This window comes from Abrus precatorius, unplaced genomic scaffold, assembly GCF_003935025.1.
Source record: "Abrus precatorius isolate BTA unplaced genomic scaffold, Abrus_2018 Scaffold11, whole genome shotgun sequence".
NCBI classification, from domain to species: domain Eukaryota; kingdom Viridiplantae; phylum Streptophyta; class Magnoliopsida; order Fabales; family Fabaceae; genus Abrus; species Abrus precatorius.
In genome coordinates this window covers 3,920,954-4,064,582 of record NW_020874303.1, presented here as the reverse complement: position 1 = coordinate 4,064,582, position 143,629 = coordinate 3,920,954, and the positions used below count along the sequence as shown (strand labels likewise).

General features: G+C 29.8%; 10 protein-coding genes and 1 pseudogene across 14 annotated transcripts; 8 read left to right on the top strand and 3 right to left on the bottom strand.

The window, feature by feature from the left end:
• Positions 1 to 15,447: 15,447 nt before the first annotated feature.
• LOC113854936 (tRNA (guanine(37)-N1)-methyltransferase 1) lies at positions 15,448 to 24,675 on the top strand. 3 transcript variants are annotated; one of them, XM_027486277.1, is made up of 9 exons: positions 15,448 to 16,338; positions 17,274 to 17,372; positions 17,751 to 17,870; positions 17,974 to 18,140; positions 21,195 to 21,265; positions 22,418 to 22,560; positions 23,074 to 23,185; positions 23,968 to 24,080; positions 24,226 to 24,675. In XM_027486277.1, the coding sequence occupies exons 1-9, from the start codon at positions 15,535 to 15,537 to the stop codon at positions 24,367 to 24,369; spliced, it is 1,773 nt and encodes a 590-aa protein (XP_027342078.1). In that variant the 5' UTR covers positions 15,448 to 15,534; the 3' UTR covers positions 24,370 to 24,675. The 3 variants fall into 3 exon arrangements, with proteins under 3 accessions (XP_027342078.1, XP_027342080.1, XP_027342079.1); XM_027486279.1 differs by having other exon boundaries at positions 23,968 to 24,096; positions 24,226 to 24,594; XM_027486278.1 differs by having other exon boundaries at positions 24,171 to 24,307.
• A 30,543-nt stretch (positions 24,676 to 55,218) lies between these two features.
• LOC113856122 (calcium-binding protein KRP1-like) lies at positions 55,219 to 55,770 on the bottom strand. The gene has a single exon (XM_027487803.1). It carries the CDS (start codon positions 55,714 to 55,716, stop codon positions 55,375 to 55,377), a length of 342 nt encoding a protein of 113 aa, XP_027343604.1. The 5' UTR covers positions 55,717 to 55,770; the 3' UTR covers positions 55,219 to 55,374.
• Positions 55,771 to 62,957: 7,187 nt separating this feature from the next.
• LOC113856124 (50S ribosomal protein L19, chloroplastic-like) lies at positions 62,958 to 64,879 on the top strand. The gene is made up of 5 exons (XM_027487806.1): positions 62,958 to 63,101; positions 63,203 to 63,418; positions 63,499 to 63,585; positions 63,654 to 63,787; positions 64,635 to 64,879. Exons 1-5 carry the CDS (start codon positions 62,985 to 62,987, stop codon positions 64,735 to 64,737), a joined length of 657 nt encoding a protein of 218 aa, XP_027343607.1. The 5' UTR covers positions 62,958 to 62,984; the 3' UTR covers positions 64,738 to 64,879.
• A 2,913-nt stretch (positions 64,880 to 67,792) lies between these two features.
• LOC113855477 lies at positions 67,793 to 77,531 on the top strand (annotated as a pseudogene).
• A 3,785-nt stretch (positions 77,532 to 81,316) lies between these two features.
• On the top strand, positions 81,317 to 84,669 carry LOC113855476 (G-type lectin S-receptor-like serine/threonine-protein kinase At4g27290). The gene is made up of 7 exons (XM_027487123.1): positions 81,317 to 82,583; positions 82,916 to 83,047; positions 83,245 to 83,402; positions 83,478 to 83,688; positions 83,782 to 84,019; positions 84,133 to 84,280; positions 84,373 to 84,669. Exons 1-7 carry the CDS (start codon positions 81,317 to 81,319, stop codon positions 84,667 to 84,669), a joined length of 2,451 nt encoding a protein of 816 aa, XP_027342924.1.
• A 2,463-nt stretch (positions 84,670 to 87,132) lies between these two features.
• On the bottom strand, positions 87,133 to 91,615 carry LOC113855475 (G-type lectin S-receptor-like serine/threonine-protein kinase At4g27290). Its single transcript, XM_027487122.1, has 7 exons — positions 90,364 to 91,615; positions 90,138 to 90,275; positions 89,377 to 89,540; positions 88,490 to 88,700; positions 87,930 to 88,167; positions 87,677 to 87,818; positions 87,133 to 87,608 (listed from the first exon to the last, which is right to left on the bottom strand). The coding sequence occupies exons 1-7, from the start codon at positions 91,613 to 91,615 to the stop codon at positions 87,303 to 87,305; spliced, it is 2,451 nt and encodes an 816-aa protein (XP_027342923.1). The 3' UTR covers positions 87,133 to 87,302.
• Positions 91,616 to 107,278: 15,663 nt separating this feature from the next.
• On the top strand, positions 107,279 to 109,399 carry LOC113856517 (calcium-binding protein KRP1-like). The gene has a single exon (XM_027488358.1). It carries the CDS (start codon positions 107,496 to 107,498, stop codon positions 107,850 to 107,852), a length of 357 nt encoding a protein of 118 aa, XP_027344159.1. The 5' UTR covers positions 107,279 to 107,495; the 3' UTR covers positions 107,853 to 109,399.
• Positions 108,673 to 109,254, top strand: LOC113855474 (G-type lectin S-receptor-like serine/threonine-protein kinase At4g27290). The gene has a single exon (XM_027487121.1). The coding sequence runs from the start codon at positions 108,673 to 108,675 to the stop codon at positions 109,252 to 109,254; it is 582 nt and encodes a 193-aa protein (XP_027342922.1).
• An 11,509-nt stretch (positions 109,400 to 120,908) lies between the features above and the next one.
• LOC113855473 (nuclear transcription factor Y subunit C-1-like) lies at positions 120,909 to 121,422 on the bottom strand. Its single transcript, XM_027487120.1, has 2 exons — positions 121,398 to 121,422; positions 120,909 to 121,237 (listed from the first exon to the last, which is right to left on the bottom strand). Exons 1-2 carry the CDS (start codon positions 121,420 to 121,422, stop codon positions 120,909 to 120,911), a joined length of 354 nt encoding a protein of 117 aa, XP_027342921.1.
• Positions 121,423 to 126,187: 4,765 nt separating this feature from the next.
• On the top strand, positions 126,188 to 130,479 carry LOC113856516 (G-type lectin S-receptor-like serine/threonine-protein kinase At4g27290). The gene is made up of 7 exons (XM_027488357.1): positions 126,188 to 127,980; positions 128,096 to 128,227; positions 128,919 to 129,076; positions 129,175 to 129,385; positions 129,526 to 129,763; positions 129,851 to 130,001; positions 130,088 to 130,479. Exons 1-7 carry the CDS (start codon positions 126,693 to 126,695, stop codon positions 130,388 to 130,390), a joined length of 2,481 nt encoding a protein of 826 aa, XP_027344158.1. The 5' UTR covers positions 126,188 to 126,692; the 3' UTR covers positions 130,391 to 130,479.
• Positions 130,480 to 136,389: 5,910 nt separating this feature from the next.
• On the top strand, positions 136,390 to 140,906 carry LOC113854278 (probable NAD(P)H dehydrogenase (quinone) FQR1-like 1). 3 transcript variants are annotated; one of them, XM_027485192.1, is made up of 5 exons: positions 136,390 to 136,484; positions 136,970 to 137,091; positions 138,823 to 138,916; positions 139,764 to 140,026; positions 140,418 to 140,906. In XM_027485192.1, exons 3-5 carry the CDS (start codon positions 138,833 to 138,835, stop codon positions 140,647 to 140,649), a joined length of 579 nt encoding a protein of 192 aa, XP_027340993.1. In that variant the 5' UTR covers positions 136,390 to 136,484; positions 136,970 to 137,091; positions 138,823 to 138,832; the 3' UTR covers positions 140,650 to 140,906. The 3 variants fall into 3 exon arrangements, with proteins under 3 accessions (XP_027340993.1, XP_027340991.1, XP_027340992.1); XM_027485190.1 differs by lacking the exon at positions 136,970 to 137,091 and having other exon boundaries at positions 136,462 to 136,484; positions 140,418 to 140,832; XM_027485191.1 differs by lacking the exons at positions 136,390 to 136,484; positions 136,970 to 137,091 and adding an exon at positions 136,788 to 136,798 and having other exon boundaries at positions 140,418 to 140,649.
• Positions 140,907 to 143,629: the final 2,723 nt, after the last annotated feature.

Here is a 143,629-nt window from a genome sequence, read left to right as displayed (position 1 = left end):
TTTAATATGTAATTTTAAATTTAAGTATCGGTTAATCTGTGATTCTATTTTAAATCTAAATAAATATGTTGTTTTATATGTGTATTTTAAAATAAACTAAAAAAATAAAGGAAATTTATTTTTTAATAACATAGATTTTTAATTTTATTTTGTATTTTCATTTGATAAATTTAAGAGAATCAGTTCATTTTTTATGGCCTAAATCATAGATAAATAATGATGAATCCCTCTTATAATATATTGAATCAATGGTAGAGTTAGAATTGAATATACTTCAATGATAAAAAAATAAAAAATAAAAAATCTTTTGATTTGTTTAGCAAATTGTAAGTCAAAAAAACACCTTAAAATCTTAAATATTATATTACATTTATCCTTCCATAACAAAGATCAACAAATAGGAAGAATAAGACGCCAATTATTATCGTACCTCTTCTTGAAATATTGATAATTATTAATAAGTCATAGTTTATCATTTGCTAAACTTTTTTTGAAGTATTTCCTAGTTAGTCAAATACTAATATAATCTATTTCATTTAATAAAATAAGATTGTAAATCAATTTCATGAACCGTTATCTTCAAAACACCAAATAGAAAATTCAATTTAAAGATCGAGAACTCTAATGGCTTCAGCCTATTAATAATATAATCAGATAAAAAAAACTACTAGCTAGTGTACGGTGGAACCTCTAATGATTTTATTTTACACTATTTTGTTTCAGTCCTTTTTTTTTCAATTAAAACGGGACTCAGCTTTAATCTCAAATATATATATATATATATATATATATATATACCCCACACTGTTTTATCATTTTTTAATTAAAGTAATTATATGGAAACTGAGGCATGAAATAAAGAGTGGAATAAGATAAGTAATTATATATATACATAAGTAGGAAACAATTTTTTTAGCTTTACTTTATCTTTTTAATAATGTTTTTACTATTTTATAAAATAAAAATTAAGCAATTACTATCTTAAAAATATTTAATAATTATTTATTTAACTCAAAATATTTTCTAATTAGTAGCGTGATAATTTAGTAAACAAAGTTTATTACAATGACAATTGTGATAATTAGTAAAAATCATGAGTAGTAAAAAATAATAAATTCATTTTTAAAAAATACCATTTAGTCTTAAACTTTCGAACACTTTTTGTTTTTGCTATTAAATGGAACTGAAAGTACAGACCAAACAAAACTGCATGTACAATCTAAAATTTCAAATTCTCAGATAATTCAGACCAAGAAAAGGAAACAAACACTTTTATATTAATTGGTTAATTTATTTAAATGAATAACCTAGAAAGTTCATAAATACAGATTAATTAATAAATAACCTTTTTTTTAACTATCGAATTTACATTTATAGACACTCCTATGTACTTTGTATGAAAATTAGCTTTTCACCAATTTTCAAGTAGAGTTTTCTTGTTTATACAAAGAGGCTATAAGTACCCTTGTTCAAAACCCAATCATAAAACTAAACAAAATTTGTATTTATGGCTAGGGAGAGAAAGATAAGCTCCATTGATTTAAGCAACTTGACTAACCTCGGTTTTAGGAAATTTTGTCTCCATTTCTTTGTTTTAGAGAAACATTTTTCTGTTGTCTCTTTTGAACAGTGGTATACAAAACTACGACATAATCGGATCTATAAAATTTCAAACACCACCATCTTTTTAGATCACTCTCTCCTTTGTATCCAAAATAGAAAATCTTTCCTTGTAAGGTTTTCTTTCATGTTTTTGGGTGTACAATATGTTCCAACAATTACACCCTCGTGTGATCATAACAACACTTCCCTAGACCTTACTATTCTTATTCCAACTCCAAGCCTCTTCTTTTTCCAATCATGGAGTCCGTATTGAAGAACAAAAACAATAAGCCATTGTTAACGCGTCTCAAACCCGTTATTGATGTCAATAACTCTTTCACAGCTACCCTGAATCCAAATTGCAATGGAAGCGACCCAGTAGCTGATAAGGATGATGCCATTTTACCAGTAATGTCGTCTTCGATGCTCATGGTGGCAAAGGACAACCAAAAAGAATGTGGATGTTGTGGGAGAAAGAAGAGTAGGGATCAGTGGAAGTCCCTCAAACCTGCTTTGAATCAGACAACATCGGTGAGAGAAACATTAGTAACGTATAATTTAATATATTCCTAGTTAAAATTTATTAAAAAATATTAGTCCTATAATACAGTTTTAAAAAAAATTTAGTAAATAATTAAAAATATATTATAAAAATTAATATTAAGGAATGTGTTTCAGTAATTATCTTTTCAATCCTTATTTTCATTTTTTCACTTGTTTTTGATGTGTGATAGTCTTAATCATTGTTAATGCTCTTTCACGCTCGTCATAAAGCCAAATTGCAAAAGAAGTGATCCAGTTCTTGCATATCTCGCGGTTGCTGATGAAGACGGTGTCGTTTTACCAACCATGTCATCTTCAAAGCTGATGGTGGCAGAAAACAGCCAAGGAGAACATGGAATTTACCGAAAAAATAAGTGTAGGAACCGGTGGAAGGCTCTCAAGACTACTTTGAATGGGACAACATTGGTAATTATCCATTCAAAATTTAATCAACATATATTATTTTTTCACGAGTTATCCAATTGCATATTGGGTGTGTATGTTTGTATGTGCATTTGACATTAAGTAGTAGAGATTTTTGGGTTTTGATAAGTGTTGTAAATAACTAAATAAGCTCCTTTTTTGTTGTTCTTTTCAGATGAAGAAGATTATTAACAAAAGGAAAACAATTAAGGCCAATTTATCCATGTCCAAATCAACAAGCAACTTGGAAGGAGAAGCTAGAAATAAAATCTCAAGCCCAAAACACAAAAGCATCCGCCGAACCAATTCTAACGCTTCCTCTGCTTTTGGGGGTATACCAACATCTAATTCCTCATATTCTTTGAGTTCATCAAACATTGGTTACAATTTAGACACTTGTTCTCATGAAATGTACTCACCGTTAATGTCGTTGAGTGGAAATAGGGAGACAAAACAAAAGCAATGTGGAGTTAAAGCAAGGAAAAAGGGATATTATGGTTCAAATATATCTCTTTGTATGTTTTCAATTAGCTTGTTGGTTTTGTTATATGGGGTAAACTCCTCGCGATACTCTACACTACAACTTGGTTCTATCTTGTGCCTCCTAGTCGAGGAAGGCCATGCAAACAAGGGAGCTTTTCTGCAGAGAGAGAGTGAAGTTGACTTAATTCAATATAATATAAAAAGAATAGATCATTATGGAAGGATTGCTTGAGAGGAGCCATGGTCGGGTGCCTCCAGCTTCTAGTTCTACATCAAAATCATATAAAGGGGTAAGGCATTTAGGTGAGGGCAAGAACTTTTTTCTTATTGTAAAAAGCTTGATCTGAAAATATATATGCCAGTAAATTGCGTGAAAAAAAAAATACTAAATATGTAAAAACAATTATTGAATTTTTACTTGAAAGTGAGATGGGCAATTACTAAATCATAACAATTATATATATACTGTGAGTTTTTATTTGTGGTATATGATTTTGGAAATTAAAGATAATTTTAATTATTGTTTAGGGTGATAGCTAACAATAGAATTTTGAGTCCCTATGAGCAATATTTTTTCTTTAGAATTTTTTTAATACATATATTTGTAGTGTGTTAATTTGTTTCATGATATTTAGAATATTTTTTGTGGAAATTAAAGTTGGGAGTGTGTTATTAACATGCTTAATACGAGTTTTGAAAAAAAATTAGTTTTGGCTAATTTTCGAAAAAAAATACTCATTTTTCATACATTTTATTCAATTTGAGTACATTACTTTCCCACGGGAATGGAAGTTGTTTTTTCATAATTTCTCACTTCAATTTTATTTTATCACCTTGTCTTCTTTGAGTTTGGGTTCCTTCATGTTGTTAAGTAATATAATATCGTCATATTAAAAAAGATTATCAAATAAAAACTCATAATGGTTGATTGTCATTTTTATTAATTGAATTTGATAATTTTTTTTATTTATTTCTAACATTGTCGTGAAGAAATTTATAAGAGTTTATAAAAATACCATGATTCACGTGAAATATTTATCATCTATTTAATAATTTTTTTTATAACTTATTAAAATATAAATTGAAAATGAACAAATTTATTCTATAAGCCTGAGTGTAATAAAAAATTAAATAAATATTTAATTAAAATATTTACCTAAACACACCGCATATCATTTTACACAATAACATAAAAAGATACAAATTAATTTCAATAAGAATAGCATTCTAAACAGAGAATATAACAATCGTGAAGTAAACAAATTCTCTTAGAGTCCACAATGAAGTTTTTTAAGCTTCAATTATAACTAAACCTTTATGTTATGTTTTGTAATTTTAAGAAATAAAATAAAATTTATGTGATGTCGCTTAGTTTGAGAAAAACATATCCTTTGTTTGTTTAGAAAGAAAATAAAAAAACTACAATACATTTCCTTGTTAAACATGATTATCAGTTTCGTTTAGGTTTTAAAATTTGTAAGTTTCAAATATTTTTAAATTTTAAATTTTAATATCAAATTTTAATTTTAAATAACAGAAAATTATTAATTTTTAATATATTTTAATAAAGTGTTACATAATAGATAAAAATAAAATATTTTTTATAACTATATTATAGTACGTTCTTCTTAATTGACATTATTAAAAATACATTAAAATATTACATTATACTTCATATGCTATATCAATATTTTTGTAAGAATTAATTAATTAATTAATTAATTCAAATAAAAGATTAAAGCATATGATAAACTACGCATTCATAAAGTAATTTCATTTTACTTTTTTATTTTGAAATCAACGAGTACATGTTAAAAAATTAACATATATTTTAACTTAATTTGTAATTTCTAGTTTAAATATTATTAAATGTAATTGTGTTAAATATTTATAATACATGTTGTTGAGAAAAAAAAATACTTAATATTAATTATATTTTATTAATACTTTAAATTATCATAAAAGTATATATTAAACATTTTTATTATGATTTTAAGATAATAATTGTTTTTATTCTTAACTTCTTCACATGTATATTAAACGCATTGTAAAAAATATATTTCTTTTTAAAAATGAAATTGAGATATTATAAAAAAATTACATACTATGCAGTGTTTTTTTATAGAAAAGGAAAAATAAAATACAACTATAAAAATAAAGAAAAAAATTATCTATAGAAAGTAACTAATGGGCATCCTCAAGAGGGTCATGCAACATATGCATGAAAGAATTTTGATGAGCTCCAGTCAAATGGTTAGCAATAAGATTTGTCTCACAATCTCTAGAATAACAATTATAACATGAGTATCAAAATGTAAAGAGAAATGAATTTTGTATTAAGCATGTCAACAATGTCTTTAACATCACTCTCGTACACTAAGTGTTAATATTATCTCACGCGAGTGACAAACTATTCAAGATGGCTCACAGCTCAACCAAAGTCAAATCACTAATACTATCAACCAAAGTCAAATCACTAATACTATCAAAATTTATGAATCTCAAAATCCAATGCTTCCCTGGAATCTCGAAATACTCCACCAAAGCCAATATGACATGAGTCCTACAAATAACTACTATCTATATTAAGTTTGAGCATACCATTTACCATTTATTGAAATAAAATTCTAGAGTAAAAAACTTATTATTGTGTACTTCATTCAAAAGATATAAGGTGATCCCATCATGAAGGAGCAAAGTGTGATGAAGAACTTATTGAACCAACCATTTGTTATCATAAAAAATAAAGTTATTTTGCCAACACTAAATCCACTACAAAGTTGAGAGGAAGAAAATTACATGTTGCGAAGATATATAACTATATAACCAACTATCAAGATTCATAATAAAAGAATGTCATTATACCCTAAAACCAAGCTACCACCGAATTTCTTTAGCATGGGCACACTTGTGTAAGCTATGAAAAGAGTTCTCCACTAGGTTGGAACATTAAGGACACCCTGCATAAGTTGTTAGACTACACTTATCACAATAAGTATTTGTAGGAAGCACATAATGCAAGAGTTGCCAAAGAAAGATACAAAACTTCTCAAGATTGGTCAACCTTTACAGCCACTTCCATATATGTGGGTTAGGGAGGGAATAAGGTTGCTGCCTAAGCCAAGTGTAATACCTTAATTTAATTTTTAAATAATTAAGCATCGCAAAATGGGAGAAATAAAAAAAAAATCATTCAAGTGGTTCCCAAAGCATAGTTCCACAAAGTATTTCAAAATAAATATGAATTACAATTTGAATCAATAGTTGTTACAGAACTTAAATAATATGTCAAGTTTTTAAACAAATTCTTAAGTCCTATAGTAGTTTCATCTATTCCTTCACTAAGCCTAGTACTGATCGTCTTAGTCACCTAAAAAATAAATGTAAGGGTAAGTACTCAACACTATCACACATAAGCACAGAGACTCACCTTCGCATATTCTACATATTCACTACCATATCCAAATCATGCATCAATTAACACATTCATCACATTTCAACATTTCATATTAATCTATATGGAGGTGCGCTTGCTGCACCATCAAACAATCCACGCCTATACGTGCGCTCACTGCACGTAGCCATGTTCACTGTGGCATTGTGATCAAAGATTTCTAATGCCCTCAACCTTTGGGACTTACTCAGTTTATACTATGGATGATCGCCAGATAGCTCCCGCTCCACAGATACAACGTGTGTGGTATTGAGCCCTCCAAGCAAAGGTGTTAGTTAGAGATCGAGTCAGGAGGAAAGTTTGTGGCCTGTGGTGTACCCACACTCACTGTTAGTATCACTACCACCCTCTTTTCCTCAAGGTATTTTTACCACCTCCATCTTCCACACTCCCAATGTATCATTGAACCATTCACGACATTTTAATATATTCAAACACAACCACATTTTACATTCAACATGCCATCACACTTTCCATCATCTAATATTATACAGCATCAATCACTTGACGTCTACATACATTTTACCCACATTCTCAATCACATTACACACAATTATCAACTTTGCACACGAATTATACTACAATCAAACCACCCCATCAGACTCAATATTCACCAACATGGAATACATCATATTAATACAAAATATCCATCAACACACATGTTTCTACATCATATTTCAATCATATAGCCACATATAGCAAAATAAACGAATCTCTAGCAAAATGAGATAGGGTAGAGTCCCCCTTACCTCAAATCAAAGACCCACAATGAAATCAATCAATGGAAGCGTCCCCCACACAGATTTCATTCTAAAAACATGAAGAAATTTCATGACAACTTAAGAGAATCAAGAAAACAGAGAAGACGGACATAAACCAAAACCCTAGCTATTGAAACTCACCTCCAAAAGTTCCAAACGTGATTTCCACCTTCAATTTAGCTTTCCAGCGGCTTTGGAAGCTGTTTAATTGGTAAGAATAGGCTGGGAATCGAAAGAATAGAGAGAGATCTCGAAGGGAAAGTGGAAAATTAAATTTTTCAAACCCTAAACCCTTTAAATACCTCTTTGGTCACAACACTCTTACTACAGTAAGATATCCTCATTCGCCTCGCTGCAACTACACCCTCTCTCGTTACAGCAAAAATTTCAGAAAAAATTACACTCTGGTTCCTGCAAAATTTTGCTACAACGAGGTCATCTCACGATGTAACGCCTTCAATTTCTTTATTCAATAAACAAATTTTATGGCGGATAGAAATAGATTCATTTCTATTCATGGAATTAATAATAGAATAAACATAAAATTTTATATTTCTTAAGAAAATTTCATAAGATTCCAAAAAAATCAAGCTTACAAGGGTAAAACTTTGAAACTTTAAAATAATCAAATAAAACTCAACTTTACTTCTAACAAATTATTCAGTTTATTTTTAATACATATAAATTTTAAATTTTCACCAAGAACATTTTCAAAACATTCTTTACAAACGAAATCTGCTCAAGAATTTAAATTCTAAAATCTAACATTAAAGTCATTTACAAACTTTGGTCAACCCAGATTATAATTTAATAAAATAATACAATTTCTCAAATGACTTAGTCCCTACAGAGCAGTCTTCCTTTTAATATCTTTATATTATGATTCTAGGACGGACCAGACATCTTCTTTTCTTCACATTCATTACCTGAAAATATTAGTAAGGGTAAGTATCTCTCGTCCCACTAAATCTCTGGTTTAACATAAGCGAAGAACTTACATGTATATACTATATTAGGAATATTATTTAACATAGATTAAATTAGCATTAACCCTCAAATCATCCAAGTTGTCACCACAAAGGAGCACACACAGTTCAACAGTCAATCATGTTCATCACTTTAGATCATGCATCTTTTTACTAATCAATACGTCATAATACATGTATTATACTACGTCAATCAATATGTCACAATAAGTGTGTTCTAATCGCACCCGTCGATGTATTACAACGCATATATCGCAACAACATCCACTGACATGTCACAATGCATATATTATAACCGTACGACTTTTACACTACTTCATACACATCACACTTTCACATTAATTTCACTTTTATATTCAATGCCCCTGGAATCCCTTGAGGACTTCACAGTTTAGATAGCTGCCAGTTAACTACAGTAACACAGATACACGTGTGCCAACCCAACCCATTTTAACAAAGGTATAGTCAAGAGTCTCGTGAAGAAACAAGTGTGTGGCCTATGAATACTTTCATTTTCAGCAAATAATTGTGCATTTGTTCACACTTAGCATTCACCACCCTCATTTCCTTAAGATTTCTCAAATCTTCTCCGGATTCTATACCCTCAGTTGTATCTCTGTAGCTATCTAAACTCACCATTACCATTTCTTAATCCTTTCCACACTTTTTTTATAAGACACGTGTCATAATACGTGATTCTTGACCAAATAACTTGGTGTATTACAATACATATATTATGAGTACACTCTTTGGGTTGTACCACAATACCTATATTGCAATCACATCCATTCATCTATTCTGACTTCCGTATTATAATCACTTTTATCCAGCATTTCATTTAATTCATTCACATGTGCGCTCACCGCACTTAGCCACACTCACTGTGGCACAATGATCACATCACACAAAAAGCCTTCTCTTTATTTAAAAATAGTCAAACACTCATATCAATAACATAGTTTCACTTATTTGACATACCCAATTATCAAACAACATAGATATATCATGCTTCAAATATCACAACATTCGGCAATTCACAGAACTACCAACCAACTTGTTCGTTCACAATACTCTAACACTTTACATTACAACCTAGTTCAATAATACCAACATACCTCAATCATCATTAAATATTCATCCAACACAGAAAATCATCACACAATCAATACAATGTGCCGGAGGTTGGACACCTCCAGACTCAACCTAGTCGTACAATCCATCACTCACATTTCTCAATAACAACTATAGAGTCGTCTATCCTAAGGTTTGGTATCATTTCGACTACTCCCAAACGATGTTTGCTTACTGAAAACGTAGTATTCCTTCAAAATAATTTTTATTACAAATTATATTTAAATAATTATCAAAATAGTTACGAATTTCCTATTTTAACTACCCAAGAGAGGTTAGGGTTAGAGATTTACTCTCTTACCTTAGAATGAAGACCTACCATGAAATTAACGATAGAAACACCTCTCACACGGGTTCTTGCCCTAAATACATGAAATAATCTATAAGAAATTAAGAGGGATGGGGAAAGAGTAAAAATCAAAAACTCTAACTCAAAATACTCACCTCCAAATGTTCTAAACATGATTCCAATCTTTAATCTAGGGCACCAATGGCTTAAAGGGAGATTTAATTAATAAAAAAGGCTAAGGATTAAGAGAATCGACAAGAGAGAATGAGGAGGAAATGGAAAAAATGTGTTTTTCCTAACCCTAAACCCCTTAAATACACAAGGTGCCGCGACATTCTCGCTGCAGCGAGGTCCCCTCGCTACAGCGAAAATCTCAGAGGAAATTTCATTTTGGTATCTGCAGAATCTCGCTACAACGAGACTGCACTCAGAATGTCTCTCGCTGTAGCGATAAGGTGACAGTTTCACGCCTTCTTCCTAGAGCCCTTTTGTTACAGCAAGAACACTCCAGTATTATACACTTAACCTATTTTTCAACCCAATTAATCCAGTTTAATCATATACAACTACATTTATATGCATCCATATTCATCTCACGTATACGCATATATCCACCTCATGCATTCACACTACCATCCAATGCACATCATCATCACATAATCAATCATACAAGCACATGGAAAACCTATATATATGCATATATAGTAATCAAAATATTATTACAAAATTCGGGTGTTACACACTACAATGAGATTGCATTCAGAATTACACCATCCACTGTCGTCTTCTCGCTATAGCGAGAGTCCTTTCGCCATAGCGAGAACAACACAGCTTCATGCTCTTCACAGTGAGAATGCCCTGCAGCAGACTCACACTTAGCCTATATATATATATATATATATATATATATATATATATATATATATATTCAATCAATTTTAGTCTAGTCACAATCCACATTTCATTTTAACCACACTATTTGGACATTTCACAATCATATTCACAGATTCATACATGTCCATGTCATTACACACATATACACATCATTATATACATAAATCAAACATATAAACATATAAAAATCCATATATACACCTATATTATTATATCAAAATATTATTACAAAATCTAAAGTGTTACACTAAGTGTATCGTGAAGCTAATATATAATGACCTTTCTTCCCAAAGATCTAACACAAGCAATCCATAAAGAAAGGGTGTAACATGCTTGAGGATTAAATAACGCAATCCTTGACAAGATGGGATAAAGGTGTGCTCAAAATATATAAATTATAGACTCCTTTAGGAATAAGTTCCTTAATGCAAAGGTTAGTATTTGAATCATGACCATAATCCAATCGATAATACAGAGCACCACAATCGAGTCAATCTTTGTACCAAATTGATCTTGCAACCTCACTAAGTCAAAAAGAATAAATGTTCTTAAGGACATTCTTAGTCTTAACTATCATTTTCTAGATACAATAAGCTATTATTTACGATGATATTAAGAATTAAGCAGTTTTTAAGATATTTATGAGACATAACGTGACACCACAACTTATTCTTAGCATTAACCAAATCCCAAATAAGCTTGTCGAGAAGAGCAATGTTGTTAAAGTGCTCTTCCTAATGCCTAATGTCCCAACTTTTTTATCCAACGTAAGAGTACTCTAAGAGACTTGGTGTCATCCTTGTTGACGAGCATGAAGATCTCAAATAAAGCTAGAAAGAGTTTATGTATCTCATAATAAATGCTTCTAAGTAATCAATAGACTTACATAGAATAAATTGGGAGAGAGTTAATAACAAATGTTAGCAGACCTGTGTGCCTAACCTTATTTAGTAACCTTACCTTCTAAGAAAAGAGCTTAATATGAACTCTTTTAATAATATGATTGAAAAAGGTCTTTGTAATATGACCATGACAAAGTGAAAATCTTACATTTGAGTCAATCAAGTTGGTTATCGATTTAAAAATATTATATTACCTAATTTTTACTATTTAAGCCTATTTTACATTAAAATTTTATATTAAAAAACCCGATGTATGAACTGATCTATTTCTCTTCCTTTTATTTGCATATGGATATATTGATTTCAATCAGGTTTTGAATTGTTGCTCGCCCTTTGTCCTCAACACCACATAATGAAGGAACTAATATTATTTGGAAAACCAAAATCTTTAAGAACCATATGTAAGAAAGTCCAACTAATATTATTGTATGCCTTTTGGAGATCAATTTTAAAAGCCAAGTACCCCTTTATAGCTTTGAATTTATGCATGTGATAATATTATAAAGGCTAATAGGACAAAAATCTTTGATCCATTATGGAATGATCAACCTTAAGAATGAGAACAATGTGAATTTTAGTGATACAATTATCAAAAAACCCATTAGAGAAGACATTGCTAACTAGCTTCCAAACATCATCCCCAATGATATGCCAATATTTTTTAAAGAAAAAATGTTGATACCTACCAGTCTAAGGGCTATAAAATGTTTTATGGACATCATTATGAAATTGACTTCCTATTTAGAAACAAGAGCTATGAAAGCTTGAAAAGCATCATGATTTAATGTAAGATTATGCTAAAGAGGAATTTTAAAGCCAAAGTCAATAACAAAGGAACAAAAAATTGTCTTGAAATAATTTAGAACCTATGTCTTAAGGTTGAAAACCATCATATAAGGTCAAACTAATAATCTTATTTCTATGTCTGCGAACAATGGTTTAAGTGTAAAAATTTGGTATTACAATCACCAAAGTTTATCCAATGCTCCCTAAGCTTTTGAAACCAAAGTAATTTCTCTTGTTTCATTATCTCAATAGATTCTCTTTGGAGGTTAGGTTCAAATTTTAGAATGCTAGAGTTACGATAGTTCTCAAGTTATAATTGAAAAACTTTAAGTTTGTCTTTGACACATTGTTCCTCTTAAAAATATTTTTTTTGAACAATTAACATTTATGACGAACTTGAATAAGGTTATCAACCATCTCATGCTCTTTCCTATACCAAGTAGAATTGATAATTCCTTCAAAGTCTTTTTGTCGAGACTAACTTTCCATGAAACACCAAGGTCTTCGATTATGCTCGTCTTCCACATAAAAGAAACAAAGTAAGAAGGAGAATGATCAGATTTGACTCAATAAAGATTATTTACATAAGCGTTAGGAAAAGTTAACCTCCACATGTTATCCACCAATATCTCATCCAAGCACTTCATAATAGTAGGGGAGCCAAATGTAGATCTAACCCAAGTAAGCCAGTTTGAAAACCTAAAATGATAAAAATGACCACCCCAAATTGCCAAAGGAAGCAAGATTTCATTAGAATCACCTATAAACAACTAAGGCTATGAATTTGCTGTCAAAGATAAGTAAAATACTACCAAATATGAGCTCATTTCCCAGGAGAAGGACTAAAAATAGTACACGTTCACTTGATGTTGTCCTTAGTAACTAAAAAGATAACAACTTAATGGGTAGAGTCAACTAGCACCAAACTTAGATTGCTATGACTGGATTGAAGAATCCAAATATCACCTTTATAGCCATTAACTTAATAAATATAACAACTTTCATACCGAATTTAAAGCCAAAAACAAATTTCAAACTTGAATTAATAGTGAGTTTCAAGTAAGCACATTACTAGAGGTATGTAGGTAAAAACGAAATTCTTAGCATAGCCTACCTCTAACATTCATAACAACATGAACATTTCAAGTAATAAATTTTTAATTTGCAAAGTCTATGAAAAAAATAAGCAAAGAGAAAGTAAAATGTATATAATATGTGTAAGAAACAACTTGTTAGCTTGAATTATGAGACATACAAGAATTATTTGTAAGTGTTCTTTTGAAAAGAGGCATCACATGAATAGTACCATCAATCTTCGTACCAGAAGAGTTGACACGACTCATTGAGGCTTTAGAATAAACTACTTGATTTGTGACTTGTTTAGGCTTTTTTCATAAGCAAAGGAGCTTACTTCATGCATGAATTGGAAGGTTGAAAATGGAGTGTTTTATTTCTATTAGTCTTCTCATTTTGAATTAACTTACTGGCATTGTCTAACAATTGAGCTAAGAATATACAACTTAAGATTGACTCTAGCCTTTAACTTCTTAGTAAGATCTCTTGACAAGTTCACTTGTGTTAGGTGCTCTTAGTATTGTAACACCTTAATTTACTTTCCAAATATCTTCTAAATAAATTAATTTTGTAATAAAGGGGAGTAATACAATTTTCATTGCAATGGTTCCTAATATATAATTTCAATAAAGTATTTCCAAAATAAGGAGGGTTACAAGTTTAAGACAAAACAAATGCTACAGGATCTATTTAAATACATCACAATTTTTAAAAAAATAGTTTTTTAATTCCTATAGCAGTTCCATCTCTCTGTTCACTTAGTTTGGTGTTGATCTTCTTGCTCACCTGAAAATAAATGTAAGGGTGAATACTTTACACTATCACATACATATACACACACAAGCATATATCTCACCCAAATTCAAACATAAATTGAATCATACATCAAACAAGTGCCAACTCATACTTTCGAAACATTTCATTCCAATTTCACACACAGGTACGCTCACTGCACCTTAGTCACGCTCACATCGCACTGTGGTCACAATTTTCTGATGCCTTCAACCTCAGAAAATGACTCAGTTTCACACAATAGATAGTTGCTGGTTAGCCCCCGCCTCATGAATACAACGTGTGCAGTTATGGGTCCTTTAGCAAAGGTGTTAATCAGAGATCGAGTCAAGAGGAGAGCCTGTGATACACCCACTCTTACTGTTGGTGTCACTACTACATTCTCTTCCCCAAGGTATTTCTACCGCTTCCATCTTCCACACCTTCAGTGTATCGCTGTAACCATTCATAGTTTTCAACCATTTCAAACACAATCATTATACCATTTTTCACACACTTTCACCGTATTCTCAATCATTTATAGTATTCATTCTCACACATGGCACATCTACACATATTCAACCATGTTAAGCTCAAAACACACAATTTCTATTACGACCTCATTGAAAATAAAGTCTTTTCATTGTACACAACATCCATTACTCATTACACACATTTCTTAATATCAATCACATTATATCCCACACAAGGTTTCCATCACAATCTCACTACAATCAAATCATTTTCGTCCAAACACACATCTTTCTATGTTTTATATCAATCACATTCCAACTCATAGTAAAACCAACGGATTCTAAGCACAATGAGATAGGGTAGAGTCTTCCCTTACCTCAAAATAAAGACTCAAACACAAAATCAATGATGAAAGTGCTTTCCACACATAGTTTCATTCCTAAATATAGGAAAAATCTCATGAGAAACTAAGGAGAATAGAGAAAATGAGGCATTAACAATTACTTTTGATAAAAAATCATTATCAAGTTAACGCAAACAAATGTTTGTGTTTCTATGTGGAAAGTGAAAAATGACAATGTACATTCTCTAAAGCAACTTCTTTATTTGTCACTAAAATTACACTACCATTTAATAAATTCTTATGTGATCACTAGTAGATAGAGTTTATAAAGAAAATAATTTTTTTTATCTATTTAACGTATACCACTTAGTATGAAAGGAGACTCAAAATTTTTTATTTTATTTTTTATGAAACAAATTAATTATTTTTAAAAAATATTATTTATTTTTCGCTTAACAGAAGTGATAGATATTTTGATAACATATATTTTATTTCTCATTCTCATATTTGTGAAATTTTATTTTGAAAAAAAAAAATTCCCGTTTAAACTTGAGTATTATCATGGTGGCTGACTTGAGTTGTAGTTGGTAGAGGAACACACTCGTCACCCTGAGGACGATGGTGAGCAACCTATTCCTAAAACCCCACCTCGTTACCTTTCCATCAAAATTCCCTTTCCCTTATACTAACAAACCTTCTCTTTCCCTCCATACTGCAACTTTCTCAACCATCACTCTCTCGTACGGACCTTGCCTTCACAAAGGAACCAAACCTTCCCTATCCCATTCCCACTTTCCCCTTAACCAAAACGACACCGTTCTCCAAGAAGAAGCTTTCACCAGAATCTTCGATCTCGCCGCGCTTCGTGTTCCCTCCACCCATTGCTCCGCCCTCGAGAACCGCCTCCGCGGCCACCTCCTTAACTGGCCTCGCATTCGCAACATCGCTCGCGTTCCCGGTGATGACGTTGACCCTAACGTTGCTCCATTATTAGGGCAAGCGATTAACGGGGACGGCCAAGAGGAAGAAGAAAGAGGTCTCGTTTCGTTGCAACGCCGGATTCACGGCAAAGCGGAGGGTGACGGCGACGTGTTGAGCCCCGTGCTCTACCGCGATAGGCTCGCGAAGACTTTCAACTCTCGCGGGTTCGTCAAGTTCAGGAACCTCGCGAAGATTTCGAGGCCGAACAGAAATAAGAAGAAGAAGGAGAAAGGAAATGAAAATGTTAAGCGCGTTGGGAAAAGTGGATTTGCTTCAATTGAGGTTGTTGAGGAGGAGGAAGAAGAGGATGAAGGAGGTGGATTGAGGAATTTGCTTGGAGAAGAGTTCGTGAGGAACAAGTGGAGGGGTTCCACGAGGTTGTTACTTCTCGATGAACGCTACGCGGGTCGTGGTGTGGAGGAGTTGCCCGAGGCGATAAAGGTGCCTTTTTACACTCACTCTCTTTTGTTCTGTGAGTTTTTCAGTGGCAAAGTATTTGCTGTGTAAATTATTTTTTTCTGCGTTTTTTCTACTTTTCATTTAGATTTTTATGGCTTTTAGGTTTACTTTTAATGAAAGGAAGTAGATGATGAAGCATATTTAAATCATAGGAGTGGTAGTTGATAGGCTTGTTTCTTGAGCGATGTTCCTTGTAAATGCTCTGGCATTGATTTTGTGAAGGCACTTGTTTTTAGGTTTAAAAGTTGCCTAATTTGAGCTCTAGGCGTTTAGCTATATTGCAGCTTCATTTAGCATACTGATATTGGCCTTTTTATGAGAGAACTGTGAAGATTCCAAACTGTCAAATGATGATGCGAATGAAATTATACATGATCAAGGAATAATCTTTTGTTTAACATGTTGGGACCTTGTCGAAATTTTTAGGTGACACTTTTTTCCTGAGAATAGATAAATTTGTCTATAGACTATTGGAAGTCTTTGACACCTGGTTATATTAACGGCGACTTTTAACAGTGCATATAATTGTTTCTGTGTTGTCCCTGAAATGATGGTGGTTCTTTAGCTGTAGTGCATGGGGATCTTTTTGGTTATGTGATTGTCCATTTTGATGTCCTTTAGTAGTAAACGAGGTATTTAATCCACAAATATGAAAAATACATGGTGATGCTAAGAATTATATATTGGTACTTCAAATGTGAACTACTGAACAGTTATCAAATTATCTTCAGTTTAGAATTTTCATTACATACTATTGAGTATTAACCTGATGCTGGATATCTTCCTGTTCTTTGATGTTCCATCTCTTATATTCTTGGTTTTCTTCTTGTTATGAAAATTTGTTCTGTCTGTGTGTTTTTGACGTCTAACATTTCATCTAATGTGTGACATGATTCATATTTTAATGTGATCTTCAGGCTGTCTTAAAGGAATATGCAGAAAAGAGTACAACTTTGATTTTTGAGCTAGTTAGATGCAAGTTGACACTGTTCTATGATTACTGGCAGATGACTGAGGTATTACCAAGGTCACCTTGTTATAGACATTATTTGTGTTTGGGTGTATGTATATCCATTTTTAAGTTTGTCATTTGTAAATATTTTTCTCTTTCTTTCTGTGTTGGTCTATCACAATAAAATGTACTTTTCACCTTCATGATTAACTTGACTTGGACATGTGCTTCAAATCAAAATAATTTAGTATTTATGTTTCATTCCTTGTTTCAATTTTAACACTACTACAATTTTTTTAACTTCAGATTTATATCTACAATTATTTTTTAAAATATAAATTTGTATTCATGTATGCAACCTAGAAACAATTTTTGTGATTAGTTCCCCCTCCCCTGGTGTTCTTTATTTGGTTTCAAAACCAGTCCTATATGCGTGTTGCAGATCTTGGAGGCCTTGCTGCCTGAGGGTATGATTGTTCCTTCAGCTTTTGAGACTGTTGGTCACATTGCACACCTGAATTTGAGAGACGAACATTTACCATACAAGAGGCTTATAGCTAAGGTTCTTATTCTAGAATTATTTCTGGTTACCATTTTAAATAGTGTAAAATTGTATTGCAAATTCTTATATATGTTAATCTATGAAAGACTACTTTCATATTCAGGTTGTGCTGGATAAAAATAAGCCAAGGATACAAACAGTTGTGAACAAGGTTGATACCATTCAAAATGAGTACAGGACCATGCAGCTTGAGGTTTTAGCAGGAAACCACTCTCTTGTGACTACACTAGTTGAGAATGGAATTCGCTTTCAGGTTGACTTAGCAACAGTGTATGCTCTTATTTCCATCACTGACCAATGTAGAAGGCTTGCTTTATTAATTGCTCAATTGATGTCTTTTTATGAAATGTATTTATGGGTAAATTACACTTTACCCCTTGTAGTTTCATTCCTTTTCAATTAACCCCCCTGTACTTAAGTGACAGAAAAAAAAAAGTACGACTGTATAAGGGGGTTTAGTAACATAAAAAATTATAAGTGGTAAATTGAGAAAGCGTGAAACTACGTGGAAGTAAAGAGTAATTTACCCTTATATTTAACATAGTCTACACACTCCTTATTTGGATCTTCTTATTTGTATTTCTGTTTGTATAAATGTATAATGTCATTGTAGCAAGTATACCCTTAACAGATCTAATATCTACATGTAGTCTATAATCCATTAAGATATGTTGATTTGGACTTAATATGAAAAGGTTTTATATGATATTTTATTAGGCAGGTGTGGGTCTCGGGTGATCCTATTCCTATATATATTGATGGACTACCTTCTTTTAGTTTGTGGCTCTCTACTCATCCCCACATGCAGTTTAGTTTGTTAATATAGTTATGTGTATTGATACATTCTGTTATGTTTTATAAGAAAAATATTCCTTTGTAACAATGTTACTTTCTAACATTTAGGCTCATTTGTGTCATGTTATATGCCAGTATATGTATCAAAAGTCACACATCCTTCTTACTGCCCATGCTTTCTTCATCTCTTCCTTAACATCATTAATAAACCCAGACAACTTTGTTCACTTATTATGCCAGAAATGTTTTCTAGTTCTATCTCTAATAGCATATGCATTATAGCCTTTGGGAGTACTATATTGTTTTTTTCACCCTCCAACTCATAATTAGTAGAATCATTAGCTTCAGCTGAGAATTTATATATAAATAATGGCAGTTATCAATAACAATCCATAAACTCTGTTGTTACATGTATCAATTTAGAGATACATGGAGAGCCTCTGTTGTGACCTCCAAAAATCCTATGTATTCCTCTTTTAATTTCTGTGTCATTCATCTCAAATAATAAACAGTAGGAGGTCCTGCCATGTTGTATAGGTTAGCCTCTTGGACCATACCTCTGCCTTGTAGGAAAAGGACTGTGAGGAAAAAGTGTGTATATGTTAGGAACCCAGAAACAGGTTCTGAGTTTTCAGAGGAATGGAGTAGAAACAGAAAAGAAAGGGAAAAATAATGCTTTAATAGTTGTAGATGTAGATTCTATCAGTATACAAGAATTTTATTCATTTTAATTTATGATTATAAGACATTGTCTGGTTTGATTGATTTAGTACATTTCAATTCAAGTTGGATAGGTAGCTTCAACTTCTTGGACCCTACACTGTTGCATCTGAATCAATTACTGGTTGTTCTAAACATGTATTGATTATGATCTATATTTTCTTATGAAACTTCGTTCAATGAATTTGGAATCTAAAATGAAAAATAAATTCAATACATGTTTTTTTAAATTTTCAAAATATACTCTGGACCTATACAACACCACCACCAAAATCTTATATTACTAGATGAAGTTAGCTACATAAATTGCATGATGCCATTGAGATCAAAACAAAAATCAAATTTTGTGAAATATTATTTATTACTGTGGCCTGATTTGAATAAACTTCTGAATAAGTATTTATAAAGTTAAAAATTAAGTAGTAAAATATAAAAAAATAAAATAAAAATTCTCATAAGTCAAAATCAACTTAGGTTTTTTTATTATTTTAAATGTTCTTTTATTTAACTTTTTTAAAATTTAAGGAGTACAAGTTATTTTTAACGTACGATGAGTTTTATTCATTTTTTTATTGATTTTCTTCTAATATAAGAACTTATTTAAAAGTTTAATCCAAGTAAACTTATATATCACTTTTAATAATTTTTTTAAAGTTCTTCTAGGTTTCCTTCTATAGTTCTTTTGTCATTTTTTCTATTATAGGTACTATTCTAATATTTTTGCATATAGATTTTTATGTCATTTAAAATTAAAAGAGATATATTGATAAATAATATTTTTTAAAATTTGATTTTGATTGAGTTTAATAGCATTGTGTGATCCATATAGTCAACATTATTTAGTGGGATTATGCTTGGTTGTTGTTCATTTAATACCTATGAAGCCCAAATACTTTAAAACAACAAACGTATATGTGTCGGACACGTATCTGATTCCAATACGTGTCCGATACATCTAGATACTTATCTCAAAAATATTTATAGTTTAATTTATTTTTAAAAATTAATTTCTAACCTAATACGGCTTAGATACGATTGGAATATGGCTCATAATCATTCGATACAGTTTAGATAGAATTAAATAGTATAAAGGCAGGACCTTCTTTTTGTGATAGTTCTATATTTCTTTTGGATAAAACTATTAATTCTTTTGTGGAATACTAATTTCAATAGGGAATAAAGTATATAATTTTTTTATGTGTTTATAGTAGAAAAAATATTTTGACTTAGTTACTTAGATAAAGGAAAAATATGATCTCATGTGTTTTTTTTGTAAGATGTGATAATTGATATCCAAATATAACACATTAATATAAATGAATTATCAATATTTCTTTATAAATATTTGTATATGTATAAAGTATGTTATTTCTTTAAATTCCTATTAACATATCTAAGCCGTATTGTATTTTGAATTTCAAATTTTTTACGTATCTCCGAATCCGTATCATATGGTATCCGTGTCATACTAAGTATATAAGCTTCATAGTTTAAAACTCAACATTTTGCTACTATTGATGATGTCTGGTCGTATAGCAGTGCAATACAATTTTTCTTTCATCTTGATAAGTATTTTATGATTACAAATAACATCCTATGTCTTTCTTCATTTTTACCATCAACTATTCTATAAGTAACATTTTTATTAATTTCTTCACCATTCTTTATAATCAAATATCAAATACCTAAATTTATAGACTTGTAGTATTAATTTCTATCATATACTCTGGATTCTGTAGAGAGCATATTAGTTAAAGAATAAATGCAAAAGTATGCATTATCACTTCTGTTTCTTTTCTTTCTGTGCAGATATTGGAGTTCTAGGCTTGGAACTGAAAGACAAAGGCTTCTGAGTGGTTTTACACGGAATGATGTTGTTTGTACGTGTCTACCTTCCTATTTAGATGATAAAAGAAGCCTACATATGTTATTGTGTGTGGATGGGGGGGTTCAATGTAATGTAGAAACAACAATTACTTTGTGGCTGAACCAAGAAAAAATGCTTAGTGTTGGCACAAATAGACAATACTACTTGCTGCGGATTTGATATACAGTATAAAAATAAATGTGAACAAATTAATGTAAAGTGCTTGGAATCTTATCTGAAACAGGTTTTAACTTGTTTCACAACTTTGGGCTTTGTTCAGAAAATGCTTTTTGTGTCATTTTACACATTGGTGCATTGATGTAAGCATATCAAACAGTGCATTGATGTTGTAACAGGTCCCATTTTTAGGAAACCAAAGGATAACCAGATAATATGTTGCCTACTTGCCTGTCTGCTTCTTGGATTAGTTCATAAGAGATTAGTTTATTTGTTTGTATGATATTTACAGAAATTTATAATTTCCTTCTGAGCATAATTATATATTATCTAATGCATATACTTATTGGATTTTATGAATGTTTTGAAGTCTGAAGAAATGAATTCATATACTAGCAGAATTTCATTTACATGACTTCACTTAAAATGGGGATAGAAATGTATTTAAACTATCTTGTTATTTTGCATATGAACATAAAATGCCTACATACAGAATCTGGACATTAAGTACATAATCAATGATGAAATCCTTTTCATATCATTCCCAACATTTTCATGCATGTGCATATCATCTGTTGGATGTTTCTTGGAAATCCCTTAGCTAGTTTTGCATACAAGGTTGACTAGGGGGAAGAAAAATCACTAGGCTTGTCTGGTCTATAGATTATTTTCCCTCATTGTTTTCTTGATTTATAGGATGAATGCCAAGTCTACACTAACTACTTTTAGAAATTATGCTATAAGGGATTAAATAATGAACACACCCTCCCCTCTCCCAATAGAAAAAAATATGGAAAAAAAGAACAACTAAATTGATATTCTCGTGATGCAGGTAGTTGGAATGAAAGCAAGAATTAATGGATTTCCATAAAACAGGCTGTGCAAAAATGTCCTGATTGATACATGTATTTTATCTTTAGTTGCTGAAGTTAAAGAATGTTGTTTTTTATGTTATTCATTACTTGCTTACATGTGTCATTATTGACAGGTGATGTTTTTGCTGGAGTTGGTCCCTTAGCCATATCTGCAGCAAGGATAGTTAAGCGTGTTTATGCTAATGATTTAAATCCCTATGCAATTGAATATCTGGAAAGAAATAGTGTTCTAAACAAGCTTGAGAGGAAGATTAAGGTATGATTGCTTGTTGAGTGAATATCTTCTTAAAGATGTTCTATCAACTTCTACTGATGAAAATATATAAAGGAAAAAAGGATGTTGTGAATGGGACCACTATTGGATTTATGCAATTTCTTGGTTAATATTAAAAGTGCTGTAAATTAATTTATTTCCACAACTTTTTTGAACTTCTTTAGATATTTTTAGCATATAACTACTGTGGTTAATCTTTAGTACGGAGCTAAGAAACATTGCCATGAAAAACAACAAAGAAACACTAAAACTTGAAAATTTGCTTTGTATTTGACACAATTGTCCAATATATGTGTCTTCTGACACATCTCCTTTCTTGAAGTGTCCTTGCCTCATAGGATGTGGGTAACTAATGGTTAAAAGGATATGCAATACTCGTTTTAATGTTTTTCTCAAGAAGTACCAAAGCAGAAGTTGCATTTGAATCTGCATATGGCAGCAGTGATTTTGTTGATGGAATTTTCAGCCAACTAAGGTCATTGTTTGTTGTTCTAGGTCTTTAACATGGATGGAAGAAGGTTCATTAAGGCTATGTTTGCCAGTGATAAAGCTCAGTCAATCACACAAGTGGTTATGAACTTGCCAAGTGAAGCTGCAGAATTTCTAGGTTGCCTTTTCTGACAGGATCACTTTTTCTATATTTGTAAAATATTGTTTTACATCCACATGTCTAATTTGATCTTATCTCATTCTGCCTTTTATAATTAAATATTGTTAAACTTTCATAATTTTTCCATAATCATGGATTAGTGTTGTGGGTGAATAAGGGCAAACCGTTTTTCTGTTGCTGCTGGGACTATGTTTCAAATAATTCTGAGTAGCGTGAGGGTTGTGTTAGCCCTACGATTCATCTTTGCCACATGCATCATACATAAAGACATTCCTTCATGCCTAGATTTGGAAAGGAATGACAGGAAGTCAGAAAATATGATAGGTCTCAGTATGTTAAAGACTTGTTTAAATGATCGTGAAGCAGTATGTGATGCTTTCAATTTTAATACACTTAAGAAGTAGTGAGCTCGTGTTAAAACCTACCTAATGGAGGTGATAATAAAAGCATGAACACTTGTACCGATAATCCAAATTAATCATAGTTCCTCTTTTTACGGCCGAATGTTAATCTTATTCTATCTTTGCTTAATTTATAGTTTGGTCAATGTTGTGCTGTTTGTGTATGTATTGGTGGAGCACGTCTTAAAATATTAGTGGTTACGGTCGTAATCATGTTTATTATGGAATGAATGCATGCAATGATCAAGAGAGTTGTGTGTGTCTATAGTTGGGCTGCTACGTTTTCTTTTCATTTTATTTTATTGGTAGTTGGTTTCTGTAGGGGTAAACTTCTCTAATATCTTGATATTATTTCTGGATGCTTTGCTTCTTCTGCAGATGCATTTCGGGGAATATACAAAGATAGACCCAAGTCTGGGGAATTTAATTTTCCAATGATCCGTGTTTATGGATTCTCCAAAGCGCCAGATCCAGAATTTGAATTTCATGCGGTTGGTTGCTGATATTGTGTGTATATATTTCTGTGGTCTTTATTAGACTCTGCACAAATCACTTGAAATTTAACCATGCTGTTTGGCTAGTATCATGTAAACCTTGCAGTAAAGAAAGCATTTTAATAAAGCTCTTATGATGCAGAGAATAAGAATTGCGCTGTTAGAAGTGGCTGTCAACGTAGACATGAGACGGGTACGACTGGTGGCACCTGGAAAATGGATGTTGTGCGCATCATTTATTCTCCCTGAAAGTGTAGCATTTGCTGATGCTGCAGTTGATATCTAAGCAGTTTTTAGATTGTCAATCAGTCATTGAGCGCATTAAATTTTGTTCCATTACATTAGTTGTCTAAATGATATTGTATATATGTGTAATATGATGTATTTATTTATTTTTTTAACCTCTAGGTCTCTAGCATTACTAATCAGTTGATACTGAAAAAATTAAAACCATAAAATTGAATTGTAAGAGCTACAAACGGGCCTTTTGAGTTAAAATCGATTTTACCCTAAATAGGGCTAGACTCTTAACTGTCTGTATTATTGCCTGTTTGGTTTAACGATTGCTCCCTCAATAATTGATTTTAAACTTAAGTAGGATCTCTTCTCCATCCACTCCAATACACGTCCAACGGCATCGACTATTTTCCGATTTCTTTGAAATCAATTCTGGGACGAATACTAACAGAATTGCTATTACTGCTGCAATCTTTGTATGTAACTACTCTCGAACTTGCAAATTCTTTTTATGGGGGAAATCCTCAAAATTTTCCCAAATCATCGTTTTCTTTTTATTTTGGTCGATCAAACCATCGTTTTCAAATGGAAAATTAATGAACGAAGGAACTATTTTATTTAATAGCTTGACTACTGGGCCAAGGATTGAAGGGTATATCATCTCCGAGACGGTCGGGTGGGGTGCAACGTCCGTGCCTCATACCTCAAGAAGTATGAAGACGCGAAACACAATCTTAACAACCAATCTCAGCGAAAATAACATTAAATTTGAAGACTAAAATATCTTAAACTAAATCCAAATTTGAAGTGTCCCAGCATGAGAAGATCCTTTTTATGTCACTTTTAGAAGCCCTTGAATTTGCTTCCCCAAAATTGCTAGTACAGCTGACGCTTAACTTGTTCATTCACAGCCCACGGGGTCCACTGCACTGCATCTCGCTAATGTTGGGTGTGGCCCTGCGATGCCTGATATGGCATCCCTTAATTCAATAGGTTGATACTCATGTTTTACCTTAGTGATTATACGAACTAACAACAGCATTTGTATACGTACCATCCCATACATTAAACTAAGGTTTGGACAAGTCAATAATTTAATGAAAACCCAAACTAGGGTTGATGAATAGGTGGTTGTATGATGGGTCTTTACAATGTAAATATACGTAGATAAATACGTATATGATCTGTTAAAACTGTGGTGGGTTGCAGGTATAGGACAGCTGAGAGATCTGTGGGTCTGGGTTTTATTTACTGGGAGTCTGAGACATGTGGCAGACACATATTGCTTTTATGTCTGGGCTTTTTGTTTTGTAATTGTTTTTGTTTTGGCAGGACCAACACAACTACCAGGTGATAGTGACCTCTTCATGCATCCAAAAACACGACCTTTCTGTTCTTTAATGAATGCTCTCTCAAGCAAATATACCACATACCCAATTCTTTGATCCTGTGATCCCTGGATGGTTCAGACAAAACTAGCTAAGGCAGCACATTTGCTGTTCTATGATCCTGTTCCTTTCATCAAAATCTTGTGTGATACATGTACAATATATATGTATCCTTATGTGGAGTGTGAGGGAGAAAAGTGTCTGTTCATAATGGTAGGTGAGGGCAGAACAGTAAAATGGGAGGGTGAAAGCAGAGCAAATCTCAGTTCAGATTGAGATCTAAATAATGATCTGTGTGGGTGGTCCTTCCTTGTGATTGTCTTATTGGTATGTATATGTGAGGGAAAGGGGAATAGGAGTTGTAATGAAGGGATCTTTTGCTATTTTGTACTAAAATGGTTTGGTCCTTCACAAGTTGCATAAAGCCAGAACCAACAGTTACTCTAATTGTCCCATTCCTTTATGGCAATCTCTACAAACAAACAATTTGTATTAGTTGCTTACCCTCCCCCACTTCACTCTCTCTCCCTCATTAAACCACCCCTTTTTATTGCTATAAAACAACAAAGGAATGCATCATTTCAGATGGTGGATTCCTCTATATTTATGAAATTTAAGCTTTGTTTATATGTTTAGGGCACACTGATAACACCTCTTCGTGGGGCACTCGGTTTTCGGTTTCATCCTTATTCATTTGTTTAAATAAACTCCAAACAGATGCTACCTTTTTCAACTATAATACTTAAAAGAGAATTACAACCACACACACATGCGCTGAGTTAGCTTATTTTAATTGTAGTGGTAGAAAAAAGCAGTGTTGATGAAATATTTTAGTTCCTCAAAAATTTCATGTAAAATGAAATTTTTTTTTTCAAAGAACCAAATTATTTTAATTGGATTGGCTATAAAGAAGAGCATCATCAATAGAATGGTTAGGTTGAAAAAATAATACTTCTTATAAAAAAAAAAATTTAAAATTAAAATTACATATATATTAAAGAAAACTATTATTTTTTTGTTTGAGAAGGGGCCATAACCCCCTAAGTAATACATGTCCCTACACACATTGCAGTTACATCGTGAAAGTTTGAAATCTTCCATTAAAATTATAAATGATTAATAATTAATTTTTTAAAAATTAAATTAATATCAACAGAAATTAGTCTAAATAACAAGCAGCTTAATATCGGTTAAGCAAAATTTTGAATTTGAGTTTTTGTATATATAAAAAATAATTTGTAATAAACTCACCTATCATATTCAGATGCACAACTCGAATGAGATCCAAATTAAATCGAATGAATAATCAAATTGAATTGGTCACTAAATTAACAAGAATATTAATTAATTAATTATTTATTTATTTATAATAAAATTGTAATAAAATAAAAAATAATTTAATATATATCTATTTCTTCAACTATTTAGATAGAAGGCCTAAGTCAATTTGATCTAATTTTTCATTTATCTCAATAACATATTTAAACGAACAAATATCCCCAAAACAATCTTCCCATTCCAAAAGTAAAATAGTAGAATGCTTATATTTAACTTTCTTTTATTTGATCTAAACACACACATAGGCAAAGGAAAGTGTAGTAGATGATGGGAAGGTTAATAATAGTTGTGAAATGGTCCCCTTCTAGAAAAGCCAATCCTAGCAAATTAAGGCCCTACCCTACAACCCCAAGAGAGGGATCCCAAATGCCAATGATTTTCCATGCAAATGAAGGGCACAATCTGCTTTCCAGCAACCCAAGAATCCACCATGTTTGCTCAATCCCAGCAAAGCCCTCTCTCCCCCCACCAATCCTCGCACGTGCCAATTCTCTCTCCTCAGCCGCCTCCACCTGCCCTCCCAGGGGACCACCCCCTCTCTATGGGACCTACACATACCAAGAAGAAGCACCCCTACCTCTTCCTTTACCTCTCTATCTTGTGACTCACTGTTGCATTGAACATTATTTTTCATTCAAGATTTATATTATATATATGTTAATATTCATTTATTTTATATGCATATTTTAAAAATATATACTTTAAATATATAAGAGACACGTAGAGATATCTTCTACTCATGGTAAAACAAACATTTTCCATTCTTACTACTGCTACTCTTGAGTCTTGACCACCTTTTACATGAAAAATCTTTGCACCCCTTTGGTTCCTCACGCGGTTTGGGTTTTATGTCCCAAACACTCTCCAATTCTTCACTTAAGATTCGCAAAACTGGGATTCATAGGATTTGTGTGTTGGACTTGACACTTTTATACATAGCAGCAATGTTGGCGTGCATGTTAAGATTAATTGGTACTAGATACCACTTAGCTAGTTCCATTTTACTTTAATGACACTTCAATTCAAACTATGTAGTTGTTCTTCACTTGAGTGACATTAATTCCGGTGTATAAATTTTGATTTTTTTTATTTTTTTATTTTTTTGCATTAAGTACAAGGGTGTGTATATATTGCACTAATGCACAACCCATCTTGTCTGTTTCTTTGACTTTCATGCCAAATAAGTTAAAAATATAAATCAAAAGAAAAAGAGCGTATATGTTATGTCCTTTATGTTATTTGAAAAATGCGAGAAGGATTTAAATTTTTTCTGTTGAATTAATATAGTTGTTCGTGTGCTTTATATGGTCACTCAAGTTTGAGTTGTGGGAAAGACACATTGTTGCAATGCATTAATTGATGAAGAATTTTAGATATGGATGAGTTTAGGGATTAGGGCGGTAATGAAATGATGGTGACGGGGACACTTTAAATGTCACTTACTATTTCAATCAATATTATCACCTTTTACAAGACCAAAGCGATTTGGTTTGCATAATTAAGCTGTGGATGGCCAAAATTCAATTAAGTCTAATTTAAGTAAATTTTTATATAAGTGTTTCATGGAAAAATAAAGAAAAAATATGAATAATTTTTTTCCATGAATTAAAATCATTTTTTTAAAAAAATTAAATACAAAGAACTATAAAAAAGTAAAAGAAAATAAGTCGACATTAATCCATAAAAAATATTGATTTATTTATTTATCTCTTATAAGTATTTATTAAGAATGGAATCTTAATCAATAATTAAAATTCCAAACAAAGAAAATTGCACCAAAAATTTTGATGCCTACTTAATGATCTCAAAATAGATGTTGTAATTAACGTGGGCTAGGCTATGTGCTGTATAAAATTCAACGCAATGATAGTGTTACTAAATTTAAACAACCAAATCAACAAGTTTGCATTGCATGAAAATTGATCGCATCACATGATATGAATTACAAAATTCTGCAGGTTTCAAACGCTGAAAAATACCGGAATTGCACAGAACAAACAACCCCATAATTCATACTGAAAATATCGGTAAAACTAACAGATAGGACTTTCTTTAATAGGTAGTATCACATGAACAATGCTATGACTTACTATCTAAAAATAAAATATAAAGAAGAAACAAAAACAATCATGAAATAACCAAACGGGGACATCAATTAAAGCTTTGATTTTAATGATAATTAGGCACACACATAGTAAACGAATAGCAAATTTAGTTGCTTTATATGGGATCAGTGTTGAACCAAGTAAAAGATAGACAAGACCTTTGATTATTTGAGTAGGTATAGATTATTGAGTCCATTAATCATTTTGAATAATAACTTGTATGGATAGATTTATTTTTCCATAAGAACGAGTTAATGAGTAGGATAATTAATTCCATAACATAAAGTAATTATATAATAGTTTAGAAATCACATTTAAATTTGAGGGTGCATGGAATAATATGGAAGAGATATTCCCACATTAGAAGGCACCACATGGGTTCAGCTTTTTCTCGTTTCCAAATATGAGAATAGAAAATCATCATTGCAAGGCTATTCCATAGGCAGATTCTCATAATTCAAGATCAAATCTTACTCCCTATGATTGCCAAAAGACCGTTTTGTATGTGTTTTACCACTTAGACCAATGAAAAACTTATAATAACATGCGCACCCCTTCCAACTATGAGTGATGTACCCAAAATCCGCATCCCTATATGATCAGATGATCATGGCTATTGAAACAAGGTGTGCAATTCCACCCTTTACAAACACTTCACTGCCATATATACATAACATTGCATTATCAAATGGCAAAAGAATGTAGTCTTTTCAAAATGAACATTGTAAAGCCTAATCATTTTTTGCCAATTTGGTTAAAACTGACACCCTCTACTGTATTACAAAGCCTCTTCCTACCACCTACTCACGGGGGATAATGCCCTGAGCTTCCGACCACTGCTGTTAAAATGGCCCACAATCCCACACCATGACACGTGTCACATTAGTACCACCTCATTCCAACTCAAGAGGGACTTTTTCATTTCAACCCCTATATCACATAGAATTATTTTAAATTTGTGTCATTATTTTATTTTCAAAACTATTAAATTAGAAACCGCTTATCATTAAAAATAAAAACTATACCTTTTTCAGTCAACTCCACTCACAAATACACTTTACATATATTTATGTTTTATTTAGTATTTTTAATAATTTTTTTTACTCACCGAAAAGTTATTAGAAATATGTGGTTAGGAAGATATAGGAAAAAAAAATTCCCAAATCTTTACGTAGGGTGGATGAAGCAGAAAAAGAAAGAGATTGTTGTGTGGAAGAAGCAGAAAGTTGGGGGGAGTGGAAATAGCAAAAGACATAAAAGGAGAATAAGACAATCACTAAAACAAGACCCCAAGAGAAGCACACGTATATAGCCCATGTCCTGAACACTGTCTCCCTCTTTATAAATATATGTATATCATCCTAAACCCTCCTTAAAGCCAAAACCAAAAAGCAATTACCACACCCATTATCACACTATATAAAGCCTACTACAAGTTTAAACTTTCTGTTACATTCATTTTCCTTTTCCTTGAAACAGTTTTGAGCTACCAAGCTATGGGCTCTGAGCACACCATGAAAGGCCTTTATGTTTCAGAAGAAAGCAAAGGTGAACCTGGAAGATGCAGAAACAGGAGGGGCAATGGTAAGGGTCCAAAGAAGCCACGGCAGAGAGGTTTAGGTGTGGCTGAGTTAGAGCGTTTGAGAGCTCAAGAGTCACGGAAGAAGATGAATGAAGCATCTGGGTTGCCACCAAATCTCCATGATCATCATCACCTTCTTCAGTTTCACACTCCAAGTGGCAGTGTTCCTGTGAGGTGTGGTGCACCTTCAGCAAACCATGTCCACGTTCCTCAACAAGTGATCAATGGCAATGTCATTGGTGTTTCGGGCTTAGGGAATAAAGGTTGGCTTGGTTCCTTTGAATCTGGTCCTCCACTTTTGCTTGGAAGCCCACTTGAGACCTCGGCAGAGCTCTCTTCAATTCCAAATCTTCATTCTCAACCTCATTCTTTTGATGTTTGTCTCAAGGTATATATATCTTTAACTCCCTCTTCATTGTTCTTTAATAATAAGATAGGTTAGATGTTAGATCGTTATTAATGCCTTGCAGTTTCAAATTAAAATGTTTTGTCCTCACATTTTTTATGTTAAAGAAAATTATTGTTGACTAAGGTGAATATTTCTGCTATATATATATATAATGGTTATTGTTGTTGGTCTCAGAAAACACGTTTTAATGAGGATAGTATAAAAGGATCAAATGGAAGGAGAGATAGGTTGGAGATATGGCCCAATGGCCATGATTTCCTAGGATTTATGTCCCAATCTGCAGCCCCAAACCCTGTCGGGGAAACCAGTGATTTCTATAACAAACTGACCAGGCATGATGTTGCTGCTGCTTATGTTACTCCCAATCTTGATGAGGTAAATTCATATCTATTGATTTATTTCATGACATGTTTAATATTGTAACATTATATTATCCTTAGTTTTTATTTATTAAGAAAAGGGTATGCATTTTGGAAGATCATAAATTGATTGGTATTTTTGTTTTGTTAGAGTGTGGAGGTTGTTGCGGTTCACAGGAGGGGAAATTCAGTGAGTGGCAGAGTTTTCATGGAATATGAGTTTTTCCCAGGAAAAGATGGCAGAGGCACTACTTCCAAGGAGCTGGAATTGGCCACAATAGGTTCAGTTGCAGTAGGTTGTGAAGCTTCTTCTATCACTGCTACACCCTATGGAGATTCTGCTTCTAATTCTATTGATTTGTCTCTGAAGCTTTCACACTAGAAGCATATGGAGGGCCCCTCCTTTTTTATGTTTGCTCAAGTACACCTTTTCTGTTTATTTCCTTTTGTTGTTAAACTAATACCAAGCAGAACATATCTATGTATGTCCTCCTTCGGAAAACCACCCTCTCATTAACTCTATCCTACATAAGATTATGTCATTTAATATTTTCCTATTTGTTTTCTCACCTTTGATTCTTGCTCTTAACTAATATTTGGTGTGTGTGTGTATAGATATACACATTCACACGAACATCTAGCTACATTACTAGTATTATTGTGCTACGAGAAACGTGCATAATGAATTTCAAGTCCATATATATGCAAGTATATATACACTCTAATCAACTGAACAAGAAATAAACAGAGAAAAGCAATTTATAAACTGATCAACTTCTATGTAGGCTGGGCTGAGTTTTTCTCAGTTTTGGGCTCTAAACCCTAGCAACTGTTCCATACTATTAAGTGTTAACATTCTGCAGGCTTCTCTCTATTTTACTTTATATATGTTTAAAGGGGTTTCTGTTTTAGAGTTAATTTACATCTTTTATGTGCTGAAACACATGGCTGGCATCTCTGTCATGCCGTTTATGGGAGTCAAGTAATGCCTTTAGAGAGTGCTCCAAAAAACGTGAAAACGATTCATCAGAATAGATGCAAATGCTGAAGGCGCCTACCCTGGTGTTGGCATCCGGTACTAATTATGTGCACAAAAGCAGAAAAAATGAATCAAAATTATATGAAACCAAAATTTAAAAAACAATATGAGAACAAAATACAAGTAGTTACTATCTGAGCATGCATAATCCTTTTTGTTTCTTTTTGCATAGTAGTAGGAGTGGGATGAGAGAGTGAGTGGTGGTGGTGATCAGCGAGTACTACAGTGTATGCTGCACCAGGCTAAGGCTATATGTTTTGAGGCATGCTGAGTACAATTCTGTGATGAGTATAAATATGTTCAGGCAAGAAAACAGGTGTATACTGTCAGTAGAAGTAAGGATGTGGAAGCTTTTTCTATCTCTTTTTTATTGGGTACCTTTATAATCTTGTCCTACATGTACCCACCTTTTCCTTTTCTCTTCCCTCTTGCTTGCTATTGTATTTTTGGTAATGCTACTCCCTGCTCATCTCTTGTTTTCCCCTCTCCCACACTCTCCTCCTCAATCAGATTTATAACGACAACCTATTTGAATTCATGTTTAAATGTTATAGATCACGTTTAACATGTTTAGAATTATTGTAATGTGTTTTTAAATACACTTAGTTGTTCTACATACTAATTATTTATAAGATAAATATTGATATAATATTTAACATTCCAAACACGTGTGTATTTGGCGCAAAATTTTTATGGGACATGTAATAAAACCTCATCCCCATTGTTCAGAGTTGTGGTCTAACCCACTTGATATTTTATCAATTGGGGGGAGTGGGGAGAAGGGACTAGTAGCATGTTTATTTTAGGCTTAGAATCGTGTTATTAAGCCACTTAAAAAGTTTGTCCCTGGGATTCCATCTGGGTAGAGAAGAATTTTTACTTTTTATTGACAATAGCCAAACCAAACATATAGTACACACAACATGCACTATCATAATCTCTTATAACTAAAAGGGCTAAATATGATATCTCGAACATAAGATGGATTGGAATTAAAATGTGAATTAGACCATACGTGTGCAGGCAGATGAGAGAAAATAAAGGCATGAAAAAATGTTCGTGATCAATAAGGTTGTCTGAAAATGATTACGTTCCCTTTAACGAACTGTGCTCCTATCTAAATATGGATGACAAGATATTTAGTTCATGTGAATTGTTGCTACTTGCGAATTGTGAGGGTAAATAAACGATTTCTCGGGTCAAGACAGCCAAACTTCACAACTTCTAGGGGATCATATTCGTGTAGTGGTTAAACAAGGGGTAAATAAAAGATTTACAATCATCAAAAATTGCAAATTGCTCTAGGTCAATAATTGCTGGATGCAACGAATAAGCATCATATTCTTTGTATTGAGCTTCCTTTTGCTCCAAAATTTGGCAAGATAATAAATTGAAAATCTCTAACCACACTTACAAAGATATTAAACGAAAAGAATTCAAGAAGAGTCTTACAGCAATACCCAATAAATAAAAATATAGAACACGTTCAAAACTAAAGAAGGTTTAGCAATAATAAAATGGGCCACCTATGAGGTTCAATCTAAAACCTCACCAACCTTAACTCCCATCTTCATTGATTAAACCAATCAACGCAATTCTCAATTGTTTGTGTTCTCTCAATAACACTTGCCTTGTCCACCTTGTGCAAACTACAAGCATAAGCAACAACACCCTCATCTTGTTAATACATTTCTTAGATCGAGTGTTTATTCCTTGAATTGGTTCATTTTTTTCTCAGAGCTTATGTTTATGCTGTATTAACATTGATTGATATTTCATGTATTTTTTTATTGCCTGTTTCCAGTGGTTGTGAAAATGAAAAATGAAAATATATGGCTGATACAGGCTGGTTTAACAATTAATTATAATGTTTATGTCTATCATATTTCTTCATAGGCCTCATGTATCTGAATTCTTGAATGAATAACTATTCTTTCACGTCAATAAGATGCGCTGGTATCTAATTTATAAGGTAAATATTTACATCAAAAGAAAATGAAAATTTTACGTTAAAATATGTTAATATTAAATTATTGTGACAAATATTTGTATCAGACAAGAATAAAAGTTAAACATGAAAGCTACCAATATCAATATCTTTTCTATGACCCAAGAAATGAACTATGTTATCACTTTCTCCCAATCAGATTCCCTTTGTTGGGCCAGCCTCAAATTTTAAGAAGACTTGTAAGTGTGGGCTTATTCTTTTGTATGATTCATGTAATCGTGGGCAAAAGATTAATTTAACTAAAAAAAATTATATATAAATATAAAATTAATTTTATAAAAAATAATAATTCCAGTGGTAGCAGTGTAGTGAAAAAAAAAAAAGACTGCAGGATAGTTTTTATATATAAATAAAATTTTGGCGAATAATTATCTATGCACAAGTCTTTAATTAATGAACTTTATTATTATTATTATTAATTTAAATACATTTTTATTTCTACACTTAACACCATTTCTTGAGTTGGTCCTTTGAAAAAGAGTTTGTACAATATTTTTTATATATAAAAAATCGTTTTTTTTAAAATAGCATCTAACATAATTCAATCTTATAACATTATGGTTGTAAAGTTGACATGTATTATTTCTCACATTTTGTTTTATTTATTTCTGTGAATTGCTAACCTTTATCTTCAATCTTAAAGCAATCAAAACTCAACCTCTATGATTACGATTAGAATCCTTATGATTTCAATTTTTATCAACCAAACAAATTGAACCACCGTTGATGAACTTTTTCTTTATCTTTATCTTTATGGTTCTCTCTTCCTAGCCAACTATACGTTACATAGTTAACCCGAAAACCATTTGAAACTCACATTTAATCCAAAATACATAGAATAACTCTTAAGAATAGAGCAAACCGTTACTAACTTCTACCACATGCCATCCCTCTATCCACCATAATCAAGTAAAGCTGTGAGTTTTGATGCTAGCTTATTGTCTTTTCTCCCGAACTTGATTCTCAAATTGCCATAAAACATTGCCAAATCTCGTAAACTTAACCACCAAAATTTGAAACTAAAATTGAATAAATCTTTACGCTTTGCATCATTTTCCTTTACCACTGCAACTTTCCTTTGTCCTCCTTTTCTAACTCTAAAGTGAACATGTTTTTCTCAAATTCTTTCACTGCTTTCTCTTCCACAACTGGAGATGTCTCTATTGTTTTGTTGATGAAACTATCCACTAAGGTGTTAATTGTGACCTTTAGAAGAAATATTTTACTTAAAAACATTGTCCTTGAAGGTTATGATAATCAACACAACTTTCTAGCATCATCACTCTTTACTTAAAAATGAGAAATATGGAATATCTTAGTATAGAAGCTAACGTTTCTTGAGGTCAAAATTTACTAAATTGCATTGAAATCTTTCTTCTAAGAATATCAACAAACTTCAACAATGAAAATGATCACACGATGCTTTTGTTATATATTTCCTAATCTCATTAGCCGTATTATGGCATTGTGTAATGGCAAAGATGATTTCAAAAACGATTTTTTTATATAAGAATTATTTTATTATTTTTTCATGTAAAGACCAACTCAGATATGGCAAGTAAACGTACTAAAAAAATTTAAAATTTTATGAAAATATATATACCAACCAATTTCTTAATCTTGTATAAATAAAGATAAATAAATTTATTTCCACTCTAAAACATTTATTGTTACTTTTTTCTGAACAACTCTTATATTATATATTTCCTTTTACTGATTAATGAAATTATTGATAATAATATTTAAATAAAAATAGTAATAGATACTTTTAAAAGAATTCTAGCTAAAACACTGATTAAAAAATTAATAAATGATAAATTCTTTTAAAAGTCATATTAAAATGCATTAAAATTTATTAAAAAACTGTATTTATATGAGTTTTTAGTAAGAGTAGATATATTAATTATTATGAATTTAATTTGGACGTAACAAGTGAACTGTAACTTAATAAATGCTCTTAAATAATCAATGCATTATTTTGTCACACATTCACGTTTTCCGCGTAGTACGTTTCCCAATACATTTTGCATTGCATTTTATTCTAGATATCAATCCAAAACTGGTAGTCCTATGCTTTTATACAGCCATTTTTGCAGAGAAATCAAAGCCCATCAATTCGGGTGCCAAGTGGCTATCGAATATGGTCTCGTACAATTTTAACAGATTTCTTTACATATAAAAAATAATCCTTCTATTATTTTCAAATATTAAATTAAAATATATATTTATTTTTTAAAAAAACAAAAAAAATTAATAAGTAAGAGAATATCTAACCATGAGCTTGGAATAAAAAATTATGAAGCCATTTCAAATAATTGTTGTCTTCACAATTTTTTTATTAAATCTTTAGAGATAATTTATTTATGGTAATTTTTATTATAAAATATTGGATATTATAAAAAAATATATTATAAAAAATAAACTTTATTCCATGATCATAAACAGTAATAAGAGAAACCGCTATCTTTAACGGAATCTAAGTTTCCCAATGCATTCATGCAGGTTCAACAACGATTTCATTCATACATGTCATGTTACTCGTATGCACATGCTGTCTGCAAAAAATGGTTGTTGTGTGGTTATGCTATATCGTGACATATTTTATTCTACTTCTTTTTATCCTATTACATATTTTATTTTATTTTTTTCTCATTCTTGTTTTATTTATTGGTATTATAATAAAATATATTTTTTTTATGTAAATAACATTTATCTTTTCTAACGCTCCGTTATTATGGAAATGAAGATGAGGAAAATAAGGATGGATGGAAATCATTAATTTCATTGGATTTCGCCAAACCAGCATGTCATGGGTAAAGGGGTGTTTGGAAGCTTTTATTTTTTTTAAATAAACTTTATATAATATGGAAAATTATTTTAAATTTAAAAAATAACTTTATATTAATAAAAAATATTTTTTTATAATTATTATAAATTATTTGTTGATATAATTTGCTTATTTTTTCTACTCTTATTTTTTCAAACAATTTTTTTTTCTACCCAGATAACATATATTTACTATTCTATTTCTGCTCATTTCAATGCATTTTATTTCCATCATTTATATTTGAATCATCTAAACATACCATAAAACATGCTCTCGTAGAAGAGGTTATTTAAATTAGTCAACTTGTTGACCACTAAGAATGTCAGAAACAAACATGACTAAGGTTTCTTAGGGTTTAGGGGATGTTCGCACCTTGGTGAACCCGTTAGCTCAGTTCCGATCCTGAACTTCAAACATAAAGAATACATAATAGTAATATAATTTTCTCAAAATGCATTGATAGGTTACAAATATTTTATACTTTTATTTAATTATAAATTATTATATAATATAAATTATTTTTTAATAATTATTTTTAAAATTATATTTGTAAGTAATTTTATTAATAATATAAATGTTTTTGTGTTAAAAAGTGTATTAAAATAAAATCGATAGTATTATATTCAAAATTTTAATTAATTATTAAATATTAAGCGATCAAAATAAGTTTTGACTTGTAAGTCAATCCAATTTATTGATAACATAAAATATTTATATTGGCGGTTTCATTTTTCATGCATTGACCACGTTAATTATTAATTTATGATTTATTTCTCAACTAATTTTCTTTTTAGTTTAGGGAAAGATAATGGAAGTGTAGTTTTTGCATATATGGTAGAATTTAAACTCTAAACTCTACTCCTTACTTTTCTTTTTTTTTAATGTTCTTTTAATTTGTAAGTGAGTTGGCAAAAAAAGAGGAGTCAACTAGAGAGATGAAATTAAGTTATATCGTGTTAATCTAAACTATTTAGGTATTAAATTAAATTAATTAAATAAATTAAACTTAAAATAAAGATAAATTGATCTAATTAAAAAGAAAATTTAGAGAGATAAATTGATCCACTGATCCTAGCTTGCAATCATCTTCTACCTGCAAGAAAATTTTCAATAACACAATGCTTATGAATACATACATAAAATATAAATTAATACAAGCCCAAGTGAGCTTAACACTGAGAGAATAGAGAACAATTTCCCCAGTGGTTATACTTTAAATTTTTGTCTCTCTGCAACAAATATTGTTTCCGTTTTATTTTTTAGCTTGTGTTACTTTTCTTAAATTAATAGATACTAAAAGTCCTTTTTTTCTCTAATTTAACTCTAATATTATACTACAATTTAAATATAAGCTCAATCTTATAAAAAAAAAAAACAAAGTGGCAGCAATGTAAGAGCTAACACGTGAAATTATTTTAAGTATTGTCCTACTATTGGGCAAAATTGAAATAAAAAATATTATTCACATTATAAGCTAAATTTTTTAAATAAAATTAATGCATTTTTCAAATTCAAGCAGTGAATATCATTATAAAATGATTAAAATTTATAAAAATTAATGACAATTTTACTTTTAATTTAATGAATTTTATTTCTAATTTTATAATTTTTTATTATATATTTTATAATTTTAAATAATTAAAAGTGAGTCAAACATATCATGTTTGAAAGGACGCTATATTTCTTCAAGCATACAATGCATTATGCACCTGTCGTCCCCAGTGGAAGAATTAAAAAAAATTAAAAATATAATTAAATGCATATTTAATAAAATTTTAATATATCTTTAAAATAATTTATAATAAAATAATTTTCCCTTCTATTTTTTTACACTAATTAGCATTACTCTTTAAAAAAATAATTGTATTTTCTTAAATAATTTCTCAATAATTCTCTTACCATTTTGTAAAATAAATGTAAAATATTTTTATTTGATAGTTGATTTTTTAAAACATTCAGAATAAAATAATTTAGATTAATAAATAAAGATCAAGTTACTTCGGATAAATTATATATTTATAAGTATATAATTTTATGACAAAATTATTTTTTTTATCCCTTAACTTTAGGATAAAATTTACTTTTGTCTTCTAATTTTTTTTATTCATTTTTGTCCTTGAAATATATATTTTTTCCATATTAGTCATTTCCGTTAACTAGAAGAATATAATTTTTTTTTTCACGAACAAGATTCAAGAATAAGATTAATTGATGAAAGGAGAGAAGTATGTCTCGGGATCCGCTTATAGAAAAAGCGAGAAAGTGGATCATTTGTTTCTTGAACAGTTCTTTTTAAAATGAATCTATCAAATTTTTGAGTCATAAGACAATTCATGATTCATGTTACATACTTACATAACCTAACAAAGATGTCCTACATAACGCTGAAATGACTTAACGTCGTTATTTAATTATATTTAGACTTTTTTATTTTAAAAATAATTAAAAAATCCAATCCTCCCACTTCTCTTTCATCTTCTCGTAGCTCCTTTTTACCTTTCTCCCAACTTTCCCTCTCCTTTATCGCAACTCTGCTACCTTTTCTTCCTTATCCACCAGCCTTGATTCTCCCTTTTGCACCTCTATTTCCCCTTCCTGCAAGTGAAGCACTATCAGCAACACAAATAAACATCAAAATAGTGGGGGATTCATATTTCACAAAAAACTAAGGAATTATACATAAAAAGTAATAAAATTTGAAGTTTTATGCAAATTTAAAACTACCCAGTAAGCAATAGTGTGAAAATTTACAAACTTTAAATACAGAGAGAGAGAAAGAGCGCGCGCGAGCAAAATAGATGTATTTTGTAAATCAAATTTGATTCTCGACAGATTTCAACAATGAGAAACTCCCAAGATTTATGTTCCAAAAGATAAAAATTTTGGTCACTTGAAGTTATTAGACTCCCTAACTTTCACAATAAAATCTAAATCTTGAATCTGTTTAGCTGAATTAGCATTTGATATAAATTTTACACCAAATATGTTTGATAGCTTTGGTGAAGTCTGAGCACTCTGTGAAGGTGGAATTAAACTGCCTGGAGCTATACTCAGCTACCTTACCTGTACTCAAGGACTTATTTTGCATTGAAGGTGAAAGTGTCTTCAAGTTTCCAGTACGTGATTTAATTAAAGGTACAAGACATGATATAAAGTACCTATTTTATATTTATGTTATTGGATGGTAAGTTAGTAGCCAATTAAAGAGTATATAAATAAGAGAGTTATGAGTCTAAATTACTCAAAGCATTTATGAAAAATAAATTATTTGAGCTCAAAAGTCTATTCTATTCTAACTCTAAATCAAAGCCACATTCAAAATTCTAATATTATTGATTTGAGCTTAAAAGTTTACTCTATCCTAACTTAAAATTGAACTTACGTTTAAAATCCTAATATTACTGATATATATTACATACAAATTTGGTCAAAGCTATGTAATTGTTGAATTAATCCAATTTGAGATTTTTTTCTCAATATTTGGTGTAGTTAGTAAATCTATATGGATGACCGATGAAGAATTTGCAAGACAGATGATTGTTGGTGTAAATCCTCACATGATTTGTTGTCTTCAAGTAAGTCCAAGTGTTTTTATCCTTAGTTCCTATGTTAAATTAATATTCGTATGGCACAATTGAGGAAAAAAATATTGTTTTTCACCTTTCCTTACAACATTCTTTAACTAATGGCAGGAATTTTCATCCCAAAGCAAGTTAAATCTTATAGTCTATGGTGATCAAACAAGTAAAATGACAAAATAACACTTTGAGACTAACGTGAAAGGAAAGAAAAAGTTGCAAGGAACAATAGAGGCTACGGGAGGGAGAAATGATAAGTTTGTAATTGGGTCCTAATTTACAGCCCATATATTCATATTGGACCTTTATTTTATTTAGAATTTACATTAATTTATATATTAATTATGCAGTTTGGTATAAAGATGTCGCAAGTAAATTTTAGATGAGTTTTGGGTCTAAATTGATGGAAGATTAGAATTTCGCAGCAATCAACATATCTAGACCCTTTCAACAAGCACGAGGTGTTTCGAGCCTATGGACAGTCATGCTGAAGGCCTTGTACGGCCGTACTCATCTGCGAGAAGCCCAATTATGAAGAGTCAATAGGATTTTTAAACCCTATTAAAAGGGAGACCTTAGGCATTGTAAGGGACACATTTGTTTTTACATCAAAACTTCTGCTCTTTGATACACCTATCATCTCTCTCGCACAGAATCTTTGACATACTCTTGACAAGACTTAGAGTTTCGAGCGACTGTACTTGAAGATTAAGATCTCATCTCATTCTAATTTACTTTTTTCTATGACTTTATTTATGATTGTTTTAGTTATTTTTTTAGCATGAGTAACTAAGTCCATAGTTAGGGCTATATGAACTATTGTTCATGAATTTATGAGATTTTAATATTTGAATCTAAATTTGGTTTTCGTTTCATGATTAGATTTTATCTTATTGTACTTCTTCCTTAATAATAAATTAATTATATCGTCAGACGACTGTACCTCGGTTAATTAATAGATCTATAAGGTAAAACGAGACAAAGAATTAAGTGGACCAATCCAATCTTTCTCTTTTAATTATTATTAAATTAACAAGTTCATAGGTTCTTAAGCTTTCTTAAATTAATGTCTTGCATGACCATTGGGGATGCTAATTTAGAGAAAAAATATTAATATTTCATGACTATTGGGTATTAATAGTATTCGTATGAATGATTGGTAATCATAAGAAAATCAGATTTAGAGTTAAACAAAAAAATAACATAAAGAATTGAATGAAAAAACTCATACGCCCTAGGTTCGTCTCCGATAAGTTTAACCAAGATGTGCATTGTATTCCTTGCTCTTAGTTTTATAATTGATTTTATAGATTCTTGTTTTGATTAATCTTGTATATTTGAAGGTCAAACAATTGAAATCGGAAATTTTAAGTAATTGAAAAAAATCCTTGTGGGACAATATTTCTGGAACTTAATTTAAGAATCTTTTATCACTTTTCGATGGTACACTTACCCTCTGAACAAGAAACAAGGCCAATAGGTTGGGAAAAAAAGGTAACAGAGCTGTGAGAAAGAAAAGGGAAAGCTAGGAGAAGTGGAAAAAGGGGCTGTGAGAGTGGGTTGGAGATTTATGAAGAAATAGGTGGGAGAGTTGCAAGAAGATGAAAGAGAAGTGGGAGAATTGTATTTTTAATTATTTTTTAAATAAAAAAGTTTATGTATGATTAAATAACAACGTTAAGCCACTTCAACGTCACGTAAGACTTTTTATTAAGTTGTGTAATAGAACTAATAGAAAGGATTAATGTGAAGAAAACAAATATTTTGAGGATAAAAATGAATAAAAAAAGTTAAAAGATAAAAGTGAATTTTATTTTAAAGTTAAGGAACGAAAAGAGTAATTTTGTCTAATTTTATTATATACACACACACATATATATATATATATATATATATATATATATGTATTAGATTTTAAAATAAAATGGTTTTATTATCTAAGTGTTTAGGGTTAAGGATAAACAACTAATAATATTAAATTTTTATTTGAAAGATAAATATTTATTATATTTTTATAACTTCAATACAATAATTGTGTATTTTTTTTATAATTTTTTTATTTGTAAATACTTAAACTTAATTTTAAGGACTAAGGTTAATAAAATTTAAAATAAAATTATTTAATAAAAATTTAATTAAATTTTACTTATATATTTTTAAAAATAATTTAATTAAAAAATTAAACTTATAAAATTTTAATAAATTAGTTATTGTGGCTTTTTTGGAGAACTTTTTGTTAATAAAAAATATAAAAAAATTACAAGAATATGGAAAAGTTACAATAAGTTTTCTACTTTAAAATTTTTTATAACATTTTTAAAAAAACATAAATCACGATACTTTTAGTACTTTATATCTCTTTTTTTTTATAAATTTCATTTGTTAAACATAAAAAAAATTCATTAACGATTTTTAAAATCTAATGTATCAAATTCGACATTTAAAACAATTAACCAATTATAAATAATTACTCTTTAAAATGAATGATGAATGTGAAGGAAAAACAGAGTTGCTTATTTCGAGAAACCAAACAAATTAATGCATTCAAAATTCAAAGCATTGGCTGCAGAAAGCTGCTACTCCGTATTGGCGTCCTGCCTTGGGAGGTTTTATCAATTTCAGAGTACGTTTTTATTATACTATTTTGATAATTATTTAAATAAATTTTAAAAGTCACTATTAAATTTGTTTAGTATTTTTAAAAATTATTATACATTTTTATTAACAAAAATTAATAAATTGTTTTACTCCTCAATTAATTTTCAATAATTTTTTTTTTTACCATTGATCTTTAATTTACACCTCCATGCTTTCATTGTTTATTATTCTCTTTAAACTATGATAAAAAAAATATATTCTTTTTTTTTTATTTATGTTTCATTCATACTTTTATGATTTCTCTTCTTCAAATTTTTAAAAAAAAATTAAAAGTCATAAAAAAACTTATTAAAATATACTTTATTTTTATTTAACCTTATGAAAAAAGAAGACAAATAATACTTTTTAATTGAATTGATATTTTTAATAAAAAAATAATTAATTAAAAATATTTTTATAAGTTAAAAAATAAAATAAGAATAAAAAATTAAGATATTAAACTAAAAACAAAGTAAGAGTTAAAGAATGAATATATTATTAATTTTTATTATTTTATTTTAGATAAATAAATTTTATGATTAAAATTAATAAATTAATTCATTAACTCTTAATTTTATTTCAGTTTAATTTTTTAATTTAAAAATAATTTAAGTCTTTTTTTAAAATATTAGATCCTTTAAAAAATTATTATTTATTATTTTTATTTTTATAAATTATAATAAAAATAGTATATTCTGACATAATTTTTTTTCTTTTTTCTTCGTTCTTTTATTTCTTCTATCTACACTTTTGCTTTATTTATTTTCATTTTTAAACTCTGACAAAAAAAATATTTCTGCTTTTTTTATTTCTTTTATCCACCATTTACCTTTAGTCCTCTCTTCAAATTTTAACAAAAAATTTATTTTCTTCTTTTTTATCCTCATCAATATCTTCGTGAGTAATTTCACACTTTTTTCAAACTTTTAACAAATTTTTAAATAAATATGTTAGTTGTATCTTAAAGTTGTAAGAAAAAAAAAAAAGACAACCACATTATTATTATTATTATTTTATATTTACCAAAACTTATTATTAGTGTAAATAGATTCCTACCCAAAAATATATTTTTTAAATTAAAATATTTTATTTTTAGAGTTTTGTAAAATTTTGAATAATAAAATATAAGTTTTTTAATAGAAAAGCCTTTTTTTTGTTATTTAACATTAGTCTTAAAGGCTTAGATTAAAAGAACTGTAAATTTTAATTATATCTTTTAAAGTTTTAGATAATTTTGAATTAACTATTTTTAATTCGATAGTAAGATGGCCATAAGAATTACGAGTGGTGATTTCGTTTCTTGATTTCAGTGATGTATCGTCATTTTATATGTGCAAATTCTTTCATAGAAATTATTTAAAAAACCGTGAGATTTATAGATGATAGTAGCAAATAAATTGGCATTCAATGAAAAAACACATAATAATTAATAAAGTTATGTTATTTGAATAATTTTTAACACTTATATTCTATTTGTATATTTTATTTTATTCTTTCATATCACATCACTGAACTAAAAAAGGGGAGAAAAAATAGTTGATGAACTGTTGTTCAAAGACTTCTGTGTAATTAATGTTGCGTGTACTGTATGGTTGGTATGTATATAATTAACATAACTCCTATTTTGAATGTATCCCACAACAATCGCTTTTATTAATAAATGCTTGCAGTATAGCCTCATGGTGAAGGCCTAGCCAGGGGAACCGGAAATTTGTAGGATAGGGACGACTCTTAGGTCTCTTTGTCCCCATGGGACCTTCCCAGTATTTTAGATTCTTAGCTTGCACTCATTTTTTTTCTTTTAAATAAAAATAAAAAATTGACTATTTTCTTTCAAAGTGAAATATTTTTTTAATTAGTTACGATAATATTGTTCCCTATAATAAATGTTTTAAATTTTAATAATTTATTACCACCTTTAAATATTTAAACTCAAAAATGATAATATTTTTTTTTCAAAAATAGACTCAAACAAGCTAAGCCAGACTACACGTCTCGCAAATATAGGGTTGCGTAGGTCTACTTGAAATCAGCAGTGCCTTGTTTGGTTAGGAAAAAATAAAAAAATAAAAAAGAGAAAATTCTTCAAATTTTCGTTTTTAATAACTATCGAGTAATTATTCATATACATAATAACTATTGAGTAGTTATTTGTTATATATACAAAAAAAAAGAAGGACCTAAGATGTCTGGAACAGGGTTATACAAAACATAATCCCCAGAGGATATATGTATATGCGCGAGCGACAGTACAATAGGGAGTAGAAGCGAGCAACAGAGGATACGATAATGACTGATGAGCGGTTCTCTGAAAGGGGAAAAGCTGAAGCTGGTGTTATTGTTTCATGTTGCATGTTTTTGTCATGCTTTTCGGAGAAGAAGAGGACACATTGTATGAGCTGCATGCCTGCGGCGTTATTTTTCCACCCCCAGAAACTCGACAATTTTGTGGCCCCTATATCAATTCTATTTGTCCCATTCGCCTCAATACTTTGCTCCAACTCATACTATTCATACCGACCATGGGGTCCTTTGAAGTTAGATCCACATTATTTCCATTCGTACGTGCCAATGCTCTTCTTATCACTTAGGATTTGCTTTTATTTTTCGATTTGATGGATAAGTCACTCATCACCGATACACTCACTTCTGCTTAAATAATCTCCATTTTAAGTTCTGTCAAAAAGAATATACGTTAAAAACAGTTTTACTTTTGCGTATAAATATATTCATTGAATTTATTTCACCGAATTTAGCCATAATTTCCAAATGCCTTTCAGGTTAAGATATACTCTCAAAATTAAACATGATGTCAATTTTTACGGTTGAGTTGAAAACTATATGATTGTTATATATAATGCATTTTTTTTTAATTATCATTGATTACATATAAAATGAAAATCCTCAAAATTTTGGGGGAGACCATGGCCAACCACACATAACACTAGGATCCAATTTCGGATCCTTCCCTAGTTTCAAGACAGACAAAATACGGCATACTCTTTCTTTGTATTTTATATGTACAAGGCATCATGCAATTATGAATGATTTGATATCGAGCTAATGGATTGTTTTCAACAAATTTTGTAAAATAGTTTGTTTTCATTATATTTAACTTTTTTCATAAAATGTTATTCTATTTCTTCTATTATTATTTTTTCATTTTAATAATTTGGTTTTAGTTATTTATCGTTGTCATCTTATAAAATTAAAAAAAAATCATATTTTTTATAATTTTATTTTTAATAGTTAATATTTATTTTAAAAATAAGTCAGATATTAACATAGACGGAGAATATTAAAAAAAGAAGGGTTAAATCACGTCTGAATGCATGTATAAAAATATTTTAGTCATAACTTTTGTTGCTTTAATTGAAAATTGAATTAATCAGAAGCAAATGATGAAAAGAATCTAAGCGTTCGATATGGATGGTGCTCTAAATAAATGAGACACAAATAGACAGTAGAGCGTGAGTGGGTTATAGCAATGCTTGGTGCATGGCGAACAGTGGTTTCATAATGTAAGGGCTCATCGAACATAAGTTTTCAAATAGCAGAGATGCGGAAATTTTAAGGGACGGCGACGGCTCCTACGACCCTTTCACTCTGCTGCAACTTGCGGTGAAAGGTGGACCACATTGGCATTCATCCATGGACCACCTCAAATCATCTATTATGAAGAAGGTGACAATGAGTTAGATAAAACTTCATAAGGTTTCATTTAATTTTTATGTCAAGATTTGGTTGATGTGACTTTGTGTAGAAGTGTAAAATGATTTTAAAGTTTATTTAATGATAAAATTTCTAAGATAAATTAAAAAATTACCTTCGTTCACTTTTTATTATTAGTTATATGGTTTAAATTTATATAAAAGTTCATAAATTTAAATATTTAAATAAATTAATAAATGAAATTTAAAATACATAATATAAATTTAATATATTAATATGTTGATCATACATGAAAAAAAATTGAAAATAAATGAAACATTTAGATATATATATATATATATATAATTAATTAATATTTAAATTATATAATCGCTTGTAAACTTAATTATATATTTATATAAAACTTTCGATCAATAGTTAAATTAATGGAATTTAATATTTATAAAAATTTATTAAATATATTAACTTTAAAAAAAGTTACTTTTACAATAACTTAATCTTTACTCAAATAATAATAATAATAATAATAATAATAATAATAATAATAATAGATACACTCGTTATTATTAATATTTTCAAAACATTTAAATTTACTGAACCTAAAAACCTTTTTAAACAATTTAAAATTTTGATTTTTAAACTAATTAAATTTTAAAAAAAATATTTTTGACCATATATATTAATAATGGTCTTGTATTTTTCTAATATGTTATATAATCATCACATCGAAAGACCAAGACTATTATTCTTGGGACAAATCGCCCATAACATTTAACTTTTTTCTTTTTTACTATTTTATACATTGATCAATTTCCCAAATTATATATGAAAAAAAATGTATAACCTGAAATGATCTTTGTATGCGGATCAAGGGTTCTAAGAATTCCCAAGCAATGAAGCAAGAGCTCGACAGGGCATGCAATAGGTGTAAAGGTGGTCGTTGAATACTTAGTGCTGGATTCGCCTTGCACAAGACAATCACATGGGTGAAAAGTAGTACACCTCCACACCCATCTTCATACTATATTGAATTTCCTCCATAAGGGTTTGATCCTTCATGATTCAATTAACGTGGCCTTTGGTATTGCTGTGTAGCTACCTCTATCCTTGAAAGATAGTGTTTTGACGAAGTTCTTGTATCTGCAATTGTGGCCAATGCTGAAGTAGTTCGAACAAGGATATATGGAAAAGACCAATAGGTGGGGGAAACAAAGAAAGAAGGATACATAGTGGCACAAATAGTAAAATTGAGAGGAAGAGAGCCTCAAGATGATTGGGCGAGAGAGAAGGAACATATTTTCATATTTTTTTTTTTTTAAAAATTACATATACATATATAAATTCAATTTAGATTGTATTGGATCGGATTAATTTTAAAATGAGATCCAAAATTCAGTTAAATCCAATAAACAAATTTTACTTTTTACAATTATTTATTTAGTTATTTATTAATTAATTTAATTTTTCAGTTCAATTTTTATAATTTACATTAAATTGGATTCTTTAATGAATACATAATAGAGTAAAAATGTAATGATCACTTATTTAGAGATCTGAATCTTCTCCCGTAACTGGACGTGCAGTTACATTAATTTTGTATTTTTGTTTAAACAAATCGCTTAAGCGAAAAACTTTTGCTTAAGCGAAAATACAAAATTTTGTTTAACTGGATAATTTTATTCCCGCCAAAACGGGAGAGGATGTTGTTCCCTTATTTAGTTATTTTAACTATTAAACTAACATAATATGGAAAGTAAGTAGAATATCCCTACTTATTCCATTATTTTTATTTTTATTTTTGTAAAAAAAAGCTTATACCTAAACTTATTTAACAGATGGTTTTCTTTCAAATTGAAAATATTTTTGTAAGTGTTTACTAGATCAAGATTCAATTGTCATTACTCATTCCTACTTATCAAATAGACTTCGATGAAATAATAAATTGAATATAATAGATTAGATAAGGTAGCGAGATAAATTTATCTTATCTCATTAATTCAGCAAATAATAAATAAAATTAAAATAAAATAACTTATTCTATAATATCATTCTTATTCTAATTATCAAATAAGTCGTAAAGAAGCAATTTACTGGTGAACCATTTTTAACGGGTCCACTGTAATTGAAAGGTTTAGTACGTAGATTTTTAATTTTTTTTCGTTCTTGAGAATTATGTTTTCTTTTTCATGATAATTATAATTTTTGGAAATATTATAAATATATTTGTCATATCTTTTATGCATTAAAATTTCTTTCCTCTGCTCTTTTTAATATTCATTTTCCTCACACTTAATATGAATTGAACAACGCGTTAGATCATCATTTCTCCTTAAGAACTTTTTATTAGGCAATACAAACTAAAAAACTTTCTCTGAATTATTTCTAAAATATTTATATGAAACATAAAAAATCCAATGTTTATAACTTAAAAGAATTCCCTTTACACCCGTAATAAGAAAGTGTGGGGAGATTTATTTGATTATTTACATGATGATGGAAATAAAATTTAAAAGGCAAGGTATCGAAGATTAAATTTATGAATATCATTATGGTCCTAAGATATTTGAAATTGGGGTGGGACATATATAGACACCCACGATGCTAAATGTGTAGGTCTGTGGTGTCCTTTCCATGTCAATACTGTATAATATATCAATCCAATTGGAAAGTGATAAGGTAGGAGAAAGAAGGAAATAGGTACTCAGTAACCGATTGATGTTACAGATCTGTAGCTCTGCATTATTATATATATAATAATATCATATTATCATGTTTTTACCAACTTTACATAATATTTTTTATATTTTATTCACTTGAAATTATAACTTCATAAAATCACCTATTTCGTAATAAGAAATATGCAGGCTACATATGAAATCTGTTATAAAAATAATGTGTTAAATAATACATTATTTTCTTCCTTTGTTCTAGAAAATGAAATTTCACATATAGCTCTTGCCATTGAAATTTTTAGCAAAATAAACTTATTTGAAATTGTGATGAGGTATTGCAAGGGCTTGTGGGACATTGCAGGCCATGACTTTACAGATTTTTTTTTTTTTTGTTTTAAAATTATTGTGTTAGAAATTTGAGGTCTAATAATTTTTTTCAATGATATTCTCATTTAATAATTTTATGAATAATTAATGCCAAATTATTTTAACTATAACAATTAAAATAAAACTATATTGACAATCACACAACTCATAAATTATTAGTAATTTCACTAATGAATATTGATGTGTTATATAATTATATTTAAAAAAAATTCCATCTAATGCCTTCCTTAACTGTCAGTGAGTTACATTAAAAATACTGAAAAAAATTAATCAAGAGATCTAATTTTTAGGGAAACATTTTTTTATATATGATTTTATTTTTCAAAATTCAAAAGATATGAGATTTTTTATAAAATTACGGAAATATAATTTTTTTAAAAAATTGTCATTGGTGACTTTTAGTCAAAAACTGTCGATTTTTAATGTATGTTTTAAATATTTAAGTATTTTTTTAAAAATTGACATTAACGATTTTTTTAATTTTTTAATATTATTTTTAAAAATTGTCGTTTATAACTTTTAAAATTTTATCACTTTTTTGTTTTTTATCTTTAAATTTTTGTATTGCATTCAAAAATCGCCATCGTATCTACCGAAAAAATCCTATATTTTTTGAATTTTGAAAAAAAATCATATAAAAAAAAGTAGCCAATTTCTAAGTGATATTGAAGATTAAAGTATAGTGCAATGTTAAAAAGTTTTTTGCAGTGATATTTATTATTAGAAAAACCATCTTAGTGAAAAAAAATGTTGCGATATATTAAAACAAGAAATTTAAAAACAAATATTTTTTATTGTTACAGTGATATTAAAAAAATATATTATTTCTTAGAAAATAACACATGCCCTGTAGGTATATATATAGGTGGATATTAACCTGTCACAAAGCAAATGCAATGAGCAGATACTATTTTATGAACAAGGAAAATATCACGTTGGTTAAAGGATCAATTTCATTACAAATTATGCATTTTCCTGTTCTTATCCCATTTCATGGCTCATGAACGAAATTGGCGTTGAAGAATTGATCATTTCACAGCCTCAAAGGTGGCAACACAACGTGCATACATGCACAATTTACATGATTGAGACAATGACACGCACCATTTGTGTTGCTTTCGTTTTACATTATTTGTTACCTCATACTTTGGCTGTTTTAGATGTCATATAGCTCTTATGGAATACCTTATATCAATCAAAATACACTACATTAAGGCTCCAATATTTTGGTCCATTTCCTTTACAACTTGCATCCTATATCTTGAAAGATATATGCAGTTTATATTAATTGTAGAATGTTTCATTTGGCTTCTTTCTCAAACTTAACCTTTATTTGGACTGCTGAATAAAAAATCAAATAATAAAATTAAATTTATAAAAACAAAAAAAAAACTGTCTTTCTTGTTGTATATTGTATTATATTCTTCTTACATCTGCTTCATATATTTAAACGTATATATAGCTCACATCATCATGTGGTAGATCGACCGTGTGTCATACATTTAATATTAATGTTACAATTACTCTCTCTTGCTTAAGACGACATATTGTGTCCTCATAGCTAGATCATTCTTTGTCTGTATGGATTTCCACAAACGTGGATTCATGTTTTAATTTTAAATTATAGCAATTATATGACATAATTCTAGTTTTTTTTATACATATATTTCTAGTTCTTTGACATTGAAATACTTGTACAATGTGTTCTTAGACTTGGTATGAAACTGATAACTATGATGATAGAAATCAAGAAACATTGACATGCTTGGAAAATCTGAATAGTGATTGATTGTATTACATATTTAATCTTATTTCTTTTTTATATAAAAGCTTGTAAGGTAGTTTTGATATTTATTTTTCTTTTTCTGGACTTGCTTTAACATGAATTTATCTCGTTTTCTAAAAAGAAAAAAATTACATGCAAACAAATACGTACCTATCAAGAAATCTACCCTGCGCCTCCCAGTAACAAGGTTTATTATGTAACAAAAATTCATCTAGTACACCTTTCCGTATCACGTGCGTAAAAAGGAAAACAAAAACATACTATCTCAATTGTTATTTACAGGTCTCAAAATAAAATAAAGATTTATTTTGATTGTTTTATTTATTTTAAAACTGAAAATAACATCCATTATTATTCTTTTGTTATCATCTCTTTGTTTCTATATTCCTTGGTATATTACAATTTTTATTATATATATATATATATAATTAGTTTAATTTTAAATTATAAACTGAGTTCTAATTTACAAAAGTGATAGTTGAGAGATAACTCAAAATGGGCAAATAAAACCAATCTTATAAACATAGTCACAGTAGCTTCGATTCGAAGTATTGCGTCATAAGTTCAAGTATCAAATCATATCGAGTGGAGTACCATCAATTATAATAGTTTTTTTAGTTTACATATTTTAATCTCGAAGCATGATTTTATTTAAGTTTAAAATTTTTTATATTTGATCTGAATTTGTTATTTAATTTGTATCTAATAAGTTAGAATAATTTTTTAAGTTTATATATTTTAATTTATGTATAATTTTAGTCTTTTTAATATTTATTATTCATATTTAATTTTTTAACATATTAATTATTCAAATAAGTTTTTCATCACAAAAATTTATCTAATAATTAATAAAAAATAATTGAAGTGAGACATATTATTGGTTTAAATAAATTCATAAAAAATAAATTATTTAAATGAAATAATTAAATAAAATATAATAAATTTTTTATTTTATTATTTCAATATAATTTTTTGAGAATATATTACATGCTTGTTATATTTTGTTAATTTCATAAAGTTTTAGTATGAGAAACTTAATTTAAATGATTAAAAAATTATAAAAACTAAATTGAGTAATTAAAATTAAAAAAATAAATTAACTCATAAAATAAAATATAAAAAGTAAAAGTGCACAATTAAAACTTTTTTTTGTCTTTTTTGTTATATGAAAATGGGTAGGAGTAGTACTACTATAACAATTTTGATAATGTAATTCTTATATATATTTTGTACTAGCTTCTAGAGTACTTCTGGTACTCTCGGGCAGTAAATATTTATTTTTTTGTTGCAAAATAAAATGGAAAATATAATTATAAAATAAACTTGTATAATTTATAGTGATAAAAAAAGAAGAGTGAGATAAGTAATGATACAATAAGCGATGTAATAAAGGAAGAAATGAAAAAAATATTTGTAAAAAAATATATTAATCAAGCAAATAGTAAGAAAAAACTCAATACATTTGTTATTGATCTTATTTTTATTAACAAATAGGTTTGTTAATTGATTTGCCAACAAATAATTCAAATATATATTGAGAAGGAAAAAGGCTTTGCCTTCAATAGAATTTTATTCATACTTATTACACATTGAGCATTGTCAATACAAGGACCATTTTTTGGTTTAAACAACTACCAACTCGTACTACAAATTCGAGCATCATCACCAGTACAAGATACGGCAATAAACCAAGCAAATATTATAGGGTGAAACCAAAATTTGTACAACAATAACGTTTATTCATGGTACAGTTCATACAACATTGACTTGATTTTGTGAAATTAAATGGGAGCATTACCCCTTTTTAAATGAAAAACAAAGTTATTTTGGAGGATTAAAAATAAAATAGCATTCACTTGTTTTCTCAAACTATTTTCTCTCCAAACTCTGCTGTCCAATGAGAAGAGATTTTTCATTTTCAAATAGAGAAAGCGGCTAGGGTTAGGAGTGAGGACACAAACTTTTTATTTTATCATTTATTTCTATCACAATTTCTTTTACACATAATAATAAAAAAGACAAATTCATAAAAAAATAATAAAAATGATAAAATAAAATAACAGAATCAACTTATCATATTTCGTGTCATTTAAATTTAAAGTTGAGTAAATTTTTTTAAAAAAAATTTAAGCCATTAAATATAATTGAGATATGTAATATGAAACACATTTATTAATTAGAATCTATGTTTTTTTATGGGAAATATAAGAACTTTAATTTAAAACAAGAAAGTCCTTTGTTAATTTATCAAATTATGAATTCAAGTAAAATGAATAAATTATCCTATTCTATGTCTCCTAAATCACCAACTGTGTATATAATGAGTCTTGTTCAACATATAACATGTATAATTTCTATTTTTCTACATTTTTATCCGTAAAAAACTGTTATAGTAAATTTTCTACCTTTTATATACCTACGTTTGTGATTGTATTTTAAATTTTGGGTACAAGATAGTGTTTTTATTTAATATTTATCACATTAATTCTTTTTTCCTCTCTAATTAAAAAGATAGAGTTTCTTAAGTATTGAAATAGATTCAATTTTCATGTTTTTCTAACAAGGTATATTATAACAATATGAATTAACCAGTATGATTTTATCCAAAATCATTACACTCTTTGTAAAGAAATCCCCAAATAAATTATACTTTTAGCGATAAATATTAACTGCGCGCCCATAAGATTTTTCATTTGACTAATGCATCTAAACAGTCAGTTCCATCGTATTTTACATTATCAAACAATTATGTATTAATATTATTCAAATTTAAGTTGATTATAATCATGTAGAAAAATTCCATTAATTAAATCAATTAATAAAACTTTCACATCAATTTTAAAATATCACATATCAATCAATTACTGATTATATGCATGTGCGAGCTTTCCTTGCATAAAGGAAGCAAAAGGAAACACATACAACTTGAAATAACGTGTCTCCAATAGCTTTCTAGAAGTTATTTCAGAACACAGTGCATGCCAAATTAGAATAAGTAGAATAATACTATACACAATGCAATTAATAATTATTCATCCTTCGTTATCATTTTTACATTAAAATAAAGAGAGAGAAATTACAGAGTTTATTTTTTCCTTAAACTTTTAGAGGACATTAAATTGCTAAGATTTAAGGGTTACATTACAACAACATTAATTTTTCTCAGAATTCCCTTAGCTAGACGGAGGAAATTAAAAGTCAAGCAAGTGAATAAGAGAAGAAAGGTAGAGGTCACAGTTAGAGAATAATAAAAGATAAGATTTTACATTACATCATTAGCATGGGATCTGACCCTTGAGTGTGCATTTTAGGTGCATCCATCAAACATGGACTCAACCTAAACATGAGAATGCAAAACTCCATTTGGCTTAGAGCACCATCTCCATCCAAATCACCTTCCATTAGCATGCAAACAAGTTCATCATCCCTCACATCCAAACCCAGCAAGTGACAATTCATCTTCAAGCTCTCAAACGTGATAAGACCCTTGTTCACATCCATGAGCAAACGAAACCCATGGCAAAGTTCTCCAATGAACCCTTCTGCTCCCAAGCGTGCAATCATGGAAGGAAAATAGTCCTCGAAATCCAAAAAATAATCTAATTCCATTGCTACCTGAAGGAAATTAACTCTCAAGTAGCTTGGCTTGTTAGTTACTGTGTGAAGAGGATATTGATAGCTTGTGATAGAAGGGTCCGTTTATATATGGTAAATAAACACAAGCATCCAAAATAGATATGGGATTTTACAATAATTATGTTCGTATACTTGCACAGTATTTTTAATTTTTTTAATCTTATTTTTCTTTTAATACATTCAAGTGCCTTTTTTTTTTAACTAACTTATGGGCTTGTTTTAACGGATGAAGAGTTATAAATGAATCGATTTTTCTGAGTTATATACAGTAAATTTGTATTATAATAATTTTTTAATATATAAAAATATATGGTAAATAGTTAATAAATACTAATTTTTATTTAAAATTATAGAAAATTTTTATTGTGTATTTTTTATTATATATTAAAAATATCATTACTAAAATTCTCATAATATCACAAAATTTAATACATTAATAATATTAAATATTTTTTTGTTATTTTTCATTATTTATTAAAGAAACTCTAAATGATTGCAATTTTTTTTTCTATTCCTATGAAATATAATGCACGTGTTTAAACTTTAAAATAATCAGGCTCTAAATATAGTATCAATAGACTTAAATTTTATTTAATATTTTTATTTTTTCTCTTTTTTATATCAAATTATTTATTATATATTATTTTTTCTTTTTTTAAGTATGAACATTGTAACAAGTGTTAACTAAATATTTTTATTTCTTATCATTTGTTATATAATAAATTTATATGATACTTTTTACAACATTAATTTTTGAACATCTTCAGTATGTCAACAAATTTATCTCACTTATTTTCTTCTTCTTTATATTTTACACATTTTATATAAAGCTTATGTATAAATATATATATTTTATCCATATAAGTTAATAATGTATATAAAGAAATATAAAATGAAAGTTGCATAATAAAAAAAAATTATTTACAAAATCCTCACAAAATCTAAGGTATGTTTTTTGTTTCTTCAATAATTTCGTATGTCACGAGTTCAAATAGGTATCTCTTTGAAATTAAATCCCGTGGAAAGGGTGACACGTGGCGTTATCATTAAATATGATGTAAATGTTTCTGAGTGGAGCTTCTTGCGGCTTTCATCATTGATTTCTTTTTCACTGGGCTTTTGTGTAGTTCTCCTTCGTGGAAGGTGCGCGAGCTCTTTTTGTAACCATAAAATGTGTACGCATTATTGTATTAATTGATAAGGTATACTCCCATCAATTCGCACCCATGTATCTTTTAGCTATTAATAAATGAGAAGGTTCCAAGTTTGTGTTTTATTTGATGTGACCGTGCATGTGCTTATTGAACATGCAAATTTATTGACATGATTTATGATAAGGTAAAATTGAGGGGGAAACTGTTTCTACTTTTATATGCTACAAAATCATGTACAATAATGAGGATGGAAGCTAGCACTTCTTGGATTAGTGCTATATATACACACTTAAATTTCACACACAACCACATTGTTGCCATTTAACTAACTTACATGAGGACAAAAGAGGATGTCTATCAATGTTTTATTCGGCTTTTTTTTTTTTCATTTTATAAGTAATTATAAAAGTGTTATTTTTTCTTAAATTCTTTTACACACATATATACATATATAAACAAAAATCTTGTTATTTTTTTCACTAAATAATTTCAGTATAGCCTTTGATAATAAAAAGTAAAAACAAAATGCATTTTTTATGTATAAAAATTGTACTAGATTAAGTTTTAGCATTAAAGTACTTTTAAGTTATAAAGTTTTAATAAAAAATACATTTGTTATATTAAAATTATAATAAATTTTTAAAATATTTTTTAAGAATTTAATATTAAAAGTTAAGATTAATATTTTTTTATAAATATTTGTAAAAATTTGAAAAAAAAAATCTGAAATGGTCTACAGTGTTGCAATTACAGCAATTCCAATATAAGAAGGGGGAGATTATCTTATTCTCTGCTATAATCTAAATGTTATCACATAGAATTCAACCTCTCATATTGTGCAAAAACATGACCCTCATGTTCAAATTCGCTTAAGTTAATTTTGAACGGTTTAAGCGAATTCAAAATAACTTAAGCGAATTATATAAAAAAAAAGATAAATTATGTAGAAACTAACAACATGTTATCAAAGAATAAAATTTATACAAAATTTGTTATCAAAGTTAATTCTACTCATTCATAAACATTTAAATGTAACAGCAAAACATAAGAAAATAATTTATTATTTATTTTGAATTCGCTTAAGCCGTTCAAAATTCGCTTAAGCGAATTTGAACATGAGTCATGTCGCGCCACAACATGAGAGGATCAAATCCGTCAAAGGGTTACCCAATGAGAGTACTTGAGTGGATAGGATGCTCTCACGTCAGATATAAAGCTAATAATGCTTGTACAATTATTTGACTCATTAGAATTGAAGACAAAATTGGAATAATACTAGTACGAAAATTTAAGATATATATATATATATATATAAATTGAATAAAAAATTTAAATTAATTATAATTTTTTTTCACATATATATATATATTATGATTATTTTAAAATGTGATAACATGTTATATCAGTGGTTGAATAAAAATTTTTATTTTAGTAATTAATAAAATATTATAGGTTGAATTTGAGGTGATACTTAATATGAAAAGACTTTTGCCAACCCTACACTATAGTTTTCTTTTAATGAATGAAATGGAATAAAATAAAAGAATATAAAGAATTTTAAAAGAAAATTTATTGTTTATTTTATAATTTTTAGACTTATTTTTTAGTTTCTCTAGTTTGTGTTAAATATAATTTTGAGCTTTCAATTTTATTGAAAATTAATTTTTTATTTTAAAAATTAGGTAAATTTAAGTATTTAATCAATTTTTAATTAATTTGTTTTGGAGGATTTGAAATGGAATTAAAACTTAAAATGATTCTAAAAGTTAAAAATAATTGATATAATTTTTTTTTTTTTATAAAATGTGAGATTAGGATTGGAAGAGGGAAAATTATACTTTTTAAAATTTTACATAAAATTAATATTTTATTTATTTAATTTTGGATAAATGATAATTAATAAGTTATAAATATTTTGAGTAAAAAATTAGAACTTTAAGAATTTTAGGCCATAAAATTAATGAGCAATAAGTGCACACTACAAAAATTATGACATATAGTTCAAAATACTCAAAAAATAATATTTAACGTTAATTTTAACAATTGTTAGGAAAAATGTTAATTTTATGTAATTATTAACAAATAGAAACATTGAGTTTATGATCACCAACAAATAGAATAATTTTAATATTGATTTAAAATGACTATTGACAAAAATAAAAAATTTAACGTTTATTCTATGTAACTGCTACTAAATAGATAAAATTTTAATATTGGTTGAGATAATTATTAGCAAAAATAAGGAATAAACAAAATAACCTCTTCATAGTACATCTTTCAAAAGCTGCATTTCTTTCCATACTAAGAAGGGAAGTAACTTATTTAACGTGAAAAGTTTGATTCTTCACTTTTAAAAGATGTTGCTAATATAATTATGACTAGAATAACTTCACACAAGAGTGTCTCTTGAGACATAACATGAAGATCTTATATCTTATATTGACATTGAATCTATCACTTCCATTGAGCTTGAATGTTAAAGAAAAGATAATTCTAACTGCTGTCCATAAACAGAGTTAAATAGTATTTTAATCTTGTATTTTTTTATATTTAAATATCAAAATTTAGCAGCATTCAAAATTGCCGCCAATGTTTAGGATAATATTTTTAATGATCACATACAATTATCGTTATTTAGTCAAGTGCCATAAATTTTAGTGGCGGATAAAAATGTTTTAGTGGCCCGTAAATTTAGGTGTCATTGATTAAGAAATTTAATCGTTATTAATTAGTATATTTTTTTAGAAATTAAAAAATAATTAAATTTCACAACATAAATTAGATAGATCTAAAATATAATTAAGCTTAAATTTAATTTAAATTGTGAAAAAAATTAATCTTTATTTTTTTGTAAGTGTCCACGAAAAATAAAAAAGGGATGTATTCATGTAAATTCCACCGATTTTTACGATGCTGATAACTTTATATACAATATTATTCTATTGATTAAATTGATAAATTATAGCTACATGCTATTAAATTATTAGTGTTAAATTTTTTTAAAAATAATAAAAGTAAAGATGATTAAACATTTTTTATTTATTTTAAAAATATATATTAAGTCAATTTATTTTAAGATAAAATTATTAAATAATATAAGTAAATATAATTTATACTAATATATATAAACTTCTCGTATAATTTTTTTAAATATTATCTTCAATTCATATACATAAATATAATAAAACATTCATTGGTAAATAGTGTTTTATTTTATATTTTTATAGTTATTTTTTAAAATATAATTTAATTTTTTCACTGTCTTAATCAATTAAAATATATAATAAATATGAATTGTTGTTTAATTATTATAATGAATAATTTTTATTAAATATAATAATATAGAATTAAATAAAAGTATAAAAAGTTATATCATTAGTTCATTTTAATTAAATTCTTACAAATACTCCTATTTCAATAAATAAATAAATAAAAACACGCATGTTATAATAAAAAAAATTGTTTTTGCTGTGAAACTAATACAATGTCAAATTGGGTTACTTCATAAATCAATTTTTATAGATTTTAAATTCATTTTGATAAATCAAATCCTCTCTATATTTTCAAGAATCACATGATTTTCGTAATCATTTTACAACATCAATTAAATGTGATATCCGTGTAAAACTTTATTTCTTTGTGAAGATTGTCAAGCTAGTATTTTGAAGTTGAAGGATAATCAATGTACTCATCCGTAATGGTTTGTTTTTATCTGGATGAAGTTTTATACTAAATTCAATTTTGATTTATTAAAATCTAGTTAGTTAATAGTTATATATTTCAGTATGTAAGCACACTTGGGAAAATTTTATTCCCAGACTATCAAGTTGGTGTCAATAAAATTTCCTCTTTTATATGTTGGAGACTTTTCTTCCTTAGTAATTCATAAACCAACAAACGATGACAGTGCCTTGTGCAACTGTATCGTCATTGGCCCCTATGTTTCCGTGTATATATATATATATATATATATATATTTTTTTTTTTTTTTGGCTCATCCTTATTATTATTATAGTAACCAGTAAGCTGAGTTTCATTTGAGGTGGAGCCATGAATACGCCCAAGTACGAAACCGGGACACAGAGTGACATTATTTGCATAACTTTTTCTTGGTAAATTATATTAAATTCTTTGATATGACAATAATTTTAACTACATTAGTCACAGATTTAAAAGTGGTAACGACAATGTATACAATTTACAGTAACTTATTGCTTTTAAATTTTGGAATTATGCATCGGACAAATGGAAACTTCACTGCAACTTCCTCCTTTTTGCTTCCATTGCCAGTAAAAGTGTACAAGTGTTACAGTATCTTCTCCTAAATTCTTTTGAATATATCACACCAGCTTTCGAGAAATAGTAGACTTTGTCTTCAATTAAATGATTGGCCTCCCCTAAATAGAACAAAAGGATTGGTCTACCCCACTAATTGCAAAAGCAAAATTTCTTGAATTTAATTTGTTACTAATCAAATTTTGCACAAAAGCCTTGGAGTGAACTAGATTTGTTCCATCATATCATGAGCATGTGATTACCGTGAAAGGCATTTCACTCATCTAACGACACACTGTTGCTTTATCCATTAAAAAAAAAAAAGATTTAAAGATTCTCAGGAACAACAACAAATATGTGGGGCACATTGCATTGGACATGAATCTCGTGTTTTGGGGTGAAGGAATTAGCACAATGAAAAAGTACAAACAAGGGGTATTCATTGTCTGTCCGGAGAAAATAGAAGTAAAAAAATTAGGGGAGAATTTTTTTTTTTATAAAATAAATAAATTAAAAGGAAAATCATCAAACTTGCATGCAGGAATTTCCTTTATATATATATATATATATTAATGTTTTTGTCAACCAAATAGTAAAAAATTGAATATTTTAAATTTTTAAATGTTTTCATAAATTTGTTTTTCTTCATTCAGACAAAGTAGTATTTTGTGTAGGCGTTTAATCTTGGGGGAGGGTGGGAGTGTTCATCGATATAGTGCAAAAGTTGCAAACGGGGCATGGGAATTTGATGAATAAAATTTTAAAATTATGTTTGGATGTTTCATAATGTATGGAATGAACTAAAAAAGAGAGGTGATAAAGTGTTATAAACTTATTACATCATTATTTCAATATTTTAAGATAAAATAAAATTTTCATTTCATTTGGTCAATCTTATTGTCAGCTTTTACAATGTCAATTTCAATAGCTACGGATCCCTTCTTACCCTTCAGGTTCTTCATAGAGTATTTGGTTTCTTGAAAGGACTTACATCATTTGTACTGACACTTATGTCTGTCTTAAGGGATGGTGAGTATGTTGGAACAGGATTTTAAGTTCGGGCATCCATAGTTGGTTCTTCTCAAAACCCGGGTAGGGGTGTTACAAGAAATGGCTTAATCAAACCATACAAAAAGCATACCAAATTGCATCTAGAAAAACAAAATTACTAAAACTGGTCATCACACCAAATCGACTTTCTCTTTGAAATATGCAGTTTTATTTCTTAAGGTTAGTTTTATATATTTCCATTTGGTAAAATGTTTTTTTTTAAATAATAAGAGTATACTTATCGTCATTTTTTTAAAAAATAAATCATGCAATTTTCAATGTTAATTATATCATATTTTATTTTATTTTTAATATATTTTTTTAAATTCCTCAAATATTATTACACCTATCTGAATTTATTTTTAAATTATTGTACACCATATCAAATTAATAAACATATAAATCATATAATTTTAATTCAAATATTTTATTTTTAATATATATTTTTTATTTCCTCAAATATTATTATTTATATCTAAATTTACTTTTTATATTCTTATACATCATATCAAATTAGTGAACATATAAATTAGAATTATCACTATTAATAATTAAAAAATATTTTATATTTGATTTTTATTAAATAATATTTATCATATTAAAAACATAAAAATTATAATAGATATTAATATAAGCAAAAATGTAAACAAGTTCTTATGTCCCTGATTTTTTTGACCAGACCTTAATGTGGCTCACGAGCACGTGCGCAAACCATAAACCCTAACATTTGCCTTTCTCCTCCTCTCCCTTTCACACTCCAATATGGCTTCACCCAGGTTCTTACCGTCTCTTCTCCGATCATCCCTCACTCGATTTCCGCCGAAATTCCATTTTCCGATCATTTTCCGGAACCTCTCTTCTCATCCTCCTCCGATCGCCGTAAGCATTACTCCACTACCGTTTTCTCACGCTTCCGCGTTTCACCTTAATTTTTGCAAGTGGATCAAATAGACGTTGTTTAAGGTCCATTTCTTATGCAGATTAGGACGTTCCCTCAGACTGAGTCATTCTCAAGATCTGAACACTGTAGCGGTTTAGCGTCGGTGCTCGTTTCTCCTTTTCGTAGGAAGTTTTTCTCTACGGAGACAAATTCTGTTGATTCTTCTTCTTCTCGAGATGGTTCAATTTCGGAGCCTGATGTGCCTCCTCGCATAAAGTTTAAGCGATTGGATAAAACTGCGAGGCACATTATGCAGGCACGTGCTTCTCTGTTTTGTTTTGAATCGGAATGTTCGTTTTTATCATTTGTGAGAATTGATAGTGTTATACTCTTTAGATTTTAGATAAGGAAGCAGTGGAGGAGGCGAGAGAGAAGAGAGAGATACCTGATATAAAGCCTGGTTATATTGTGCAACTCAAAGTGGTATGAACTAGTTTGTTTTTGAAGATTTGCTTGTTTTTTGTTTGTTATTACATTGGTTGATGCAACAGGAAGTGCCTGAGAACAAGAGGCGTGTTTCTATTATAAAAGGGATTGTTATTGCGAGGCGTAATGCTGGCCTTAATTCGACCTTTAGAATTAGGAGGCTGGTGGCTGGGGTTGGGATTGAGTCTCTGTTCCCACTGTGAGTATTAAATTTCCAATTTTCAAGTGGATTTAGTTGCATATGGGTTGTTTGAACTGGTAAAACTGTTTGCTGTCTTTGTTTGTTGGCATTCAGGCTATGTTTTGTGTACTTAATGAAACAGAATGGTGTGGCATTGGGTAAAGTTATCATTGGTTTGAATTTGAATATTTTTATGTGGAATGAAATGAATGGCTGGTTACTTCATGTACCTTCCATTGGAGGGGAAGAAAAAGAGGGGTATTGTTTGTATAGAATGGAATGCAGTCCTTCTGATTCTGTTTCATTTCAATTTTCATCCTATTTTAAACAATCCAAACAGTGGAACCTAGTGTCATTCCATTTCACTTCATTTCTTTCCTTCAGTCCAAACATAGCCTTTAATAGGCTCACTGAGAACATGATCATATTGTTATGATAATTGTTTCAAATTCTAGTTATATTACTTGTACCTTTGGAATAATACCTCTTATTGGAATATAAATGTGATGTGCATGGAATATAGTGAGATCTGCTTTCTCCATGGTGTCAACTATGGAGTTAAGGGAAAAAATGAACTACTAGTTCATGTAGATATGTACAATGACTTCGATTCAATGTGCATTCATGCTGAATTTTTGTTCGAAGTTTTTTGAGATTAAATTTAATGTGTTTCTTTACTGCTTTGGATGTGGTTTTGTAATTGTACTACTATTAATGATCTTGTGTCTATCCTAATTTTCAGCCTGACATTGTTTTTATTGATCATACATCTTTAAGTGTTGTGATCTTTTGATGTTCAGTTCATTGTGCTTGTGGACATATGACTTTATGGGTTGATCCCTGCATTTTGGGCTATGTGTGATAGGTATTCACCTAACATAAAGGAGATAAAGGTGCTTGACAAGAAGAAAGTAAGAAGGGCCAAACTCTACTACCTGAGGGAGAAAATGAATGCACTTAAAAACTAATAGCGATCTACATTCTACTGGAACTTTTTTATTATCCGTAATTTTTTCTATACCAAGTAGGTGGTTCCGTGTTCATTACTTGCTGCTGCTGTTTTGTTGTCAACAAGAATTTTGTTTCAATTCTGCTGTTTTGAATGCATTATGGAGGTGTAATATATAAGAAATTGTAACTAGAGGCATTCATGTTAAAATCTTCTCAAAGGCAAGTTATGATCCCTCCCCCTGTAGTATTGGATAAGTGAAAAATGGGCTAGCATTTTATCTTCTTGCCCAATAGGATAAAAATGCACAACCATTAGCGTCTGATAGATACATTCAAGGGATGATAAAAGCAGCTGCTCCCTTTTTTTCTGGGAGTTTCATTTTGGATAGTTCAGAGCTACTTGGATAGTTTCCATGAGATGTTAGTTGAAATTTTAGTGACCTTTGTTTAAAAAAATACTTTACCGTGTTCAGAGAGTTTAATAGGTTAAAATTAAATATTTCTAAATACTTGCTTTCAAGAACTCCTAAATTGCAGTTCTCGTTTTCTGTTGTGATGGAAAATTGATGGGTTAGAAGAACCTTTGAATGAAATGTGATGATCTTATACATTGTTTTATTTATTTACTTGTTTTTTTAAGTGTGTTCAAGAACACCCTGTAAGTAAGTTTTTATTAAAAATTATAAGATCCTTTTATAATATTAAATACCATAGTTTTTAATAAAAAAAATACTATTTAATATTTTCTTGTACGTCCTTAGATAAACACTAAAAAAGATCGTAATTTATTTTATGCGTTTTATTGTTCAAATGCGGCAATCCAACTCTTATAACATGCCAATGACTCGTAATTTATTTGCTCACATTAGTTTCTATACTTTTAAGGCTTTTATACAATAAAAATGTTTATTGAAAATATAAATAATATAACTATGTATAGACAATCAACAGGTGAACAAATTAGATGTGCATAAAAAACCTGTTTAGAATCCCTCGATGTTGCTGTATGAATAATGTTTTCAAAAGTAGCTGTGTTTTCCCAAAAAAAAATAAAAAGAATAATTTGTTTAATAACAACTGTCTGTTTATGGCGTGAACTTTATAATATAATTTAATTCTAATCTGTGTTTCTTCTTCTTCCAAAGTGGGCTTCTTTCATAGAAATCTCAAAGCCAGTAATGTTCTAGATGATAATATGAATTCAAAATTGTCAGACTTTGGACTAGCGTATGCCCTTATGAAATGGAGCCCGTAACCAATATGATAGTGGAGACATAGAATGTCTTCTGCAGATACTTTCCAGCTTCGCTAGTGCGATCTGATGTTACCAAGGTCAATATGTTTATGTAAAATTGATGTGTTGCAGTGGTTATATGCCTCTTGACTCTACGAGCATGCAATGCATGGTAAATCTATGTCAAATCAGATGTCTTTAGCTTTGGTGTTTTGATAGAAGAGATAGTAAGCGGCGAGAAGAATAGAGGCTTTAGTGACCCAGATCACCGACTTAACCTTCTTGGACATGCAAAACTAAATAAATATGGATAGTGATGTGTTATAAAAATACTGTTCAATGATAAATATCGATTTCATATATCATTTTGCATCTTGTTCAATGATATATATTTGTTTATTACAACCATGCCTCTTCAAAAGGAAGGGGATGGCAGATTGACCAACATATATTTATATACGTTGTTGATGATGGGATGCAGAGTTGGAGGTTGTGGTTGAAAGGAGACACCCTTGCAACTGATTGATGATTCGTTTGGCAACAACATACATGATGTATCTGAAGTACTGAGATGCATGCATATTGGTGTATTTATGATAGGCAGAATTCACACAATGTCAAAGAATGAAAATATGTTAATTAATGCAATAATAGAAAAGTAATAAAAGAAAAGATTCCTTTGGTTCATATTCTCAATTTCACCGCTTTTGTTCTAAGGATATAACATGTTGTTGACCTCTCTCAAGCCTCCTTATGGAGTGATTATGATCTCAGACTTTATGTTAACAGTGCCTCAAAAAGAGAAAAAAAAAAGGATAGTTATCAGAGTTGCACAGACAGATGTTATATTTTAATTATTTAAATTTTTTAGATATAAAATAAAATAAATTTAAATTATTTATTATTATACAATTATAACAATAAATTCATTTTTTGAAGAAATAATTTAATATTTTAGTTTAAAACAACAATAATGTACATCAATAAAATAATAATAATGAATTAATTATGACTTAAAAAATAAAAAACTGTTAGATAAACAATATTAATTTTAGATTATATCAATAATTATAATAAAACATTCAAAATATTAATTTATGCAAATTTTAAATTTTTTTATTAAATTACAGTGGGATATACATATAAAAAAAGTTTTATATAACAAATTGATAGTATAAGGTGTAATAGTTTTATATAATTACTATTTCATATAAGTACTGCTAAAATGATTATGATATAAAATAAATGTTTATAATATTATTTTATGCTTAATATTATTTTTTATAATTTTATTTTATAGTTTTATTATTATTATTGTACTGTTATTCTTATTTTGTTTATTTTTACTTGATATCTTTTAATATTAATCTACTGTTACTTTATTTTTAAATACGATTTTCTTAGTTTTTATCTCTTTCATGATATTATTACATGAAATTGTTTTAGGTTATGTTATTATATATTAAAAAGAAAAAGAAAAAGAAAAAGAAAAAGGGGAAAGGGAGAAATTGACATGTAGAGATGTGATGATAAGCCAAATGGGAATGGAACTCGAAAGTCAGAAAACTCGGAATGTAAAGTCACAATAAAATAGAAGAATCGAGTGGATTCACACGCTATCTATCTATCTATTCTGAATGCAACACGTCATAAAATCTGTTAGTGAAAAAATGAAAAAGAAAAAAGAAACTATAAAAATGTTTGCCTATGAGCTATGTAATGTGAGAAACTCAGAATCACTTATTTAGGTTTGATATTCTATCGTTAATTAGTTATTTTGACAGAGCACTCTGCATCGTATTATTTTGACATGGTTTTAGGCCAAAACATAGCAATTATTGAACAATAACATTCTAATATACATTTCTATCAGTACCAAATACCAATTCTGTATTTTTTTATTCGTGACTCTATTTTCCTCCCATTCTGTTGTTTTCTTTTCTTCTTTCGTTCTTCACCTTACTTGACTTTCTAAAAGCTCCTACTGGTTGATCCCCTACCCCTTAAAACTTTGTGTCCATTGAACAAAGAAAATTATGATGAAATATATAAATATATGTACTTGCTTCTCCTTATTCTTGTTCATAAGAATCTCCACTTCAATAGACATGATTGCTCCAAGTCAATCCATGAAAGATGGTGAGACTTTGGTTTCAAGTGGTGGAACATTTGAACTAGGCTTCTTCAGCCCCGGGAACTCAAAAGCTAGATACTTGGGAATATGGTACAAGCTATCTCCTTTGACAGTGACATGGGTGGCCAACCGAGACAAGCCACTCAACAATACTTTTGGAGTTGTAGCACTCAACCGTCAAGGAGTTCTTGTGCTCCAAAATGGCACTAGCAATAACAATACTATGTGGTATTCTAGTGTTTTGAAACAAGCAAAGAATCCAATTGCACAGCTTTTAGATTCAGGAAATCTTGTTGTGAGAGAGCTGAATGGTGTTAGTGATATATTATGGCAGAGTTTTGATTATCCTTGTGATACTTTATTGTCAGGAATGAAGCTTGGAGGGAATTTAGTTAGTGGCCAAGATAGGTTTCTAACATCTTGGAAGAGTGCAGATGATCCTAATCATGGAGACTACTCATTTAGAATAGACTTTAGAGGATATCCACAAGCAGTTCAATTGAAGGGCGCTGATATAGTGAGTAGAGCAGGGCCATGGAATGGCCTTACCTTCTCAGCAAATCCAATTCAGAAAAAAACTCCACAACTTGAATCTGAATTTGTTTTGAATGAAAAGGAGATATTTTATGAGTACCAATTTCTGGATAAATACTCTTTGATCAGATTTGTTGTGACCCCTTCAGGCAATAGACAGCTTTTACATTGGACAAGTGAAGCCAAAAGCTGGGAGCAAGTATGGTCTCAACCATCGGTTCAATGTGACAATTATGCATTCTGTGGCGCAAACACTATTTGCAATTCTGCTAACACCCCTGATTGTGCATGCCTCAAAGGATTTGCAGCAAAATATCCAAGAGAATGGAATATGTCACAATGGTCTAATGGTTGTGTTCGAATCACTCCATTGAGTTGTAGCAAAGATGGGTTTAGGAAGTACACAGGCATGGTTCTGCCTGACACATCTTTTTCTAGGTATAATGAGACCATGGCCCTGCAGGAATGTGAGGATTTATGTCTGCAAAACTGTTCCTGTACAGCATATGCAAATTCAAATATAAGTGGTGGAGGAAGTGGCTGCTTGCTTTGGTTCTATGATCTTATTGACATGAGAAAATTCCCTCAAGATCAAGGGGGCCAAGACATTCATATACGATTTCCTGCTTCGGAGCTAGGTGCCCTCTTTGTTTTTATATATTTTCTTTTCATTTCTAATTGAATAGAACACATTTTCTAAATATATCAATGTAAAAGGTTATGGTGAATTAGGTGCAAAAAGTCTTAGTTCTCCTCATTGTTTTTTCCCCAAAGTTGTTCAATGATGACACTAAGAAATTACGTCTGGTTTTCTTAATTTTTAATAGCTATATTTTCAAGCAACTAGTTATAATGTTAATCACATTTTATAATTCAGCATAGCTTACAGCTACACACTTATCCCTTCTTTTGAAAAACTTAAAGTTTGTGGAATGTTAATTTAGAGTTCTCCTGAATCATGATGTCTCAGATCATAATCAGAACAATGAGTTGAGCAAGAAGAAGCTTGCAGGCATCATCACTGGCTCTACCATATTTGTCATGTGCATAATACTGGGACTGACCATATATGTATGGAAAAAGAAACATGAGAAGCCAGGTGAGTACAGGATATCTAGCCTTTGACTGCTACTTTGCAATATTTTGGGATAAATATAGTTTCATGGTCTGTCAAATTATCATTTTATTTATATTGTTTTCTAGATGATAAATTAATCAACCTTAAACTTTTCTTCACCCCTCATCATACCTAACATAGCAGAAAGGAAGATGTTTTATTACCATACTTAATTTCTTGATATTGTCGTTGTCCACTATTTCAGGGTTGACAAAAATATTTGACCGAAGTCCTCAAAGCTATAAATTAAGGAAGGAAGATCTGGGTCTGCCAACATTTGACTTGCCAGTCATTGCTAAAGCCACTGATAACTTTTTGAGCACCAACAAATTGGGAGAAGGTGGTTTTGGACCAGTATACAAGGTAATATATATATGGAAAAGGATATTTATTTTCTCTATAAAATTTTGAAGTGTTACGGATGATTATTTTCAGGGAACACTAACAGACGGACAAGACATAGCTGTGAAACGGCTTTCAAAGAACTCTGGTCAGGGTTTGGAAGAGTTTAAAAATGAAGTTGCATTGATTGCAAAACTTCAGCATCGTAATCTTGTGAAGCTTCTTGGTTACTGCATTCAGGGAGAAGAGAAAGTGTTGATATATGAATACATGCCCAACAAGAGCTTGGACTGCTTTATTTTTGGTTTGAGAATTTAAGCCCTTACAATTCAACATCTGTGGCAGTCTTTTTTTTTTGGCTATCTCTTAAGCTTGTGAAATTGTTGAGATTTGCTAAACATGTATCTGAAATTTATCAGATGAAAATAGGAGCAAATTATTGGATTGGAGTAAGCGTTTTCATATTATTGGTTGCATTGCTCGAGGACTTGTGTATCTTCATCAAGACTCTAGATTGAGGATTATTCACAGAGATTTGAAAACTAGCAATATTCTACTAGATGAAAATATGAATCCAAAAATATCAGACTTTGGCCTAGCTCGCACATTGTGGGGAGATCAAGTAGATGCTAACACTAACAAGGTTGCTGGGACATAGTAAGTTGGCTATTACTAGATTATTCAATTCTTTGTGACTGCATTTTCACTAATTTAGTTTGAAATGATGTTTTCCAGTGGATACATGCCTCCTGAATATGCTGTGCATGGGCATTTCTCTATGAAGTCAGATGTCTTTAGTTTTGGTGTCATCATATTAGAAATAGTTAGTGGGAAGAAGAATAGAGGATTTTCTGACCCAGAACACTTTCTTAATCTTCTTGGACATGTAAGTATAACTAATTTCCACATTTCATCTTGGTATTGTTGTCAAGTTATAGAGTTTTTGGATTTGCGTTTTTCATAGATCCATGTTTACTTAAATGCTATTAGTTATAACTTATAATTTCTACGTTTGGATCCACGTTCACAAATCTTTCAACATGAATCCAAACACACTTAGCATTGCTTTCACCTTTTCGCCTTGCTAATTTGATTCCCATGATTTCAGGCATGGAGACTATGGGTTGAAGGAAGGCCAACACAACTAATGGATGCATTTTTAAGTGAAAGATGCAATCCTTATGAAGTCATTCGATGTATACATGTGGGCCTGTTATGTGTCCAACAAAGACCAGAAGATAGGCCCGATATGTCAGCTGTGGTTTTGATGCTGAATGGTGAGAAATTGTTGCCTCAGCCAAAGGCTCCTGGTTTTTACACTGGAAGGGACAACCCTGAAGCTGATTCATTGTCAGAAAAGTCCAAACTGTTCTCAAACAATGATATCTCCCTTACAGTTTTAGAAGCAAGATAAATATGAATACTATAGAAACGTTTACATATATGTCTAAATTACATGGAAAATCATTGTATTGTTTTTGGGATATGTCTAATTGTCTAAGGTACCCTATAGGGTAAATAACCTCATTCTAGATGAACTGATGAGATTTTATATATAAAAAGTTAAATAAAAAAGTTAATAAGATTTCCAATACAATGTCTTAACTTCATTAGTCTACCTAAGATGGAGTTATTTAACCCATGAGATAACTTCAACAAAGCCGTTTTTTTGACCCATTATATATTGATGCTATAGGCTTTTCCCACATCTCTGTGCTATCATGAACATGCAGTTTTTTTTTCTTTTTTCGGTTTCATTGGTCAAACGATAATTAATAATATCTTTCACACCCGTTCCTATCTGAAGTCTGAAAGTCTAAACTTCCTTACGAAATATGTAATACATATGTCAGTCAGTGTCACAAGAGATTGAATTCCTGACATGTCCTGATTATAGACAGGGATTTCTGATATATGTTATTGATTGTGGTTTGCGGGGAAGTTCATTAATTTTCACTAAATATTGTTACACTGGAATTACCTAATGCTAACTAGTTCATTGACACTTGTTTCGTCAACATGAAAAAGGGATAATAAAAAGGAACAAAGATAAGACAGGTGGAAGTATGTTTCCCGAAGGGTGAGTTCAATACATCATTGGCCAGGAAAAGTGCTTATGCAATAACCTTGATAAAAATAAAAATAAAATCTAAAAATATACTCTCTCTGCTGTCACCTATATTTCAATAAGCTGATATGATTTTGATTATTTATTAGTTTGGCTGAAACTTTGTATAGCACAGTAGAACATCAACTGATGAACATCATTTTATAAAGTACGGAGGTTCTAATGGCACCAACTTTTCTAAGGGGGATGATTTTCATAAAGAATTGTGACAATTTTTCACCACATTGACACCAATAAAGGAAAATATTAGAAGGAATAAATTCATTTCAAAAACTGATCTTTCTATAGGCAGTCTATTAACTGCATACACTACATTCCAGGCTAACCAGCTTCTTGCCTCTCTTATATTCAACTTTTAGAAAGAAAAACAAAATGCAGAAGTTGAAAATGGTATTGCGCTTTTGGTCTTTTATGTTTGAAACTGTATAACAACTAGATTACTGTGACGGAGTAGTGAATCTTTATTTGGATCGTTTATTTTGAATGAAGAAGTTATCTTGGGTTGAAAATGCAAAATATGCCTTATTTATTCAGATATGTGATTACCCTTGGGGCAATGGAATGGGATGCTATGTTCCAATTATGTGTTGTGTGGTGCAAACTCTAATTGCTATGACACTCAAACTCCAGTATGTGTCAAAGGGTTTGTACCAATATATCCAGTGGAATGGAATGCTGAACATGGGTCTAATGGTTGTGTTCGGATCACTCCTTTGAGTTGTAGCAAAGATGGTTTCAGGAAGTACACAAGCGTGGCTTTGCCTAATACATCATCTTCTTGGTATAATAAGAACATGGTCCTGCAGGAATGTTGGGGTTTATGTCTCAAAAACTGTTCCTATGCTTATGGAGTCCAGTGATAATAAGCATGTGGTTTATATTGATTGATATAACAACTACAAAAAGAAATAATAAAACAACAAATTTGCATTTTGAGGAAATACTTGTACATTGCATCGTATAAAGAGTAATATAATGGTTTCATTTCAAAGACAAAACAGTCAAAACTATATCATGATAAAAACGGACATTCTAGCATATAGGTTTGACAAAGGAATATAGCCTTACCAGCATTGGATATTGACAACTTCCGTTTCATCATTTCGGAAACTAACAAGCTTACAGTGGGATATAAGAGTTTTTAAAATTTAGGTAAGGCATAACATTATAAATTATACAATATTTTTAAAAATTCAAAATGCTAAAATAAATACTTATTATTAAACTAAGTAAAATATAGGAAGCATAAATCAAATGTCTTAAGGAGGCAAAAAGTACAACGAGATGTTATCTCATTCTTAAGAGCTGAGACTTTATTTTATTATTTAGTGATAAAATACTACAAATAACGATTTCTTTTAGGTCCCAAAAGGCCCAAATTTTTGTTATGAATATTAATAATGTTATTACTAACTAGGAAAGTTGGTTGGATATGTGTCAAAGCAGTTTACACAAAATTGTATCAGAAGTCGTGGCACGCATTAGACAAGTCTAATTCTTGCGCTTGACAGAATTGTTTGATGACCCCATTTGGGTTGGAGTAGTTGTAGAGTGGTACATCCAAAACAGAAACTAGAGGTTGGAACTAGTCAAATTAGAATTCATTGATGGGATTGAAGTCATCCACTTTGAAAATTTTTGAAGCACTTAGCATATAGCTAGACCATAATCTTATATAAGTTTAATAACTAGATGCTGATGGAATATGTACACATTGTAGAATAATTATATGGATAATTCTAAGGTTATAGTATTGTGCTCTCTCCTGTTCTTTTTCATACCCATTATCACTGCAGTTAGCAGTATCACTCCTAATTATCCGTTACATTACAATGAAACATTGGTTTCAGCATCTGGAACCTTTGAAGCAGGGTTCTTTAGCCCTGGAAATTCAGATAGACAATACTTCTGCATATATTACAAGAATATAGCACCTAGAACAATTGTATGGGTGGCCAATAGAGATAACCCCTCTAGATAACTCCACAGGAGTTTTCAAAGTCAACGATGGAGGAAATCTTGTTATACTTGATGGCACAGGTGCAACTGTTTGGTTATCCAATGCTTCAACAATTGCTCGGAAGCCTACTGTGCTGCTCTTGGATTCTGGAAACCTTGTTGTGAAAGATGGAAGTACAAATACTCCAGAGAAGATTGTTTGGCAAAGCTTTGATTATCCTGGTGATACTTTACTTCCTGGAATGAAACTCAAAAGCAATTTAATAACAGGTGTACACAGTTCTCTGACATCTTGGAGAGACACGGAAGATCCTTCTCTAGGGGAATTTTCATTATATATTGATCCTCATGGTTTTCCTCAACGAGTAACTACAAAGGGAGGGACCTGGTCGTATAGAGCAGGTTCATGGAATGGTTTATCAATTTTCAGGAGTTCCTTGGCAACTGTTGCATCATTTCTTCAATTGCTATTGTGTTAACCAAGAGGGAAGTGTGTTATGAGTATGAACTCTCAGACAGTTCAGTTGTCACAAGATTTGTGATCAACCCAGATGGTCTTGATCAACGTTTCATATGGTCTAAAAGAACAAAGAGTTGGGAGCTTTTCGCCTCTGGCCCCAGAGATCAGTGTGAAAACTATGCCTTGTGTGGTGCAAATTCTATTTGCAATGTGAGTGCTTGGAGGGATTTCTCCCCAAATTCAAAGAGAAGTGGACATCATTAGATTGGTCTGGTAGATGTGCTCGGAGAACGAATTTGAGTTGTAACGATGGAGATCAATTTCTTAAGTATGAAGGAATGAGATTGCCAGACACGTATTCATCTTGGTTTGACACAAGCATGAGCCTTGATGAATGTGAGACACTGTGCTTTAAAAAATGTTCTTGCATAGCATACACAAATTTAGATATCAGAGGTGGTGGGAGTGGTTGCTTGCTTTGGTTTGGTAAGATTATGGATATGGGAAAACTTGTCTCCCAAGGACAAGACGTTTACATACGAATGGCTGCTTCAGAGCTAGGTACTTTTATTCCCATTTCCAACTTTAGAGTTTCATTTGAAACAAAGAAAAATAATAAATGCATAACACTCAGTTTTCGATGACCACCTGCATTTATAAGCTGCATACATGACAACCTTCTACATGAAGTAGTGCCTGTTGGAATTATGGGATGTTATCTCAGGTCCACAACATATTATCAGATTTTACCCTCCTTACATTGTAGTATCACACATTTTCCATGTGTGGAAATTGGAAACACTTAGGTACAATGAGATCCAATAGTTAAATTGTACTCAGTTGTTAGTATTACCTATGCCTTTTTTCTCTTAAATTGTTGTTCTTCTGTTGAGATACCTTGAATTTGTGCTCTTTGTGATGTCTCTTGAATTTCAGCCATTATTGTTTTAATAGATTGTAATGGGGAGTCATGAGTTATTATGATGAATTATGAGTTATTATTTACATAAGCTTTAAAAGCTGAAAAGACACATTATACAGCAGAAGGTAGTGTATACATAAATTACATTAGATAGAAATATTATAATATGACCTTAGACGTAGGTCACATTGATTAAATTACGTAATTCTTGCGTGTTCTTCTTCTTCCTGTTACTCTTTTTGTTTCTGTGATAACATTTTCTTTTCCCTAACTGCTCCTTAAGTGTTTTCTAATAATACCTTCGTTCTATCAGACCATACTTGGAATAAAAGACACATTAACAAGAAGATTGCAGTGACAATAGGTGCAATATTAGGATCAATCATATACATACGAAGAAAACTTGAGAAACCAGGTGAAGTTTTAGATATTAAAATGTTTCAGGTGAATTTTTATCTATAGAGTTCACTAATAGAATTGGAAATCACTACAATAAAACAGCTGATGTTTTGTCATTTGTTTACAATCTATCTGCTGCCATTTTCAGGAGCCGAAGATATAATTGACCACATGCATCACACTGTAAGAGACATTTGCTTATCAACCCTTGATTTATCAACCATTGCTAATGCCAGTAGTAACTTCTGTGTCAGTAACATTTTGGGAGAAGGTGGATTTGGACCAGTTTACAAGGTAATATGATTATACCTCACCAATGGTACACTTACTCAACATATATTTTTAATGTGTGTCTAAATATTAATTATCAGAGTGCACTGGAAAATGGACAAGAGATTGCTGTTAAGAGGCTTTCCAAAAATTCTGGACAAGGATTAGATGAGTTCAGAAATGAAGTTGAGTTGATCGCCAATCTTCAGCACCGGAATCTTGTGAAGATTCTTGGATGTTGTATTCAAGATGATGAGAGAATCTTGATCTATGAATTCATGCCTAAACAGGAGCTTGGATCACTACATTTTTGGTTTGCGGCTTTGGCTCATATGCTGTCTACTCTGCATTTATTCTTTACTCTATTACTGCCAAAATCATTTTATGATCATACTAACTTAAAATAGGGAACATACAGATCAAACAAGAAGCAAATTATTGGATTGGAATAAGCGCTTCCAAATTATAAGTGGGATTGCGCGAGGACTTCTTTATCTTCATCGTGATTCTAGATTAAGAATCATCCAGAAAGATATCAAAACAAGCAATATTCTTCTAGATAATGATATGAATCCAAAAATATCAGACTTTGGAGTAGCAAGGATGCTTGTGGGTGATCATACTAAAGCCAATACTTAAAAGAGTAGTGGGAACTCAGTAAGCAAGCTTAAACATTATTTAATTATTGTACATATACATTTTTTTTATCTAATCTCATGTCACTTGTGTTTGTAGTGGTTACATGTCTCCTGAGTATGCAGTGTATGGATCATTTTCAGTGAAATCAGATGTCTTTAGCTTTGGTGATATTGTACTAGAGATAGTTAGTGGGAGGAAGAACACAAAATTTCTTGATCCACACCATCAACTTAACCTTCAATGGTCATGTAAGCATAGAGTAAAATCTATAATTTTGTAACATTATTATAAAAAACCTCATTTAATTTAATAGTGATTTGATCATTTAGTATTGGCATTACAGAGTGAAATCATAATTAACTTGGTTTTCATTTTCCCCCAGGCATGGAGATTGTGGAGTGAAGAAAGCCCTTTGGAACTGATAGATGAATCACTAGGAGATTCAATAAATGAAGCTGAAGTATTAAAAATTGTTCATATGGGCCTCTTATGTGTTCAACAGAAACCAGAAGATAGGCCCAATATGTCAAGCGTAATCTTAATGCTGAATGGTGAGAAACCATTACCCAAGCCCAGGCAGCCCGCATTTTATCCACACCAAGATGATTCTTCATCAAGCAAGTGTGAATTTTGTTCTTCAAATGGAATGTCCATCACATTAGAGGCAAGATAGTGAATCTGAACTTCATTACGAATGAGAAAGGGACTTTTCAAGGTTTCATATTACATAATTATATGGTCATAAGAATTAAAACAAATGATAGCAACAAATTCTTTGACACATTTTATATAATTATATTTTTAAAGTCAAACTTACTTATTTCATAGATTAATTACTTTTTAAAAATCGACCAATTAAAAGAAATATATCATTAATACTTCTGAGTAATGGAAATATACCCATAATGTCTCGATTTTCCAAATGAGTTTTGCCTCGTCGGAATATTACTGGGCCTTGACTTTCTTGCTCCCAAAATGGGTTTGGGTCAAGTGAGCCAGTCTTAGTACACAACACAATGTGTGAGGTTGGTCAGTAATATAATTTCAGAATATATTAATTATTTTAAAAAAATGAAAATTCTGAAAGGAGTGTACGAAAAGATGCTATCGAAAATTTAACAAATTTTATCATTTTTAATTTAATCCTTGCAAGGTTTAATATAAGAAAAATATATATTTTTTGAATGATTATATAAATACATAATATACTGAATAGAGATCGTACTTTATATAACATGAGATGAATTTTTATTCAATTTTTAACCGAGAATAAATTAATTTATTTAATAAAAATTTTTAATGAAAATTTTTTAATAGTTAATTAAACTAATAGTTGGAGATATCAATTTTTTTTTACTGTCAAAGTTTTAAATTGATTATTCATATAATGTTATGTAAAAATATAAATAAGTTATCAAAGAAAGTTAGATTGAATAACTCATAAATATTTTGTTTCATCAACAAACGTACCATTTTTGATTTTTGGTCTTGTTGAATCACACTCATTGGATATAAAATACAAGTTAACTTAAATTTTATATAAATTTTTTTAAAATAAAAACCATACAAAATAAAAAAAAATCTTCAAGTTAAACCATTAAAATTGATTTAATTTATTTATATTACAATATTTACATTAAAAAAATGAAATGCATATTATTTTTATATTTAATATAGATAATTTTTATAGAAAAATTAAATTAGACCAAATCCTGAACACGTTATTATTACATTTTATTTTATTCTATTTCATATATCTTTTATTTAAATCCATCATATTTTATTTCATAGTTCTGTTGTGTTATCATTTCTAATATCACTTCATAAAAGATATAAATTTATTTATATTTATAAAATATCATTAGTGAAGAAAAAAAATAGAATAATTGAGTACATTTTACTGATTCAGAAAATTTAATGAGATGTTTTTGAACCTTCTAGAATCGTTGACCAACGACTTTTTATGCGGGGTACTAGTTTATATTTTAAAGTGAATTGGTCTTGGGTCTCAACGTGGACTATGGCTTAATATAATCATTTGTTCATATTAATATTTAAATTCATATATAACAATTGAAGTTTTATATCACTATATAAATAGAGTCCGTTTAATAGATACATGAAATTGAGTTTCAGATACATACAATTTCTTTTTTTTTTATATATATATAATTATTTTGAACATATGGAGGTTTACAATGCTAAAACAAATTAGTGATTGCAATGTTATTTAAAGTGGTGAACATTAAATTGTGAAGATAATATTTTACAATCAAAAGATGTTATATAGTGCTAAATAGATATTTTATGTATTGCTTGTAGAAGACATTTTAATTATATTTTAGCATTTTAAAAAAATGTTTAAGATGTATAATAATAATAAATAAATAATATTGAATATCACATTTTAATATAATTAGTATTTGTTTTAAAACAACGTTTGTTTTATTCTTCCAATGATTGCAAGTATCTTTTCCTTTCCATTGTTGCTTTTATCAGTCATTCTCTCTCATATATCTGCCACTGTTAGAAGTTTTAATCTAATTAAGAAATTAAAAGAGTAATTATTTGGAAGTTTAAATTATAAATATTTAATATATTTAATATTTTAAAATATAATTTTTAAATAATTAACAAAAACACATGGTACTAATGGTAGTATTTTTCTTCAATATATACTCACCTATTATGAATTAAATTGACCTAACTTAATATGAAATAAAAAGGAAAGTGGTATTGATATTGTTCGTTGGGGAATGCACACACTCTTAAAATTTTCAAATTTCTATTTACTGTATCGAATATAAGCATGCAGGTCCAGTGCAGTTAACGTGAAAACTAGACATCCAATTTTATTTTTATTTAAGCAAAAATAAACTAGTTTAAGTGAAAATGAAAAAAATGACAAATATTTTTTTTTTATGTAAAATTAGCTTAAGTAAATTTTACAGATTTACTTAAGAAAATTATATTAACTTAAACAAATTTTGTGCATTTGATGGAGAATTAAGAATAGATAGAAATAAGAAGATGGGTGATATAAGGATGGTGGTAGAGTGAGAGGAGGGTGTAGAGTTTGGGATAGAGCAAAGAGAGAGATATAAGTATGAGTTAGGGTGAGAGTGAGAAGAAGAAAAAAAAAAGAGTTAGGCATGAGTTGAAAGGAAAAGGGAGTTAAGAGAGAAACAAATGAGTTAGGTATGAAAGAAGGAAAAATGTTGAATATGAAAGTTGAGGAGAGAGTATTAGATATGAGTAAAAGCAAAAGAGAAGATTGAGAGAAAAATACAAAATTTGCTTAAGCTGACATAATTTGCTTAAGCGAATTTTACATATTTTTTTTTTTGTTTTTTACATTTTCGATTAAGAAAGTCTATTTTTGTTTAAACAAAAATGAAACTGCATTTCTAGTTCCTGCGTTAACTACACTAGATCAGTATCCAAAATATAAATAACTCAATTTAACCAATTCTGCTGTACAATATTTAAAATATAAAATCGAATATTAAGAGCATTCTATTTTTAAAAAGAGTTTTTACTTTTTAAAAACAAAAAATATACTTATTATTTATTTATTTATTTACTTTAAAAATGAAAACAAACATATTCTAAGTTTTTGTACCTTCTCTCTTCCAACTTTGTATGACTCATAATTTAAATTTTTTTAATTTTACAGTGCTTTATTATTTATCAAGCTATTATGACATTTTTTTTTTCTATTTAGTGAAAAATTAACAACGTTTCTATTATTTATTGTCCTGAAAAAATTAATTGCATTTTAAATTGAACTTAGAAGAAAAGTTTTATATCCAGACTCTGAAGTTAAATTCGACAAGCTTCAATAATTTATTTGATTTTTTAAAATATTGGTTTAATAATAATTACATTGTCATTTGTCTAAAAATTATATTTATCAATGAACACGGATCACGCATGCATCTCACGTGTGTAGACGGCCGTGAGATTCAAAACACGTGGTTATAAAATCATATCCAAAATTGTTTTCAACATTGAATAGTCTTTGAAACACTAAAATAATATGAAAAAGGTTGAAAACATCTTTGAACTGATTTGTAAAACAGCAATAAAACATTATAACCAAAATCTATTCCCCATCCATAAAATCTCACACATCAAGAAATGTTGTAATTGTGTTTGATTTGGAGTTGTGTGATATTGACAAACATAAAAAAACAGTTTATGCATCACTGTTCAGTTCTATTCAAGATGCATCTCCTTAATTTCATTCTCTAATTAGCAGAATCCAATTCAAAGGCTAACATTTGAAGATATTAAATTTGGGTAAAGGCGTAACTCAACTTCAAAAGCTAGCTTTAAGGTAAGAATTGCTTTAGTCTTCGTGAGCTCTTTCACCATATCTATAGTTGATGTATGACTTCAACAGAAGATTTAATGAATGTTTGAGTGAAATTAGATCAACCCTTCAACCAAGAGACAATGAATGGAGACTTCAAGGTGCTAGTTTTGTGCTCTCTTCTGTTCCACTTCATACCAAGCTTCAACACCTTAAACACCATTGCTCCAGGCCAATCTGTCAAGGATAATGAGACTCTAGTTTCAACAAATGGAACCTTTGAAGCTGGGTTCTTCAACTTTGGAGATCCAAATAGCCAATACTTTGGTATATGGTACAAGGATATTTCTCCAAGAACTATTGTATGGATAGCTAATAGAGATGCACCAGTTGAAAACTCCTCAGGAGTTTTGAATGTCACTGATGGTGGAAATCTTGTTATCCTTAGTGGCACAGGATCTTTAGCTTGGTCCTCCAATGCATCAACAACTGAAAAGAAACCAGTTGTGCAACTATTGGAGAATGGGAACCTTGTTGTGAAAGAAGAAAGCAACCCAGGTAATATTGTGTGGCAAAGTTTTGATCATCCTGGGGACACTTTTCTCCCAGGGATGAAAATTCGAAGTAACAGGGAGAGTGGTAATTTTACATCTCTAACATCTTGGAGAGACACACAAGATCCTGGTAGTGGTGAGTATTCATATCACATAGATACTCATGGTTTTCCTCAAGTGGTGATTACAAAGGGAGGGACATGGTTGTATAGAGCAGGTTCATGGAATGGAAATATTTTATCTGGAATTCCTTCTGAAACATTGTTTAAATACTTTAATTTCTCTTTTGTGATAACTGATAAGGAAGTTTCTTATGGATATGAACTCTTGAACCAATCTATTGTTTCAAGATACATGCTCACTTCAACAGGCCAAATAGAACGTTTCATTTTGTCAGATCAGACAAACAATTGGCAGATTTTCCTAGCCGGCCCCGCAGACCGGTGTGATAACTATGCCATTTGTGGTGCAAATTCTAATTGTGATGTAAACAACTCTCCAACCTGTAATTGCCTTCAGGGTTTCATTCCCAAATCTCAAGAAAAATGGAATTCACAACAGTGGTCTGATGGATGTGTTAGGAGAATTGCTTTGGATTGTGGCAATAGTGATGGTTTTCTGACGTATCAGGGTGTGAAGTTGCCAGACACATCAACTTCATGGTTTGATAAGAGCATGGGCCTTGAGGAATGTAAGAATTTTTGTCTGAAAAACTGTTCTTGCACAGCATATGCAAATTTAGATATCAGAAATGGTGGAAGTGGCTGCTTACTTTGGTTTAATAACATTGTGGATGTGAGAAAACTAACTTCTGGAGGACAAGACCTTTACATAAGAGTGGCAGCTTCAGAACTAGGTGCTGATATTTTATATCCATTTACCTTCCTGATTATGCTTTTTCCATTTAAACACACAAGTAAAAATATATAAATTCTAGTTCTTACTAAGCTGCAAATTATGTTAATTGGAGACTGTTTATGGGATGCATGTTTTAAATTTTATCCCTATTGCAAGTAGAAAACAGAACATGAAAGAATAGTACTAGTTTTGATAAAATATATTTGCATGGAAGCATCTAATTGCTATCAACTTTTATTGTCATTTGTTATTAAGCGCTTCGGATGTCTCTTGAGAGTCTATGAAATGCCCAAAATTGTGTGTTGACTAACGGTGCTTTTATTCTCTCAGGTCATAACAAGGGCCAGAGCAAGAAGAAGCTTGCAGGAATTCTGATAGGCTGTATTATGTTCATCATGCTCATAATAATACTGGGAGTGGTTATACTTCGGAGGAAGAAAGTCAAGAAACATGAGAAGCCAGGTAATCATTTAGTTATTTCAATTTGAATTGATTTATTTTGTTAATGTACTATTATGCAAATAATAATTATTATCCAAGAATTACAAATATTATTTTCTGATACAAATTTTAAGGTTTGGTAACAATTAGCTTTTCCTCTTATGATAGAACAATTAATGCATTGCCATCTATTCACAATCATTCTTCTTCCTTCACAGGGAAGAACCAAATAATTGGCTGGAAGAATCACACTGATAACACAGAGAAGGAAGAAATTGACATACCAATCTTTGATCTATCAACCATAGCTAATGCAACTAATAACTTCTTCATTAGAAACAAATTGGGAGAAGGTGGATTTGGACCAGTTTACAAGGTACTGTGATTAAGGCTATATCCTGCCATTGGATTTATCTTCTATACACAATTCCCATGTTTAAATTATTGTCAGGGTACATTGTCAAATGGGCAAGATATAGCTGTGAAGAGGCTTTGCAATAATACAGGACAAGGACCAAAAGAGTTCATAAATGAAGTGAATCTAATTGCCAATCTTCAGCATAGAAATCTTGTGAAACTTCTTGGTTGTTGCATTCAAGATGATGAGAGAATCTTGATATATGAATTCATGACTAACAGAAGCTTGGACTACTTCATTTTTGGTACGAGATTTTTTCCTGTGTTAATACTTTAGATTTTCTATTTCCATGATCATCAAGCCATCTTCATGCTAACTAAACTGAAAATTTTGTCAGATGAAACTAAAAAAAGTTTACTGCTTTGGCCTAAGCGCTTCCAAATTATATGCGGGATTGCTCGAGGACTTCTCTATCTTCATGAAGATTCTAGATTAAGGATTATCCACAGAGATCTCAAGACCAGCAATATTCTTCTTGACAAAAATATGAATCCAAAGATATCTGACTTTGGTCTTGCTAGAACATTTGGGGGAGATGAAGCTGAAGTAAAAACAAAGAGAGTAGTGGGAACTTAGTAAGCATGCTTAAATGACTTAATTTTAGTACTCTATGATGCATCAAATTTTCCTTCCTCCTCCTCTCCCTTGCAGTCTTTTACTATGATCCACTTCATTTTCTGTATTGCAGTGGTTATATTTCTCCAGAGTATGCAGCTCGCGGGAATTTCTCAGTGAAATCTGATGTCTTCAGTTTTGGTGTTATAGCACTAGAGACAGTTAGTGGAAAGAAGAATAAGGAATATTTTGATCATCATAATCTTGACCTTCTTGGACATGTTAGTTTAAAAAATTTAATCCACCTTAGTACCATTTATATTGGCATATTCCATAGTGAACTACTCAAAATTTTAATTTTCACGTCCTCTAGGCATGGATACTTTGGTGTGAAGAAAGGCCATTGGAGCTGATAGATGAATCACTGCGCAAAACAATTGCTCTAGCTGAAGCTGATGTATTAAGATGTATTCACATTGGGCTTTTATGTGTACAAGAGAGACCAGAGGACAGGCCGGACATGTCAGCTGTAATTCTAATGCTGAATGGTGAGAAAAAATTGCCCAGGCCAAGGGAACCTGCCTTTTATCCTCACCAATACTCTTCATCAGGAAATATTAAACCGCATTCAACTAATGAAATTTCTATGTCAATGTTTGAAGCAATATAGTTGTAAAGAGTTTATAGAGTTAATGAAATAGGGTTCCCTCTCAATGTTTGTGACTGAATACTGTAAGGTGTAAAATGCATTCTGTCCATCTCCAACTTGTCATTAACCACATTGATTTTGGAGCAAGGCATCAAGCAACATACCCTCCAGAAGATATTTTAGTACTTTATGCCGGTAATGTTGAATAGTCAATGAAACACAGAGAAGCAATAAAAGTTATAATTTCTCTATTTGAACACTTCCCTTCACATTTCTATTTAATTTCTTTTGTAGATGTTTATCTTCTACTCTAACTTTCACGGCAGTTACAGTACAATCCACAACACAATATTCTACTCTAACATGCTCAGTTTCTTTGCACTCCTTTACTGTTTTGATTAACTTGCAAGAACATTGCTCCGCACAAGTGCAAGATGGACTAGGCCTCATTGATTCCATTTCTTCCCCCAAGATATTTAGATCAATAAAAAAAAGAAGAAACAGATCTTTCACCTTGCTTTATTGAATGTATTGCCTGCAAGATATCAGAGATTATGAAATAGTCTCCCTTTGAAAATCAATCTTTCAGGTCTTGCCAAACTTCTTGAGAGTACTTTGAGCAATCTGCTAATTCAACATTCTTGTGATCCATGATACAACCACTGTGTTGCATCTCTCCCAAGAATCCTACTTTCTAGCATGCAAAGTAGAAATTTTTTTTCTAGGTATTGGAATCTGATGATGGGCTGGCTGGAAAAATCACCTCTTCAAACCGATCATCTTCTGTGGTCATGGGATCTTGTTCTTCGCTATATTGCATGCTTTAGTTGGTCATGTTTTTCACATTAACGAGTTGAGGAACTTTTGAGGATTGCATAGATTTTGAAGTTCTTATCTTATTACTCTTATCCACTGTATCACTACTGATATTTGAATTTCGGGTATAAATTAGTCTTTTCTTATGATTGAACAATACTATAATTTCATTTTATTTTTCTGTATTGCCAATATTAAATCTTTTTTACGCATCTCATTATTTAATAAACTAAATAAATAATTTGACAGAACATCGTTCAATACAACTGTCAACTCGAGAACTCCTCATCATCGTCACGACAGCAGTCAAATAGTTCTTCTTATTGGAATTTTCTAGATGATCAAATCAATTTGGATTATCTTCAATATTGAATTTGTGAATGTTTAGATACTCATACTCGAAATTATTATTCAGGTTCGAATTAAATACAAATATAATTTTATATCAAGTGTTTGAAATAAATTTTAAAAATTACAACTCGATGAACTTACACATTCGCAATGCTCGTACTCTTTAAAATCTACTTAAAAAATCATAAATTAATCTAAATTAGATATATATAACAATTTACAGAGTTAAAATAAAATTTTATTTAAATACTTACATTGTCATTTAATTATAAATTAGAATTTTAAATAAAATTTAAACAATTGTTAAATTTTATAATAATTTATATTAAAATCATATTCATGATATATTATAATTATTAATAATATAAATTTTTTAAATAAAAATACAATATAATTAAACTCTTAAAATAATAAATATGTGAGATTAGATGTGTAATTTTAATAAATATAAATTAAATTTAATATATTAATAATATACAAATGCAGAATGAAGTAAACTTTAGAATACAGATGCTTACATTCATTTTAGTAAATAATTATTTAAATCTAGAGCCAAATTCATTCAATGATTTTACACTCATTTAAAAAATTTAATCAAATAAATATTTAATTTATATGAAATTATAAAAATTTTATATTCATAATCATTATAATTATATTTCATGATTTAATAATTAAATCGATAAATTTTATTAATAATAAAATTTAAAATTTTAAAGATATTATTTTACTTAGTTTAACATTATAATAAAATGATACATTCAATATCATTTTTATTAAAAGAAAGTGACTGGAGTTCCTTTGACTGAGCAAGCTCATTTTATTAATTCTAATAGCTAGTTTTATACAAATAATTAACGATTTTTATTTTTACACTTTAGCTATCTCCTAACTTATAAAATGTAAGTCTAAATTTAATATTTAATATTTTTTATACTCATTATAAATATTCATTCAACAAAGACACTAACAATTTACGAGAACTCAATTTGAGTAAATTTCTAGAAAAACTCTTAAAAAAGAAAAAAAATTAATATAAAAAATAAATAAAATTTCTTTCATAAATTAAAAGTAATTTATATTATTTTTAAGTTCTAAAAATTCTCTCATTTAAATTCTCTAAAATTTGAAAAGATAAATTATTTTGAACTTATTAGATAAAATTTATTTATTTTTTATATAATTTTTTTTTCATATAAGAACTTTTTTAAAAGTTTCCTGCTGGACCTAAATCAATTTATATTGCCAAGAATAATTAGCCATTTAGAAAGCTCAAATCTGTCGCAACAAAAACAACTTAAAAGACATTATCCAAGGCCAATTATTATTTTTTATTTTGAAATTGAAAACATTTATTGTTGCAATAACTTGTGTCTGATCTCACATGGAAATACATACATATGAAATATGAAAAGCAATTTCACTAGTCATTACTCACTACTTATCTACATCATTAAACTGCTCCAAAATTAAGTTCAAAATGCAACCTATCTAGCAGACATTAGGCTGATTGTGATATCATTATTTGAGTATTGTTTGTTACTGTTTGATGAAGAACTGTCACCAACCATATTTCTATTTGTAAAGAATCCAGGCAATTTAGGCTGAGGCAGTGTGCATTCACTGCTCAACATCAGTACCACAGATGACATGCTTGGCCTGTCATCTGGATTTAGTTGCACACATAGTAGTCCCACATGAACTGATCTTAGCACTGAAGATAAATTGAGTGAGTCTCTTATAGTTTTATTAACTATTTCAGTGCATTTTTCTTCAGTAAATAGTCTCCATGCCTGCATAATTTTAAAAACAATTGGTTAACAGAAGAACCATATTAATTGAAGTTCAAGTTCATGCTTACATGTGACAAAAGATTATCTTCATGACAGAAACCTCTATTTCTCTTTCCACTCACTATCTCCAATATCAACACACCAAAGCTGAATACATCAGATCTTGTTGAGTAAGCTCCATTAATTATATACTCTGGCGGCAGATAGCCACTGCATGTCACATACATACACAAAATAAACAGATAAATAAATTTAAAACAAGCCATGCCATCACGATCATGTTTATACAATATAACTATATAACTGTAATAAAACACTTACTATGTTCCAACTACATGCATTGTGTTTGCTTCGGTTTCAGTTCCTCCAAAGCTTCTAGCAAGTCCAAAGTCCGAGATTTTTGGGTTCATTTCACTATCTAGCAAAACATTTCCGGCTTTAAGATCTCTATGAACTATTCTATGCCTTGAATCTTGATGAAGATAAAGAAGACCGCGAGCAATCCCATTGATAATGTGCAAGCGCCTTGGCCAATCTAGTAACTTGCTCTTATTTTTATCTGTTCAAAAGGTGGCCAAGTTGGACTACTTTTCTAATAAGATACCATCATTCCAAAGTCTGAATCATGATAGAGAAAGCTTGAATCCAGAACTAGCCTTATTTTACCTAGTGGGATATTTTTTAAACAGTTTCTATTGGTATTAGAATATCAAACTTCATTGATTAAAAATCTATTGCCCTTCCTCAGGTCAAGGAAAATTCATTTACATTCTAGCATGATTTCTTTGTTGTATCTGTTCAATTGAAATAATTTTCAAATGAAGAATATGATATTCACCAAATGAGAATAAATAAAGAATAAGGTTTCTTTGGAATCAAACCAAATATGAAGAAATCCAAGCTTTTGTTGGGCATATATTCATAGATCAGCAATCTTTCCCCTGCTTGAATGCAGTACCCTAGCAGCTTCACTAAATTCCTGTGCTGAAGTTTGGCAATATGCATAACCTCATTTTTGAACTCTTGGAGTCCTTGGCTTGAATTCTTTGAGAGCCTCTTGACAGCTATCTCACATCCATCATCCAGGATACCCTGAAACAAATTGTACTAAGCTTCGTATTTACTAAAATATGTATGAGGTAAATTTACTTAAATTTCATCATTCAGTAATCACTAGAATTGTTCCAATATTGAATAATTTTTTTTGCAAGAATGTATCTTGAAAAATTTTGTAGAAGCTCAACAATATGACATTAATGAATTAGAATCTGATGAGCAGCATAACAGCCTCTTTGTATGTCCCAACTCATTTTAAATTCCTACAGAAGGAGAAGAGTACAAATTTTACAATTTCATGTTGCACATAATGCCTTTTGACAATTTCAAATTTTAGCTGATAAGAAGGGACCAAAGATCTGGTTTAGGCCACGCAGGTTTAAAATAGTAATATGGAAATGAGTCAAACAACTTACGAAGTTGTCTTGGTGTTCAAGTTATTTACATTGGAGGTGACAAAAAGTATCAATGCCCAGCTGAAATTATGTAAATGTGTAAAGTAGAATCAAACTAAAGCCATCAGCAGATATAAAGCTCTCCCTTAAAATTAACGTCTTTAGTGCAAACTATTGACCATAGAAATGTCTCATCAAATTCACATTTTCTAACCAATTTTTGGTCATATAGAGGAAATGTATAGCATTATGTATAAAATTAACTTTATTGATATCATGTATTCTAGGCTCAAGGTGACATTTTATCATTTCATTACCTTATAAACTGCTCCAAAACCACCTTCCCCTAGTTTGTTGTCAGCTGAAAAGTTATTGGTTGCAAATCTAATTGTAGACAAGTCAAACATGGGTAACTCTAGGTCTTCCTTCTCGTTCTCGTCTATTACATTTGCATCACTTTCTGGATTGCCTTTCATCTTTCCTGCAAAGTAGTAAATGGAATGTAAAAAGAAAACATAAGTTGACATGTAGAACATGCTTAGTTTTCCCAATTCTTTCTACCTTCATCCCAAATGTAAAACAGGATAGAACTTATAGAAGCAAACTTTGATTGCATACTTCATTTTTCTGATATTCTTTATGTGATAAAACTTTATTGATTGATATTAAAGGTTTTTGACGATTTATTGATCCTAGTTGCTTATTTGTGAATGATGAATTATATGTAGTTGTTGAGATAAATATCATTTGACCAAATCTCAAGGAAAAGGAGAGAAAGAGAAACCCAAGACAGTGAAAATCTCTTTCAGAGTAAAAATTGCCAGCACTGACTGAGCTTAAATCTTGATCAAAGATAGAAGATATCATAATTTGTTGTTGAAGTCTCACATCAAATACAAATATAGCCAAATAAGAGCTTATAAAGGATAAAACACTCCTCACCTTACAAGCTAACTTTTGGGGTTGAGTTAGGCTTTTGCCCAAATTTACGAGTGAATAACAGCCTAAGCTTGCAGTAACTATAACATGTAGACGAATCAAAACACATAATCTCATTAATCAAAAACTTCTTAACTACCTTTCTGCTGTGTCTTCCACCATCTATAAATGATGAAGATTAAGCATAAGATTAAAATTCCAATAGACACACAGCTTATGATAACAGTCTTTCGCTTCCGGGTGATGGATTTATGTGATTGCTTTCTTTCAATAGCTTCTGAGAGAGAAATAAATTGGAAAACAGTAAGAAATGACAGAAGATAACAAAAGAAAGAAAACTTCCAAATTAGGAGGCAATCTCATACCTAATTCTGTGCCAGCCATCTTTATGTATATATCTTCATCAGCTTCCGTCAATTCTTTTATGTCAATCAGATCATTAAACCAAAGTAAACACCCACTTGGCCCATTATTGACATCCAAAGCTGCATAAGCTGTACAGGAGCAATTCTTCATGCACAATATCCTACAATTTTCAAGGCTCATATTTCTATCAAACCAGGATCTCTCTGTGTCAGGTAATTTCAACCCTGAAAACTTAAAAAATCCATCTCCATCACAACTCAATGAAGTTCTCCTCACACAACTACTGTGTATATCTGATGTTTTGTGCACAAATCCATCCAAGCAATTGCATACAGGAAAATTGTTTACATTACAGCTAGCATATGCTCCACATTTTTCATAGTAATCACAGTCATCCACAGGCAAGGATGCGAAGTCTCTCCAACCATTTTCATCATCACTCCAGTAAATCCTCTTGACAAATCCATTTGTTGTTAACACCAGCCTATGAAGATCTGACTTATTGGCAATTTCATAGCTAATATATATCTCGTCCTCATTAGAAACTAAATTAAATCTATATTCACCGTGTTGTTTCACCTGAGGTGTCCCACTAAACTGAACACCATTCCATGATCCAACACGAAATCTTTTGCCAGTGCCTTCTCTTAAAACCAATTGTGGATATCCACTAATATCAAATTGATAACTATATTTACCTTGAGATGGATCATCAGAGCTATTCCATGATGACATGTATCGGTTGGAGCCCGTAACTAAATTTCTTCCAAACTTTTGGCCAGGCAAGAGTGTATCTACTAGATAATCAAAACTTTGCCACAGTAAATCATTAGGATCATCATTGTTAATGCCATCCTGTACAACGAAATTTCCAGAATCCAAAAGCTTTGCAACCGGATATTGTCCTGTCCTTGTTGAATTGGAAGACCAAATAACACTCTTGTTATGGTTGAGAAGGACTAGAATTCCAGTTTCGTTGATTTTCAAAACCCCTGATGAATCAGTGAGAGGGTTGTCTCTGTTGGCAACCCATACTACTGTCTGTGTTGGGATTTTATGATACCAAATTCCAAGATAACGGCTTTTGGAATTTCGCGGACTGAAGAATCCCAGTGCAAAGATTTCTCCAGCTGAAACTATGATCTGGCCATCATTGATTGGCTGCACTGTATTAACTGTGTCTCTGACTGTGGTGGCTAATATAGTATTCAACATGACAAGGCAGAATAGAAGCAAGGTAAAGCCTTCCATCTGGTTGTGCATTTTTCTTCAGTATATATGTTCCTGTATTTAGCTTGTTTTAAAACACAGTGCTAAAATATAAAAAAACTGAGGCACAAAAAATGGAGCACTCTATTTCCATGAGTTGATTCTCCAAATCATATGGTCTTAGCAGCACTAGCAGTGTCAAATATCAATAGCACCTGTGAATACACAGAGAGTAAGCTTCATTTTTCTATAATTAGTGAATTAGCAGTAGTTACAGATTATTTACAGTTTGTAATTGCTATTGATCAGTAGCACAAAGAATCTCAACTTCTAAGTTTATTAGTCTTAGTCGGATCTGCAAACCCTCTAAGACTAATTAATTAAAATGATATAAACATGTTGATGGAATCAGAGCCTTACTATGCAATATGGACTTTCATGGCCAATTTTACCCCCCGAATTGTGGATGAAGCAAGCACATTCCATAAATTAGTAATCTCAAAAGAAGTTAGTCACTATATTCCAAACCGGTATTCCTCAGAGATAGAACAAAATACAAATGGTTTAGTTGATGTAAAGAAATTAAGGAAGAATATATTAAGCCCAAGGCTCGTGGTGTTTGAAGTGACCTCATGCAGTTCACATGCATGGAATAAGTTACTGGATAATTTTTTTTTAACAAATTTCTTTGCGAATACAAAAGTAAGCTTGCAAGAGTATTATTTCTAAGTGGGTCTACCCTGATTCAACGTGAATTAATGAAGGCAAAAGTGACATGCTGAAATATAAGGAAAGAGGGAAAAAAGAAGAGAAAATGACATAATATTCAACAGTGGTATGTATCTCTTCATATCATGATTCATTAATATAAGACTGAGTCACATACAAATCAATTTTTTTAACAGTAAATATTCATTTTAGTTTCTTAAATTAAAGATAGATAATTTTATTTTCTCACTTTACAAAAACCTTACTTTAATCTCCATGTTTAAAAAAAAATTTATTTTAATCCTACTTATATAAAACAACAATAAAAAATTAAATATGAAGTAAAAAAAAAAAAGACTAAAATGAGTTATTTTTAAAACATTAAAAATTAAAACAATATTTTTATAAAGTCCTGTTCGCAAAATTTCTAGAAAAGTTTTTAGGAGAAGAAATCAGGATAAAAATTTGAATAATTTTTTTTATAGGTTAAAAGTAACTTAAAATAAGAAGCTATTTTCATTTAATTTTTTTAAAATTTGAAGAGATAAGTTGTTTTAAATATATGGAAGAAGTTTTATTCATTATTTATACTATTTTTTTTCTTCTATAATCTCTAAAAGTTCATTAAAACATGACATAAATTGATTAATTTTTACAATTTTAAGAAGTAAAATAAATATTTATTCAGTCTTCTAATTAACAGCGATAAGTGACGTTAAGATGACCAGATAGCACGTGGTCATTAACAAGGAAATTATATTGAGCTATAATTTGACTTAGATCAACCATCATTTATTTGTTTTCAAGATAAGGTAATATTAGGTTTGCAAATTGCAACTTTGCGTGGACCATTTGAAGATCACATTCCAGTTGACCATAGTGATGTCAGTGTATCCTCTCCTCAAACTTAATTTGGGATGAAATGGACCTAAAAATAAGGAAGCATAGGCATAAAATGCAGGCTCAATAATCAACTTCATATTGGATATACAAAACACAAAATCGGGAATTAAGAAAACGTTTCATAAATCAACCAGTAATTTTACATGTGCAATTAAAGTTCCACGCAAATTTTGTATAATTTCATCATTATCATTATTTAGTCTTCTTTATTTATTTTTCCACTATCTCTAAGGATGTACCTGTGACATTTTTGTTCTCAAAATCAATGTACAGGTATCGTTTCTGTAAATAAATATCATTCACGGCATGGACAAGGATATGCTTATTCCATTATGATTAGGAGTTCTGTTATCAGAACAACTGAAGTGTAACACTATGTAATATCTTTATCTTATATATCATTAACAAGTACTAGCAGGCACATATGAAACGGGGATTTGTACTTGGGGTTTGGATAAATAGTTTAAAAGAGTAGTAATATGTTGGAATAAGTCTAAACTAATAAAGCACAAAAAACAGTAATAGTTTACAATTATTAGTCCTCAGTACTTGTGAAAAGCATAGAATTAGTCTAAACTAATAAAGTGGCATTGTTGGGACTGTTGTAGAATGAATTCTGAAATGACATTTAATGTGGATCCGTTTGATAATTTGTGACATCATTTGTTGACCGTAGTCCATAGTTTTATGTTAGTAAAACTAACCAAATCTTTCTCGGTAAAGAGCCCGGCAGGCCAATTCCATTCCCTACTCAAATCATGGCCACACTAATGAAGTGCTGTCCTGTCTTGTGGACTTTGTGGCACACATAGGACCCACACGAAGTAAAGTTATGACTTCAGATAAACAAAGTCAATATCTGATGGATGCATCAACTGTCTTTGAAACATTTACCCTTAACAATACAAGCTCGATCTAATATTAGAGAATGAGAGAGATTTAACTTAAGCTCAAGCAATTTCTTTGACTAAAATGTTTTTGATAAATTTAGAGTAAGACACTCTGATTTATATACCATTTGATATATTGTTAATCTACTCATATAATATCTTAACATTTTCATTATTTGTTTTTGTGCAAAGTGTTATGTGAGATATAAAATGGGTTCATGTAGCTAGGGTGCATGAGTCAGTTGAAATTCTATTGCTTAAAGCCGGCCCAGTGCAAAAGTCTGAGCAACCATAGTAAATTGAACACTTATTTGGTTATTTAGTCTCAAAACTAAATTTAGCAGTCAAATTACTTGGATCAGATAAAATTAACTAAAATTTTGTTGAGTTAACCAACTTAATTCATTGTAATAACTGAAATCTTTATCCTTTTTTATTTTGTTAATGTTAACAAATTTCAAGCAATTAAAAATAATACATTTTTATTTAAAAATATTTATTATACTAAAAACATAAAAAGTATAGTTAATATTTTTAATAAAATTATTATTTTTAAATTCTTAAAATCATCCACAATGTTAACATTTTTTTATTAATATTACATTAAATAGCGTTGTATATCGACTAAAGATCACAATTCACAAAGGACTAAAAAGTCATTACAAGAAGTCATTGAATATTTGTAGACAAGAATGACAGGATCCTCTCACGTTGAATTGTCATAAATATAAATTTATTATGTGAAAACTTTGTTTCAATCTCTCTTTATAAGCATAAATAGGTGAGACCTTATCAAAATTCATAAATATTTATGAAGAGAGATAAACACAAACATTTAACATCATGACATTGGATGTGTCTATTACCACTTTAATTAAGATGTCTATTATTACTCTTATTTCAGCAAATTTTATCTAAAATATTTTTCTTCTTTGTTAATCAAATTAATAAAAATATTTAAACAAAAATTTCTTAAATTATAAAGATAATAAATAGTAATTATAGAAACTCTGTTAAAATTTTAGAGTATTTATATAGTTTTGATTCATAGTTGTATAATTAATATTATTAGGATATAGTGTTTGATATTAATTATAAATAAAAAATGAGGAAATTAATGTTTATATTTCTTGAACTTCTAAAAATAATTACTAAGTAGTTATTTCTAATGGTAACCACCAAATAGTTATATTAGTAATTGCTAAGTAGTTATGTTTTATAATTTTTTCTAAGAATTTTCTCTCTATATATAAAACTTATGTTCTATTATGATTGTATAGACTTGTTTGTATAGTCGTAAGTTGACAATGCTCATAGGACAAACTTATTTTGTATTATTTTGGAACACTATACATATTAGGGATTGGATTGTTTTGCTATTATACTTACTCTTGGGAAAGTTTGGTTTGGATAAAAATATTTATTTTCTTTTCCTATGATTATACGTCTATGTTTCCAAATTTTGATTTTCTAATTCATATGACAATGACTTTGTTATTTTACTCCTTTGATATGAATTCATACCTCTGCTCATGATTGAAATAATGTGTAAAAAAAGGAGAAGATATTGCAAGAACTTATTTGAAACGAGCGAGAATTTCACGTGCCTGAATATGATTTGAGATGATTGAAAAGATTGTATGTTAAGTTGTTATTTTCCTATCCTTGATGTTGATAATGACTAATTATTTTTACTTATTTTGATTGGGATTGATGTTGAATTGACATAAACAATGTTGAGACGAGCAGGATAGAATGAGTGTTTGCAAACTCTGAAAGGTATCCCTATATGTTTATGAACTATAGAGGAACTGGGAATGGTTCCTCCACAATGGTGCATGAGTATATTAAATAATGACCTTATGGTGATTACTTATATATATGTAATGTTGTGAAATGTTGTTGTACTTAATGATACTTAGTGATGTTACTCAGATTAGCGTTTTCCCTTATCTAGATATGTGTACTTCCATGTAAGCTATTCCTATTTATGAACTTATTTTATATTAGAATTCAGAAGTTATCACAGTCCAGTTGTATTTGGGTTCTAGTGATTTAGGTGTCCCAACTTAGTAATATTAGAACTTTAGTACTAGAAGGGTGTTACACTTAATATGACATTAAATCTTAAGTTCAATAAGATTAAATCTCTTATTTGATGATTGGAAGTACAAATAATAAATTCAAGGTAAGAGTGCTTTAGAATTGTGATGTTAAAGAGGTTGATTAATTCTTAATAGATCTCTTGACTTTATACTTTTTCGCAGGAGCATATTTCCTTAAGAGATATATCTATGTAAGTGTGTAGTTTGACTGCTTCAAGAAGCCAAGGAGACATTGCTTTGGTGCACTTATGAATGGATATGGACGCATGGCCTTTATTATGTCAAGTATAATAGGAACATGTATTTAATCTTGTGTGTATAATATCTTCAAGTTTTTCATATGTATTTATTTAGTTCAATCATTTTGACACCATTGAAATACAAATTCTGGAAATGTATGTTATATTAAGTGAAAGTTCAAGTCTATATACGCCCTAGGTTTCTCTCTGATAAGTTTAATCAAGACGTGCATTGTATTCCTTGTTCTTAGTTTTATATTTGATGAACGAAAGATTTGTCGCAAATACTAGGGTGCTAACCTAGATCGTCTCTTATGAATCATTGGACGAATAGACAAATATCAAACATATGGTGTGCAGTGTATTCAAAAAGCAAGTAAACAAAGAGGTTTTGTGATTTCAAGATCAATGTAAAAAGTAAGAAACAAAATTATAAAGTTCAATCAATAAAAAGTGGTAACCTCTAGTTTATTCATGTAGACTCTATCCTTATTCCTCTCAAGATTTAATACTCTTCCTCTCTTTCCAGAATTAAGTTAATTTAACAAGCGAAAATCAACCTTAAATTTCCATACGAAATTAAGTAATCAACGGGCTCCAATCTCTCATTTCAAGATTAAGCAACCTTAGAAATAAACTCAGAATTAAGCAAACTAAGTTTATAATCTCATTAAAACGAATTAGGGTTAATTAAGCAATGTTCCCCTCATTCAACCATTAATTCAATTCAAGAGATTGAGAAGAAGAAATTCATAAAAGAAAAGAATTTGTATTAACATTTAAAATCCAAGAATTCAAGAATCTAAGTGAACTCGCTAGGAATTACAAGAAATTTAGCCCTCCATGAGGATGAGTCTCACAATTACAAAGTAAAAGTTAAAAGAAATCAACAACATCAATGTAAAAAGCAAAGAGAAGTAAGAAGAAAACGTAAATCAAACCCTAGGTTGTCACCCAAGGCCGACCTAGGCTCTGCAAGTGTTCCCCAAAATGTCAAAAGAAGCCAAAAGTGTGTAAAAAACTCCGTATCCTAATTTCTTAAATCCTATTTATAGTGCAAAATTTTTGCCCAAAGTAACTACTATAGTTTCATAGCGATAACGCGCAGTGCTCCATAGTAGTTACTATCGCTCCATAGTGGTTACGTGCAAGTCCTGTGATTTGGGCCTCTCTAAAGTTATCACTTTGGCATCATAGTGATAATGTGCAGTGTTCCATAGTAGTTACTCTCGCTCCATAGTAACCACGCACAAGTCTGGTGCTTTTGGCCTCTCTGGAGTTGTCACTTTGGTATCAGAGTGATAACTTTGGTTGCTCCAGAGTGTCTACTATGGTTCCAAAGTAAACACGCGCAACACTTTCTTAAAATAGGCCTCTGTAGTTGTTACTATGGGTTCATAGTGATCACTTTCGTCTGCCCTTCTGGATTTAGCTTACTGTAATGTTCACTATGGGATCCAAAGTGATCACTTTCATATCAAACTTTCTCAAATGCTAAAAATCCATGGAAAAAGTCTAGAAATTCCTGCACAATTATTCAAATGATCAAAATTACAAACTATATCTATGTAAATCAATGTAAATTAATCAAAAATTAAGAAACCTATGATATTTGACCAAAATGATATTTTTATGTTATTTACACGTCCTAAGTTTACTTTTTCTATTAAGAAACATCAAAATAACAAGTAAAAATCCAATAAAATGTGGATTCATCAGTATAACATGCTAATTGTTCCATGTTAGTTCTACTTTCATCTGCCCTACCCCAAATCTAAAATAGAATAGAAGCAAACTTGGATTGCTCACATTATTTTCTGCCACTGAGAATAGGACTCACTTTGTATATGTGATACACTTTTTTGATTTGAATTAAAGACTTTTGATTCTTTAGTGATTTACTTGCTCATTTGTGAATGATGAATTATAGTTACTTAGATTAATACCAATTAACCAAATCTCAAGGGGTTTGCAGTATATTAATCTTATAAATTACAGTTATAGATAACACATAAGTTTGCAATATACATAATATATAGAAGAATCAAGATGTATAAATTAATCTCCTGAGTGGAGAATTACTTAACTATCTTTCTGCTGTATCTTCCACAGTCTATAAATGATGAAGGCTAAGCATAGGATTAAAATTTCAGTAGATAATACACAGATTATGGTCATAATCTCTTGCTTCTAGATGTTTGATTTTTGTGATTGCTTCCTTCCAATGGCTTCTAAAAATTTGTAGTTGAATAGAGAGAAAGAGAATTTGAGAAGTAGTAAGAAATGACAAAAGATAACAAATGGAAGGAAAAAAAAAGCAGAAGAAAGAAAATAGCCAAATTGGGAAAAATCTCATACCTACTTCTGTACCAGCCATTCTTATGTATATATCTTGATCAACTTCAGTCAATGCTCTTATGTTAAATAGATCATCAAACCAAAGTAAACACTCATTTCTCCTTTACTTACATCCAAGGCTCCATAAGCTGTACAAGAGCAATTCTTCATGCACAACATTCTACAATCCTCAAGGCTAATATTTCTATCAAACCAGGATCTCTCTGTTTGGTAATTTCAGCCCAAAAAACTTCACAAACTCATCTCCATCACTGCGCAGTTGAGTTCTCCTCACATAACCACTATATATATCAACCCTTTTGGAAACAAAGCCATCCAAGCAATTACATGCTGGGATTTTGTTTATATCACAGTTAGCATATGCTTTACATGTATCATAGTAATCATAGTCATCCACAAGAACTCTTGCATATGAGCTCCAATCATTTTCTTCATTATTCCAATAAATCCTTTGGATAAATCCATATGCTGTTAATACCATCCTGTAAAGAGATAATTTGTTGACAACCTCGAATGTAAAATACAACTCTTCTTCATTAAAAATAAAATTACAGTATTTTGTTTCAACTGAGGTGCCCCATGAAACTGAATACCATTCTGTGATCCAAAACAAAATCTTTTGACACTTCCTTCTCTTAAAACAAATTGTGGATATCCTTTAATATCAATTTGATACCAATATTTACCTTAGAGATGGATCATCAGAGCTATTCCATGATGACATGTAACAGTTTAGGCCATTAACTAGATTTCTTCCAAACTTTTGTCCTGGCAAGATTGTGTCTGATGGATAATCAAAACTTTGCCATACCAAATCTTTAGGGTCACCATTGTTGCTTTCATCCTGCATAATGAAATTTCCATTATCCAAAAGTTTTGCAAACGGATTCTATGCTGATCTTGTTGCGTTGGAAGACTAGATGACACTCTTGTAATGCTTAAGAAGAACTAGAACTCCATTTTCATTGAGTTTCAAAACCCCTGATGAATCAGTGAGAGGGTTATCTTTGTTAAGAACTCATACCACTATCTGTTTTAGGATTTTATTGTACCAAATTCCAACATAACAGTTCCTGGAATTTCCTGGACTGAAGAATCCAATGCAAAGGTTTTGCCAGATGAAACTATGATCTGGCCATCATTGAGAGATCGCACCGTGTCAAGAATCTCCCTTACAGTAACAATATCTGCTATATTATTCAGAAATCCAAGCGAGAATAGAAGCAAGATAAAGCCTTCCATTGGTTTGTTTATGCTTCTTTACCATATATTTTCCTGTAATCACTTGATTTAAAATACTGTCAAAATATCAACAAACTGAGGCACAAAAATTGAAGCACTTCATCTTCATGAGTTAATTGTCCCATTCTTGGGTTTGGAGCAAGTCCTCTAGCACTAGCACCTGTAAATGTACAAAATAAGTTGAGATTCTTCAAAATTTTCAATTATTAAAAATCTTACACTAGTTACATATTATTTGCAGTTTGTATTTGCTATTAATCAATAGCACAAAGAGCCTCAACTTCTAATTAAATTTTAAGCTAAAGTAGTTAATTAAAAAGATATAAGCATGTTGATGATATATATCACTAGTTTACCTTTACCTTGTATTATGCACTATAGTGGTTTTCTTGGTCTTGCATTTTGTGGATAGGCAGGTGCACTCCATAAATTCAATGATCTCAATAGAAATTGGTCCTCAAGTTGTTGCAAACTGGCATTCCTCGTAGACAACAATATGGACATGTTTTGTGAGATGTGTCAAAGACTCTTAATGTTCAAATTGACAACATAATTGTACCAAGGGATTCATAGTTGTTGGATTATTTCATGGTTATATCTTTGTGATATTGATGGTAATATCTGGCAACTGATCTACCATTGTAATGCATGCAAATGTATTTATATTTTTGCTAATTAGCATGCATTATTAGTCAAGTAGGTTATAACTTTTGGTTATAATGCCTAAGTCTTAAGTTTTCTTAAACTTTCGAGTTTAGTAAATAGAAAATGATTTTCTGAACAAATATTTAAGGATATCCACTAAAAAAATTAAAAAATAATAAGTTTTTATTTAAAAATATAATATTTAATATGTGAGATTTTATAATATCACATTTTTATTATATATCCTGATATATGTTAGAAAAATCAAAATTTTTTAAAGAGATTTACTCCTTAAGTAAGTTAATTCAACTCAACTTGAATTAATTGACTTGAAAGTAAATTTAAGAAGAATTTTTTTTTTTTGACAGAAATATGAAAGAGAGGAATAAAAGCTGGGTAGTATAAGTGTGAATGCTTATGGTGCAATCCAAGAGTGGTAGGTATCTTTCAATATCTAAATTCATTAACATGAAAATGAGACACATGCATGTTAACTTAATGAATAGTGACGTTGTATAGAAGAAAGAAAGGTATTAATAGTCAACCATCATTTGCTACGAAGATAGTGTTGGAACCAGAATAACACTATAATAACTCAACTAAAATAAGAAATAAGAAAAATAAGAGCTAAAAGAGAGACAATAAAGATAATACTGCAACTTTAGTAAAGAAGAAAATTACACCACTCCTAACTCAGTCTAGGACTACAACTACCGAGAATAATATCTGAAGGTAAAAATATAAGAGAAAAGGAGAAGAAGAAGGAGTTTTTGGGATAGATATGATGAGGGACCCCAAAGCTTTATTTATAACTCAATGAGATCCTTGATTTGAAGTTCCCACCAATGTGGGACTTCTTTCATTCTCCAACTTAAAGATTATGATTAAGTTAATTATATCTTCACACATTAGAATTATATGTTGCTTATGTTTCTAATAGGCCACACAAGGATCGACACCATGTAAACTTGTCATTATTGACTGGCTTTGTCATTATGTTCGCTATGTTGTCTTTGGTATGAATCTTTTGCATATTCACTCTTCTTTCCTCTACTACTTCACGAATAAAGTAGTATTGTATGCCTATATGCTTTGTTCTAAAAATGAAAGGTTGGATTCTTTGCAATATGTAAGGCACTCTGATTGTCACAATACACAATAGATTTGCTATTTGTGCCCAAGTTCCTCCAATAGCCTTTGAATCCAAATTGCTTCCTTGCATGTCTCAGTAGTTGCCATGTATTCAGCTTCTGTAGTAGATAGAACCATAACAGTTTGTAACTTAGACAATCAGCTTATTGCCCCTCCAGCAAGTATAAACACATAACTAGTAGTGGATTTCCTTTTATCCAGATCACCTGTAAAATCTGAATCAACATAGCTCTTAACAATAAATTCAGAGCCTTCAAAACATAATGCAACATTAAAAGTTCCTTTAATGTATCTAAGGATCCTCTTTACAATATTTTAATGCTCTTTACCAGGATCTGCCATAAACTTATTGACTGCTCCCACTGCTTGTGCAATGTTTGGTCTTGTACAAATCATGGTATACATAAAGCTTCCCACTGCTGATGCATATGGTACTCAAGACATTTCTTTGCTCTCTGCTTTATTGCTAGGACTCATACTTGAGAATAATTTGCAATTGACAAGAAGTGACGTAGAATTGGCTTACAATCTTGCATGTTGAAGCGTTGCAAGACTTTCAATAAATAATTCTTCTGAGAAAGCCAAATCTTCCTATCCTTGTTGTCTTGGTATATTTGCATCCCTAAAATCTTGTTTGTTGATCCCAAATCCTTCATATGTCGTACTCGTTGAATTGTTCGAATAGTACCATCATACATTTTTAATTTGACAATACCGACTCCAGCAACTTCTAAGGCATGATCATTTCCCACGAATACGGATCCTCCTGAGATAGGTTCATAAGTACAAAATCAGTCTTGCCATGGAGTCATGTGCCAAGTTGCACTTGAATCCAATATCCAACATTCATGGAGTTGTCTTCCACTTTTAGAATTTATTTCTGCTTCACTATATAAGATGTCACTATCATTTTAGGTACTTGCAACACAACCTTGAGAAGTTGATGCTTCAGAGTTTTTACCTCCTCCACTCTTCTTGTGCCAACAATCTTTCTTCATGTGCCCTCTCATGCCACAATTGTAGCATTTGAGGTTCTTCCTTCTCCGAGATTTTGATCTACTATGATTTTGACTCCCACTGAGGCCACGTTCCACTAATCTCCCTCTCATCATTGTCAATTCTTCTGCTTGTTTAGAATTGTCCAGTCCATCTTCCTTATTCTTTCTCTTGGATTCTTCTTCAAGAACTGCTCTGGCAACATCATCAAAAGATAGACAACCGATAATGTTGTTATTTGTTATATTGATGATGAGTTGATCATATGAATCTGGTAAACTCTAGAGTAGAAGCTCTGCACGTTCATTTTCTACTATTATGAAATATGAAGTTGTAAGGTGAGCGAATAACATATTTAGATTATTGATTTGGTCTGGTACTGATGTAAACTCACTCATTTGAAGAGTGTAGAGTTTTTTCTTTAAGAATATTCTGGTATGAAGTGACTTGACCTCATACAACTTGATCAGAGTGTCTCAAATCTCTTTTGCAGTCTTCTTCTCTACAACACTAGATAACACTGAGTATGCCAATGCTAAATGCAAATCGGCAACAATATTATTATCAATTTCTTTTTATTTTTCTTCTGAAATATCTGCGGATCTGCCTTCAATTGCATCAAGACAATTGTCTTTCCTCAAAATTGCTCTTATCTTTAATTTCTAGAACCAAAAATTTTCTCTCTTAATTATTCTGACTTATGCAACTTTCACTGTAAATAGTACTACCTACTAGAATAATAATGATGGTAGACTGTAAACAAGTACACACCAGATATGCACTTTCACAACTAAAATAAGAGATGAGAAAAATAAGAGTTAAAAGAGAGACAATAAAGACAATATTGTAACTTTAGTAAAGAAAAAAATTATACCACTCTTAACTCAATTTAGGACTACAACTAATGAGAACAATATCTCAAGGTAAAAATATAAGAAAAAAGGAGAAGAAAAAAGAATTTTTTGGGATAAATATGATGCGGGACCCCAAGGCTTTATTTATAAGCTCAATGAGGTCCTTGATTTGAAGTTCACACCAATGTGAGACTTCTTTCGTATAGATATTATAAAAGGAGGAGAATTCTCTTCAACTTTTGTGCGAATTATAGCATGTAATTAGTACAATTTTTTATATTTTTACTTAAGTGAAATTTTTTATTGAAATTAAAATACAAAAATGCACTTATAATAAAGTTAACTTTGAATGTGATCCATTATAAAACCCAAAACTAAAAGTGAAAGTTTCATTAATTGATCTTCAATATCATGTATGCACTTATAAGCAAGTTAACCTAGTTGTGTGATTTTCTTTTCTTTTGATAATACACATGTGAGATTTTTTTCACTCAAAATCTACGTACAAACATCATGTTGGTAAATAAATATCATTGCACGGCATGGATAAGAATACATACGTACAGTATTTATTATTATAGTTGACAATAAAAGCAAGATATGTTAATAGAAATTACTTTATAAATATTAAAAATTAACCTTGAATCTCAAAAGGTTTAAAAAAATTAAAATATCAAACTACATTATATTAATAAATCAATAGAAGAGTAAAACTTCTATTTAATATTCCAAAGTTACGCGCGACATGAAGTGCACTTTGTAGTGCACTTTGTTAAGAATTTAGTTCCTGATTATTGAGTTGTCTTGGAATTGAAATCGTGTCCTAACTTTGTAAGAGCATAAAGTCAATTAGGGGACTCAAGCCTCAATTGGTTATATTCAATCTCATTCATCGAGTAATGCTAATAATATATTCTTTTAATACATTTAATAGGATTTTATTAAACTGTTAAGAATATGTTTCCTTAATAATTTACTTTTTAAAATAAGTATTGATTTTAAAAGAACCTAATAATTCAAAATTTGATGAACAGCACATTAAAAAAAGCAGTTTTTCTTTCCGATACAAAAACGAATTTGGACTACTTGTTATTAAATTTAATTAGCTAGTGACTTTTTACCCCCCCCCCCCCCCCCACAATAGTATTAACATGAAATATGCCTCTAATTGGTTAATGTTAAATACATCAGAAATTTTGCCCAAACAAATTCATTCTTAATTACAATATTGTTAAAATATATTATTAGAAATGTTTAATTTCTATTTTATAAACAATTTTGTATTTTTAAAATAAAATAAAATATAATATAAATTTATATTATATTTTATTTTTAAAAACAAAAAACTAATTTTAAAATACAAATTAACGTGCTGTCTCATTGCTTTGTCCGCTAAGTGTAAATCTTAGTCTTATTTTCTTTCTTTTTATTTTTGAGGTTCGGTGGTATTTGCCTAAATTACAAGATTCGAACCCTATGCCTAAAACTTTTGAACTCTTAACTTTATTACTTTTCTTTTAATGATTATTAAGAAGCATAATGATTCTTAGGATATTAAATTATGACAGCATTATAATAATGCATATAACATAAATAGATCTGTGATTTTTTTTTTATTTAAACAAAAATGAACTGACTTAAAAAAAATAAAAAAACAATAATAAAATAATTATATAAAATTTGCTTAACAAAGTTTGTGATTTCATCTTTCATCTTTTTTTCCCTCATTCCCAACCTCTCTTTTCTCTCATCTAATTATCTCTCCTCTAATCTCTCTCTCTACCTCCCCACTCTCACCCGTTCTTCCTCATAAGAATTATGCTAAATTTATTTAAATAAATTGTGTCATTTTTTTATTGTTTTTTGTATTTTTATTTAAGAAAATTTAATTTTAATAAAACAAAAATGAAACTAAACATCTAATTTATGTCGCTAAAAGAGAGAATTTGAATAAAAATAAATAGAATATAACCAAATATACATGCTTAAGTTTGCATAGAATTTAGCAAACTTAAAGTTCTACAACACTACAAAACTAAAAATATTAGTAAATTTTAAAAAATCAGAATTTTATCTTGCAAATTAACCTTAAGAAAATCACTAGATGTAAACAAATTTTTGTTTCTCTCTTCTTTTGTTATCTTTCAAATTAGTCCAAACTCCAACAACAAAATTCAATGTGTGCAATTATGGGGATTAGCTTTACCACTTGAGTTATGTGGGAAGTTTCTTCGTCTTGTTTTCATGTAATAATTGTCCCACCAATGAAAATGGGTTGAAATTCAAAGTGTGCAATGGTGTTTGTTTCATGACCCAACTTCTTTCCTCTACTAAAGCATAATAAATCAGTTGTTTTTAGGGGGTTATTTTCTGCACTTCTTTTCTTTTTACACCCTTATTAAAAAAAGCTTGTAATTTCTCTCTCTAAAATACTCTTTATAATAATAAAAGGTCTTCTTAAATAAGTTTTCAAAATTAAGTTATTACATTTTTAAAAATTAATTTCTAAAATTATTAATTGTTTCTAAATATAAGTTTTCAAAATTAAGATTTTGCACTTTCAAAAAATAATTCTTAAAATTAATTTTTAAAATTATAAACTTTAATTTAAAAAAATTATATTTAAAGTGTGAAATCTTAATTCTAGAAATTTATTTCAAAGATTTATTTTCAAATTTGTTGAAACCTAATTTAAAAAACTTATTTAAAGAATATTAATTCTATAAACCTATTTCAAGAAAAGTGTCAGTGTTGTCACATCAACCGAGCTAAAAAAATGCCATTTTTTATTAAAAAAAATTAAGGTATCTATAATATATTCAAAATAATGAACATACTCATAGTTATATGCTTGAAATACGCTGAAAAGAAACTTGGAGAAGTAGAGGAGAAAAAAATGAAATATCGATTGAAAGGAAAATTGAAATTTCAAAAGACAAAAAGACTATTAAACGAAAATTAAGAAAAATTAAATTAAATTATTTTTAAGACATTTTAAGTAAAAAAAATAGTGAGTTGTATAAAAATTTCAAAAAACAACTCCCTTATTTTTAATGTTCTTCCACTGCAAATAGAATGAGGCCCAGTTTGAAAACTCCATGTTAATAGCTAAAAGGCCTCTTTTGCGTGGTCAAAATGGCTTTGATAACAAAATTAATGGGCTTTCACAGTCCATTTTCATCTGCCTAACAAAACATTGGGCTACCAATATCATATAACCCGACCACATAAGAGGAAATATAAAATTTAAAATTATTCAATAAAGTTTTTGTTAAATTTAATTTTTAAAACTGAATTTAAACATTTAAAAATAATTCTTTTTATTAAAAACATTTATTTTATTAAAATATAATAACTATTTTTATTAAATTATTAATATTATTATTGTTATTAGTTACCTATAATTAATTGTCACAGTCGCAGTCAACAGCCAGCTTCGACTTGTCAAGACTGTGAAACTTGAAATGAGAGAGTTCACACATACACACATGACATAAATGCATACTTCAAGATTTTTAAGTGGACGATTCTACCCTTTTGATGACAGCTTCTACGAAAGTCCTAAGAAAGTCCACTCCAAAGTCGAAAGTAAAACGTGTGTCTGACCAAGTTTGTGCCTTATCTGTTGCTTAGTTGTCTTCAATGAATCTATGCCATCTCCTTCTTGGAAAAACCCACCCAAAATTCCTCTCTTTTTCCCTCTTCAATCTTCAGTTTTATATATAAACATGTCCCCTTTCATCACTCTCAATAACCCATCAATTATCCACTCTCATTTTGAGCAATATCTCACTTTGTAGTCTTTGTTTTCTATTACCCAATACCTCACTATGGCTACACCAAACTCCCAACCCCACTTCCAAGATTTCTTGCCTGTTATGGCCAACAAGCTTGGTGGTGATGGCCTAATAGATGAACTGTGCAATGGGTTTAATCTGTTGATGGATTCTGGTAAAGGGGTCATCACATTTGAGAGCCTCAAGAGAAATTCAGCATTGCTTGGCCTTCAGGAATTCAGTGATGAGGATCTTCACTCCATGCTTGTGGAAGGTGACTTTGATGGTGATGGGGCCCTCAATCAGTTGGAGTTTTGTGTCTTGATGTTCAGACTTAGCCCTGAACTCATGGAGGGGTCTAAGTTGTGGTTGGAGCAAGTCCTTCAACAAGAAATCCAAGATTGTTTCTAATATTCTTTTTCTTTTCCTTCCCTTTTGATTCATTTGTCATTTTGGACAATTTTCACATATACTCTTGTAAGGAAACAATAGAAAAATGAAATAGAAAAAGTGCTTCATTTGATATTTCCTCCTTGTATAGTCTTTAGTTTAATTCAATTATTATGAACAAATGCTGGTTAACCATGAAATGTGGATCTGTACCTCAATTCCTTACTTGTTTGGTTTGTTTCCATTTTTTTTCTGTTCTAAACAATTGATGATTGGATGCATTTCTTATTCCCACCTTGAATCTGAACTGCTTGTGATTCAGTCCAAATTATCGGCTACCTTTAGAGACAAGCTAAATAAAGTGGAGAAGACTTGGAACAAACCGAAAGACCAAAATGCATTTTTTTCCCCACTCGTCACTACTCAGTATTCATCTTTAAGATTCGTAAGCTGAAATATTGTTCTAAAATATTGTGATGCATTAGCCTCTAGAAGTTGCACACATATATGCATTTAACTGATGGCTCTTAACATTTCTTGAATGAAACAACTACTTCAACCTTCAAACATGAATTTAAGGAAGCACGGAGGCAATATTATGAATCTAGGAAAATAGGCAATCACAGAATCTATCCATGCGTTTTATATGCCTCTATTCTGTTTTAATTCATGCTTCAATTTGTCTAGGATTGAAGCATGATGACTTGGAATAAACAAACAAAAAAGTGACCCCCTGAGATGTAATCTATACATGGCCATGCTTACACAGGGAGTGTGGTACTTGAAGGTTACCCTATAATTCAATTTATGATATGGAAAGGATCGGTAGAACTTTGCCGTAATGGACCTTGGGATGGCCATGAATTCGGTGACATTCCTGAATTGGCAACCATTCTACCTTTTGACTTTAAGATTGTGTCCAACAATGATGAAGTGTACTACACATACACCCCCCAAGAATAAGTCATCGATTACAAGGGTTGTTTTGTACCAACCAAATTATGCTCACCTAGGCTATACATGGATTGAAAAAGCACAATCTTGGAGGCTTAATTCAATTTTTCCTGGAGACAAATGTGACTACTGCAATCTTTGTGGTTCATTTGGGATTTGTGACATGGATAAGGCCCCTCTGTGCAACTCCATACTTGGATTCAGACCAAAATCACCCCACGATTGGGACACAATGGATTGGACACAAGGGTGCATGCAAAGCCGATCTTGGAGTTGTAGGGAGAAGAATAAAGATGGGTTTCGCAAACTTAATAGCATTAAGCTGCCTGACACCAGAAAAAATTTGGTTGATGCAAGTATGACACTTGAGGAATGTAAGACTAAATGCTGGCAAATTTGTTCTTGTACTGCTTATGCAAACTTAAATATCGCGGGTGGACGAAGTGGATGTGTGATTTGGTTTGATTGATCTATTTGATATGAAATACATTTCATATCCTGCGCGGGATTTGTATGTTAGAATGGCTACATCAGAAATAGGTACAGACAAACCGTTGTTTGATTTCAAATACATATTTGTTCTTCTGAATATCTTTAATTAGATGTTTAATATTTGCTTTGTTAACTCTTACTTCTTTTATTTGTCAATCAAAACAAGACACAAAACATGACTTTTAAGATAAAGATGGCTTTCATCACGAGTGTCATTCCATTTATCATTGGGATATTTTTACCAGTCACTTACTTCCACCGGAGGAACTAAGGAAAAATTAGAGGTAACCTTTACTAACCCATTTGACTTTTCTCGAATGTTTCCAATTTCATTGCCTTGAAATGCTGGGGGGTTTTGGTTTGCAAAAGTTTTATTTTTTTATTTTTATTAATAATTATGAAAATATTACTTTCTTTCTTACTTTTAGAGGTTTATATACAAAATTATAAATATTATTTTTGTAAATTTTTAAAATGAAATAAAAAGTGACATATATATATATATATATATATATATATATATATATATATTAGTTAAAATAAAATATTTTCATGGTTCAATCAAAAGAGAAACTTTCACAATTTATAAGATAAATGTTTTAATCCTTTTTAAAAATAGACCAATTATGAAGAGTATAAAAAGTCTACATTTCTAGCTCTTATTTTTTACTTATAATTAACTCTTAAGTCACAAGATAGCAACCTTATCATGATACAAGACTCACTCCCTCTAAACAAGTCTTAATATATTAGAATTATTAACAAATGACCTCCCGTGAATTCAACTGAAATATGTAAATTAAAGGGACAAGGATATTCTGCTGGATAGGGTCTTAGAAAATTATGCTCATTTGTTTTACTTTGAGACAAAACAGAGAGCACCTTGATGAAAGAAAAGAAGATTGGTAGCTAGCTTCGTTTGACTTTGCTATAATAGCTCGTGCCACTAATGACTTCTCAAATGACAAGAAGCTTGGCGAAGGAGGATTTGGACCTGTATACAAAGTAAGCGGATAACAAGCTTGATAAAAAATAATAGAGAACCAAGCCTAGGTACTCATTTTACTCATCAAACTGAAGTAAATTTTTTTATTTGACCAAATATGTTTGTTTTAGGGTATGCTACCAAATGGACAAGAGATAGCAGTTAAGAGGCTATCCCAAAGATCTTTTCAAGGATTAAAGGAATTAAAGAATGAACTTATATTTTGAGCCAAACTTCAACATCAAAATGTTGTTAATGTCCTTGATGTTCCATTCAAGGGGACGAGAAATTACTCGTATATGAGAACATACTCAACAAAAGCTTAGATTATTTTCTCTTTGGTTAGTTTCTTTTCAAAAAATTAACAGATAATCAAATGAAAAAGTTTCATTTATTGCTTATTACTCATGATGGATTAAAAATAACACGTAATTGATGAATTTTGCAGATTCTAACCAAAACAGATCTCTAAATTGGTGTACACGCTTTTAAATTTTAAGTGTAATTGATCAAAGATTCAAGATTGAGAATTATATATAGAGATCTCAAAGCAAGTAATGTTTTATTAGATAACTATTTGAACCTAAAAATATCTTATTTTGGACTGACACAAATACGTGAAGATGATGAAATTGAAGAGAATATCAATAGAATTAGTTGAAAGTAATTTAATAATGATAAAATTTTAATACACAATAATTAAATGTCAAATTAATTCATTAGTATTTTTTAGGGGTTATATGGGACCTGAATATGCCATTCATAGATTATTCTCAACCAAATATGATGTATTTAGCTTTTACATATTATTATTGGAAATAGTAAGTGGAAAGAAAAGTCAACAGTTTCCCAATGCAAATGGTAATTTTAACCTCATTGGATGTGTAAGTCACAAAATAAAAAATTAAGTAAGTTAATATTTTCATGTAATGAAACAATAGTTAATGCTTATTAGTTGGATTAAACATAAAAAAAATTATGTGGATGAAAATTTTCTCAAGACTAAACTAGAGAGACTAAAAGTGTATGTAATTAATTCTTTTTATAATCAAAATTTAATGAGTTGCTTTGTTTTAATTAAAGGATAGTTAGATAAATAAAAAAAAGATTTTAGTCTCATATCAACATGTAAATTTAAATTTGAAAAAAGAAAAACTTAAAAACATGTATCACATATGCATGTTGAACATTAATAACATTTTTCCAAATTAAACTCACTGTAAAAAAATTTATTAAAAGGGATAATTATCAACTTCAACATAATGGTCAACTAACTATTTGCTTAATCGTAGTAGTAATCGTTAGTTTACATTTTGTTTATTAATTACTTAGTATTTTATTAGTTTGTTAGACTCTGATAAGTCCTATGATCTTCTATCCTATAAATACAAGTTGTATAATTGATAATGGAATCACATCTACTTTTAGTTTTTAGTTTTTAGTTTTATGATTTTAATTTTTTTATTTTAATAATTTTAAATTTTAATATCAAAATTTGAATTCAAAACATAGAAATCACATATTACATATTTTAATTTATTTATTAAAGGCATATAAGACAAAAAACGATAATAATAACAATAGTATATGCACAAGACATCTTACAAGTAACCATGAATATAGTAACTTATAGCTGTGACTTGATAATAATAACAGTCATAAATAATAATTATAACAATGACAATTAATGATAGTTATAAGAGTAACAATAATTAGGGTAGTAATAGTAGTGCCACAATAATTGTGATTATAGTAACACTAATAAAAATAATGCTTACAAGTTATTAATGAAGGATCTGGATCTTCTACAGTTTAAGTAAGAACTGTAATATACAGTCCAAATTCGTTTAAATAAATTTAATAGAAGAGTAATTTTTATTTAAATTAAAATTGTAAAAAAATTTAAAATTTTATCTTCTTTCTTTCTAAATTACAAAAAATTTAAAAAAAAAATTGTACAAGATTATGTAATTATATTTTATGATCATACCATAAAAATTTAAGAGTTTTAGAATATATTATACTGTAAATATTTTTTAATTAATTTCTTTAAGTTATTATTCATGTAATTTTTATTATTATTCTCAACAATTTAACTTAATTCTAAATAGTTTTATTTTATTAATATTTAGTACAAGTAGCACATTAGCTAATATATTTAAAATAAAAACAAGAATATTTGGTAGCTAGAAAGTTATTAATGAAAAAATAATTTTTTTTCAAATTTTATGTAGTTCAAAGAAAAAGAAGATAAAATTTTATAAAAAAAATATAATTTTAAATTAAGTAAATTTTTTGGTTGAAATAAAAATATTTTTATTAAATTTACTTAAATAAATTTTTTAATTTAAATAAAAATTATTTTTTGTCAAAATTACTTAAACAAAATAAAATTTGTTTAAATAAATTTTAGACTGCAAAAATTTCTGCCAAAATTACATGGACAAAAATGATGATAAATAGTTAAAGTTGGTAATGTATATTTGTGATAATAGCATTGCAATGATAACAGTGGTCACATTGATAAACATAATTAATCGATGGTAATAGTACCGATAACAATTATCGGGTAATGATCAGTGATAGTTGAGATAATGGTACGGTATGGTAGGTGGTGGTCGAGATAATGGTGGGAATAACAGTAGAAAAGTGATGACAATAAAAATAAAGATAACACATACAGGTCTCTTGATAAAGGCAAATAGATTAAATGTGTTTTTTTTATTTGACTAAAAACTAAAATTAAAAAAAATAATTTTAATTTCTAAGTGAAATTGGTTTCAAAATTAAATTAAAATATATTTCAACTTTATTTTAGGCAAATGCATTTTGCTATTTTATGTGCTTAGGAACATAAGTTTTTCAAAATTAAAATAATTTTTTCATGTATAGTCTTTGTCTAACTAAATTCAAATTGTTAGTAAAGACTTTGAAGGAGGTGTATACTAACAAATAATCCAGTGTGATAACACTAATAATATGACGGTATATATTAATTTTTTTTATTCAGTTTAATCTGAATTTGAATGACCAGAATTTATATATTAACATTTTGTATCAATAGAATTATTTATTAAAATAATATATTGTATTATGAGTCTAAATATAGACACGTGCCTGAAGACAATATTTTTTTCCAAAATAAGTTGGCATTACACACGTAATGCACTACACAAGTAATAGCCTAAAGAAAGAAAGTAATAAACATAATAAATTATCATAAACTTTCTGCAAAGTCTTTTTGTTTTTTCCTGAGAAAAGTCTTCTAAAAACACTAGATTTATTGCTCTTTTTGAAAATTTGGCATAATCCAAGACTAGTCCCAATCAATAAAAATTCAACATATATGTATTTTTAAATTTTTTTAACATGTGCCAAGATATAAGTGATTGAACCAAATGATCCCAACTTAATAATTTTTCACTGATAGGACTGTTACAAATACGACTGATACAAATACGAAGTGACTTGACGTGGTTGAAAGTGAAATGATAAAAATGTCTCGTTTTGATTGGCAATACAATAAAATGAGCCGATTAGACATGAGAAAAAAAAATTAAGATTAAAAAGTTTGAAGGTAAAAGATTCTAACTTAAAAATTATTTGGATTGATAAAATAAAAAAATAAAAAAATTATTTTTACTTACTTAGTATAGTAAAAAAGATTAGTGAATAAAACAAAATGCCTTAAAAAATAATATTTTACGACCACAACCCATTTTTAATCCATTCATATTTTCTCCTTTAAATTCAACTAATCCAAACAAAGCAAACATAGATACCGAATTCAGTCATCTAATCCATAATGCTTACTGTACCAATTATTAAGTACTTATGTGAACTTTAACTCGTGCCAAAATAGAGCACAGTCCCACGATCAATGTGCTTTGATGATGTAATAATAATAGTATTTTTTTTATCATGCTTGTATAATTATAGATTCACATTTATGGTAATAATGATATGAGTTATATATATTACGTTAGTGTTACTTTAAAACATAAAATGTAGTTTTAAATATGTTATATTTTCCTTTCTTTGTTATTCATGAGAAATTATTATTATTATTTTCTTAATTATAATAAATAGACATTTAAAAATGTACTAATTATTACAAAAATATTCTTATTATCATGATATTAATATTAAAACATGACCAGTGATAATGTTCTCTTTGCTAATTATAGAAATTAAAAAAATATTATTTTTCAAATTTAATAAAAATTATTGCTTTGCTTTTTTATTATATTTGTATTCATTAGGCTAATTATTAAAAGTAAAATTATAAAAATATGTTAAATATTCATTAATTTTATAATATTTATACAAATAATAAAATAAAATCATTAAAATATTAAGAAATGGAAGAAGTAACAACTTTACCTGTTAAAAAATTATTAACTTTAATTTTTAAAGTTGAGGTTAAACAGTTAAAAATATGAAAAAAAATTAAAAATAATTTATTATACTGATAATACATGAATATAATATTATTTTTAATAAAAATACAATATTTTTAAACATTTAAAATCAATATATATGATCTTAAACCTCAAATAATATTTTTTACTTAAATATATAAGTTTTTAATCTTTTTAAAAATTCATATTTTTTCTTCATTTGAGATATTATTTTTAATTTTTTTCTAAACACGTCCACTAATTTTTTATTTAAAATACACATGTAATATCTATAATTAATATTTGTTTACAAATTAGTATATTATACTTAAATTTTTATATAAGTGTTTTATTAGACGTACTAGAAAACATAGTAAAAAACCTGCAAATATAAATCTAACACAAAAATAATTAGTTGTGTTGAAATAAATGTGAATTTAGATGCATTCTAACGTGAAATGAAGTATGTTAATTATAATTTTTGCATTAAATTTACACTTATAAGTCACAATGTAAATCTAAACATACAATGATACGATAAAGATATTAGAACGTGAAGCAGATGCAAATTTATTGTATTAGTACTGTAGCACAACATAAAGTCACATTCAACACATAGCCTATGGCGCTTCAGTAGGATACCGGACTACTAGAACACGGAGGTAGGTCCAATTCTAGCTCTAGCTAGAAAAGGTATATAGCATACACTCTAAATATTTATTTTTATACACAATGCTAATTAACTAAGGTACATATGTACCTATTAGGGACTAAATAACAATGTTGGTGCAATAGGCATTGTCCACCATTAGATTGGGTATCCATAAAATGGCCTTGTTGACAAGGAAATGGCAAATAGTATTAGTTCCAGGATCAACTTGCATAAGTTGGTCAAGCATATAATGGTTCATGCCTGAAGTATCTGAGTGGCAAACATCAAGTGCTTGAGTTTTTGTTCCATCAGCAGCTACCAATAGAACCATAAAGGCTATGATGGAAAAAACTAAACATAAGAACACAATTATTTAAAGTAAGTAGCAGAAATAATTTCTCAAACTTGCAAGAATCTATGAGGAGCAATAACAATAACAAATGACAGCAACAAACACAAGGACATAGAGAATTATTTATGTGAGAAAACCCTCTCAATGTGAGAAGTAAAAATCCACAGACTTAAGCCAGTCAATCAAGCTCTACTATAATCAAATAAGGAGCACAAGAGTGTTCAATCAAGTGCACAATTCTTGCAAACAGCCAGCCAATATCAACAAAGCAATAAAGCCTACAATGAAGAACCAAAGAGAGAATATCTCACAAAATAAGGCTAATGTTCAGACACAATTTCTCTTAGCCAAAACCTCCAATCGACGATCTCAATGGTCAGAACTAATAACCATATGTCTGGGAACTGCTGTCGAAGTTTCAGCTCTATCCAACAGTTAATTAAAGAGAAATAACGATTTCTCTGCGGCTGGTCTGTGTAGAGTCACCAAAAACTAGGGCTTTTGTGCGAAGACAATATCTCCAACCTCAAACCTCCAAATAATAATCCAAACATTAAAAACGAAGAATACTGTGTTACGAACCTGCTGTAAAATTTTCAGCCCGATCCAACGGTGAACGAATCGGATATCATAGAAATGGAGTAGCTGGTCTGGAGCTTCTTTCTTCCCTCACTTCCCTTCTCTCTTTTTAATGTTTCTCTGCAAAATACACCATACCAAATGCTGCGGGAAAAAGCACTCCAATTTTGACTTCTCTCACCCACTCTTTTTGATTTCTCACTCCCCTCAATTAAGTGAAAAAAATGAGCTTGAAAATTTGGACTTTTTGGACACATAGTTAGGAGTTCAATCCAACAATTCTCCCCCGTCACAACTATGTGGAGGTGACCGCTAATCTGGAGATCTCACAACAGTACTCAAACTTCTCTCTTGGTAGTACTCAAACTCCAACAGCTTAGCATCCAAAACATCACGTATCCAATGATACCTCACATCAATATGTTTGGATCTAGAATGGAAAGTTGAGTTCTTACCAAGATGGATAGCACTCTGACTGTCACAGAACAACAAATATTTGTCCTACACAAAACCAAGCTCTTGCAAGAATTTCTTCACCCATAGCAACTCCTTGCAAGCTTCAATAAGTGCAATGAACTCTGCCTCTGTGATAGACAACGCTACACACTTTTGTAGCCTTGACTGCCAAGCTATAGCTCCCCTTGCAAATTTAATTATATAGCCTGAAATAGACCTCCTGGAATCAATGTCTCCAGCCATATGAGTCTGAGTAACCTACTGAAGTAGGTTTATCACCTCCAAAATAAAGCCTCAAACCATTAGTACCACGAAGATACCTCAAAATCTATTTCACAACATTCCAATGCTCTCTACCTGGATTTGACATAAATCTACTGACTGTACCAACAACATGTGCAATATCTGGTCTTGTACATACCATTGCATACATCAGACTACCCACTGCAGATGCATAAGGAACTCTGCTCATATCTGTCTTCTCAGCTTCATTTGAAGGACTTTGATTAACACTCAGCTTAAAATGAGCCGCAAGAGGAGTGCTCACAACTTTAGCATTTTTCATTTGGAATCTCTGTAACACCTTCTCAATGTAGTGCTCCTGCGATAGCCAAAGTTTCTTCTCTTTCCTATCACGAGTGATTCTTATACCAAGAATCTTTTTAGCAGCTCCCATGTCTTTCATGGCAAATGACTCACTTAGTTGCTTCTTTAACCTGTCAATCCTGGAAACATTTTTTCCAATAATAAGCATGCCATCAACATACAATAACAGGATAATGAAGTTATCATAATGAAACTTCTGAACAAAGACACAATGGTCAGAAGTAGTCTTCTTGTAGCCTTGATCAAGCATAAAGGACTCAAACTTCTTGTACCATTGTCTCGGAGCCTGCTTTAAATCATATAAACTCTTTCTCAACCTGCACACATAGTCTACCTTGTCTTCAACAAGAAAACCATCAGGTTGTTTCATATTGATCTTTTCCTCCAAATTACCATGAAGGAAAGTTGTCTTCACATCCATTTGTTCAACCTCCACATCAAAAGTAGCAGCTAAACTTAGCATTGTTCTGATGGATGACATCTTCACCATAGGTGAAAAAATCTCATTAAAATAACACCCTTTCTCTGTCTGAAACATTTCACCACTAATCTGGCTTTGTACCTCGGAGATGTAGAATTACTGTCTTGTTTCACCTTGAAAATCCACTTGTTCTCTAAGGCCCTCTTGCCCTTTCGCTAAGAGAATTCTAACTCAGTTTACGTATCCTTGGTTATGGTTTTAGCGACTGACGAGGTGATATTCTTTTGACAATGTCTTCTTACTAATATTAACAAAATTAGAGGTAACTGATAGATTCTATGTTATATGACCTAAGTTGTTCTTGTATTGTTAATTGGAAAAAAAATAATGCGAAGAATATTGAAAAATTAAAGACTTCAATTCTAAGTATCTTGTAAAATTCTCATTTGGAACTTAGAGACCAGCATCAATCAGAATATTGATAATTAATAATATTACTAGGCAATGACTTTGTCGCGAGCAAAAAATACAAATAAAATCAGTAAAGATAATTTATAATGATGGAGTAAAAATAAAAAGAAAGATGAGTAGATAAAATATTTTAAGAATTATAGACTAAAATGTCTTGTGGCGATAATATTAGAGACTATAATATTTGACGAGTAACAATTTTAAAAAATAATATAAAATAAAAATATATATTATATTATATATCTTTTTTTTTCATGTAATCAATCATATATGTCACTTAACGTAACATATTAATATTCTATTACTTTCTCTTAATATTTCTAGATCTAATGATTAAAACATCTAATAAATAAAAAAGTCAAAAATTAATATGATATTTTTAAAATTTTGTAAACTAAAAATATTTGACTTTTTATATTAGAGATAAAATTAAGAATTTAGTATTTTTTAAATTCACAATTTTAACAACATATACTTAAAATTTTAACTTTATTCTAATTAATTTTTATATTTTATTCCTTAGCTAATAGTTTTATTTATATAAATTATTCTAAAAGTCGTGTGATTTTCGTTCTTTTTTCTTAATTGTTAACCGGTGGAAGGTTCTAGATTCTTTCTTATTAGGACAGAAAATGGACTGTCCGGACAAAATTTATTTAAACAAATCATACAAAATAAAAAAAAAAAACTGAAAAACTCGTTTAAATGAATTTGTGAAGAAAGCATATAAGGTTTGAAGAAGAAAATAAAGGAGTTAGTTTCAATGCAAAAAAGTGACATTAAATATTACCTCACTGTGGTGGGAGAAGTGGTTGTTAGGTATTGTCAGAGCTGTTGAGCCCATGACAGCATCCACAAGGCCATAGACAAATTAACCCAAATTTGGCAAACTCTTGTGTAAATGTTTCTGAACGATGTTGTACTTTGTAATAATGGAGATGAAGACTCATTTCATTGTTTCTGTGATTACTTTTATACTTGAACCCTAGAATTTGTCTCGTCTCTTCATATATGAGATTGAATTTGTTTCTTTATTAATAAAAATGATTTTTTATTTGCTCCTATCCTTTGAAATGTTTCTTTCTTAACATATATATGTCCATTGTTTGCTTAATTAATTTATTTTGCAGAGTCGTCAACATAATTCAATGGATTCTCCTCCTAATAATTTTATGGCTTTTAATACGGATGCAAGTTTTATCTTGACTTAAGATAATATTAATTAATAAACTCGAATGATATAATAAGGAGTTAAGTAATATTATCTCTATTTTTATTTATGTGCTTAGAAAAAATAAACTTTTATTTTTATTTATTTGTCTATATAAAAGTTCAAGATAATACTAATCATTATTTTTACTTGTCCATATAAATTATTGAAAATGTTAACCATAATCCTGAATTTATAATAATAAATCTTTTTTTAAAGAAAAATATTTAGAATACTTTTATAACTTTAATATAATATAGGTATTTTTTTAGGACGCTTAAATTTAACTTTTAAGTGTCAAAATTAATAAAATTCATAAATTATTTATTTTATTTTATTTTATAGTAATCCAAGAGTTAAAAAGAAGTTTATTAGTGAATAGTAAATTAGTAATTTTAACAATTAATTTTAATAAAGTAATTAAATTCATTGATCTACATAATTTATTTTTTCTCTACATAGATACAAAATAGTAAAGATAATATTTTTTTTTATATAAATTTAAAACGATTTTTTAAAAGTACTCAACATACATGCTTAGAAATTAAAGGATTATTTAAAATAAAAATAGTTATCATCTCAAAATTATAAAAAATATTTAATACATACTTTTTATGAAAATATGATAATTTAAATTTTTTTTATTAAATATCAATATTTTATTAAAAATAAAATCTAAATATAAGAAGTATTCTAATACATTACATTTCTAAAAAGAATTAATAATACATGTGAAGAGATTGTTAATTTAATTTGCATATATAATATATGATAATTTAAAGTATTTAATAGGATATATTTAATAATTACAGTGTCATCATAAGCGACACATTAAAAAAATTGATTTTAGTTTATTTTTTCAAAATTATGTAAAAAAATTTAATTGACTAGGCCATGCATGCTATGCTTTTCTGGAGGGGACAACAATTAATCTTATTTATTAGGTGACAATGAGTCAATGACGGAGATACTCAACTTATATTGCTCCAAGACAACTGTGCGAAATCTGGCAAGAGTATTCAGTTCTGTAAAATTTATTTTTTAAAAAATAAATGTTAAATTAAAATTTGATTTTATATAATTTTTATATTTTATTTTTTATAATTAAATACTGTAAATTTTAATTTAAACTAAAAAAAAGTTAAATTCATAATTTTAACAATAGATATTTTAAATTTTAACTTTATTCTAATTAATTTTTAAATTTTATTCCTTAGCTAATGGTTTTATCTGTATAAAGTATAAACCATTCTAAAAGCCTTGTCATTAATTTCCTTTCCTTTTTCCTCATTGTCAGCTGGTGGAAGGTAAAATATATAATAACATGTATCATCCCTGTATGTTTTTTGGTCCCCAGTTAAATTATAATGTTACCATAAGTACCAATGCACAGAATCATTGAAATAATCCTTCCATTGGAATTAACATTTTTAATAAATTATGGTATGCTAAATTACTTCAATGATGGATAACAGGGAGATGATCATTGGAATTTTGTGCTAGCTGAGATGATCATTGAAATAATCTATAGTTTCCATCTCCAAATTAGTGGGGGCGCCAAGTGTATGGCTGCTGGAAACCAGATTGATTAAAAAGTCAAAGATATCAGTGGCTATAACAGCAGAGGTCACATCTTCTTTGTGCAAAGTTCTCCTTTTGCCTTCTATAGCCATAATCCAAGACCTTCCAGTAAGCTCCTCAATGAAGAGTTCACAAGCCTTGGAGAAAACAATAGGAGCCTCACCTGATATCATTTTAACATCTTCCCCAGATTTTTTCATGATCTTCTTGATTCTGGCCAATGGTAGAGAGTGTGGTCCTGTCCTTCCTGATATTCCACCACACAGTAACCCTGAATATGCACCTGCTTGTCTCTTGTTAATTTTTGGTCTACTTCACTTCTATATGTTTATGCTTTAACTTCAGCTTTTGTGGTCTTTCAAATATTGTGTTGCAGCATTAGTGTCAAGTTGCAGTGTTATATATACCAAAATTTTCTGTAAAGCACGCCATATCCAAGTTGAAGCTTTCACTCCAATGACATGGTCGGCCAAGCCTGCTTTGCCGGCTAATTGAAATTCAAATAAATAAATAAATAAAATATTTTATATTAATTAGACTCTTTGATTTCAAGATTTTTTTTTGGTTGTATTATCTCTTATTTTTTTATAAAAAAAATAAAATATTTTTTATTCTTATTATAAGAAATAAACGATAAATTAAAAATATATTAATTGTTAAATTTTTCTTATACACTTTTTTTATTAGTATTATTAAATATACAAATTATTAATTATATTATTTAATATCATAAATATTCTTAAAATAAAATTTATATTTATAAAAAATATAACTAATTTAATTATTTTTTTTAGTCTTAATATTTAATTTTTTATTTCTCGTAAAAAGGATCAAAACTAGTATTAAATTTATTGTTTTCTTTTTGTGAAACATTAGAAAGCATAAGTAAAAAAGTATGTAATCTCATCATGCTTATCAACAATGACAAGCTCTGATTTCTAATGTTTAGCAACTTGAAAGGAAGGATCTAAATAAAAAAAATGTTTACTCACCCTTTTTTTTTTAATTAAATATGTATACTTTGAAAATTCATTCGTTAATTCAAAGTACTGTCCATGATAGTATTAATAAAATAAAATAAAATAATTTGATAGCTTCTTTCTATGCTAACATTTCGACAGAGTAATGTACTGAATTATCTGCTAATTGCATATTATATTTCATATTTTGTTCATATTTTAGTCATATATTCGGCGAAAAATAAAAATTGCCACCTCATTAGGGGAAGTCAATGCAATATATGCAACCAGTTCTTAAGTTAAAGATGTCCAAGTCATCATTTCTTAAATATTGCAGAATCAAACAAGAAAACACTTTTTCTACATTTTTTTTTTGTTTACTTGGTCATCGATTTCGTTTTCAACGTTGCATTATCAAGTCCATTTATATCTAGATACAATTAAATAAAAATTTTAATTAATTAATGATTTATTAAATAAATTTATAACGTTATTATTTCTAAGTTTGAATGTAAAATTTAGTAAAATAAATTTAAAAAGTCAGTGTGTATTTTATTCAAAGTTAACTAAGGTTCCATTCAAATGAATGTGAAATAGAGAATTTTTTAAAAAAGAAAAGTAATAATAGAGTATGAAATAGAATAAAATATATTTGATGTTTGGTTATCTTAAAATAAGAGGAAAAAAAATACCCAATAAAGAGAAAGATGAAGTGGACTGCATTTAATTCTATGCAATTAAGTAATTAGCTGAAACTAAAAGTAAAAATAATAATCAATCAAAGTGATAGAAAAGGATATTATATAGGTATGACTTAAATTTTAATTTCAAGAAGTTAGTTGTTCACTAAGTATTGATCCGTTATTTGTTAAATAATTTTTTTATTTTTGGTTCAAGAAAGGGGAGTGGCAATTGAGAATGGGAGATAAAAATGTGATTTTTTTGGGTTTGAACTTTGATTCTTATATTTTACGTCTCTTTACTTTACCACTAAATTATCTAGAGAGAGATTATATGTGTAAAAATTAATTTCAATTAATTTACACTGCAAGATTGAAAATATAAATAATGTAAGAAAATGGATAAAATTATAAAGAAAATCAAGTTGGGCTATATATATGTTACAGGAAAAGGAAAATAAAGAAAATGAATTAATTAAATATTAGAAGAAATTATAAATAAAATTTACTTTAAAATAAGCAAGGGATATTTGAGAAAAAGTAGAATCATGTACGTGAATGAAACTTAAAAATACTTCTTGGGCCATTGAGTCTATTTATAATATTTTGGGCCATTGAGCGCATGGATTAATGCTTTGACTACATAACTATGTTCTGAAGATAAACTTGGTCAACATAATAAACAAACCTAGAAAAATTCACTGATGGATGATAGAAGCTTGAATAATAAATTGTGAAATTACTGGGTGATTATCCATATGAGAAATGTGAAGCTTGCGTTTAGTACTGAGAAATAGAACAATTTAAGTGGACAAAAAACCTTGGAGATTTTACATGTATGTCATGCAGTATGAGAAAGAAAGACATGTACCTCTATAGATTTTACGTTTTTGACATGGCCCATACAATAACTGAAGAAGATTCAAACCTTTTTCTTAGCATTCCATTTGATTGATAAATAACCTGTGTGTATTAGACTAATAATAGAGTTTTGAAAACTTGAAAAAAATGAACTTCTCATGTAATGAAGCATTGGAAAGGGTGTACTTGCAAACAATATAAAGATAAGATTAAACTTAGATGCAGTATTGTTGGTGTTGTTTTTCGATTAGAGTTAAGAGTTTTATTCCAATAATCTGTGTAGTAAAAATCGAGTTCAGCACATTAATATAAAAGAATGGCTACACCATCCACATATCGATCCTTGCTAGTTCTTTAGTGATCAACTATTCCACTTCTAGAGCAGCATCTAGGGGTGACATGGTTTAATTACTTTGAGAGCTTAGGATTAAGGATATAAAATATTTGTTTTATTTTATACCTTTATATATAATTTATTCCTCATGTCTAACTTTGAACAGTGACAATCCTCTTCTATTATAGGGGTTTCTTGGAGAGAGTTACTTTTCACCATATATTTTAAATAAGAAAAATATTAATATAACTGAGGTTAAACAATAAAAATAACCATTCAAAAATTCAAAAATAGGAAGTGAAAAGATTCAAATTTTTTAGAAGATTCAGACATAAATACAATATTTCTAACATGTTATAATAAGTATTAGAAACAAGTCTAAAAAAGTATATAACATCTAGTTAACATGTACACATAGTATGTGAGTATATATAGAAATATAAATTATTTAATCAGTTTTGTGAACTTTAATCTTTAAAATTAATTTTAAGTATTTTAAAAAAATATCAAACAAAAATAATATTCATTATAAATTTTATTTTCAGTATAAAATTTTTTTCATACACTTTAATAAATTTATTTTGACTTTGTCATTTTATAAAATAAAGGGGCAATTAATATATTTTTTTTAATTTTATCTTTAACAATTAATATTTATTCACAGAGGATGATAAATAAGATATTGATTTATGTATGTGAAGAGTATAATAAAAAGTTAAATGATATTTTTTTTTATAAAATTTAGAATATTAATTCGATAAATGTTAACCTCATATAGTTAAAGAATACAAAAATGTAAAAAAATATTATTAATACTTCTTCTCTCATGATTTTTTATTTGCATATTTTAAAAATATTACCAATTTCTTAATTAGTATTCTTAGGACAGTGATTCCCAAGACTCGATTAACTATTTTCTTATATAAATTTTAAATGTGAAAAAAATATTATCTTTAACTTTAGAGTTAAATTTAAGTAATTAATAGTAATAATATTTTATTAGAAAATATATTATAGTTTATAATTTTAATATAACAAATTATAAATATATATTTTTTATTTTTATTAAATACTTTAAGTTACTCTCATAACTTTCCTGCAAACCCGAAAAAATAGTGTTAAACTTTCAGTAAATATTTCCTTTTATGAATGAAAATAAATTATTTTATCTTTAATATAATAATTTTTTATTTTTAATATTAAAAAGAAAGTAATTACTTAAAGTTTAAATTGTGGTTTGCAAGATATTTAATAACTAGAAACGAAAAAGTCTCATTCAAGAAGTGGTTTATGCGAAGAAACCACTACCGATCAAACCGACCAAAATCGTCTTTCTACTGTTAAATCTCTCTCTCTCTCTCTCTCTCTCTCTCTCTCTCTCTCTCTCTTCACTGATTGACTATTGTTTCAAGTTAAGTCAAAATAAAATTAAAAAATAAAAACAGGTAACCAAAAAAATGGTTAACCTCAGTTAATAAACATTTTAAAATAATTATTTATTATATTAAAATTATAAAAATATGATAATAAAATTGTATTATTATTAGTTAATTAAATTTTATTCCAAAAATATAAATTAGTATTTTCTATATAAAATAAACATTTTATTAATTAGTATCTCAAAGATATTGTTTAAAGAATTAATAAATAATTTTTTTTCTTAAAAAGCATGTTGAAATGCTTTAAAAATAACAGAGTAAGTGCCTAGTTACGTTTTTAACAATAATAATAATCTAATTTTAAATTTTTAACAAATGTTTTAAAGGATTTTAATTTACATTTTTCAAAAAATAAGTATATAAAAAATTTATTTAAAAATATCATATTAATGTTATTAATATTAAATTAAACAACTTTAGTAAAAATCAATTATATATAACTTTGGTTGTATGTTTTAAAGTATAAATTAAAAAAAAACCTTTTTGAGGAATATTTTAACAGTTAATACGTGATCTTTTAGTAATTGTGCATACTCTATAAAGTCAGGAATTGCTAGATTTAAGAAATATCTGAATTGGTGATGATCAGATAGCAGGGAAGGCCGAATTTTGCCAAACTGACTTGACTGCTTCTCTCTTCCATTAACCTTTCTTTTTCTTTAAGCTTAATATTACCATGTTAAGCCTGCTTCAATGTCCACTCCTCTTAATTAAATCAATTCAAATTAAATCATAATTTGTAATTTTTCAGCTAATTCAAAATAAAATTTAGTATAATAGAATAACATTTTTCAGCTTATTCCATAAAAGTTTATCAAATAATAATTTTGCATAAAAAATTATTAAATAAACTTTTATTTAAACTATGTTGTCAATCACATGCTTTAGTAGGTTTTGAGTTTTGACTAGGGAGTCTCAAGTCTCCAATCACTATAGTTGCTTAAGCAATGTTTCAACGGAAACCACCCTTGCAAATTGTTCTTTCCCACTCCCACTGAGCCTACCTAAAAGCATTGCTGATCTTGCTACCTTTCTTCTCTCCAATAACATGTCTATGAGACGTTGAACACTCATAGAAAGTGCACCATTCTGCTCAAATCTCTTATTTATACTTCCTTTATAATTGTCACAACCACCCCCAACATACGACTGTTTGATTTATAACAAGTAACATTCTTTTCCACAACCAACCTCGCAGGTTGCATTAAATTATTACTAAGGATATCTTTTTCTATTATTTGTTTGTTTATATGCCAATCGTATACACTAGTAACATGTTCCCTTAGATGCAGTAAAGCATCATGGTCTGTCCTGTGTTCACACTTCACAAACACATTCTAGATTGTTTTTGCCTTTTGGTCTATCAATCCCCATATATGTACGTAGCTACAAAGCATAGTTCTTGGAAACTCACAAGTTGAGGAACGTTATGTCTTTCATGTGGATCATTTTCCTTTGTTATCATACACTTGTGTTTCTTTCTCAAATTTCCTTGGCAGTTGACTCCGTTTCTCAAGACTCGTTCCTAAGTGATGATACTAATAACACCTTAGTTTCCAAAGATGGAACCTTTGAACTTGGATTCTTCACCCCGGGAAATTCTCAGAAACGTTACCTGGGAATTTGGTACAAGAAAATCCCAATTCAAACTGTTGTTTGGGTTGCTAATAGGCTCAATCCAATCAATGATTCATCTGGCATGTTTAGATTGAACACTAGTACTGGAAACCTTGTACTCACTCAGAATGACACTGTTGTTTGGTCTACAACTTCTCAGAGAAAACCAAAGAGTCCAATAGCTCTTCTATTAGATTCTGGCAATCTTGTGATAAGAGATGAGAATGATGCAAACACTGAAGCCTACTTGTGGCAGAGTTTTGATTACCCAACTGATACTTTCTTACCAGAAATGAAGTTTGGTTGGGACTTGAGAACTGGTCTTAATAGGCAACTAACAGCTTGGAAGAGTCCTGATGATCCATCTCCTGGTGATTTCTCTTTTGGTATGGTGCTTCATAACTATCCTGATGCATATATGATGAAGGGCAACCAAAAGTTCTATAGAAGTGGACCATGGAATGGCTTGCATTCAAGTGGTTCACCACAAGTAAGGTCCAATCCCATTTATGATTTCGAGTTTGTTTACAATAAGGATGAAGTTTATTACACATATAGCCTTAAGACCTCATCTGTGATCTCAAGGATAATACTGAATGGAACAAGCTATGTTCGAAGGCGTTATGTGTGGATTGAATTAGAAGGAAGGTGGGAGGTCTACACTTCAGTGCCATTGGACTTATGTGATAGTTATGCCCTTTGTGGAGCATATGCAAGTTGTGTTATTTCAGATTCACCAGTGTGCCAATGTTTGGAGGGGTTCAAGCCTAAGTCACCTCAAGCATGGAACTCCATGGATTGGTCTAATGGATGTGTCCGCAATAAGCCATTAAGCTGTGAGGACATACACAAGGATGGATTTATCAAATTGACTGGCCTTAAAGCTCCTGATACTACACATAGTTGGTGGGATCAGACAATTGGTTTAGAAGAATGCAGAGCCAAGTGCTTGGAAAACTGTTCTTGCATGGCTTATGCAAATTCAGATGTTAGTGGACAAGGGAGTGGCTGTGCCATGTGGTTTGGAGAGTTAATTGATATTAGACAGTTTGCAGCTGGAGGCCAGGATCTGTATGTTAGAATGGATGCTTCAGAGTTAGGTAGGAACTTGGCCTTGCCACTTTTTAGTCGTTCAAAAAATTTTCTTAGCTAGAATGCATTTTCATATTTGAATATCTGAGTGCCCTTTATAAATTTGTGCTCAAATTTAATTAGGACATGCCAATGAGGGCCACAAGAAGGGGGGAGTCCTGGTGGCAGTGACAGTTTCTTTGGCTGTGGTAGCCCTTTCTGGTATACTAATACTTGGTTGGTGGTATAGAAAGAAATCCCACACCAAGGTGAAAGGTAAAATTCACATTTCTGTTTCTCTTGTCAGAAGGGGAAAAATGTCTATATAGCTTTATTAAAGGTCATGGTTTTGTATTAGATGTATACATATTATTTGACAACCATATAATGGTCCACAAAACAAAACAAAAAATTGTAACAGTGTATAGGTTCATTATTGCCAACTTGGATCAACTTCTTTGGTTAGTAACTGTATGATATATGAGAAGTTTGTGAATTCATATTAAAATAACAAGTTTTACAGGTCCTGAAAAGTCATGACAGACACTTGTTCTGAATCCTTCCTTGAATGAAGTTTTGACACATCATGACAGTCACTTTCATGATTGCAACCAATTGACACATCATATTATCCGCATGATTTTTTTTGTTTTTTCAACTATGTATGGCTAATGTGTTGGAACAGGGAAATTAGCATGAACTTCTAATTGATTGTCTCAAAATTAACTTAATGAACTTGTTTTCAGTTTAATAATTCCTTGCATTCACATGGAGGTACTAGTACTCTTAATTCCATTATTACTTCTTTACATTGATTTGGGGGAGGAGGAGTTAATGGGAATATCTCATTAGTAGGATATAGAAATTTCTCCTTTTATGAAAAATGAAATTTTTGTCCTTTCAAAATTAAGAGAAATGTGATGTAGTGCTTATCACAATCCGAAACTTCCAACTTATTCTATGTCAGAGAAATCAGATTTCATTATCAAAGCAGATCAAAACAGTGGAATGCTTGTGGATGATATGGATCTTCCAGTCTTTGAATTATCAACAATAGCCAAGGCAACTAACAATTTTACGATCAACAACAAAATTGGAGAAGGTGGTTTTGGACCTGTATACAGGGTAATTTTCTTATAGATTATTATAACATTAACAATTGAGGAGCAAGAATATGAAAATGAACAATTCTATCAAATTGTCATGAAAATTTAATTGTTTAGGGAGCTCTAGCAGAAGAGCTGCAAATTGCTGTGAAGAGGCTTTCAACAAGCTCAGGACAAGGATTGACTGAGCTAAAAAATGAAGTAAAATTGATTGCAAAACTTCAACACCGCAATCTTGTAAAGCTTCTTGGATGTTGCCTTGAAGGAGAGGAAAAAATGTTGGTTTATGAATACATGCCAAATGGGAGCCTGGACTCATTTATTTTTGGTATGGATCGAAGGAATTGTTTATTTAAATGGTTAAGATTGGTTTCATGATTTTGGTATCCCTCAACACCTTTTCACACCAAGCCTCTTTTACTGCATATAATAAAATTGATAACTTTTATAATGATGAAAATCTGGCAGATCAGCAAAAAAGTGAATTACTAGACTGGTCAAAGCGGTTCCACATTATATGCGGAATTGCTAAAGGACTTCTGTATCTGCATCAAGATTCCAGACTAAGGATTATTCACAGGGATCTCAAAGCAAGCAATGTTTTACTTGATAATGAGTTGAACCCCAAAATTTCAGACTTTGGCATGGCAAGAATTTTTGGAAGAGATCAGAACGAAGGAAACACAAAGAGAATAGTTGGAACTTAGTAAGTGAATAATTGTTTTTCCAATCAAGCTGAATTCATACATTTATTTTCTTAGTTAAGAGTTTCATTTCGAAATGTGTTGTGCAGTGGTTATATGGCACCAGAATATGCAACTGATGGGTTATTTTCAGTAAAATCTGATGTTTTCAGCTTTGGAGTGTTATTGCTAGAGATTATATCTGGAAAGAGAAGTAGAGGGTATTATAATCAGAACCACAGTCATAATCTCATAGGCCATGTAAGTATTGAGAGGCAAATTGTTAATTCATTTTTATCAGACAGAAAGTGCATCCTGTATGACTAGCCTAAATTAATGTGTTGTAGGCATGGAAACTTTGGAAGGACGGAAGACCACTAGAACTGATTGATAAAAGCCTAGTAGACTCTTGTTTTGAGTCACAAATGTTGCATTGCATTCATGTTAGTCTCTTGTGTGTTCAACAGCATCCAGAGGATAGGCCTGGAATGTCATGTGTGCTCCTAATGTTAGTGAGTGAGTTTGAATTGCCTGAGCCAAAACAGCCAGGATTCTTTGGAAAATATTCAGATGAAGCAGACTCATTCACAAGTAAGCAGCAACTAAGTTCAGCAAATGAAATAACCATTACCTTATTAGAAGCTCGTTGATATTCTTTGCAAGGCACATCCATGTCGATGTTGTATATATGCACAATATTTTATTAGAAATTAACTTATGATCAAGGACTACGCTCTCTCACTCTCTCCCTCCTTTCTTTCTTTTGTGTGAAGTAGTGATTAAACATACTAAAAAAGAGAAAATTAAAAGATTGGATATGTGTGAAGATCTGCAAAAAGGGCCACAAAAGTAACCAAGAAACCTAATTTTGGTCTCATACATTACTTTCCATACTAAGCCAAACTCTTGCATCTAAGTCAATAATACCATGAATTCTCCTCTGTAGCCGACTACTCTTTGTTGAAGATAACAACTAATTAACATCAGGTATTCACTTATTCATCATTTTAATTTTTATTCTTTTTTTATTCGTCAAAAGAACAAATGATTAAAAATTAGCTGGGTTGAGATACACAAGCTGCCATGCTTCAAAATCTCTAAGCTTTTTTAAACCATGCTAGAAAAACTCCAAAATCAAGTTCACTAATCCTTAAGTAGAAAAAACTATATATTTGGACACTCTCAGTATTTGTTTGCATTAACTAATTTTTATAGTAAAAAAATTACATAATTTTTTAAAAGAATTTTTGCAAAAAAAATTATTTCATCTGAAATTAGTATTTTCAAACGTCTCGAAATGAAGCTATCCTGCAAAATCCATTATTGAGAATTAACTTCTGGATTTGCTATTTGATGAAATTTCTTAGTGTAGAAAATCACATCAAGCTTTTGTTGGGCTGGTTTTGTATGAGTTAAACTGAGTTGAAAAAAGTGCAAGAGAATCACTAACACTCGGGAAAATCATCTGTCCTCATAAGCTATGCATGAGATCATTGAGAAGTTGTATTTAGTGTGCGCTAACTTGGATTCATATTTGCAAACTCATATCCTTCAACAGGTAAATACTCAGTGAACCTCTAAGGCAATTTATAAAAATGAAAAAGGAATGAGAAGTGAAAATAAAAACACATTAAGGGGGAAATAAGCCTCAGTTATTTTAGCAACTTAAATTTTCAAAAAATGAGGTTTGGCCATTTGGGCTTCAACAGTGTGTAACACCAAGGGACAAAATGAATTTTTCCAAAAGAATGTTTTGGTTAGTTGAGTTTTGAGTGAGACCCTATCACCCCATTTAACGCCAATGGAACCCATCCCATAGTCTGCTTAAAATTCAGAGCAATAGAAAAACATTAGGTAGGGAGCATCTAACAGTTTGGCTGCATAGAAAGTCACATTCCCATCACAGCTTTGTATAAAGCTAAATCCAACTAAATGGTAGGATAAGATAGATTAGTATCCTCTTCTCTATCCTATTTGCTCAATCTCCAGAAAACTTCCCCTTGCTTTAACCGGGCCTACAATTTCTTATCCTCATAATTACCTAAAATGTGACTTCAAAAAGAATGAATAGACTAGAAATTTTAACAATTTTCCCCCCCCTTGATAAACAAAATGATGTAGAAATACTAGAGCTTTCATTATGAAAAAGCAATTTAAAAGGTGAACACTTGTCACTTGTCAACTTTCATCAACCTGCATGCTTAGCAACGACGCCATTTACTTGTTCAGTTCTCTCATGCCCTTTACAGTTAATTCTTTTGAATTTCTTGTAAGCTGAAATCCAAACTACAACCCCCATGTCCACACGTTAAAACATGGCCCAAAAATTGACTAGCATCCCAGAAAATCAAGTTAGCTGGCAAGAACAAATAAAGAAAAAAGAGAGAGAATCTAGAATTGTGGACCACAATATGTTGAGGGGCAAAAAGTCTCCACTAGGATGCTGTCTTTGTCGTGTAGAATTAGGTGTTATCCATCTTTCAAGGGTCCAATCCAATCATAAATTCCCCAAGATCTTAGGTAATTTTATCCACACCTTAGGTACATAAACAAATATATTTACATTGCACTTAAAGCAACTTATTATTTACAGTTTTATTTTGCATTGTGGAATGAATTAAGGTTAACCTATATATGAATTCAATTAACCCATATATGAACAAACCCTGAAGATTATTATTGCTTACGAGGAATTTGGGGTAAATATGCAGTTGCTTTGGTCAAAAGATTCCCGGGTTGATTCCTTCTCTGTTATTGAGTAATCTGATGCATTATAGAGAATATTTGACTGTGTGAATAAATTGCTCCAAACTAAGAATATTTAGACGTACGTATTAAGAAAATGCTACTTTTCTGTAACCGAAAGTATGCAATTTTTTTGAAAATTCAATCAAATGTGTTAGATTTTCTACAAGGATGCATGTATCGAACACCAACAGTTAAAACTAGAGTAACTGTTCTTTTTTTATATCATCGCAACAATTTCTACAACAAAAAGAGAGGCAAGAAGTGAAGAGAAATAAGTATAAGATAAGATGGGTAATGTAATGAATAGATGGAGAACAAATATTGTAAAGATGTTTTATAAAATTGTAAAGTGGAGATAACATTATTCTTAAAATTATTTATACTTTCATAACAGAAAAAAAAGATTAATTAAAATATAAATTTTTTTAAGAATCAAACTTGAATAATCAAAATATTAATTATAAGGAATAATTGTGTATTGAAAAAACATAATCATAAAAAATTGAGTTTATTTGATTTCTTAATTAATATCCTTTAAACCTTTTTCCTGAATGTCACAAGAGTAAAAGGATAGAGCTATGATGAGCCACCTCAATAAACTATGTCGGCACGTTTAGTTAGTATGACAATGAATAAGTAAAATCAAGTTTGACTATATTCACATAACGTGCAAAGAAAAATAACTCACATACTAGAAAGCGTATAAAGTAAGAGCATGGGAATAGCTATGTTTAGCCTTAAGGCTCTCCTTGCATGTTTGATTCAATACATTTTAACAAGATAAATTCTATGACTACTCAATATATTTAGAATAGGTTATTCAATTAAGTAAGGAATAGAAAGAAAATAGAAAAGAAGGAGAGGAAAAAAATAGTTATAAAAAATATTATATAGTATATTATATGAATAACATTCCTCTTTGAAAACCGATGACCATGGTAAAGAGATGGGTAAGTGGCAAAACAGTAAACTTTGTGGAGAAGCAACCATATGACTTGGAAGTTTGAACAATATCTTGATGACATTGAATCCGTGAAGCAAAAGCCAATTTTCATCTTTGTGTATATGGCTTGTGACCCTTTTGTGTAGGAATTATGAAGCAAGATAACACCATAATAATAATCCTAATAATAATAATGGCACCATGGTCGGTTTCTGATATTATCTAAGGGAAGGGAAAGGGACTGCCATCTTTTCTTATATGGTCCTCTCTCAATGTGGAATTGTGAACTGTGAAGGAAAAGTTGCCTTCTCCTTTTCACCTGCAACACATGCAAAACTTGAAATATCATATTCCTACAACAAAATATATATAACAATTTATACAAACAAGAAAGATATAGAAAAAAATACGAAAAAATGAAGAGAAATATAGAATATATAAGATGAATGATATAATAAAGAAATAACAAAAATATGAATTGTTATATAACTTGATTGTAAGAATATAATTTGTACTGCTTAAAGCGTGAGACTCATCATGCTAGAGAGAGGTTCAAGTACATTTTTCAAGTTCATTGATGATGTAAAGCAAATCAGTGTAACACGTTGTTGGGTGAGTTGAGAGAGTTTTAACTAGCACCGTGGTAACAATATGATGACGCTGGACCAATATTGGAGACTTTGCCACCAAATCTTGAAGACAAAATAAAGTTAAATGTAAATGTCTCATTATTTTATTGACCATAAATTGGCCACGACGTTGCCATTCCATTGAAGGAAGCCAATATTTTATGACATTCTGGACTTCTACAATACGGCATGTGCGTACAGCTAAATTTGCAATGGTTATCATCACTTTGCCGAGTAGAATATGTATTTCTTTTACTATTTTTAATTTTTGTTTAGCTCTTGTTATTCTGACAAATGTGTTTGAATAAATGATTTATTTTTTATTTAAAATATTCTTATCACGTAAAGATTTGTCGAGTAAATTTGATTATAAGATGTGTTAAAATAAATTTAAAAACTTAAACAAGCTAACGAAATTTTATATAATTAAGAAGTTATTTTTATATATTTTTAAATATATCCTAAGTTTAGAAAATAAAAAAAAGATATATATTACTGTTCATACTTAATGATTAAGGCTAAAATTTCGAATTACCACTATTTTGTTTGACAAATAAGTGCGAAACCGGATATTCATATATTTGAATTGAAATGAAGCCTTTATCAAAAACATAAAGAACACCACTGAGGAAATTATATATATATATATATATATATATATATATATATATATATATATATATCTTTTGCAATATAATCATGTTGACGTAGAACTAGCTGATGCAGCTAATCTTTTTTTCCCACCTTGGAAGTTGGAGTTAATTGACAATGGAGTTGTAATTGTAGACATGCAACCGGTTTTGGAAAACTCCACCCAAAATTGGTCAAAATTGTCAAATAAAACAGGTAAAAGATCCTAATTATTGATTTTAACTAGATACCTATTTTCTCTCCTCAATTGTTTTTTACTTCAAAGGGTGGTAAAAGATTGACCCAAAATTGCTTTTACAATAGTGATTTAAAAGATTTTAGAAAAATGGGTGAGTCATAGCCTCTAGTGTGGAGGATCTTTGGAGTGATGAGTACATTGGAATTTTGGGGAAGTGGCACATAGGACTGTTAATTTGGGTCAGCTAGCGTCATCTAATTCCTTTTGTCGATGCCAAACACCAAATTATAGAAAAGTCAAACGCCATCAACCCTATTCAGCACTTGCTGCTATTCTTTAAACACTTCCAATTTCCATCATTTTTACCACAAATCATACTCTTTGTGGACCCCAATCACATCCACGTCACAACCCATCACCACGCTTTGCATTAGACCAACCATACCAATTCAACGGCTCTGATCTCACCAACCCCATCCTTCCCGTTGCCCCACATTACTCATTGGTTTTCCTAATTCAAATACCATTAAAAACCCCATCATTAACTTTAATCTTTTTTATGCTCATTAACTCTGATCTTAAGACATGTTTGGAATCATTACTTGTGAGAAAATATTTTTTTATGCATAATTACTTTTAAAAAGATTTTGCAAAAGTGATTTTAAAAAAAATCAAACCAAGAACATACTTAATAATTCATTCTTCTTTACATTTATGTTGATAGCACGTATTTGAAGAATTTGAGTTGATTTGAAAATTTTGATTCAAAATACATCTTAAGTATAAGTTTCACTTCACTAAATTTTTCAGAAAAAAATAATCTAAATTTTAAAGTTCTTCAATTAATTTTTTATTATAATAATAAATTAATTTAAATATACCCAGTAAAACTTAAGTTCCTTTTTTTTTTTTAATGATGCGAACGGGAATGATTCTAAATTAAGCCGTTAATAGTTGTTTAAAAATTCAACATAAAAGAAATGAATCTCTTCTGTCCTTTTGTACAGTTATGAAATTGAAATCCCTAAGTTTAGTCCCTTTTTTCTGGACCATAAGTTTATACTTTTATGGATCATAACTCTATATAAGTAAAAAAAAAAAATCTATAATATGAAAATATTAGTGTTTTATGTAAAATTTAAACCTAAAATCTTATTTAAATAAATAAATTATGTACAACATGAATCAATTTCAGACGTGTATTTAATGACAAGTGATGTAATAAAAGTTTCAAAATTGACAGCTTCTAGAGTAATTGCATTAGTTCACAAAAGCCATGATAATGATGAAGTGCGTGACACCATCCTATCATCATTAATCATGTTGTAGACAACGGTGTCGTTTCACCTACCAAACATACAAAAAGGCGAAAAGCAAATCAAGAAATTAGCCGCTAATTAAATTAAAAAATAATTATTATCCTAGCCAAACTAATCAATCCAATGTGCAAGTACACATCATTATATATATATAGTTCTCCCTCTTCATTCTTCTATCGTCAACTTCTGTGCTTTGTTTAGGTGACAAAACTGATCAGAGAGAGACACGCAGAAACCTTGAAAAACTTCATCAATGGCTGTCAAAGTTTATATTGTGTATGTTTCTTCAAACTTTTTTTGTTTGTATTAATGAATTTTATATTTTTAAGGTTTATTTATCTTCTTAGTTAACTTATGAGTTTGTATTGTCCTGTCCTTGTCGTTAGTGTTGTTTTTTTTAACTCTTTTTTTTTCTTCTTCTTATGTGTTTTGCCATTCATGTTAATCAAGATGAAATTTTGTTTACTGGGTTTTCTTCATTTCTTCAAATGGGCTCTTAAATTTTGCGCCTTTTGAAAATCCACTTTTCTTCGATCTGATGCATTGATGTTCTGACCGTTGTCTTCCATATGCTGTGTGATGGAGAATTGGTTTGTTTTGTTTTGATCGTTGGAGGAAGAAGTTTCTGTTTCTTTTTTGGGTTGTTGGGAATATGTCTGAATAATGGTGTTGATTACACTGAACTGAATCCCTTTCGTAAGTTTGTTCCCTTGATATGCTTGCTGTTTGAATTGTTCTGCATTTTGTTTGGCGATAATCAGAATCATCATCCTCTGCAGAAAAGTGAATTTTAGCTTTGTTTCATTTTACTTCTCTGAGTTGAATTTTCATTGAAAAAGCTGGAAGGCAAAAGAATTAAGATACTTACAGATTCATTGTGAAGGTAATTTTGCAACGCAGGAACGTTATTCATTTCTTTTAGATTTACTGTACTGAACACTCTCAAAGCGAAAATATAAATTTCTGCTGTTTTTCATTTAGATTTCTCATCTCAGTTTGTCAACTTACAAACTAAGATCTCATACTCTGAAATTTGCTGATTGTCTTGTTACATAATCGGTAATTTGCATTAAAATCAACATTAGCACATTTATCAACCTTCGCAGAAAGCAGTAAAGCACTGATGTTAATGCCTCCATCCCAATTGCTTGATTAGTAAAAAATTTCAGTATTTTCTATACTATTTTAATTATTATGTAGAATATAGATGGCTTGTTTTAATGATGGTCTATCTTTGCCCTTGAAATGCTCAACAATTATCAATCAAACAAAGTTTCATTCACACAGTTGTAATATGTGTGAAAATCTCAAATATGTGTATGTATTTTTCATCTGTAGTCAGCATATAACATTAAGAGAATGAACTCATCAAAAAGGGAAAAGAAGATATAACAAATGAATAAGTGTTCAGTATGGCTTTAGAGATGTCTAATTGCAGTCCGAAAATCTAAAACATCGGATGTCACAAGCAAATACTAGAACAGTAGTTATTCATGATTTTGAAAACACACACCTCTCTCTGTGTGTGTATCTACAAAACATCTATGGAAACAGAACTCTCATTAGGTGTGATTTTGCCTCTTTTGTTACCTATGTGAGTATGTGACAGCTATTTTTGTTACAAAAATGTCTACATGAGAGGAGAAAATCAGATAGCAAAGTGACTTCTATATCTTTCTGTATGTTTTCTATGAGATTAATTTTATTGAGTAGACCTCTATTGGTAATGATTGTTATAATAGGGAGGAGAAAAAGGATTGCTAGTGTAAATTGATCGTCCAAATTTTTTTACTTCTAGAAGTGTATGTTGATGTCAACTGGTTGAGTTGGCACTTAATTTAGAATGGAGGGAATATAAATTAGAAAAGGGAATGGAAGTGTTTCTGTTTGGTTTTCAAATCAACTAATGCCACATGCAATTATATTTAATTATTTATACTTTTTCAAAGTCTAGATTGCAAAATTTTACCTGTTAATGCTTAAGAGCTTGTTGATATTGTGTTATGGTTTTCAAATGTTTTTGAAGTTGAATGAGAATAATAAATATGTTTCTCCTGCTCAATCACTTAGGGCCTGGTCTAATATCTAAACAGAGGTTTTGCCATGATATACTGGTTTTCATGGTTGAACTTGGACTTTTAATCCTACACTTCAGTTCAACAGCTATAATGCTTTTGTTAAAGGCTTTTTGCCTTTGTCTATTTCTTAGTTGCCTTGCTTGTTACTGGTTTTAATGAATTCAATTTCCATGGGCATGAGTGCAATTCATGTCACAGATTCCTATTGCATGCACCAAAATAGCATCTTACATGATTAGAAAATGTTGACGAGTCCTCAGTTTATCACACATAAGATCCATCTTACATGACTAGAAAATGTTGCAATAAATTTTTACCCATGCTCTATTGTTTTTGGACAAATACTGGTAAATTATAACCTTTTGTGTTTATGCTCCTTGCCGTTTGTTTTGTTGATCTGCATTACCTCTTTCTTTTATATTGTCCTGAAGAATTTTGCAGAAATTTCCCATTCATTTTCACCAATAAAGTGGATTACTGAAACATGTTTCTGCTAGCTGTAATTACAAAATGTAATTTTCTCATTGCTTTCACAGGTATTACTCCATGTATGGACATGTGGAGAAACTAGCAGAAGAAATAAAGAAAGGGGCTGCTTCTGTGGAAGGTGTTGAGGCCAAACTATGGCAGGCATGTAATTATGTTTTATTTCATAATTGTCATTTGTTGTGTATTCTGTTGTGCCGTAGCACGAAACTGCTTTATAACACTTATGCTTGATAATTGGTTTTCAAATCAATATCATTTTGCTTGCCTTCCAACTGTTACATGGTTAGTTTCAAACTTTCTGTTGGCTAAATTCCTACATTGTGACCTTGTTTTCCTGGTGTTCATGAGGTTTCAGATAACGATCTTTATTACTTGTCACCTCTAGTTCTATGGCCTCTATTTTCTTTCAAAACTATCATATGAATGCTATATAAGAGGAACTCTTCCCGTTGGTTTCCAAATAATTATTGTGTGATTAATTTTTTTATACACTATATCTAGGAAATGCAGATACAATACAACATGGATGCAAGGATACAACAAATTTTTAAAATAGTAGAACAAGACACGGATAATATATAAAATTAATCTAAAGTTAATGTAAAATAAAATGTTTTTTAAGTGAGCATAGGTTAATGTAGAAATCATAAAATGTTAAAATTTATCTAATTATTATGGTGTTTCAATTTGCATTGATTAAAAGTTAAAAAACTAAAAGTAAAATAAAAATAAAAATGCAAATACAATCAAAAGTATTTGAAGTGTCCATGCAGTATCTGACATGGATACACATCTCTGACATGGCTACAACATAAAACCCCTATTATTTAAAAGTATTTTCTGCTTCTTAGCATTATAGTCTCTTGGAGTAAGACTTCACTTCTCAAATTCATTGCTAAATCTGAGAAGGTACAAAAACATTTGTCAGTGATTTACAATCTTACTCCTTTAAAACTAGAACTTTCTGACGTTATTGAATCTGTGACAGGTACCTGAGACATTGCCTGATGAGGTGCTTGGCAAGATGAGTGCACCACCCAAGAGTGATGTACCAATCATTACCCCCAACGAGCTCTCTGAGGCTGATGGCTTCGTATTTGGCTTCCCTACAAGATTTGGAATGATGGCCGCTCAGTTTAAAGCTTTTCTAGATGCTACTGGAGGTTTATGGAGAACACAACAGCTTGCAGGCAAGCCTGCTGGAATCTTCTACAGCACTGGCTCTCAAGGTGGTGGACAAGAGACTACAGCGTAAGAGCCCTCTGAGTGCATTAGGAAGAACTTTTCTGGGGAAATATTTGCTTATTGTTCAAGTAAAATGTTAATATTAACCTTTCAAACTGATTTTAAACAACTAAAAATAGTAAATTTTTATCGAAAATTAAATTATTGCCTCAAGAATGCAAAAGTGTAATAAATATTTTTTTTTTCAATAAAAAATTACTATTAGATACTTAACATTAACCTTAAAGACTAATGTTAATAGAACTGATTTTTCAAAAGCTCTCTCACAGCTATACAAAATAAGAGTATTTTCCTCTAAACAAACAAAATCAAACGTGTCCTTGAGTGTTTGGTTTATTGCTTCATTAACAAGATGAATCAAATATTGATGTTATGAAACTTGTGGAATCCATGACAGGCTTACTGCTATCACTCAGCTGGTTCACCATGGAATGATATTTGTTCCAATCGGATATACATTCGGTGCCGGCATGTTCGAGATGGAGAAAGTGAAAGGTGGAAGTCCATATGGTGCCGGAACTTATGCCGGTGATGGCTCAAGACAGCCCAGTGAGCTTGAGTTGGAGCAAGCATTCCACCAAGGGAAGTATATTGCCACCATCACAAAGAAGCTCAAGCAAGCTGCATAATGTTGCATTCTTATAGACATACTATTATAAAACGATACCAAAATATTGCATGAAAATCATTGCCCATTTTTTAGCCTTGAAATATATTGAGTTTTATTTTTCTGTGCTTGCAAGTTTTTTTTTTTTTTTTCGATTTTCGTAAAGAAAATGTTTTGTATGCGTGTTACATGTTAAAGTGGATGTTGCAATTTGTTGAATGATGAATGTTTGCTTGTCTTGTCCTTTCGTGTTAAGCTGAAAAAAAATTTATACTTGCTCCAATTTTTTGTATTCCCCTTGCAATTAACTTTAATTCCAATGATCAAACACATAAACTAGGCATGTTTGGAAAACTTGATTTGGATACAGAGATGATTTATAGACACCGAAATAATGTCAACATTCATTCTCTGTTTCTTTCCATTTTTCTTTATTTTTAATGACATCATATTATATTTGTATACACTTTGATGAGTGTATAAATTATTTTTCTTTGGATACGTATATGTACAACAAATGCCTAAATTTGGTCGTGCTATGACTAGAAAATTTGAAGTATATATAAATGGAGAAAAATAGAAGTCAAAGTTGGAGCTGTTTTAAACCGTTATCAGCTTTGTTGATGTTAGTCATATTATTATAATTGAAACGGTGCCGAAAGCAAACGCGTTTACTTTGTCACTTGAAACAAACGGTGCTTATTTTACAATTTAGAAAGTAGTATAGCACACCATCACTCTGCAGTACACACCTTCCTATCTTTCATTATATATATGTTGTCGGTTTGGATTATATGTCCCCTAAATTCTTTAATGAAAGTGATTTGATGAGATTAGACGAGTAGTAATAGTGCCATGTGTGTGATTCATTATATATACCCTTAGTTTTTCGTTTATACAAATTTTCAAGTATGTAGAGGAAAACCAATAATTAGTTATATTTTTAAAACTTAGGTTAGGCTTTTTTTCAACCGAAAATTAAAATATATTGGCATTTTATCCGATCCTCCACTTCTTGCAGCTCTATTTGGTTAATTTTATTTTTTCATATATATATATTTTACTTAGTTACATTATAAATAAAATAAAATAGTTACGCATTGGATTAAAATAAATATATAGGTACTTACCTTTTCTATCTTATATTAAATATCATTTAGTAATTAGTACCAATGCACGAATCTTAAAAAATAAATAATTTTACTAAAATATCTTTAATAATAATTAATCGACAAAAAAAATATTCTAAATAAATAATTGTATTATTAAAATAAATAAATAAATAATACTTTTTATATTCTAAAATAATTAATAATATGAGATAAATAAAAAAAATGTTGAAATAATATATAATATGAGTAGGAGGACAATTTGATGAGACATCGCATGCAAGACAAATAGGCAGGCATGGAAAGATATATTCGGATGATAAACATTGGTCTTCCTTTCTCTCTTTTTGTTCTGAAAGAAATACAGTGCCATGTGATTCTGAGAGCATTTTCGTATTGTTGTCCATCTTCCTCCAATTTTTATTTTACCTTTTGTAATTGTATCATTAGTTTGTGTGGATGAGTTTCTACTTCTGGGTTTTGCAGCATCTTGTTCCATCATTTCATGACATAAAGTACCTGTACTCTGAGCTAGCTAAGCTACCCAGAAGCCACGCTCATGAAATTCAGCAGCATAACTTAGTTTTTTAGATTCCAATAGAACGGTCCTTTTCAAACATCATGAAGAAACCTGACATTACACATGACGCGCAGAAATACTTGGAATGGAATCTGCGTACAAGTTATATACGGGGTGTGTTTGTATAAACATATTCAAAGTCATACATCAAATAAGCTGATAAATGAATAAATGCGGATTCAATTTCCAGAAGCTACCCTGTGTAGCGGTGAAATAAATGAGTTCAAGGAATTCAAATGCTTAAAAACAAAAACACAAATAGTCTTAGCTTATAATATGGTCAATGATAAACTTAGATTATGTTCTTCTTTTGCTTATATACATATTGATTGAGTACGTATTTAATATTTATTTTTTATAAATTTTTAATTTTATTTGTTTATTTCTTTTAAACGTCGGTTAATATTTTTTATTCTTTATGACTATCGAATGATTAAATGATTAGTGGAAAAGCTAACATATATTAATTAATCATTCAAGTAATCATATTAGAAAGAGAGATTAAAATACTTAAAGCATACAAATATAAAATTAAAACTATAAAAAATTAGAAAATTAAAAAGTCATAAATACTCAGAGACTAAAATCCTTGACATGATTAAAGTGTAAAGTGAAACTAAGCGCATTTGTGTCAAGAATTGTATTAGGTGGCATAAAGAGTTGAGAAAAGGGACAAGTTTTGGAATCTTTAGACAATTGATTTATACTCCTAAATTATTTGATGATTATATTCCTTCTCTTTTTTATCCATTTAAACTTTGGTATCAATGTCTTTCGTTGTTTAGCAACCATGTTTTAGAATTATGAGACATATAAACTACTAAAAACAATGAGACGAATCTTCTTATCATGTGATTTTTTTTTTTACTTGAAATACTTGTTCACTTCAATATACAGCACGAAGGAGAATAGGGAATTTCTCTTTATAATTTGCTTTAAGTTAAATAAACAAACACAGAATGCTGAGATAACAAAAAGAAACAAATATGAATCACATATGACCCTTTCTTATTGAAGACAAATTTTGAAGAAAGTAATAAGGCTGGTAAAATAGAGTGGAGCCCCATGACAGGCTAGCTTGGTTAACATAATAATGACTAAAATTTGGATGCTCCATCTTTGCATTAAACTATGTTCAGATCTTGCTAGAGAATTAGAAAGTTAGATTTTGTAAAGTACTTATCATCAGAAGGGCGCCATCCACCTGGACTAGAACAAAATCGTTTGAAATACTCTCACCAATAGCAGCAAAGCCCTAACAGGTAAAGTTGCCATGTTTAAAGATATATACCAATCACATAGAATTTAAATTT

What these genes read in the sequence shown, in the direction of transcription:
- LOC113854936 (XM_027486277.1), top strand. Translation starts at nt 15,535, where the DNA reads ATGGTGAGCAACCTATTCCTAAAACCCCACCTCGTTACCTTTCCATCA. An exon ending in TACACGGAATGATGTTGTTT is followed by an intron (nt 21,266 to 22,417) that starts GTACGTGTCTAC and finishes CATTATTGACAG; the next exon opens with GTGATGTTTTTGCTGGAGTT. An exon ending in AGCTTGAGAGGAAGATTAAG is followed by an intron (nt 22,561 to 23,073) that starts GTATGATTGCTT and finishes TTGTTGTTCTAG; the next exon opens with GTCTTTAACATGGATGGAAG.
- LOC113855473 (XM_027487120.1), bottom strand. Translation starts at nt 121,422, where the DNA reads ATGGCGTGCTTTACAGAAAATTTTG. An exon ending in GTGCTTTACAGAAAATTTTG is followed by an intron (nt 121,238 to 121,397) that starts GTATATATAACA and finishes GTGGAATATCAG; the next exon opens with GAAGGACAGGACCACACTCT.
- LOC113856122 (XM_027487803.1), bottom strand. Translation starts at nt 55,716, where the DNA reads ATGGAATTAGATTATTTTTTGGATTTCGAGGACTATTTTCCTTCCATG.
- LOC113856124 (XM_027487806.1), top strand. Translation starts at nt 62,985, where the DNA reads ATGGCTTCACCCAGGTTCTTACCGTCTCTTCTCCGATCATCCCTCACT. An exon ending in CTGCGAGGCACATTATGCAG is followed by an intron (nt 63,419 to 63,498) that starts GCACGTGCTTCT and finishes TATACTCTTTAG; the next exon opens with ATTTTAGATAAGGAAGCAGT. An exon ending in ATATTGTGCAACTCAAAGTG is followed by an intron (nt 63,586 to 63,653) that starts GTATGAACTAGT and finishes TTGATGCAACAG; the next exon opens with GAAGTGCCTGAGAACAAGAG.
- LOC113854278 (XM_027485190.1), top strand. Translation starts at nt 136,462, where the DNA reads ATGGCTGTCAAAGTTTATATTGT. An exon ending in TTGAGGCCAAACTATGGCAG is followed by an intron (nt 138,917 to 139,763) that starts GCATGTAATTAT and finishes AATCTGTGACAG; the next exon opens with GTACCTGAGACATTGCCTGA. An exon ending in GGTGGACAAGAGACTACAGC is followed by an intron (nt 140,027 to 140,417) that starts GTAAGAGCCCTC and finishes AATCCATGACAG; the next exon opens with GCTTACTGCTATCACTCAGC.
- LOC113855475 (XM_027487122.1), bottom strand. Translation starts at nt 91,615, where the DNA reads ATGGAAGGCTTTACCTTGCTTCTATTCTGCCTTGTCATGTTGAATACT. An exon ending in CTTGGATTTCTTCATATTTG is followed by an intron (nt 88,168 to 88,489) that starts GTTTGATTCCAA and finishes CCTTTTGAACAG; the next exon opens with ATAAAAATAAGAGCAAGTTA. An exon ending in AAGATAATCTTTTGTCACAT is followed by an intron (nt 87,609 to 87,676) that starts GTAAGCATGAAC and finishes AAAATTATGCAG; the next exon opens with GCATGGAGACTATTTACTGA.
- LOC113856517 (XM_027488358.1), top strand. Translation starts at nt 107,496, where the DNA reads ATGGCTACACCAAACTCCCAACCCCACTTCCAAGATTTCTTGCCTGTT.
- LOC113855474 (XM_027487121.1), top strand. Translation starts at nt 108,673, where the DNA reads ATGGACCTTGGGATGGCCATGAATTCGGTGACATTCCTGAATTGGCAA.
- LOC113855476 (XM_027487123.1), top strand. Translation starts at nt 81,317, where the DNA reads ATGAATGGAGACTTCAAGGTGCTAGTTTTGTGCTCTCTTCTGTTCCAC. An exon ending in AAGAGAGTAGTGGGAACTTA is followed by an intron (nt 84,020 to 84,132) that starts GTAAGCATGCTT and finishes TCTGTATTGCAG; the next exon opens with TGGTTATATTTCTCCAGAGT. An exon ending in ATCTTGACCTTCTTGGACAT is followed by an intron (nt 84,281 to 84,372) that starts GTTAGTTTAAAA and finishes CACGTCCTCTAG; the next exon opens with GCATGGATACTTTGGTGTGA.
- LOC113856516 (XM_027488357.1), top strand. Translation starts at nt 126,693, where the DNA reads ATGTCTTTCATGTGGATCATTTTCCTTTGTTATCATACACTTGTGTTT. An exon ending in GTTTTGGACCTGTATACAGG is followed by an intron (nt 129,077 to 129,174) that starts GTAATTTTCTTA and finishes TTAATTGTTTAG; the next exon opens with GGAGCTCTAGCAGAAGAGCT. An exon ending in CCTGGACTCATTTATTTTTG is followed by an intron (nt 129,386 to 129,525) that starts GTATGGATCGAA and finishes AAAATCTGGCAG; the next exon opens with ATCAGCAAAAAAGTGAATTA.